This window comes from Topomyia yanbarensis, chromosome 3, assembly GCF_030247195.1.
Source record: "Topomyia yanbarensis strain Yona2022 chromosome 3, ASM3024719v1, whole genome shotgun sequence".
Lineage (NCBI taxonomy): Eukaryota > Metazoa > Arthropoda > Insecta > Diptera > Culicidae > Topomyia > Topomyia yanbarensis.
In genome coordinates, this window is record NC_080672.1 from 176,647,517 (window position 1) to 176,791,695 (window position 144,179).

Here is a 144,179-nt window from a genome sequence, read left to right on the forward strand (position 1 = left end):
CACTCAGGCCTTAAGTTTTAATTTAGTTGAATCGAAATTATAAACTGGATGGAGATGCTTACACTGATTATACCGCAAATGCAGGCAAACGTTCTATTTCCGACGTTTCAACGTTAATTGTCCCTATAATCATTTTAACATTTCCAGAACCGTTTTTTCACTCCTAACGTGTTCGGATTAGTGATGTGGTCTCTATGATATCGTTCTTCACGTCAATCATTTCAGAGTTTCACAAGCAGGAAGGCCGAAAACAGTTCTACACTACAAAGAAAAATTACGCCATTAATTTTTGCCAGAACTGAGCAGATTTTAATGTTAGTTATAATACATTTACCACTTGAACATAATTACTTCATGCGCAGTTTCATAATGGCCTTAACGAGAACATCTGCATGGTAGTGTCGGCATCGCACAGGAAGCAATCGTAAGGTGTACATAGTAAGGATTTAATTACAGCAGGACTCAGAATGGTGCAAGGTATATCGGGGCAAGTTGAAATGCGGTGTAATATGAAACGAAAGCGTGGATCACTTTAAAGCTAAATATCACAATCGAAAGCTAGAAATAACTCCAAAATTTTCGAAATAGAATTCTTTTAAAGTTTCAATACAGGGTAAAATTGTCAGCAGGCACAGGATCTAAAATATGAAAATTATTTATTTATTTGTCTCATTTTTGCGATTTGCGCATACAGATTACATCTTAACCTTATGTAGGTTAAACCAATTATATTTACTTAAATCTAAGAATATTCAACAAACAAACAGAAATAATACGCTTCTTACAACTGACAAAAGATAACGAAATTAGTAGTTACAACTTGCACTGTCACATTTGTTTAACACTCGGCATTCGCCTTTCAAATTCCTATTTAATCGTGGAAATCGCGGAAACAAATTCTCCGCAACCAGTTCGACTAGCATAATACGATTCGTTTTATTGAATAATCGACTCCCACCTTAAACGAACTGAGAGTTGAGTATAGTTGAGTTGTACCAATGCAGTAGTGGGTTATACGCCTAAATAAGGAACCAACATCCCCATTTTTTTTCGATTAGTATATCACACTAAATTCATAAAAAAATAATAAAATTGCTACCTTTGAATTTTGCTCAAATAATAGTTAAAAAATGATTTCCTTTGAATTTTGAGCTCCTTTTGACCCAGTGGCGTAACCAGAAATTTGGTTGGAGGGGGGATTGATAAACATCGTAGATTTTTCGAAAACGCTTAAACTTAACATTAGTTTGATAAATTAGTGAATTAAGTTAATAGATAAATTTCTTTATAATTTATTTTATAATATGTCAATGAAATTGAAGAATAAAAATTTAAAAAGGGGAACTTTTAAAGTGGAATAGATATTCAAAAACTTTTCTAACGGCCTAGATCATATAATTTCGAAACTATCAACTTTGAAGGGTTAACAACCTCGAAGAAGCTATCCAACATTAAAAGTGCATCTTTTGATATAATAAGTTGGGTGATTAATCTCCTAGAAGTAATTGTGGAGAAATGATAAATCAAAAATAGTGAGAGTTTTTAGCAAAGTTGTTGATAACTTTGGTGAAAATATGAAAGTTATATAAATGCAATATATCGAGATATAAAACGATATTTTTGAAATTTTTCAAAGCCAGTTTTTTTCAATAAAACTTTTTATTGTTAGCTTCAGAGTATACCTTAAATAGAATGTGAATTTTATTGTTTATCACAGCAGAAGAGATTTATCAATCACAGTAATATCAGAATAACTGGTTGCAAAGGTTTTCATTCACAATGTACGAAGTATTCATGTCTCCAACAAATCTAGTTGTAGAATGTCTTCAACAAAGTTTTTTTTCATTTGTATTGTAGACGCTTTAACTTTAGGATTCTTCGGCTCTTTTGTCGTGTTTCAAATTTCAAACCTTATTTACAGGGGTTAAGAAACGAACCCAGGTGAGATGCGTATGACTTGTCGACTTACCACTAGTTTTTTGAACAGTTTCGAAATAATGTGATCGCGACAAAAAAAAAGTTAAAGGGTTGTGTACAAGACTCGACTGCAGTCAGATTGAAAATGCTGCATTTTGGTGTGGCTTTCGCTTAGTGGCAGGGTTGTCACATTCACTAATTTTCTTAAATGTTTTGCAGAAATCATCGGGGATTATTATTTTGAATATTTGAATAATTATATTACAATTCACTGGTAAAGGAACAGAATTAACAAGCACAAACTTAATACAAGTTAATTAAAGGAATTTTCTAATTTAATTATTTTTCATTTATATATTCTTCCTAATATATAAAGGACGGTTTGATAATAACTATTTTTTGGATGCGGGACGAAAATCCTTTAAAACAATTCGAACTTAACCGGCGATTCGTTTCTGCTGCATAAACACAGACGAACATTCCTCTTTTGTGGCGCAGATCAAATGAGCACTATGTGACACCAGGCGATCTCTTTATTAACGTTTTGGTGCAGATGGAAGACCCTCCTTTTGTACGATAAATAAAAATATTTTCATCATTCTTTTTGGTGTGACTTTCGCTTAGTGGCAGGGTTGCCACATTCACTAATTTTCATAAAGGTTTTGCAGAAATCGTCGGTGATTATTATTTTGAATATTTGCTTATATTATTATTCAATGGTAAGGGAACAGAATTAACAAGCACAAACTTAATACAAGTTACTTAAAGGAATTTTTAATTGAATTCTTTTTCCATTATGTATTTATCCTAAGAACGGTTTGCTAATAACCATGTTTTGGGATGAAAATCCTATGGAACGATTTGAGCCTTGCCTGCACGACTAATATTAATGCTATGAACCAGCAATTCGCCATCTCGCTTCTGTTCCGCCATCGTCATTTGGAACTGCGAACAAAATCCTTCCAGCGGATAGATAAACGTTCCTCTTCTGTAGCTTGTGTCAAATAAAAGATCTAACAGCTATCCTACAAGCAATAGCTGCGATAATCTAATTGGTCCTCCAGCAGAGCAGGCATGGCAATGAAGAAATTCGGTCAAAAATATTCCTTTTATATCAAGCGATGGAATGTGTAGAATGCTTATGAATGTCGAGATGAGGTCCGCGTTAGGGAAAGTCTTGCGCAAATTGTATACGTTTATCCCTATTTATTCCATATTTACGGATTTTTCAATAATGTGCTAATAAAATACACAGATAAATTTGATAACTATTTTTACTGGCAATTTTTAGAATCAATTGGTGTTCGAATTATGAAAATGACCACATTTTTCCAATGTTTTCACAATAATACAGTTGAAATACCAACTTGTAGTTGCAACCAAATAAGTTTTAAGTTGAACTTCTCTGAATCGATTAGTGTATAAATGACGCAAATCCATCAACAATTAACAACGCTACAGTAATTTAAAATTATGCCACATTTTCGTGACACTGATCGAAATCTGATTTTAATTTTACACATAGCCCCAGCCCCATATAGTAGAGTAAAACATTTTCAATGCTAAAAGGCATTTTCGAGCATTATTTTTACTTTTATTCACTATTAAAGCTCGTAACTTCAGAGCGAGTCGTCATATTCAAAATTTTATTACACCATTCAATTCAACGCTCAGATATACACCATATTCACTAAATCATTTTGAAATTTTTATTATTTTCAATCCTGCCTAGAGCCTATTAATATAATCGATAATGTAACAAAAATCAGGTTGAGGTCGTCCAAAAAATCGATTTTTTTTATTCTTCTATCGTAAAGCTCAGGTTCTCAAGAATGTTACCGCAAATTTTTATAGAGATCGGAGCAGTGGACGCAAAGTTATAGCGTTTATCATCTTGCTCCCTTAGACTATCAGCACCGGTGCGTAAGCAAATGCGTGTGTATTTTGATTACGCTAAACGATAATATTTTATTTAGACACCCGTTTTCGCACCGGTCGTTGGTAAATAGGTTGCCAAAATAATAATCTGTTTTTACACCGGTAGTTGTTATTATAGTTACGTTACATTTTTTTGCAATCATGCAATTAAATAATCGTTTTTTAATGATATGGACTTTATTCAGTGAAAAAAATATTGCTAGAAAGAAAATACATTTATTTATTGAATTCAATAAAACCATTTCAGTAACAAACATCGTTCTCTTTTCTAAAAATATTTTATTGCAATGATTGTAAAATTATTCAAACTGGAAATGTTTATTGAGATTAAAAGTTAATTATTGTTTCAATGAAAAAAATGCTCATACCATTAATTTTGCCGTTTGAAGCAATAAACATTGTATTATTGAATTGAATAAGACATTTTTTTGTTCAAATATGCCAAAATTCTCTATGTAATAAAAATTCTAAGAAATGTTATGGGTTCGGAACGGACAACGAATTCTAATAACTAATGTTTACCCAGAAGTTATTGTCTGAAGCACATACTACGGCCGCTCTGAATCAGGAGTGTAATGAAAAGGATCTCATGCTAGATATTACAAACAAACTTGCGGAGAAGGAACCTTTACGACCATTCAACGATTGTTTTGCGGAAACAGTTTATACGAATGATCAGTTTCGAATACGCTTTCGTTTTAATGTATTTCGAAGCCTTTGAAGAGGAGCCAATACTATATTGAAAAGCCAAAGAAAGTTGGGTTTTACCAAATTATACGGAAGCCATCTGATGTGCGCCCTTCAGACGCTGCAGTCAAATATATTTGGATGGGAGAAAAATTGCGCGTTAATGTATGTGAGAATACTGCCATACACCAGGTAATAGACGATTACACTGATTTTTACATAAATGTTGTAGCCCAAATGTCCATCAGCTGTGGTCATATTGTAGACAGCATAGCCGGGTAAACATATTTGGGTTTTAAGTATATTCAAAGGCAATTTTGAATCGCAGAATAGTGGGCTTATTCGTGAATACTTGGTACGCTGGACTGTAACCATTCGAAATGAAAACATTACTGTACAACTTGGACAGAACAGTATACAGTAAAACAAAAATAATTAAGTGATAGTATTTTATGTGTGGCTTCAATAATAATATTATCTTGCGTAAAATGCGTTATTTTCCTAGGTTGATACACGGAGCACGTTGTTATAGTAATCATATCTCATCTAACTAACCTAGAACTAGAATCAGGAATCAGTAGCGACTAGTTCAAATAGCACGATCCCCATGTTGATCGGAGATTTGTGCTTAAAAGACAATTAGCAAAATTCACGTTGAGAGGAAGTTCCAAACCAATATTCACCAAACACAACTAGTGCTTGTGAACAAAAGGAGTATCGTCAACTCTTTCGTGACTGCTGTGAATTGCGCTGAACCAACAATAGTTTCTCCGGAATTTCCCCTCAATGTGGATTTAGACCCATACCAAAAGTAATTTTACTTTTGCTATTAATAAATGACATCCAATTCAGATTGTATGTGTAAAACATATAACTATCATTTTTAAGCAAACAACAATTGGTATCTGTGGTATTATAGAGTCCCATACAGAGGAATGCGCAACGCTACCTGAAATGATGCCATCTTCTTTGTTTCTGGCACCCATATTTTTTGCTGTAACTTTGAGTGACTTCAACCGAGTTACACAATAAATCAATATGGAGTGAATTGAAAACCCACTGTTTCGTGGCTTATAGCACTTTATTCTTGATACTATTCCATGTAATTTATTTTACATTGTTACAAAAAAGCATAATAAACTGAATACAGTGTCTTGTTTCGACGATTAAAATATTTCGCCATGATATTAACTAACTAATACATTTCTTGCATGTTCTCCAAAAGATGAATATTTGTTTACTTCACTCTGTGCGAGCCTTTATAACATAAACAAGGCCTTTGGCAACAAGCAGCCGCTAGCCGGCGCTACTATCGGCCAATAGGCTTCCAGTAATCGATATATGAACTTTGCGTGCACCTATGGGTAAAGTAAAGTTCAATCGGAAATTCTGGTTGGTTCTAATTCGTATTCGTAATTCGTATTCCAGCTGATTTCCCGAAAAAGCTTAACTGTGTAGTATTCCGGCGCCAAAAACACAACTAATTCTAATTACAATCGGTTGTATCGCTGGAGCTGAAATACTAACTATAACTACATCTACTTCAAGAAATAAACAGTAAGTGCGTACCCTCGAGCAAATTGGTACACACGAATTTGTGGCAAGTTAATACAGATATATATTAACTGAATTCAACATTTTGTCGGCGATACGGTAATTCCAAAGATGGAATCAAATAATGAGTTATTGCTCAACAAATATAAATTTGATTCCAATTTATCAGTATGGCAAATGACATAACACGAAATCTTGCTTTCAAACAACGGTCCTGCGGGGTAGTGCAAAATTCCTAGCGTCAGCGATAAGAATTTTTTCATAATTCGAAGTAGCGTACTGTGTCTCCAACTTTTAACTCAAACAATTGGAAATTCTATTAGATCTTCGTCTGTCAAATGCATTAGCATCGATGCGATGAGCTTAAGCGACAATAATGTAATGTAATGTTCAGATGTGCTCTTTTGAATATCATCGATGTATTTCCCAAATCAGTCTTCGAATTGTTATATTTGTTTGCCTGTGCTTAGAACGACCCAAAGCATCATCAGGTGTTTGCCATGGCCTGACACGGGTCTTAATCATAGGTAGGTTAAACAGTGGAACGTTCGAAAATTTTTGAACGTGACATTCGCTGCTTACCAAATTGGTCATCAAATCCACATCCATGTATCCACAGTTTGCATAAAATTGTCGGAGTAAGTCAAAAACTATTGCAACAAAAGTGGCTATCCTAGAATTATAGGACATTTCCACATTGTTCGACGCGGAATACTTCTAGTAAATTTATAATAAACGTCTTGAAACAAGCAATTTCATTGTCCAACAATAAATTATAAAGTTAATTAACATTTCGTGTTACTGTTTCTAAGAACAATATTAGAAATGTTAAAATGTATTAAAAATATCATTTTTATAAGTTAAGTACAACCACCCAACCCCGTCTACTCCCCCCCCCCTTATTCACAAACTAAGTGAATTGAATTCCAAGTGCATTCACGTTCATGCATTTCACTATACTGCCTATGATCGCAAGTCAGTCCCATGAAGATAGGAAATCCCACAGAAATTCCAATTAACGACCGACTGACAAATGTCAAAAACTCTCCAAAGGAGATGTTGGCAGTGTAAATGCATCTGTTCTTATCTCTAAATATTGTCAGATTGATTGTCAAAGTAAATTTGGCACGAGATTTTGACGTTCAGATGCTTTTTAGTTGGACAATGGTCCAACTAGCAGAGGTCCAACTAAAAAGCGGTCCAGTTAAAAAGTGTCCAACCAGCGAATCACGACTGTACACCACAACACAATATTATCCCTCGAAAATATGATGAACTACCGGATGAAATGAGATGGTGATGATGTAACAGGTGTGATCTGCGTCCTGCCATGCGTACCTATTAGCAATTAAATCCAGCATTTTTGAACTAAGCGCTGCAGAGTGTGTGAGAAACCATTATCGTCGTGATCTTCTTTTTACTACTGGTCCTGAATTAAAAACTTTGCGCGAGAAAAATACACGCATTTTCTTTCTTCTCGAATCTAAGTTTGGACAGTCCTCACAATCATCACCATTTGTTCGCAGCGATTTTCGTTGGACTATCATTAGCTTTCGTATTGGCCTCCACATATAAAAATTTTCGGGCTTTTACAAGCTTCAAAGCCAATGAAATTCCGCTTCTTGCCTGCATCCCATCAATCGGATCCTGGGACACATCATGCCCAGCTTGACATAATGCTACATCTTCCAGTTCAATCCAAGCTACTTAGATGCACTCATTTTTACTTCCACGCAGAAAACATACAGCATAATCAAAACTGTGGGTAATTGAATACAAACAAATACTGTTCAATGTATCAAACGACAAAATAATTGGTGTGAATCGAGGCTTAAAAGTATATTTTCATTAAAGTTACAATAAACTTTTAATTGCAATAATTGTTTTAATTTCTGTAAACTTTAAAAAATGTTAATGAATTCAATCAAATAATTTATTGTCTCACAACCGATAGTTTTATTTATTGAGCTCAATCCATAATTTTATTTAAAATAAAAATCTTTCACGAGTCGAATCAAAATTCACGCAGAACACTTCTGCATAACATTTATCGCGAGATCCTATTTTTTACATTTTCCTTTGTTTTGCCTCCTTTCTGCGAATAGCAACGTTGGCGTCGGTTGGAAGAAGTTACCAAATATAGACACTCGCTGTAAACCGAAACGATAAGTTTCCATTTCCCAACCTGTTTACCAACCGCCGGTGCGGTGTCGTGTTATGATGACGGTTAGTAAATTGCTTATACCCACGCCCGGTGCTGATAGTCTAAGGAGGTGTTGCTTATACTTGAAATTTTAAACGCGATTATCTCGAAATCATGTTTCCCAAAAGCGTCTTTGCGGTGACTACGATTGCCGGAAAAGTTTTCAATCGATTTTAACATTTTTTTTTGACTTGTTCGTTATTTAACTGTCGTGTCCTTGAACGATTCCATTTTTTCCGGAGTTACGGCTTGTGGTCACTCACGAAGTTCCCATATAAGGTTAGGTTACACCAAAAAACGTGTTCTTTTAAATTCTTAAATTCTATTTATTGTTCAAAAAATATTTCAAAATTAAAACTTTTTACAGATGAAAGTTTATATATATATATATATATATATATATATATATATATATATATATATATATATATATATATATATATATATATATATATATATATATATATATATATATATATATATATATATATATATATATATATATATATATATATATATATATATATATATATATATATATATATATATATATATATATATATATATATATATATATATATATATATATATATATATATATATATATATATATATATATATATATATATATATATATATATAAGCTCATTTATCGAGCGTTCAAGTTGAGGTAAGCTTCTGGTGGCAGTGGCAACCTGGTGCGCAGACAAGGTTTCGCGACAAAAACGCTGGAGAATTTTGTGGCGAACATTTTGCAGATACCTTGCGTATTGTTCTCGATTTCGCCATCTAAAATCATTGTCGAGGGTAAACCGGTTTCGTTTCGCTGCTCATTCACATATCTCCAGGAACACTTTGGGTCCGATTTCAGCTTACGTTGCATTTTTCGTTCGTAGTTGGAAAAACAGCGTGCATTAATTTTTTTTAAATTCATGGTTTAGTCTGATGTAATAATCTCTTAATGATAAAGTGCGGTGCTTAGTAAATTTTCGAAGCGCTGCACGTTTAGCTGTTTTTAGCCGTCGAAGCTCTGCAGTGTACCACGGATGTTTGTCAGCTTGGCGACTAATTATCCTAGGAACATGGCGATCGATCAGGTAACTCAAGATGTTACAGAAAGTCTATGTGGCAGTATTTACGTCGTCAGTATCCAGAACAGAGTCCCAGTCGATATCGTTTAGTACATCAAGAGTACTGGCATAATCAGCACGCTTAAAATTGTGAAGTGGATTAGACGAAACATTCAGAAATTTTGAATTCGGACCGTCCTCGAGCGCGAGATGCAAGGGGTGATGATGTCGAACGTGCTTGGGGACGCTGTCGATATATGGTGCTATATCTTGAGCGCTGACGAAGCAGAGATCTAAAGTGCGGCCGTTTTTGTTTGTGATGTGATTGATCGGCTGAAGTGTGGTCGTACTATAACTATCCAGAATGGATGTGGGACCCATGTGAAGCTGAGACTCTTCCAGATCAGGGTAAAGAAATCCGCTATGAGCACGAAGATCCGTTCGAAAATCTTTAAAATCGTGACCGACCATCTTAGATCCCTATGAAATTTTACACGTTTCACCGGCATGGAAGACTAAACATTTTCCACAATTAGTAAGATTATTTTGACTCAAGAGCAGTTTTTCAAAAGAGCGTAACCATTTCCGCGCGCACAAATTTCAAAAAAAAAAATTGTTCGGTTGCAAATTTTTGGGTGTTCTGGAAAGAAGAAGAAATTACCCTTTCAACGGTGTGCTACGTTATACTCTTTTGTTAAAAATACAATGCGGTTTTGGGATAACATTTTGAAATCAACCATTATTTTGCGATTTTGTCATGAAAGATATGAAAATTGCTCAACATTTTTATTAGGAAGCGTCTTTGTGTTAATAAACTTTTAAAGAGAACATTTGATTCCGCATCCAACGACCTACTGATCATCCAAAGCGTTTGAAAAATGGCAGAGTTATTAATTTTTCTTCAAATTAGAAACACGCAGAAACTTTTAGGAAATTTTCAAAAAATCGATTTTTTGTGTTCGATTACGTATACAGTCAAAAGTATGTGTATGATCCTTGAAGTTAATATTGGCAAAAATAACGGAAGACGTAATTGTAGAGTTTTATAGTGCGTGACAATGCCTTAAGGGTTCGTGCGAGCAAGTTTCTAGTTTGGAAAAAAAATATAACTCTGCTATTTTTCAACCGATGTTTAGGATAAATAGGTCCTTAGATGCGGAATTAAATTTTTTCTCTGCTCTGCTGAGTAATTTTGATTATATTCATGAAATAATCCCAAAATAATGGTTGTTTTAATATTGTAGCATTTTTAACAAACGAACATAAAATACACTCAGGTTTTTTTTTACGCGGGGGATACGAGCCGCGTAAATGAAAACCGCGTAAATGAAAACCGCGTAAATTTCAAAATCCGCGTAAATGAAAACCGTGTAAATTTCAAAATCCGCGTAAATGAAAACCGCGTAAATTTCAAAATCCGCGTAAATGAAAACCGCGTAAATTTCAAAATCCGCGTAAATGAAAACCGCGTAAATTTCAAAATCCGCGTAAATGAAGACCACTTAAATTTAAGAATCCGCGATAAAGGGAACCTCATTGATGGATACCGCGTAAATTCCAAAATCCGCGTAAATGAAAACCGCGTAAATTTCAAAAACCGCGTAAATGAAAACCGCGTAAATTTCAAAATCCGCGTAAATGAAAACCGCGTAAATTTCAAAATCCGCGTAAATGAAAACCGCGTAAATTTCAAAATCCGCGTAAAAAAAACCGCGTAAAAAAATACCGCGCAAAAAAAACCGCGTAAAAAAAACTTGAGTGTACAGTCTATTTTCAACCACCAAATGCATCTGTCACAATACCAGTGTGCTCTCGGCTGCTACCCAAGCCAGCGTAAACAGTTGCTTTTCTCTTGTGTGCATTGTCTGAAGAACAAAAGGAACCGTTACTATTATACTTGTGTGGTGATCTATCAATATGACTGAGTCTCATCAACAAAATGTGATTCTTCGGACTAACACGGTGGCCATTGACTTCCGGTCTTTCCGCGTAAGACCGAGTATTGGTGATGTGGAACATTTGCTGAAGGTGACAATGCAGCTTCGGTTTTCGGATATCAGCTTCATCCAGTTGGAGCACGTTAGGCACGCGGTGCTGATAACGTTCAACAAATTCGCCCAGGCGAAAAGATTCATTGCGCAAAACATCTTAAAACACGTGCTGGATTGTGACACCGCTAAAATTAAGATCCCTGTGTATATGGATAACGGAAACGTGGAAGTCAAATTACATGATTTGGCACCACGTACCTACAAAGTGGCCATTAAAAGATTCATGTCGTATTTCGGAGAAGTGGAATCCATTACGGTGGATACGTGGAGGAACTACTTTCCAGGTATTTCAAATGGTGTTTTTGTGGTGAGAATGCGGGTAGACCAGCCCATTCCCTCCTACCTTACCCTGCAGTACACAACAGAAGGGGGTGATACGATTATACAGCGAACTCTATGTACATATCAAGGACAAATTAACACGTGCCAGTTCTGTGAACAAACGGCACATTACGGACAACCCTGCCCAGAAACCGTTAAGAAAAGCTCATCTATTGAAAGGAAAAGCAACACTCAGTCTCCGATATCATTCCCTGAGCCACAAACGGTTGCCAAATTTGTGGCTGCAGTTCAAGCAATAATGACAACTGTGAAAGCCGCGTCAAGTACCACTAACTCAACAGCTAATTCCAGCAATGAGGGAGCTACTAGCAATGACGGAGGGTTCACGCTCGTGACCCGAAAATGAAAGAAGTTAGGAATAACACCTGATCGCAGTAATCCTGATGATGACCCGGACATGTGCGACGACGACAGAGTTATGAATGACGCACATGATACAGTTGACGTGGATGCAAATATTTCCCCGACACGAAAACGGATCTCCGTGCGCAATGGCAAGTCGCGCGTACGGGATCGATCTTAGTATTATTTATTATTTTTATTGTTTACATCATGTAAATATATAAAAGACCCACGGCTCCGTGAAGCTAAACGAATTTAAAAAAAATAAAATAACATACCGTTGGAAAGGTCATTTCCTTTCCTTTCCAAAACACTCATAAATTTATATTAGGCTTAAACATGACAGAGTAAAAAAAGTTTTTTTTTGGTATAAATCAAGATTTTGAGGGCATATAACATTTATCATTCATTATTTTGTACGGTTTTTGTTTTAGTGTTTCGGATTCTCCTCGTCAGTAACTAGCACCAACTGGGTGTCTAGTTGGACGATGTATCTAAGCTAGTACTCAAATTAGCACTAGTTAGACACTAAAATCCAAAAAGTCACACGTCTTGCTTGAACACTAAACAACTGGCTTATACCGAGTGATGTCTCGATAGTAAGCACAGAAGTTCTGTTTGCCGACGAAGAATATGAGCCGAAACTGTCTTATGGTTTGAAGACCCAAACGCCTGAATTTATGAAAATTCCCAAATGGGAAAATTTTTGGACGATTCCAATTTTTTTGTGCATAAGGACACATACCTTACATGAAGTACGGTTTTTGTTTTAGTGTTTCGAATTCTCCTCGTCAGTAACTAGCACCAACTGGGTGTCTAGTTAGACAATGTATCTAAGCTAGTACTCAAATTAGCACTAGTTAGACACTAAAATCCAAAAAGTCACGTCTTGCGTGAACACTAAACAACTGGCTTATACCGAGTGATGTCTCGATAGTAAGCACAGAAGCTCTGTTTGCCGACGAAGAATATGAACCGGAACTGTCTTATGGTTTGAAGGTATGTGTCCTTATGCACAAAAAAAATTGGTATCGTTCAAAAATTTTCCCATTTGGGAATTTGCATACATTATTTTGTGTTTAATTTGATGAGATCTACGACCTATACTAGGTCATTTGAAAAGTATAAAATCACTGTAGCACCGTGTTATCTGTATAATCTTGATTTATACCAAAAAAAAACTATTTGAACCTGATCGAGCTTTTGCTACAAAACTGTAATCGAACCCAGCATACTGAGAAGACAACTTATTTTTGTTTGTCTGTAACTTGCGCGACATTGATTAAATTGAGTAATATTGTCTTAAGTTATTCTGATAATCTTATTTGCTGGCTCGACTGCGTTGATATTTGTTGCTACAACAAAAAAAAGGAAGGTGAACCGTCCACAAATCATTCATACTTTACATATATGTATGACTAAAGGAAACTTTTTTGCAATCATCATAAGAACACAAAATTCAACTATAAGATTTTTAATTTGCTCACATAATGTCAACAGCATGCCTTTAATCCAAAACCAGTGTGATTCAAGTATTTCTAAGAGAAAAATTTTGTTCGGTATTGACTTCCACTGATTTTGTGATGACAGTTGGCAATGATGTTATCGTTGTATAGGGCGCTTGCAGAGCGCATATGTATTGGTGAGCCGTTGGGCAGGCAAAAATGACAGTTGTATATAACGTATATGGAGCGGATAGATTAATTTATTTTAAATAATTAATTCACAATATTAAGAGCAAATATGAGAAAAGGTAATGTATTATAGGAATCACAATTAAACATTCATTGCGTAACATAATGTTTTCGTTCGTTTGAACCGGATGCGCGGACAAAATAAGTATAGCATTGCCAAAGCTATGCTTCATACCCATGAAAACAACGAGCATTCCAAAAGATTTTTGCAGAAAAAATGATTTTCATTTCAAATTTGTGAAATATCTTGTGCATCGAGAGTTTATGCATACAAAAAAGCTTCTAGACTTGAATGGTTTTAAGGCCTATACGGGGTAAGGGTCTCAGTATAAAGAATACCCTTCTGGCGATTTTTTAGAAATTTGAGTGAAGCGAATTAATCAAAACTTGTTCATTATAATATTTCATTTCATTAACATGCTGTAATTTTTCTGTGCAAAAATATCAACAAGCGAGTCGGAGGCGAAGCTTTTCGTAGAATTGCATTGTTAACTGCCATTCAAAGACTACTGAACCGATTTATTTCAATCTTTGCATATACATTCTATGTAAAAAATACCTAACCCCTACGTTGAGTTATCGAGATAATTTTTCAAAAGTTTTGCTCGATTCGCTTCAGTTAAATTTCTAAAAAATCGCCAAAAAAGTGTTTTTTCATACTGAAACCCTTTATCTGTACTCCCACCCCCTGATACAAGTTTTAAACATGTTGACTTTGGCTTTCTTATCATAAATAGTAGGGTAAAATTTTATGCTATTTAAAAGCATATTTGAAAAATGTAATTTGTAAAAAATATAAGTTTTATTTTTATAGGTGAACAAATATGATATCTGAAGTGAGTGTCAGTCTGTGTCTGTAGATTCCACAGGAGCAAACCAAATGTTTCTTACGTTTACATGCTTGGGTTTGGAAAATTTGGTTTGATACCAAGTCGGTCTACTTCAGTGCATTTAAGTATTGTACATTTCCGTACGATTGAACCGAGCAGTTCTGGACAATTATCCGCCAGCGAAAAGCGAAACCATACTTCCTCATCACGATTGTCCTTTTTGCAACCATCAACTACACGCGTTCTAAACGCGAGTTTATATGTAAAAATCTTCAAATAATCCTTTGTGTTTATTGGCATATAATCACAGATTATTATGGAACTGGGTGGATTTATTGTTGAGAAGAATATCATTTTGCTCGAACTTTTAACTTGCTGCATGGTACGTCAACATGCATTGTGTGCCCAACAGATTCCTTGATTGTGTGTGTGTAGCAAGAGCCCTTATGCTGTTATGAGCTTTTTAAGCTCTGCATACTCTTAAGAATTTTTTTTATTCATTTCGTTTATTTGATAGGCACAAATGCCTTAGTTTGGCGGTGCCAAATTTTTTTGTTTTTACATTTTGAATAGCTTAAAACTAGGAGGTTACAATGATGAAATATTTTTTTATAAAAGAGAAAAATTGTACAGCTATCTTAAGACTAGAAAAAAATAATTCTATATACAAGAGAGGAGGCAAAAGATTTTTTTATGAAAAATTTTAAAACAAGGAATTCAATAGTAATAGTAACTAACTTAAAACTAACAATATAGTTTAGTACACAAAAGGGGGAACAAATATTTAAGAAAAATTTCACAGGTGTTTTAAAACTAGGGATACAATTCTATTTACAAGATGGGGGACAATAATTTTAACAAAGATTAGAAATTACAACTATCTTAAAACTAGGAATACGGAATACAAATTTGATTTTTTATCGGAGACTTATGCTTGGTCATTTCCAAAATCGGTGTAGAAGTAGTTGTATCAAGGACAGGGGAGAGAAGGCGTAGATGGTGACCGGGAGAGAAGAGTAAAACTTGCAACTTTCGGGCAAACGGGAGATCAGCGAAACAAATTAGCGCCTCAGTCTAGTAGGTCGGATTGGCGGATGGTATTCTTCGGACCCGCGGGGAATCCTTCAAAAGTCATCGGACCTTGAGTCGCTCCGTAGTGGTAAGGGCGACGGCGGTTACATAGTGGCAGTCTGGAGCTGATCGGTTCCACAAGGCAGGAAGAAACTTCTAAAAACGAGAAATAAAAACAGAGGGGCTAAATTGGGATATTTATTGTTTTTATGCAAGTATAAATAAGAGACATATAAGGGAAATCACGATTTGCCAGCATATCTCGGACTGGGACATTGGGTGGTCTACCTCGGGCCCGAAGGGAATCCTTTAACTGAGACCTGGCGTCCAAATACCCGGCGCATACCCAGACAACGTGCTCGATGTCGTGATAGCCCTCGTTACAAGCGCACAGATTACTCTCCGCAAGCCCAATACACCGCAAATGCGCATCTAAGGTGTAGCGGTTGGACATAAGTCGGGACATTACACGAATAAAATCCCGACCCACATGCATCCCCCTGAACCAAGGCTTCGTTGATACCTTTGGGATAATCGAATGTAACCATCGTCCAAGTTCAGCATTACTCCACGAGGTTTGCCAACTGTTGAGTGTCCTCTGACGACAAATACTAAAAAATTCGTTGAAGCAGATTGGTCTTTGTCACCATTTAATGCGCCCACCTTTGCTAATGAGTCGGCCTTTTCATTGCCCGGGATAGAGCAATGAGAGGGGACCCAAACAAAGGTAATCTGATAAGATTTTTCAGATAACGTACACAAGGAATCCCGTATCTTCCCCAGAAAATACGGGAATTGCTTTTTAGGCTTCACCGCACGAAGAGCCTCGATAGAGCTGAGGCTGTCCGAAATGATGAAGTAGTGATCTGTGGGCAGAGTGTTGATGATCTCAAGGGTGTACTGAATTGCAGCTAACTCTGCGACGTAAACTGAAGCGGGATCATTGAGCTTCAATGAAGCGGTGATAGCGGTGCTAACGATACCGAAGCCAGTGGACCCATCGTGATTTGATCCGTCAGTGTAAAACATTTTGTCATAGTCGACTTCTCGGAATTTATTATAAAATATATTGGGGATCACTTGTGGGCGTATATGGTCCGGGATTCCACAAATCTTTTGCTTCATGGATGTGTCGAAGAATACAGTAGAATCAGAAGTGTCTAGCAAACGAACACGGTTGGGAGTATATGAAGAAGGATTAATGCTCTGTGCCATGTAGTCGAAGTACAAGGACATAAATCGGGTTTGAGAATTAAGCTCGATGAGCCTCTCGAAGTTTTCAATTACCAACGGGTTCAGAATGTCGCATCGGATGAGCAATCGATATGAGAGTTCCCAAAATCGATTTTTTAGCGGAAGAACGCCCGCCAGCACTTCGAGACTCATCGTATGGGTCGAGTGCATGGAACCCAAGGCAATGCGCAAGCAACGATGCTGGATTCTCTCCAGTTTGATTAAGTGTATGTTCGCAGCGGAGCGGAAACAGAAACACCCGTACTCCATCACCGACAATATCGTTGTTTGGTATAACCTGATCAGGTCTCCTGGGTGGGCACCCCACCATGTTCCAGTTATTTTCCCGAGGAAATTGATCCTTTGTTGGCATTTCTGTTTCAGATACCTAATGTGACATCCCCAGGTACCTTTAGAGTCGAACCAGACCCCGAGATATTTAAATGTGAAAACCTGATTGATCGTTGCACCCATTAATAGAAGCTGGAGTTGCGCCGGCTCACGCTTCCTAGAAAAGACAACCAATTCAGTTTTCTCCGTGGAGAACTCGATACCCAACTGAAGAGCCCAACCATACAAATTGTCCAAGGTATTTTGTAATGGTCCTTGCAAGTCGGCAGCTTTGGGCCCTGTAACAGAGACCCCCCCCCCCCCCCCCGTCATCTGCAAGTTGCCTTAGCGTGCATGAATTGGCAAGACAATCGTCAATGTCATTCACGTAAAAATTGTAGAGCAGGGGACTTAGACATGAGCCGTGGGAAAGACCCACGTAGCTAAATCGCGATGTTGTTAAATCGCCATGCGAAAAGTGCATGTGCTTTTCAGACAACAGGTTTAGCAAAAAGTTATTTAAAATTGGTGAAAGACCATGCTGGTGCAGCTTCTCTGACAGAATGTTGATAGAAACTGAATCAAAAGCCCCCTTAATATCCAAGAAGACTGATGCCATCTGCTCTTTGTTAGCATAGGCCATTTGGATTTCTGTAGAAAGCAACGCAAGGCAATCGTTCGTCCCTTTGCCTTTGCGGAGGCCAAATTGTGTATCTGACAGTAAGCCATTTGCTTCAACCCAATTGTCGAGGCGAAACAAGATCATTTTCTCGAACAACTTCCGAATACAGGACAGCATTGCAATCGGCCGATACGAGTTGTGGTCGGAGGCTGGTTTTCCTGGTTTTTGGATGGCGATGACCTTCACTTGCCTCCAGTCATGAGGAACAATGTTACCCTCAAGAAACTTGTTAAATAAATTCAACAAGCGCCTTTTTGCAGTATCAGGCAGATTCTTCAGCAAGTTGAATTTGATTCTGTCTAACCCTGGGGCGATATTGTTGCATGATAAGAGAGCAAGTGATAACTCCACCATTGAAAACGGTGTTTCGTTCGCGGTATCGGGAGGAGACGCGGCGCGGCACGTTTTCTGTACCGGGACAGAGTCCGGACAGATCTTCTTGGCGAAAGCGAATATCCAACGGTATGAATATTCCACGTTCTCGTTGGTACTGTTTCGGTTACGCATATGTCGAGCCGTACCCCAAAGAGTGCTCATCGCTGTTTCTCTCGTTAACTCGTCGACGAACCAGCGCCAATAACTGCGTTTTTTGGCTTTCATTAGACTCTTCATTCGCCTTTCTAAAAACGCGTACTGTTGATAGCTAGCGGGTAACCCGTCTTCCCGGAAGGCCTTATATGCAGTGGACTTTTCCGCGTACAGCTCTGAACACTCTTTATTCCACCACAGGGTGGGAGACCGTCCATGGGTATTCGCGCTTGGTACTGGTTTAGTCTGAGCTTGATTCGCACTGTCGAGAATCAAGCCAGCCAAAAACCTGTACTCTTCCTCCGGAGGAAGTTCTTGAGTGGATTCGATTTTCGGATATCGCGGTCGCGTAACTCTTCCAATCAATGTTCCGTGTGAGGTCATACGAGACATTGATTGTTTCCGATGGTCTTGAACCATTAGCAATTGAAATCACGATAGGCAAATGATCGCTACCGTGGGGATCAGGGATCACCTTCCACCTGCAATCTAACTGTAGCGATGTCGAGCAAAGCGATAAATCCAACGCGCTTGCGCGTGCTGGTGGTGCACGAATCCGCGTCATTTCTCCCGTGTTTAAGATGGTCATGTTGAAATTGTCGCAAAGAAATTGGATTAATGTTGATCTATTATCATCATAAAGACAGCCCCATACCGTACCGTGCGAGTTAAAGTCTCCCAGAACTAGTGCCGGTAAGGAGGAAATGTAGATGGAAGCAACGCAAAGGTCTTTACCTTTGATTATAACTTGACAAGCGACAATTTCAATGCCTGGTGTCGAAGGGAGGTTAATTCGGTTGAAAGAATAGCATTTTTTGATCCTCAAAAGTACTCATCCGTAAGGGTTTTCTCGATCCAGACGGATTATATTAAAGTCATGGAAGTTGAGATTTATATCGGAAGTTAACCAAGTTTCACATAATGCGAAAACATCACATTTTAAACTGTTTAGTAAAAATTTGAAGGAATCGATTTTCGGGAGGATACTTCTGCAATTCCACTGTAGGACAGTGATCAAATCAGTGACCTCGCTGCAAGGAGGGGCCATTTAGCAGTCAACTGCTTCAAAAATGTTTGCACTATAGTGAGAAAACGAATTAGAATGCTTTTAAGAGGATCAGTAACATTGAAAGCTGTGAAAATTAGGTCCACTATGTCAGAAAATTTCATTAGTTCGTTACTGGATTGAGTGCCTTTTTGAAAAAAGGAGACACTTGGGGTTTTTGGTGTCCCTGGAAGTAGTGGATACTCCTTGTTAGAATTAAAATTTCCAAGTCCTGGAGCAACTTGCTTCGGATTTTGGGCATCACTTCCGTTGGATTTATTAAATGTAGTTGGCACACTCTCTGAGGAGGACACCTTGGCACCCTTACGAGGCAGTCTAGGGGAGGCTAGCTTTCTCCTCTTCCTAGATTCCCTCGGGTTAACAAAAGATGTTCCCTCTTGGGGATCGTCAGATTCTTGCTCACCACGAGCCAAAAGAGCAAAGGAATTTTCGGAAGGGACAGATGGCGAAGCATTCTTTAGCATTTATGCATAAGAGTGCCTCGAGCGATCCTTAAGGGAGAGCCTAATTTTATCCCCGCGCTGCTTGTACGCCGGGCATGACTTAAGAGCGTGCGGAGGGCCCCCGCAGTAAATACACTTTTCAGTTTCTCCACCGCAAGCGTCATCCTCATGCTCTCCCTCGCATTTGCCGCACCGTTTTTTATTGCCACAATAAGTGGCTGTGTGGCCCAGTTACTTGCAATTGCTGCAGTTCATCACCCGCGGTACAAACAGGCGAACCTTATCCAGGAGGACATAGTTGGGAAGAGAAGACCCGGAGAAAGTCACCCGAATCGAGTCTGACGGAGAATAAGTTGTCTTATCATCTTCAGTTTTTGCGGAATACAATTGCTTGCGTTCCAGAATCTTCACCTGTTGAAGTGAAGAGTCCTTAAAGCAGCCAACCCCGTACTTCAACAGGTCTTCGCACTTCAGACTCGGTTCGGCGACGACCCCATCGATCTCCACTGCCCTACAAGGCACATGCATCCTGAATTGCTTCGTAAAACGTTCGCTGCGAGCAATCTGGTTTGCCTGGTCGAGGTCATTTACTATAACGCGTTTCTTATTAGCTCGAACACGTGTTATCTGAGCTACGGACGGGTAGTTGGCAGTCAGTTCCCGTGAGATCTCTAGAATATTAGGCGATTTCGTGTTAGGCCGGAAATACACCACCCAGGGTCCATTTGAACTGGCTGGGTATGTTTTAATACGGTGAGAACTGGGGGAATCAGGGGAGGGAGTAATTTCGGGTTTATCCGGTAAATCCATGGGAATATCATTCCCATCCAATGCTCCTTCGCCCTCGGCCATTTAGGCACGAGGATAGCCCGTGGTGTAAACGAGAGATGAAACTTATATTCAGGGGAAAGGGAAAAAGTAGAGACCGATCGGGGAAAGGGAAATGAAAGAAAGAAAAAAAAAATACTTAGCTTATATAGCGGCCTGTCCGACTATTCTGGTATTCACTTCACCAGCCTGGGCACCGGCGAACAAAGACTGCCTCAAACAATGGTTGACATTTACTGACAATATATATTCTTATTCACTTTATGCACCACACCAGAAAACGAACTGCTTCGATCGAGAGCTCGGAGAGTAATCACTTAAGAAAATTGAAAGGAAAAACATTAAATGCTTGTATGCAAATGATGATGTAAGTGTGTTTTACTATCCGATTGAAGAAAACAATATAAGTAAGAGTCCACATGAACAATTTCTATACCCCCAAACCCTCTCCGTGGATAAGCGTAGGGTTTTTCATATCAGCCACCCGCCCCTAAATCGTTCACATTATATATGGATGGGCCCAAGACTTCAACAAAATACGTGTCTGCTCAGTTCCATAAATAACACCTAGTGGGATTAACAGAGAATCTTCGTGATATACATTTTATTTATTCAAATTTTGTGGCATTATTAGAGAGGTTCAACTTCCTTCTTTGAGAACTGTTTTAACTTGCCCTGGTGTACCTCACATATATTATACACCTATATACACTTATAGTAGGTGTAGCGTAAAGGAAAGGAGGAGTACTTCCTTATATTTGTATGTGCGTTTTATCGAGCCATGCGCGACTCTAGCATTTTGCATTTAACATTCATATCACTGCTGAGAGATATGTGATATGATAAAAAATTATCGTATAGCTCAGCGTATTCGAAATCGAACTGGTAATTATGAAACATTTTGTAGAATGCAATCTTAAATTGAAGTGTCAAGAGCGATACATTCCATAACGAAGCTGAGCTTTCATTAGCACAACACACAATCTTTTATCTGCATATTTCCAGGATGATGCAATTTTTCTGATCAAATTCACACAAATGTACGGTTGCTCTTGAACAGCGATAGGATTACATTTGTCGTCTTCTTGCTCGAATCAGGCAGCGCGAAAGAAGGAAACACGGTGTGTAATGACTGTACGTTATGATAGAATAATGAGACTCAACATGACAATAGAACCGGGTGACAGGCATTTCAAAACATTTCCTACATCTCATTTTGCGGTTTCATTTACTGGTTTTTTTACGAGCAGTTTTTTTCCTCGCAAACTTATCCTACATGTAGATATGATAAATCGTCGGAGAAGGATTATTTTCGGAGCAAATAAAACGATATTCCTTTACATAACTTTCAATATGAAATTTAAAAGGAAATGTTAGTATATATTCATACATATATTTATTACTGATTTGTATTGCTAACTGAATAAACACCCTTGAAAAGTAATGTTCTATTTTTTGTTGATTCATAGTTTTTTCCAAAAAAATCAAATTAAGAATGTGATCTAAAAAGGTCGCATTAAGTCTTATTGTTATGTTTCCTATAATAAATCTAACTTAGTTTAACTTTAACTTATTATTCAACTATTCCAGATGCACAAAACATTCATATACTCCAGCCGATTATTTCATTCACAAATAGTTTTGTAAACTTAGTATTGATGACTTTTTTTCTGAGATGTGATGATTGTAATTAAATTTGAAAGTCGCGGTTTAGCTTCTCATAATCTTATACACTCCCTTGTCATATTATTATACTGCTGAAAAGTACTTTACCGCCATTCAACTACAATGCACGTTTAATATTCGACAGCTTTAGCTCACAGAACAGTCATCCATGATCGAACAAAGATATTTTAAAAACGTGTGTAAACATTTGAATTACTATACGATAAACACTAGCGCCGCCACATCAACCTATCCCAACTATCCGTCAAATCCATTCCGGAACCGGTTCGAAATCCTGAATGGATTCAGAATGGAATCTTGCTCAAAGAAAACAACCGATTCCGACTCTATCGGTTGAGGCATTTGAGCTGGAATTCATGCTGGAAGTCCAAACCCGTTCCGGACTAGTTTGACTGGGTAGAGGAATAACCGCTGTCTATTCTGTCGAACTCAGCCACAAAAAACATGACGACAGTAGCGCACCTGGTTTGGATATCCCAACTACCTTCGAAACCGTTAGAGATTTTACACAAGTTGAATGCTGAAGATGGACGTCTGTTCTCTGTTTGTTAAAACAAACACGATTTCAGTTAAACCAAATAAAACAAACAGTTTCATCATCGATGCATACCACGTCGTGTATTCGTAGAAAAAAATGTATTATTGTCGCAAGTCGAAGAGTGTTAATGTTAAATGAAATGTTAAAACAGAAAAAATAATTTACTTTGAATGATTTCGAAGCATACTTATTGTTTAATTACGATGTAATATGGATTTAAACGGAGTTACGATTACACTTTGCTTTTCATTTGTTTATTTAACGTTTTCGAATTTTATACCGTCGCCATCTATTTTTGTACATGGTGATTATTCTGAAAACTACATAGAATATTTCCATAAGTAGGAAAACAAGAGTTCGATTGATAATTTATTACAATAAAACGACTAAATTGAAGTGAAATTTCTATTTCTTAGATTAAGTATGATAATATGGCCAGGGATTGTATGTTAAATGCGATGATAGTCCTACATATCCCAGTAGTGCTTTTTATCTACGACTGCATTTAAGTTAAGTCTATGTTCCAAATATTTTTGCATGCAAATCTAGAAGTTTCATCATGGTGTTGGCTGAATAAAAACACAAGGGATAGTGAGCGAAACAATTCTTGGAATCCGTCCCGTTGAACTTGTTGAAGCTAAGACCACGTGAGAACGATTGCTCTATCCTCTTGGGAACGTTTTTGTTGTTTTCTATGCTATAACTAAAGTACAAAGATAAAGATAAATTTGAAAGTTGAATACTTTTATCACCAAATTATGACAACTCACAAAATAAATTCATAAATAGCGTTGGCAGCGGTATTTTTTGGTTCAGCTCCGGCCGCAAGCTGACAAATGAGAGACAATGAACACTTCAGTGGGTCTCTTTTCAATATACTGTTCCAGTCTATTTTCTGTTCGAAGTTCTGCAAGTAAAAAAATGAATAAAATTACCGAAGTATTGTCCGTACTTTTCCAAAGGAGACGACGACGATTATTTTTCGTCGCAGCAAGATTCGTAGCGCTATTCGGCGCACGATTCGCCGCAATGTATTTCTTATGGGATGGATGACACTTTAATAAAAGGTGGTGCAATTTTGTGTAAAAATCTTACTGTAAATAAAACATACAAAAATCTGAAACTTTAGAAGCACAGTTTTCAGTTAGTTTTATTGACAAATTCAGCTAAAATAAATAATTAGCACACATTCAACTTGGGTAATACGTATTTTTCGACGTTTTTGAGCATTTATTCCATTGAAATTATGTTCAGAAAGGACATACTTCTAGGTAAGTATATGAAAGAATGCATATGTAATGTTGATTATGATTATGATGAAGGTCTCACTTAATTCCTCTACAAAAGTGGGAGCTGAACGATTTATCTAGAAAACAATTTAAATAGTTAGAAACACGTCAATACTAGTAAACTCAACTGAATCGAGTTTTTGGTCCTTAACATATTTTTGTTTGATTTCGTAAACAAATTTTTGGAAAATTTGTTTGTTTATTTGGGGTTTAACTCCAAGGCTCATTCGTTTTTTAGGGAAGTTAGGAAAACATTATATTGCTATGTTAACTACAATACACGTTTAATATTTTACAGTTTTAGTTAAAACAAACAATGTTACCAAATAAAACAAACTGTATTATTATGGATGTATATATACATATATATATATATATATATATATATATATATATATATATATATATATATATATATATATATATATATATATATATATATATATATATATATATATATATATATATATATATATATATATATATATATATATATATATATATATATATATATATATATATATATATATATATATATATATATATATATATATATATATATATATAGATTTTGTTTCGGGAGGGGCTTAAAAATTATTGCATAAATGTATTAATTCTGATGACTTGAGATAGTCACTAGAAACTGAACGTAATTATGAAAAGTTTTTAGCGAAAACAATTCCAAATCTAAGACAATAGACACTAAAAACCCCCAAAAATATGTTGTCTGTTACAAGAAAGGCTATGGTGCATCGACGAATTAAGTTTGATTAATATTAGTTTACAATTTAAAAATTTCTCTAGCTACAACAATGAATATTCAAGAGTTCAAACTATTTAGGGCTGCTTGAAACTGCTACCATTCTAGACTACACGTTTACTAAGGTGTAGAAGACGCTAAATTGGAATGAGTAGAACAATATCCAAAAACACGTCTCACGAAACTTTACACGCATTTGGTAATCAGGAGAACGAAACCAACGTCAAGGTTGTCTCCATGGATAGGAACTGGGACGGGACATGCGAAGACGGTCTTCTTTTTTCCTCCCAATATTGATGTTATTTTGCAGGGAAAAATCCGCTTGCTAAACAATTTCAAGCAAATACCGATGATAGTGTTGTGCCGATGCGGCATAGATTTCTGCCGATGAGGTACTGATTTGTGCCGAAAATAATAGAGCTCAAACATGACATAAACTATGTTATCGTTTGTCTTAACCGTGTAAAACAACATTAAACATAACTGTTGTGCCGAATATTAAAATTGCACGTGTAGTCCGTGCATTTTGCATATTTGTTTGTGTGCATTTACATGCATCTAAACAACATGTAAAATGTTTTCTAAAAACACCTTGTGTATAGCCAGGATATTACGATACTACCCAGACACTGTCCATTCCAAGAAAATGAAAATCGTCAAGAAAGGTCTGGTTCGCAATGACAGGTCATTGCCGGTTCGCGGTGACAGTTACTTTGTTTCACTTTGGTACGTCCTGTCCCAGGATAGGAATATATCAGTGTGAAATCCAAGTTTACCGCTGCAAAGAATGTCAGAACAAAGTGAATGTCTAAATTTGCTTCAAATCTTCTGATAAGGCAGGCGATTTGTAGGTGCGGAAAATGGGTTCAACTCCTATTTTCATGATCAGGCGTCTTGCTACTATTACTAGTTCTGTGACTTCATCCGAAGTTTGCGTTAACTCAACTTTATGAAATTTTCAATTTAAATCATTTGAGCGATCATGTCGTAATCGTAACAATCCTGAGAAAAACACATGTTTTTTTTTTTCATTTGACTCTCGTGGGGAATGGGTTAAAGACTATCTTCGACAATATTATCAGGCAACTGAGAATAATTATCTATTTATCTATTTAAGTAGATCCTTTTTATATACTTTTTATACCATTGGACTTACGAATTAAAAATATCGTAGACTGATTTTCCTAGATCCCTGAAACTATAGTAAAAGTCAAAATGTAAAGTGAATGCAAAAAACTACTGATTTCACTTCAAAGCAAGAATAACAACCTTACTCTATTTACTTCCAGCAATCTTGAAAAGCCGTTGGAACTTGTGAAGATTACCTAGATTAAGTAAGTATTATATTTGAAGATTTGAAGGTTTTATTTCGGAATTCATGGGTTTTTGGACAATGTAAAATATATATTTCAATGATTTAATCTACTAAGGGGCCATGCATAAATGACGTAGCATTTTGGGGGGTAGGGAGGGTATACCAAATTTGTGACGAAGTGTGACGAGGTCGAGGGTAGGGTCAGAAGTTGTGCGACGTAGCATTAAGTTTAAAACCCATTGTTTAGAGAAAACAACTTAATGATCCTCCATTCCCAAGAGAAATAAATTTAAATTTAAACACGTTACTTTTGACGCGGTTTTTCATGAGATAAATTTTACGTTTAGCGGAATTACAAGTTCGCAAAAATACGAAAAGATTTTGTATGCGTATTTAACTTGCTACATTAGTTAGCTAATGTTGCCAGCAGACTTAGTTTGGTAGCTGAATTAAATTTTCACTTCGGATTCAACCAAACAAAATTTAGTAATTTAATTAAGATGAACGTATGCTTCTTAGAATCATTGGCGGCTGCAGGATTGTGAACTGAGAAAACTTCTCTTCATGCTCCCCTTGCCATATAAAATTTAAAAAAAAATATTAACACTATATTTGTCATTGAATGGGCTTATTTTGAACGCAATTTGCCTTTTTAATGAAAATGTTGATAGTCAAACATGTATTTCAAATAATTGAAAAACATATGTAATTTTTTTTCATCCCCCGGCCGCTTTGCACGGGACGAGGGGGAGGGCGGAGGTAAATGCTACGTTATTTACGAGGGGGGGTTAGAATTTTGTGACCAAATGCTACGAGGGGGGAGGGAGGGGTCAAAAATCGCCGAAAATAGCTACGTCATTTGTGTATGGCCCCTAATGGAAACTACCCAGAATTTAATCTACTGAGCGAAACTGTTCACTGAACTTGTTCACTAATCGAAATCAAACTAACGCACCTTTTCAATGTGTCGCTTGAGTAGCAAAAATTTGCCGATGATTGGAAATATTCAGTTATGTTTCCGGTACACAAGAAAAAAGACAAAAGCAACATCGAGAACTACCGGGGAAACACTTCGCTGATAGTCGAGTCTAAAATCTTCGAATCACTTATCAACGAGGTGCTGTTTTTTGCTAGTAAACATTACGTAATCACTTGTCAGCACGGATTCTTCCCTGGTCGATCGGTTGAGACGAATTTGGTTAGCTTCACATAGTTTTGCATAGAAAACATATCCAGGAAATTCCAGGTGGACACGGTCTACACAATTCTTAAGGCCGCTTTCGACACCAGTTAACCATGAGATACTGCTAGCAAAGCTTGATAAACTAGGATGTACCACGAGATTCTGCCACTGGCTTCGATCTTACCTTGTACAGTGCGAGGTCGTCGTGCAAATTGATAACAACGTGTCTGAATCCTTTTGCAATAATTCCGGAGTTCCTCAAGGTAGTACACTAGGTCCATTACTATTTTCATTGTTCGTGAATGTTGCGGTCATCGTTCTAATGCGTGGAGAGAAACTTTTTTTCGCTGATGACTTGAAGATATTTCTTGTGAGGAATGAAGCCAATAGCCGTGAGTTACAGTGTCTCATTGATACATTTTACAATTGGTGTCAAAAAAAATGTTGATCCTTTGTGTTACGAAATGTTTTGTCATCAGTTTTCTTCGTAAAAGGGACATGCTTATTTTCAACTGCAACATTGCTGGAACTCAGCTGCAACGCGTTGACCACATAAAAGATCTAGATGTTATTCTCGATGAAAGGCCAACTTATACCAATAACCTGTCAGCGACTATTGACAAAGCAAATCGACTGTTAGGTTTTATGTTCAAAATTTCCAGCGAATTCCGGGATCCTCTGTGTTTCAAGGCTTTATATTGTTCACTGGTGCGCTCGCAGTTGGAATTAGCAAACATCGTCTGGTGCCCTTATCATGCAACGCGGAGTGAAAGGATTGAAGTTGTCCAGCGCAAATTTATACGATATGCTTTACGTCAATTGCCTTGGAATGATCCGTTGAACCTGCCATCATATGAGAACCGTTGCTGACTATTAGGACTTCATACTTTGCAAGAACGTATACACGCTTCGCAGGAATTTTCATATCAAAGCTTCTGTTGGCTGAGTATGATGTTCCCGATCTACTTGGACAAATCAACCTCTAGGCCTAACCCGTGTTCTCCGCCCTCGGACATTGCTACACATCGAAATGCGTAACACAAACTACGCTGCTAATAGTCCGATTTTAGCGATGGTTCGTCGCTTCAACCATCTAGCTTGCCGAGCACATCGACCTCAATCAATATAATTCATCACAATTTCGTCAATTGGTTAATTATTTTTAGTTTAGTTCATTAAGACTTAGTGTCAGATGAACACAATTTTATATATATATATATATATATATATATATATATATATATATATATATATATATATATATATATATATATATATATATATATATATATATATATATATATATATATATATATATATATATATATATATATATATATATATATATATATATATATATATATATATATATATATATATATATATATATAATTTATTTAATATGTAAAATAAATGGTTTAATAACTCCAATCTTATCGTTTTTGTTGTTTAAACGTCGCTTACTTACGTTCAAAACGCTCGTTCGATTGATTGTGGTCGTCTCTCGCTTCCCGGACGCCATAAATAGTGGTTTGGACAGTTTCATAAAATCTTGAGCCAGAAGATGCATAACATACAACGAACCAAGACCGACGACTGCTAGTATTAGTAACCTTTGGGAGGATGAAACAGTAGAAGAAGAAACATTAAAAATAAAAAGAACTGTCCTGCAGATACGATGAAAAAAATTTACTTGATGTTGGAAATGCAAACCATTTCGCCAAGTTTGGATAATATGCATCAAGAGAGAAAACCTGTATGTTTTCTAACCCTACGCGGAAGGCGCAACACTCTGGTTCAGTCGAATGATGTTATGGCGCTTTGCGCTGTATGTGACTACTATTGCGTGTACTCAACTACGCAGCATATTTGGAAGAGAAAGATCGCATTTGATAGACAGTTTTCAGCGGCAGTGTTTTTTAAATTGCATAATGTTATTTGAGAGATTTAGCCGAAATTTTCAGTTTATTTACATGATTATATGAAGGTAGCTTGGCAAACCATTTGATACGTAGTTTGTTCGTGGGGCGAATTTAATGTAGCAATGATGATATCAATAGTCTTTTAGTGTAATGAGTATTTCATCGCCTGTTTCCTTTACCACCCTACCCATTTGAAGCCGCCGGTTGGGTTATGTTTGCCATCTTCGTTTTTATTACATTGGTTCCTAGGAACGAAGCAAAGATATTGATACCAATTTATACGTTTTCCATCGATAGTAAGCCGAATAATTAATGAAATAGTACGACACTTTCCGTATAAGATCCAAAATCGGTGACTAATTATCCCGCGCAAATGAAAAAAAAATCTTGTATAAAAATACTTAAGGGGGGTACTGGTGTAGCGCGCAAAACAAAAAATAGACTTCTCTTTTATCCGCTTAAGTTTTAGTATTGAGACTAGAGCTTCCATCCTGGGAATTTATTTCCCAGGAATCCCGGTATTTTTGGATTTCCCGGGATTCCCGATTTTCGGGAAATTGTGTTTTCTCATTCCCGGGATTCGGGAATCTCGGGAAAAAATATTTTTAATTTATCCCAAAAGGCTTAGGTTCTGCGAAAGAAATTCTGTAGGAAATATCTTTATCGGCAAACATTTGGAGTGAGCAGTGAAGGCAGATTGTGCTTTTCCAATTGATTTGCATACCTTTGGACTATACATCTTTAGGCTCGCTGATATGTTTTCTTGATTTTTTAGGTATATAGTTGTAGAACGTGCATAAATATTCGATCGGTTCATCGAATGCATATTTCGTCTAATCTGTTATACCGTAACTGTAATATCTGTAAATTTTTAGATGCATGAAAAGAAAACCATAACGCTGTAGCTGTCCAATATCATGCGTATCCAACCTATTCGACTGTCGCTTTGAAGGATGCAGGCAGGATTTTTGAAGGGATAAGATCAAGCAATCCAGATACTCGCTCGTAACAGGAAATTGATGGTAGGCTTCATCCATCGCTGTACAGTTCGTCCATTATCTGCTTGATTTTGATTCATACTTAATTCGGAATGATGCTGATCCTACTGCGACAGAAATGGATTCCATATAGGATGGATGTGTATAGTCGCATACTTAAGGAAAACTTTTACTAAAAAATCGACGAATAGACCTATGGGCAATATTAATACATTAAACGAAAACTACTTCATAGGAAAAATATAAAGACGGTTTATTAACCAATTTATGTATTTAAAACCGGTTGTACCACTATAGGAACACATGTACCAATAGTGGTGCAATCGCTAATTTCGGTTCCTATTGTTGCAAATCCTATTGATTTCTTATGGGACTTGCAACTATAGGTACATTATATCAACTATAAGTGCAAGAGAGCTCAAAATTTTCAATAGTTTTTTGAGCAAATTTTGAGGATAATAGTTTCATTGTCGCATAAAATTAGTGCGATGAATCGATTAAAAAATATTTGTTAATGGTTGGTACCTTAGTTAGGCGCATAACCCACTACTGCAACTATTGGTACACCTCAACTATAGGAGCACCCACCCTATCACAATTTTCTCATTTGATCGGAAATAACTGCACAATACCCTGAAGCAGCTTAATCTTTTCATTCAAGATTACCAAAGAAGGTGCTTTGCATTAAATTGATCCATCGTATCAGAACAACGAATTTCAATTTTGGGCAGTAACTCCAGCAGCTGCGTTTAGTCTATCGTCCCAATCGTATCGGTTTATTTATAATTTATAATTAATTAATATCAACAGACACAGTGTGGTCCTAATGATAATTTCTTAATCTATTTAAAAAGTGATCTGCTACGTGGAATGTGAAGATCGAACTCGGATGAAACTCTGTTGAAGGTCCGCTGCAAACCAATGATGGCACCGTTTACTCCATAGTTAGTCCGGCGAAGAGGTAATCGGAGGAATAAATTATTGCGAAGGGCGCGAGGGCGAACGTTCATGTTTATCGCACTGAGAAGCTCGGGGCAGTCAATTCGATCTTGCAAAATATCCGAAATCGTCATAGCACGGAATAGATCAAGTCGCACTTGCAATGTATCGAGTCCAATAAGCAAACCCCGGCTTTCATAACTTGGCAGCTGGTGAGGGTTGCTCCAAGGCAATCGACGAAGGGCAAACCGAACAAATCTGCGCTGTACTGCCTCAATTCGATGGACACCGTTGAGATAATGAGGGTTCCACACAACTGAACAATATTCCAGAGTTGATCGAACGAGTGAGCAGTAGAGAGATTTCAAGCAGTAAATATCTGAAAAGTGCTTAGATATTCTCATTATGAACCCCAAACAGCGTGATGCCTTTGCGACAATATAGCTGATATGCTGTTTAAACGTCAGTTGTTCATCGAGAAAAACTCCGAGATCTTTGACACAATTCGCTCTGTCAATTGTGGATTCAGCTAGACAGTAATCGAATCGAATTGGCGTTTTTTTCCTCGAGAACGTAATGACCGTACATTTCTTGGGGTTTAGGGTCATTCGGTTGATCTCGCACTATTCCGCAAAGGTTACCAGTTGGCGTTGAAGGAAAGCTGTATCATCAGTATTCCGGATTCTATGGTATAACTTGAGGTCGTCGGCGAAAGACAACCGTGGTCCTTCTAAACAAAAGTTAACGTCGTTGAAATACAGAAGAAAAATCAATGGACCGAGATGGCTACCTTGCGGAATACCAGATGAAGCAAAGAACTCTTCGGATACACAATCACCTATCTTGACTGCTAGACGACGATCACTGAGATACGATTACATCCAACGGAGAATATTAGTACCAAAGCCGAGTCTATCCAATTTTGTCACTGCAATAGCGTGATTTATCTTGTCAAAAGCAGCTGAAAGGTCCGTGTAGATAACGTCAGTTTGAAGGCCGTCCGACAGAGCATCTGTAACATATGTTGTGAACGACAGAAGATTCGTAGATGTTGAACGTTTCGGCATAAATCCATGCTGAGTCTCGGAGATATACTGTTTGCAGTGGCTGGAGATGGGTTCCAACACAGCCATTTCAAACAGCTTAGGAACTGCGCTTAGCGTTGTAATACCACGGTAGTTGTCAACTACCTTTTAATCACCTTTTTTGTGAACTGGAAACATGAAGGAGGATTTCCAGAGTTCAGGAAATACTCCGGTTGTTAGCGACAATTGAACGGTTTGACCACTTTACACCAGACCTTTTGACATTAAAAATGTCTTACTCCACTATCTGGGGCTGGGTGTCATTCTAAATTTTGAAAATCTCCTATGTAACGAAACTATGTAAGGTTTGTACGGTTATAACTTCGCAATTAGTTGACGGATTTCAATCATTTATACACCAATCGATTCAGAAACACCTGACTTGAATATAATTGCTAATTAGATTGATGTACTATATAAGTATTCTATTGAAAATCGGTTAAAATTGAAAAATTTCACGAAAAAAGGGGAAATGTGCATACACGAGGCGGCTATTCCGAGCAGAGCCGTCAATACAGAGCATTTAAGCGGTCAATCAAACAAAACAAAAGTTATAAATATATGTGCTGAATTTCCTTTTTGCCTTATCATTCGATACTTGATGGTCGACGAGTAGTGTACGGACGTACGTACCTAAACGATTCTCATAAACAAACGGTCAATAATTGCCGTTGTACTGTATGGAACAAACAGATTCTTGCGTGATTTGAGAAATAATCATAACAATTGTGTAGTAGATTCCGTAGAGGATACGATTACCGTAAATTTTGATAGAAATGATTTTGTAAAAACATTAATTAGCCGTGCTTTGATTGGTGGTTTACTCGTTAGCGCCGCCTTTTTGGCGATGAACCACATCTGAGATACGTAAAATGAATTGTCTGTAGGAAAATGTTTTCAGTTTGCATTTGATCATCGTTGAAATCAGTTCGTTTACCGCCGGCGACCCGCTTGGTTAGTTCCTGGAAGGGACGCTCCCCGTTAGCAGCAAAAAAACAAAGGCGCTCTCAAAATTGCCTCCATCACTAGACGTGTACAGAAGTCGTATTGTTGTTGGAAAGGAAACGGTGAAATACTATTAACAACAAACGGTCCTTATTAGGACCACAAAATCATTTTTTTTTTTATTCATTTCGTTTATTTGATAGGCACAAATGCGTTAGCTTGGCGGTGCCAAATGCTTATGTTTTTACATTTTGGATATCTTAAAACTAGGAGGTTACAATGTTGAAATATTTTTTTTACAAAGGAAAAAAAAGTTTACAGCTATCTTAAGACTAGAAATAAGATTCAATATACAAGAGAGGGCCAAAAGATTTTTTCATGAAAAAATTTAAAACAAGGGATTCACTTTGATATACAAGAGGGGGAGTAATAGTATTTTACGAAATATTTTACGGTTATCTTAAAACTAACAATATAGTTTAGTACACAAAAGGGGGAACAAATATTTATGAGAAACTTCACAGAAATCTTAAAACTAGGGATTCAATTCTATTTACAAGATGGAGGACAAGAGTTTCAATAAAGAGTAAAAATTATAGCTATCTTAAAACTAGGAATACAGAATACTAATTTGAATTTTTTAACTAAAACTTATGCTTGGTCAAGATATTCAAAGGGTGGCTTATTTCCGCATCAGTGTAGCAGCAGTTGTATCAAGGACAGGGGAGAGACAGGGAAAGAAGAGCAAAACTTGCAACTTTCGCTCGAACGGCGGAGGGGGGGGGGGGGGGAGGGGGATCAGCGTATCAAATTTGCGCCTCAGTCTAGTAAGTCGTCGAGTACCGGATTGGCGGATGGTATTCTTCGGACCCGCGGGGAATCCTTCAAAAGTCATCGAACCTCGAGTCGCTCTCGCTTCAGTTTCCTTCTATGAAGGCGTAGTGGTAAGGGCGATGGCAGTTACATAGTGGCACTCTGGAGCTGATCGGTTCCACAAGGCAGGAGGAAACTCTAAAAACGAGAAATAAAAGAGAGGGGCTAAATTGGGATATTTATCGTTTTTATGAAGGTATAAATAAGGGACATATAGGGGAAATCACGATTTGCCAGTATATCTCGGACTGGGACATTGGGTGGTCTACCTCGGGCCCGAAGGGATTCCTTTAACTGAGACCTGGCGTCACAATACCCGGCGCATACCCAGACAACGTGCTCGATGTCGTGATAGCCCTCGTCACAAGCGCACAGACTACTCTCCGCAAGCCCAATACGCCGCAAATGCGCATCCATGGTGTAGTGATTGGACATAAGTCGGGACATTACGCGAATAAAATCCCGACCCACATCCATCCCCCCGAACCAAGGCTTCGTTGATACCTTTGGGATAATCGAATGTAGCCATCGTCCAAGTTCCCCGTTGCTCCACGAGGTTTGCCAACTGTTGAGCGTCCTCTGACGACAAATACTAAAAAATTCGTTGAAGCAGATTGGTCTTTCGTATATGTCACCATTTAATGCGCCCGCCTTTGCTAATGAGTCGGCCTTTTCATTACCCGGGATAGAACAATGAGAGGGGACCCAAACAAAGGTAATCTGATAAGATTTTTCAGATAACGTACACAAGGACTCCTGTATCTTCCCCAGAAAATACGGGAATTGCTTTTTAGGCTTCACCGCACGAAGAGCCTCGATAGAGCTGAGGCTGTCCGAAACGATGAAGTAGTGATCTGTGGGCAGAGTGTCGATGATCCCAAGGGTGTACTGAATTGCAGCTAACTCTGCGACGTAAACTGAAGCGGGATCATTGAGCTTGAATGAAGCGGTGATAGTATTGTTGAAGATACCGAAGCCAGTGGACCCATCGAGATTTGATCCGTCAGTGTAGAACATTTTGTCGCAGTCGACTTCTCGGAATTTATTATAAAATATATTGGGGATCACCTGCGGGCGTATATGGTCCGGGATTCCACGAATCTCTTCCTTCATGGATGTGTCGAAGAATACAGTAGAATCAGAAGTATCTAGGAAACGGACACGGTTGGGATTGTACGAAGAAGGATTGATGCTCTGTGCCATGTAGTCGAAGTACAAGGACATAAAACGGGTTTGAGAATTAAGCTCGACGAGCCTCTCGAAGTTTTCAATCACCAACGGGTTCAGAATGTCGCATCGGATGAGCAATCGATATGAGAGTTCCCAAAATCGATTTTTTAGCGGAAGAACGCCCGCCAGCACTTCGAGACTCATCGTATGGGTCGAGTGCATGCAACCCAAGGCAATGCGCAAGCAACGATACTGGATTCTCTCCAGTTTGATGAAGTGTATGTTCGCAGCGGAGCGGAAACAGAAACACCCGTACTCCATCACCGACAATATCGTTGTTTGGTACAACCTGATCAGGTCTCCTGGGTGAGCACCCCACCATGTTCCAGTTATTGTTCGGAGAAAATTGATCCTTTGTTGGCATTTCTGTTTCAGATACCTAATGTGACATCCCCAGGTACCTTTAGAGTCGAACCAGACCCCGAGATATTTAAATGTGAAAACCTGGTTGATCGTTGCACCCATTAATAAAAGCTGGAGTTGCGCCGGCTCACGCTTCCTAGAAAAAACAACCAACTCAGTTTTCTCCGTGGAGAACTCAATACCCAGCTGAAGAGCCCAAGCAGACAAATTGTCCAAGGTATTTTGTAATGGTCCTTGCAAGTCGGCAGCTTTGGGCCCTGTAACAGAGACCACCCCGTCGTCTGCAAGTTGCCTTAGCGTGCATGAATTGGCAAGACAATCGTCAATGTCATTCACGTAGAAATTGTAGAGCAGGGGACTTAGACATGAGCCCTGGGGAAGACCCATGTAGCTAAATCGCGATGTTGTTAAATCGCCATGCGAAAAGTGCATGTGCTTTTCAGACAACAGGTTTAGCAAAAAGTTATTTAAAATTGGCGAAAGACCATGCTGGTGCAGCTTCTCTGACAGAATGTTGATAGAAACTGAGTCAAAAGCCCCCTTAATATCCAAGAAGACTGATGCCATCTGCTCTTTGTTAGCATAGGCCATTTGGATTTCTGAAGAAAGTAACGCAAGGCAATCGTTCGTCCCTTTGCCTTTGCGGAAGCCAAATTGTGTATCTGACAGTAAGCCATTTGCTTCAACCCAATTGTCGAGGCGAAACAAGATCATTTTCTCGAATAACTTCCGAATACAGGACAGCATTGCAATCGGCCGATACGAGTTATGGTCGGAGGCTGGTTTTCCTGGTTTTTGGATGGCGATGACCTTCACTTGCCTCCATTCATAAGGGACAATGTTACCCTCAAGAAACTTGTTAAATAAATTCAACAAGCGCCTTTTTGCAGTGTCAGGCAGATTCTTCAGCAAGTTGAATTTGATTCTGTCTAACCCTGGGGCGTTATTGTTGCACGATAAGAGAGCAAGTGAGAACTCCACCATCGAAAACGGTGTTTCGTTCGCGGTATCGTGAGGAGACGCGGCGCGGCACGTTTTCTGTACCGGGACAGAGTCCGGACAGATCTTCTTGGCGAAAGCGAATATCCAACGGTTTGAATATTCCACGTTCTCGTTGGTACTATTACGGTTACGCATACGTCGAGCCGTACCCCAAAGAGTGCTCATCGCTGTTTCTCTCGTTAACCCGTCGACGAACCGGCGCCAATAACTGCGTTTTTTGGCTTTCATTAGACTCTTCATTCGCCTTTCTAACGACGCGTACTGTTGATAGCTAGCGGGTAACCCGTCTTCCCGGAAGGCCTTATATGCAGTGGACTTTTCCGCGTACAGCTCTGAGCACTCTTTATCCCACCACAGGGTGGGAGACCGTCCATGGGTATTCGCGCTGGGTACTGGTTTAGTCTGAGCTTGATTCGCACTGTCGAGAATCAAGCCAGCCAAAAACCTGTACTCTTCCTCCGGAGGAAGTTCTTGAGTGGATTCGATTTTAACGGATATCGCGGTCGCGTAACTCTTCCAATCAATGTTCCGTGTGAGGTCATATGAGACATTGATTGTTTCCGATGGTCTTGAACCGTTAGCAATTGAAATCACGATAGGCAAATGATCGCTACCGTGGGGATCAGGGATCACCTTCCACCTGCAATCTAACTGTAGCGATGTCGAGCATAGCGATAAATCCAACGCGCTTGCGCGTGCTGGTGGTGTAGGAATCCGCGTCATTTCTCCCGTGTTTAAGATGGTCATGTTGAAATTATCGCAAAGATCTTGGATTAATATTGATCTATTATCATCATGAAGACAGCCCCATACCGTACCGTGCGAGTTAAAGTCTCCGAGAACTAGCCGCGGTGCCGGTAAGGATTCCGTGATATTACAAAGCGTTCGGTGCCCTACCGAGGCTCTAGGAGGAATGTAGATGGAAGCAATGCAAAGGTCTTTACCTTTGATTAAAACTTGACAAGCGACAATTTCAATGCCTGGTGTCGAAGGGAGGTTAATTCGGTTGAAAGAATAGCACTTTTTGATCCCCAAAAGTACTCCTCCATAGGGGTTTTCTCGATCCAGACGAATTATATTAAAGTCGTGGAAGTTGAGATTTATATCGGAAGTTAACCAAGTTTCACATAATGCGAAAGCATCACATTTTAAACTATTTAGTAAAAATTTAAAGGAATCGATTTTCGGGAGGATACTTCTGCTGTTCCACTGTAGAACAGTGATCGAATCGGTGACCTCGTTCGATGACTTAGCCATCGAAGGATACGATCGCTGCAAGGAGGGGCCATTTAGTAGTCAACTGCTTCAAAAATGTTTGCACCATAGGGAGAAAACGTATCAGAAGGCTTTTAAGAGGATCAGTAACATTGAAAGCTGTGAAAATTAAGTCCACTATGTCAGAAAATTTCATTAGTCCGCTACTGGACTGAGTATCTGTTTGAAAAAAGGGGACACTTGGGGTTTTGGATGTCCCTGGAAGTGGTGGGTACTCCTTGTTAGAATTAATATTTCCAAGTCCTGGAGCAAATTGCTTCGGCTTTTGTGCATCACTTCCGTTGGATTTATTGGTTGTAGATGGCGCACTCTGAGTGGACGACACCTTGGCACCCTTACGAGGCAATGTAGGGGAGGCTGGATTTCTCCTCTTCCTGGATTCCCCTGGGTTAACCAAAGATGTTCCCTCTCGTGGGTCATCAGATTCTTGCTCAACGTTAGCCAAACCAGCATAGGGATTTTCGGACAGGACAGATGGCGATGCATTCTTTAGCATTTCTGCATAAGAACGCCTTGAGCGTTCCTTAAGGGAGCGCTTAATTTTATCCCCGCGCTGCTTGTACGCAGGACATGATTTAAGAGCATGTGAAGGGCCCCCGCAGCAAATACACTTTTCAGTTTCTTTGTCGCAAGAGTCATCCTCATGCTCTCCTTCGCATTTGCCGCATCGTTTCTTATTTCCACAATATGTGGCTGTGTGGCCCAACTGCTTGCAATTGCTGCAGCTCATGACCCGCGGTACAAACAGGCGAACTGGTAGGCGAACCCTGTCAAGGAGGATGTAGTTGGGAAGAGAGGACCCGGCGAATGTCACCCGAAGCGAGCCTGATAGAGAGTAGGTAGTCTTACCTCCCTCGGTGTTTGCGGTATACAATTGTTTGCATTCTAAGATCTTAATCTGTTCAAGAGAGGGGTCCTTAAAGCAGCCAACCCCGTGCTCCAACAGTTCTTCGCATTTCAGGCCCGGTTCGGACACTACCCCATCGATTTCACAGGCCACACAAGGCACGTATGCTTTAAATTCCCGCGTAAAGCGCTCACAGCAAGCAATCGCGTTTGCCTGGCCGAGATCATTCACTAGAACACGTATCTTGTTTGCCCGAACACGTGTTATCTGAGTTACGGCCGGGTAATTAGCAGTCAGATCTCGAGAAAGTTTTAATATATTAACCGGTTTCTCTCCGGTCCGAAAATATACCACCCATGGCCCAGAGGAACCTTCTGGGTACTGCTTTATACGGGGAGCAATGCGAGTATTAGGGGGATCAGGGACTTCCATGAATACATCAGATGGTATTTCGCCCTCGGCCATTTAAGCACGAGGGCAGAGCGTTATATAAACGGGAATGTGTCTTATTATTTGATTACAAGGTAGAGTAAAAGTAGGGAAAAGGAAAGAAAGCAAACGAGGAAAAAAAATAAAGCAAAACTTATCTGCAAACAACGTCGATTGTTCCGCACCAGCGAAAACAATGTACTGGATTTACTGCCGGCACCAGCAGAATGGCAGCTAACGAACGAACAAAGGATGACCTTGAATCACTGAAATTTACACAACGAACACCACTGTGAAATATAACGATCCGTTCCGTTCAAAGGTTGGGAGACGTATGAATGACACAAAATCATTCTCAGAATTACAAATGAAATTTCCATTTCGTGCTTTGGTAAATAACTTCTCTCTCTTATCGGGTTAGTTATCTTTTATAATAATATCCGAAAAATGTGCGATAAACCAAATAAACTGACCAATTGGATGGAAGTAAGAAAATACCTACAAAAATTTGAATCAGAAAAGTGACTTTGACGGAAAAATGCTTTGATCGTTTCTTTGGCAACTGAAGTTGCCGATTTGTTTTCCAACGTCAATTATTTGCGCGGTGCTGTACGGAACAAACAGATTTTTGCGCTATTTTTCGGGAAATAATCAAAACAATTGTGTAGTAGATTCCGTAGAGGATACGATTTGTTACCTTTTGTGTGTACTCCTAAATAAGTCGATGGCATTACAGGATGTATCCACGAATAATATGGCTGGCTCACAAAAATGGTCACATTTTTAATGTCATCGTGGTCGTGTCTTGTACACAACCCTTTAATTTTTTTTTTAAAAACGGTCGATGAACAATATTTGTCATTTTCGTATTATATCATAATCAGGATCTTCATTCGATACTTTTTCATCTGTATGAACCTAAATGTTATCAAAAATTTTGCAATTATGAGTAAACGGCCGACAAAATTTTGGTGTGACAAAAAAGGAAATAAGTAAACGGCCAACCCACATTTTTGTTTAATTTTAATTTTGTTGCCCTATACTTTCATTCTATGCATTTTAGCTTGATCAAGATTTATTTCTCCAACAAAGTATAACCTGATAACACCATAGTTTACAAATTTTCAACGTCGCAAAATGCTTAGTGTGGAAGCTTCCCGTGACTGAACTTTTTCTCAGTTTCTACAGCATAAAGTGCTAAGTTATTTTACGCTTGTCGTGGCATGCGCAGACTCAGGTGATTCGCATTCGATAAAAATGCCAAAATAGGAGTCGGGTCTACGACTAGTAGAAGACAAAGGGTTGAGTCGTAAGCCTGCTCATATGGCCCTGTTCTATGCTTTTCTAAACTTCCTTCCCTCACATGATCTTATTCTCTTCCTTGAGTACTATGGCTCTTAATATTGAAAATACTTCACACCTTCCAGTCCTTCGTTAACCCCTTCATATCCATGTTGTTTATAAACAATAACGTTTTCAAACAGCTATAACTTTTGGTTTTGGCAAGATTGGTTTACAAAAACAAGTAAGGCTAGTAAATGTGATTGATATCTTTCTTTTGAGCACTTACGGTTACAAATATTAGCTCAAGAACTGAAGATATTTCCGGTAGTTTACCTTGACGACAAAAAATGAAATTTTGAGATATCTTCATTATTGTGAAATATTACGGAAAACTGATAAAACCTATCAGTTTAGACTGTGTTCGACTACGTTTTCCACGTAATTGTAAATATTCTAGGAGAATTGTATTGAGCATTGGAATGAACAAATTTAACTAACACTGCAAGGGAAGCACCTATCTTAATGAAAAAGACTCCACTATTATCAAGAAAAAATAGTTTTGGAATCTAAAAATACTAATACATGCCCTAGGCATGAAAGTGTTCTTTGAATGTCGTTACAACATAAAAAACAAAATTTAGGATAATCGCGTTAAGCTGAGAAAAAATGTGTTTTCTAAATCAATTTTGTGTAGCTTAATACGAAAACGAAGTCCATCTTCTTCTTCCAAGCAGCGTTACCGAGATTCTTTTGAAAGAACATTGTGATAGACGAACACATACACGCATGCGATGAATTGCCATACCTTTGGGCAGTTGTATATACGCTGGGCAAGACGCGATCGTCAAGCAGTCAATATCCAACTAGCGACGTGAACAGTGCGTTACCGTCAGACTACTTAGCGAGCTCTGGTAAGTTCCCACATAATGGCGATGAGGATGGGATCTAAATCATCCTAATAGAAGAAACGTTAACATTATGAATTATTTTCTCGGAACAAGAATTGTTTAAAGCAAATTTTGTTTATTGTTGTGTTGACTACGATTATAAATAATGCTGTTTCTGGGAAACAATGCGTGAAAAAAAAATCAAAATGAAAGACGTCCATTTTGTAGAAAATTAGTTCGGTTTGATTTCGGAAAAAAGAAGAAAATTAATATTTTAGAAAAAGATGAATATGTCGCTCATGAATGTTTAATTTATCAGAAAATACCGATTCAATTTCGGTTGTTCGCTCTTGGATGTTGCGATTTGATGAAATGTGCATTGAGCTACAAATGAAGTTGTGACAAGAAAAAAATGAATGGTATATATACATAATGCAATGTTTTTTTTGACGAAGGTAAATAGCGAAATAAGCAACATACGTGAGATTAACTATACTTAAGAAAATTTATGTTTTGCTTGTTTATGTTTTGTATTGCCTAACGATATTGTGAACAATTGTATTCGACAGTATTCAACATGTAGAGCAATCAGGATCAAGGGCAAAGTGCAGATGAACAAAATGTATCGGTGGTTCATCAAAGTGTTTCGTTCTTCAGTCCGGCATCCTACAATTTACCACACTTCAAATTTAAGCATTTGCCACCACCTGAAATTCGATATGCTTGGAATTCTTGGATCCGTTGGTTTGAAAGAGTTATGGCAGCAGCCAACATTGTTGACGGTTCCAACAGAAAAATGCAGCTGCTAGCGATGGGTGGCCTTGAGCTACAAAGTGCATTTTATGGAATACCTGGTGCAGAGAATGATTTAAATCCTAGCGTTGATCCCTATTTAGATGCGAGAGAAAAACTTACCCAACACTTTTCACCGAAACATCACGACAGCTTCGAAAGGTTTCTTTTTTGGACAATGGTCCCAGAGGAAGGCGAGCCTATTGAAAAGTTTATTTTGAAAGTTTAACAGTAGGCAGATAAGTGTTTCTTCGGGAAAACAGAACTGCAGAGCCGACACATCGCTATCATGGACAAAATTATACAATATACATCGGAAGACTTGCGGCAAAGATTATTGGAGAGAGAAACGCTGACACTAGATGATGCAATCAAGATTATTAACGCGCACCAATCTGTTAAATACCAGTCTGCGAAAATGGCACCCCGAGTTCCCGGAAGCATCGTTAATCGTCTATATGAGTCTAGCACACCGCCTTTGACAAAATCGCCTTGTTTACGCTGTGAATTTAGCAGGCACCGGGAAGGCGAACGCTGCCCAGCTGTAAACAGAACCTGTTTGAGATGCAAGAGAGTTGGACACTTTCAATCAGTATGCAAGACCAAACCTTCGACGGGTATATCTGAGAAAAGAAAGTATATCTGAGAAAATGAAGAAAAATAATAACAGTTGCATAAATTCTAGGGTTTTATTGATCGAAAGCGGCAACCAGTGCTTGTTACTGATAATGATACACCACGTCCTGCTAAACGGTTCAGGACTGTTTATAATATCGAGGAAAGTAAACAGGATGAAGATCCGGCATCCGACGAAGAGAACTTGCCAGTATCAAGGCGAAAACGACGACGAATTAATAACCTGTAGAATAGGTGGAGTTGATGTGGTTATGCTGATAGACTCAGGATCTAAACATAATTTGATTGATGATACTACTTGGGAACTCATGAAGTTACGTGACGTAAGAATTAGCAATGAACGATACGATAAGGCAAAACGGTTTTTGGCTTACGGGCGAATTCCATTGAAATTGGTCACGGCTTTTGATGCGGAATTAGAAATTAATGACGGAGGAGATTCTTTAAAAACATGTACATCATTCTACGTCATTGAGAAAGGTCAACAGCCATTACTTGGCAAAATAACCGCTCAGCAAATCGGAGTATTTAGAATCGGTTTACCCAGTCTTCAACAAAGCATCGTTAATCATATCGATGATAATCGAAAGGCGTTCCCAAAAATAAAAGGAATCAAGCTAGGACTACCCATCGACAGGAGTGTCCATCCAATTATACAACCTCTGCGCAGGTGTCCAATACCGCTTTTGGAAAAGGTGAAATTAAAGCTAGACGAGTTGTTGGATGCAGACATCATCGAAAGAGTAAAACATTCAACATCTTGGGTTTCTCCACTTGTGCCAATACTTAAGGAAAATGGAGGACTTCGACTATGTGTGGATATGAGAAGGGCAAATCAAGCCATTCAGAGATTAAACCATCCTTTGCCCATCTTCGACGATTTACTCCCCAGATTTCGAAATGCCCGTTTTTTCACTACTTTAGACATTAAACAAGCATTTCACCAGGTGGAGCTGATAGAAGATTGTCGTGATATTACAACGTTTATTACGAACTGGGGTATCTTCCGTTACAAGAGATTATTATTTGGAGTCAATTGTGCACCTGAACTGTTCCAGAACTTGATGGAAAGCATTCTAGCGGAATGTGCCAATACCGTAATTTTCATCGATGATATTGTGGTGTTCGGATCGACGGAAGCAGAACACGATGCAGCTGTTAAGAAAACATTAATCGTTATGAAGCAATACGACATTCTATTACACGAAATAGGAAACTATTTTTTGGGACACTGCCTTCCCGGTAAAGGAGTGCTGCCAGCAAGCGGAAAAGTTGAATCGATTTTACAGTGTAGAGCGCCTCGAAATAAGGAAGAATTAAGAAGTTTCCTAGGTCTAGTGACCTATGTTTCGAGATTTATTCCTAATTTGGCCACCGTTAGTCAACCGTTGAGAAATGTTCTGAAATATAATGAATTATTTGCGTGGACAAATGAACATCAACAATCTTTTGATCGGATCCAAAGACTGATTGGCGCTGTACAGTACTTAGGGTACTACGATCTCAAAGATCGAACATTGGTGGTGACTGATGCTTCCGGGATGGGCCTAGGAGCGGTATTGATACAATTTAAAGGAAATAAGCCACGTATAATTAGTTATGCGTCGAAAAGTCTATCCGATACAGAGAAAACGTATCCGCCTATTGAGAAAGAAGCGCTCGGCATCGTTTGGGCCGTAGAAAGATTCAAAATATATCTGCTGGGTATAACGTTCGAACTCGAAACAGACCCCCTGGAAACTATTTACCGCCACTTCACGACCGACAGCCAGAATTGAACGGTGGCTCTTGCGAATTCAAGCATTCAAGTTTAAGGTAGTTTACCGAAAAGGCTCAGCCAATCTGGCCGACTCGCTGTCGAGACTAGCTTCACAAGTAGATGATCAGGGGTGGTCAGACGAATCGGAGGTGTTTATTAGACATGCAGCAGTTGAAGCATTATCCTCGCTCATCATCGAAAATGATTGTCAGCAGTTTGATTCAGACACCGAGGTGGTCATACGAGTTGTTCAAGAGTGCGTCGCAATTGATATCTCTGAGGTAATAAAAGCCACCTCCGAAGATATTGAATTGCAAAAGTTGAAAGAGGCCATCATGGCCGATAATTGGACCCGCGATGATCTGAAGCAATATTCAGTATTTAACTCAGAATATACATACGCAAACAACCTTATTATGAGAGGCTCAAAATTAGTCATACCAAAGATCTTACGCCACCGAATGTGTCAACTTGCTCATGAAGGTCATCCGGGTCAATCGATGATGAAACGAAGACTACGAGAACGATGCTGGTGGCCAGGTATGGACCAAGATGCCATATCAACCTGTGAATCGTGTGAGGGTTGCCGTTTGGTGCAGATCCCGGACCCCCCTGAGCCTATGATACGCAGACGATTACCTGAGAAGCCTTGGATCGATATAGCCATCGATTTCTTAGGACCAATGCCTACTGGGGAATACATTTTGGTAGTCAGACTACTATAGTCGTTACATGCAGCTGGAAATCATGACGAGAATAACTGCGGAAGAAACAATAAAACACCTCAAACGAATTTTCAGAATTTGGGGACCACCTAGAACAATTACGCTGGATAACGCGAAACAATTAATTTCCGTTGAGTTCGAGGAATACTGCAAAACAAACGGCATTCAACTGTCAACAAATTGCTTGAGAGAGAAATTTAACGTCACAGACAGACAAGGACCAAACATAACTGTTCAGTCTAATGACACAGGCCGCAAATACGATCGGAATAGTTCACATTTGACATTAGGTAGTTGTTTAGTTAGTCTTCGAGTGCACGATCATTCGAAAAAGAGATCTTGTTTAGTTTTTGGTTTTTTTTATACTCTGCTGCTACCGAGAGTATACTATGTTCCCTAAACAAAAGCAATTTGAACTCCACTCGGCCGACCGTGGGAGTATTGCCTAGAAAAGCTAATCTTATCTGCGTAATGGGCCGGATCACTATTTATTGCAACAGTATTTGGACAGAATTCGCTACTTCTTCTCTACGATATATTTATTGGCTTGAAAACTACCGAGTGACACATTATACAGGCTAGAGTGACAAGCTAGAGTGACACATTATACAGGCAAAAATAGCGCGAGATGTTATAAATCAAGGAAAGTATTTCTTATTTTCCATATCAGATTGTTTGTGGAATACAAGTATACGAGCGATAATAACGAACACTGAAGTGAAATATAAAGGATTGTTAACCTGATGCACGGGCTTGTTAGCAATAACGGAGCTTGAAATTAGGTTCATAAAAATAGACGCGGTGAATTTTCAATACGTATTGACTCGTGATCATAGATACTAGTCAGATTATTCGTATTGGGGCTAATTTCCGATCAACTATTCATTTTTACGGCAATGTTTTCTCGACTAGATCTGTTCGCACCCTCTCATTCTGCTACTATTGGCAGAAGGCTGATAGCACCCAGTCGTCGCCGGTCTAAGGACCAAATGTCATCAATAGACTTAGACTCGCGTGGAGGCATGAGATAGGCAACTTGTGAGAATTTTGTTATCCCACCGTTTGACGACCAATGATTTTATCACGAGATATTGACCAATTACTAAGAGGAGAAAAAAAGTTTCTCAACAGTTGTTACGGCATTTAATTAGCAAGGGACTGGAAGGTGAAGTATATTTTTCAATATTAAGAGCCATAGTACTCAAGGGAGAGCAAGGAGTTGAAGGGAGAAAGTTTAGAAAAGCGTGGAAGCATCATATATGCAAGCTTAGAGTTTACCGGCGACTTAACTTTTTGTCTTCTACCGTAGTAGTCAAGATCTTTTTGTCTCCTAAGGTAGAACACGAAAAGTTAAGTCGCCGGTAAACTCTAAGTTTGCATATATGATCCTTCCACACTTTTCTAAATTTTCTCCCTTCAACTCCTTGCTCTCCCTTGAGTACTATGGCTCTTAATATTGAAAAATATACTTCACCTTCCAGTCCCTTGCTAATTAAATGCCGTAACAACTGTTGACAAATTGACTCAATAGGTGGTTAACAAAAAATGGTTAACAAAAATGGTAAAAAGGGACCATACACAAATGACGTAGCTTTTTTCGGCGATTTTTGACCCCTCCCTTCCCCCTCGTAGCATTTGGTCACAAAATTCTAACTTCCCCCTCGTAAATAACGTAGCATTTACCTACCCCCTCCCCTCGTCCCATGCAATGCGGCCGGGCGATGAAAAAAAATTACATATGTTTTTAAATTATTTTAAATTTCAAAATGTTTGACGACTTTTATCAACAAATTGCGTGCAATATAAGCCCATTTCATGACAAATATAGTGTTGATATATTTGTTTTGAATTTTATATGTTAAGGAGAGCACGAAGACAAGTTCTCTCAGTTCACAATCGTGCTGCTGCCAATGATTCTAAGAACCATACGTTCATCTAAATTACTAAATTTTGTTTGGTTGAATCCGAAGTGAAAATTTAATTCAGCTTCCAAACTAAGCTAACTAATGTAGCAAGTTAAATCCGCATACAAAATCTTTTCGTATTTTTGCCAACTTGTAACTCCGCGAATCGTAAAATTTATCTCATGAAAAACCACATCAAATGTAACTTGTTTGAAATTAAATTCATTTCTCTTGGGAATGGAGGATTATTAAATTGTTTTCTTTAAACAATGGGTTTTAAACTTAATGCTACGTCGCACAACTTCTGGCCCTACCCTCCCCCACGTCACACTTCGTCACAAATTTGGTATTCCCTTCCTACCCCCCAAAATGCTACGTGGTCCCAAATAAAAAAACCTGTTTTAATCCACCTAGAGGTGCAATTGTGCCTTTCTCATTTCTCCAAACTATGATTTAATAGCTGGTTCGTACAATATAACATTATGGAAATGTCTTTCATTCTTATTACACTTGGTAAGTATATATAAGACCACCTTTTTGCATTCATCGCGGTATCGGTTTGAATCGGAGTTTTCTATGTGATCGCACTCCACAACCCGTAACTCCGGAGCCGGAAGACGGATGGAGATGGAATTTAATATCAGTTTCCAGGGACGCAACACCTTTCGTTTGAGACTAAGTTGACCAAATCGGTCTAGCCATTTTCGAGAAACCAATATAACCGTTATTCTGAATTTGGATGCTTCCGGATCCGTCGATGATGGCCAGTGTTGCCAAAGAGACTTTGAATGACTGTTGGTGACCTAGATCTACAAATTCAACAGTTCTGTTTATATTTTGGAAAAAATTTCACCTTCTTACATTCATCGCAGAATTCGTTAGAATCGGGATTTGCTGCGTGATTGTACGTATCACCCTGTAATTCAGGAACCAGAACTCGGATCCACACAAAATTCAACAGCAGCTGATGGACCTTTCATTTACAATCAAGTTTGTCAAAATCGGTTCAGAAAATTCCGAGAAACAGATGTGGACAAATCAACAAATTTTGTTTTGTAACCATACTCTTCAACTCGTAATCCGGAACAAGATGTTGGTTGAAAATGAAATTCAATAGCAATCTATGGGAACATTATACCTTTCATTTGAATCTTAGTTTGTATAAATCGGTTCAGCCATCTCCGAGTAACCGATGTGGACATTTTGTTAACAAATCCGCACATACACACATACATACATACATACATACATACATACATACATACATACATACATACATACATACATACATACATACATACACACATTCATACACACAGATATTTTGCGATCTCGGCGAACTGAGTCGAATGTTATATGAGACTCGGCCCTCCGGGCCTCGGTTAGAAAGTCGGTTTTTGGAGCAATTGCGTAACCTTTCTATATGAGAAAGGCAAAAGAATAGTATTTAATTAGCTTAATCAGCATGAGTTCAATGTTATCTTCATGTGATTATATTTTGAAATGTTGGTGGAATGGGTTTGAAAGTGGAGGGAATGGGGGGTTAGTAGAGTAGGAGTGGAGGATGCGCCAGAAACCCTTCATCTTATTTCGGTATGCGGGGTGGATGAAGGAAATGCGGGCGTGAGGGTGGTCCAAGGGGAGGGGAGTGATGAAGGAAGGAGGTGTAAGGGCAAGGCGAGGGGGGGGCGACGACGACGGAATACTCAACTGCATATTTTGCCTTCCATTTGAGACTTGGTTTGAGAAAATCGGTTCAGTCATCACCGAAGAACCGATGTGACTTTAATTGTAGAATATGCCCGGAATTCCGGACTTCCGGAATCGTCGATAGTTGACAATATATTCAAAGAATGTTTGATTGGCAATCAGTGATCTAGATCTGCGATTAGAAGTAATTTGGTGACCATTTCAATAGTTTTTAGCCTCTGAGGTACTACGCTTGTACCGATTTATATGGGAAATTCCAGTGTATCCTTACTAACACCCCTGTAACTCCGGAAGCAAGAGTCAGAACCGAATGAAATTCAGCAGCAGTCAATGGTATTACTGTATCTTTCATTTGAAATCAAGTTTGTAAAAATCGGTAGAGAATTCGTTGGGGAATGGGTGTGATATTAGCTTAGGAACTTGGCGGGTTCCCCGGGGGCGTCATGAACCGTCATAGGTGGCCAATGTGGTCAAAGCTGCTTTGATTGATCATTAGTGATCCAGACTCGCAAACTAGAGTAATGTTACATCAATTTTAATATGTTTTACATCATTTGAACATCATGGTGGTACCAGTTTATATGGAAATTTGCTGTGTGACCGCACTCTTCAACCCGTAACTCCGGAACCGGAAGTCGGATCAACTAAAAATTCAATAGCAGCTTATGGGAGCGTTATACCTTTCAGATGAAACTAAGTTTGTGAAAATCGGTTCAGCCATCTCTGAGAAAATTGTGTGAGTTTAAATGACACACACACACATACACACACACACATACATACACACACAGACATTTGCCGATCTCGACGAACTGAATCGAATGGTGTATGACACTCGGCCCTCCGGGCCTCGGTTAAAAAGTCGATTTTTACAGTGATTGCATAGCCTTTCTTTATATGAGAAAGGCAAAAAGTTTATCGAAAAAATCTTCAAAACGTTGAAAAATACAATAAGTTTTTTCTTTTCATGCTCAACGACCAAAAATGAGTCTAGAAATGTTTCTTGCAACTTTATTTTGTAAACTAGTGTAATCTCAATATTACCTTTCATTTGAACACTAAAAGCCGTTATGTATCCGGTACCCGGATACCTTTTAAGATTTCAATTAATGAAATTCCAATGTTTTATCTTTAGCTGGAAATTGAAACTTTGAGACATCTTAGAACATCACTAAACAAGTAATATTGTTGAAATAGTAAGGGGGAGTGAGGAGGGGCTCCTGATTTTTTTTTACTACGTAACAGGCCCGGGTACCCACAAAAGTGAGATACCAATAACTACGGTAATTTCCAACCGATTTTGATACTTTTTGGAGTTTTGGATTCGGGAACTCATCCACTTTTAGACTTGGTAAAAATGAATAGGGTTACTTCATTCGGTTCCCGGAAATCCGGATTTTCGGAAACACGTTCCAGTGCTGGGATACTATTTGTGAATTTCAATGGAATACTAGCAATATGGGTATCAATATTCTTGGAATAGCATCAGTAGGCTAAATCTCGTGGTTTTGGAACCACTTGGTGGTTTGACCCCGGAACGGACATTCTGGAGCGGGTTCCCGTGGGGCCGTAAGTGGCCATTCCATTCCAATTCCATTTTTTAAACTGCCATAGGGTCCCGTAACAACAAATAATAGACTTCCGAGACAATTTGAAGAGTTTTGATACTCATATTGCTAGGACGTTATCAAAATTTACAAATCATACCCTAGTACTGGAACATTACTCCGGAAAATCCGGAGTACAAAGAACCAGATCCATTCATCCGGTTCAACTTTACAGAATCAAAAAGTGTTCCTGAATCCAAAACATCTAAAAGTGTCCAAATCGGTTGAAGGAAGCCATAGTTATGAGCATTTCAAATTGTGGGTACCCGGGTACCCACGTTGGCCTGTTAAAGGTATTTTTTTTGTTGGGCACATAACAGTTAAAAGTATCCGTAGATCTGAAGTAGCTCCAATAAATCTGATTGGATGCAGCTGCACAGTGGTCGGAAACGCCAAAAAACGTGAACTTAATTCACTAGAGGCCAAACCATCGAACATTTTCACAGGGTTTCTTTGGAGGAATTCGTATAAAATTCCCCACAATCTGATATTAATTGAAATTAGGCATGGCTTACTATGATCGAACTAAAAAAAATAACTTTTTATACTGACGAGGTAGAAAGTTGGTGTCTTCGACAAGGTTTTAGAAATGTTTACAGTGAAGAATTTTGTTGAAGAACTTGAGCTTGTAGGACTAAAGGTTATTGATTTATAAGGCGTTTTCTATATCAACCCCTTAAATATAGTTTTTTTTAATATAACTTTTTTCATCGTGACTTTTCGTGCAAACTATGTTCAAGACAAATCTGTAGATATCAAAACTACATAATATGGTCGAAGACTGTATGTAAAAATACTGATTCGTTTCTAAGTTATTGAAGAATTTTACATTTTTTTTACACAAACTTCAACTACGTATAAGAAAGAAAGGTGCAAACCAAAATTCACGAACAGGCACTTTTTTCGCTGTCCAAACTATGCACAATAAAGGTAAGAAGGTTTGGTGCGTGGCACTCTAGAACCCTCTGAATAGGATAAGCTTACTTTATCATGTTTTTTGGCTTTTTCCATACAAAAATCAGCAAAGCAAATTTTTTTGTGTTTTTTTGCCCCAATTTTTGAAATTCTTTGGTTACAAGTATTCAATTACAAGTATTATTTTCATTTATACGTGAATATTTCAGATTTTATAAACGTGGGAGCAAAAATGTGAAGTTTTTAATATCAATGGAGATCCCAAACTGATGTATACCCAAATAGACATGTCACAATGAATTTAATGCTTACAAAAGGATGTCATACTATTAATTACTAAATTTTACGGAAAAAATCGAAAAATGTTTTTTTTGCTGATTTTTGTATAGAAATAGTAAAAAACATGATAAAGTAAGCTTACCCTATTCATAGGGTTCTAGAGTGTCACGCACCAAACCTTCTTACCTTTATTGTGCATAGTTTGGACAGCGAAAAAAGTTCCTGTTCGTGCATTTTGGTTTGCACCTTTCTTTCTTATACATAGTTGAAGTTTGTGTAAAAAAATGTAAAATTCTTCAATAACTTTGAAAGGAATCAGTTTTTTTACATACAGTCTTCGACAATATTATGTAGTTTTGATACCTACACATTTGTTTTGAACATAGTTTGCACGAAAAGTCACAATGAAAAAAGTTATATTAAAAAAAACTATATTTAAGGTGGTTGCCATAGAAAACTCCTTATAAATCAATAACCTTTAGTCCTACAAGCTCAAGTTCTTCAACAAAATTCTTCACTATGAGCATTTCTAAAACCTTGTCGAAGACACCAACTTTCTACCTCTTCAGTATAAAAAGTTAATTTTTTTAGTTCGATTATAGTAAGCCATGCCTAATTTCAATCATCAGATTGTGGGGAATTTTATACGAATTCCTCCAAAGAAACCCTGTGAAAATTTTCGATGGTTTGGCCTCTAGTGAATTAAGTTCACGTTTTTGGCGTTTCCGACCACTGTGAGCTGGTGCCGTGCTGCGAGGGACAGTTTCAACAAACGGTGATAAATGAAGTTTTGATATAATTTCGAAATAATTTTGAAAACTGATCAATACTGCCAGTTTAGCTTGTTATCCTACCTTTTCTAAGAAATTGTGCTATTGTATATGTGCTAGGAGATTTGTACTGAGCATTAGAAGGAAAAAATTGATACAGCTAGAGAAGTATCTTTATCACAAGTTTTTTGTGTTTCTTGACCCCTAATGTTTTCAAGAAAAACTCAGACAAAGGCTGAATCGGTTTTTACAATTTCTAGTTTCTTGTCTAGATCAAGAATGCAAATTAGTATGTTCATCCACATTGGTCGGAAGTCAAAGTTCCAAAAAGTTAAGTTCGAATAGATGTAATATTCGCATAATCTGCTAAAGAAAATAATATAGATGCGTTTTGAGATTTATATTGATTTTAGTTAGCCGTTAAACCGCAGCTGCATAAATGAGTATGGCACATTAGATCAATTAGTGGGATTAAGATTTTTGTTCGTTAATGTTATGTTGAAAATGGAGATTCAAAAAAAATGGTTTTGATTTCGATTATATGTACACATAAATAGTGAATTTTGTTTAAGCGCTAAATACACTTGTGCTGTATTCTGTTGGAAAACTGAAACATATTCAAATGCACTATGCTATATTTCACCCTAAGGAGGAAAATTGTGTAAACACCAAAATTTCACACACAAAGTGTGTTTTAATTTTAAAGGATTTGCGTCAAGCCGGCGCCAATCTATTCCGACAAAAAGTTAGTGTCGGTTTCTGATGAGGTGAAGTCAAAACGCACCCGTGTAACATATTCAAATGCTCTATATATACACACCAGTAGGCCGTTAAACTGACGGTTCTACAATTCAAAAGCCAAGTGATAAAATCGGGTTATGAATACATGGAACTTATCTATCATTTTCTAAAAACAGCGTCTGTCAAAATTTAATTAAATGCATCTCCTCATACTCTCATCCAAGGCTAATCATTCACCAATTAAAGTGTCCTAGAATATTCAGTTTTTAAATTTAGACAATAACAGAAAAAAGTAAATACACCCGAAAATACTACATCATTATGAAATACAACAATGTAAGGAAAAAAGCAACAGTGATTTCAGTGTTAGTTTTAGACAAATTACTAGTATAGTTAAAATTAGTCTTAAGGATTTTTGTAATGTACTATGTAAAAAAAGAAACTGGCGTAAAAAGCTTTTGCAAATGCCGTGTCAAATAATCGTATGGAAAAAAATGCTCTATATTGGCAAACATTATTTTCCAATGTAGTAAAAAAAAATTCGTTGCATTCAAGAATTAGTGAGACGGTTTAAGAGAAGCGCAAGAAGTTTATACCGACAGTGTCATTTCAATGTATCAGTTAATTTTCGACATAAATATAGTTACTACTTCCTATGTTTCCCCCGTCTATCGTGTTATACCAACCAAACAATCATCAATTTTTGTTTCAAATCAGATGGTCAGATTTATATTACAATTACGCACCTGGAAAAAATCGTGTAAATTTACGTCTCCTGACCATGACATTTCATTGAAAAAAAAAATGACGATAACATTTAGATTTTTTGGTGTGACGATAATTCAGCCATGAGACTGCCTATTGATTGGACCGACCTACGACTAAAAATACTCTTTTAAATTTCGCTTTACTGAATGTACAACACTTATTTTATATCACTAATTATGCAACAGAGTCGCAGAATTCACACAATTATGCCACCACTTCACTTAAATAGCAGGTAAGTTACAAAAACTCAGAGCATGTGAGAACAAGCGTTAAATGATTTATTCATACCGTAAACCCATCTTCGCTGCTAGAGCTGGATTGATCATAGGAATATCATGCACAACACTTTCTTCGAAGATCTGCAACTTTCCGCACTTTTTCTTCACAGGAAACTGATTTTTTATAAGGCACTGAAATTGCAGAACTAGAACAATACTAACCAGCAGCGATCACTCCACACACTGCCCCAACCGTTCTGCGTCGCGAGACGTAGTGATAGTGAAAGAAGAAAACCTTTCTGCCTTATCTAAATGCGCACCCCCAGTAGTAAGTGGCAGACATGGTTTAACCTGTTTAGTTAGTTGTACTGATTGCATCAGATAGATACTGCACACGAATGACCCACTCAGAGCCTTATTCGATATGATTGTGCTCTTAGTTAACCCACGTGCCATTATTGTGAGGTGCTCAGTTCACCGTGCGCTTTCCCATCACGATTCTATGGCATCTTGTATGCAACTGAGCGCGGATTATTTCAGCTAACTAGTCGTTTGAATCACGAAATGTGCCAGAGTTAATGCTATTTAGATAGTGCTGGATGATAATGTGTTGATTTCATTAGAAAGGATCGCTGGGCTACAGCACAAGGTACATCGTAAACTTGGGATTTAGATTTTTCATGTTCACCAAAAATATAAATAGGTACACAATAACATATGGTGTATGAATGAAGACAAACTAGAACGGAATTCTTTTGTTTTATGTTCATCGCTTTTAGCCCGTTTAAGTCTCTTAGAGCGGTATTACACAACAATGAAAAATGTAATAAGAAAATGAACTACTAGATTACCTGTGCCCCATTTTGACTGTTGAAATTAACTATTTTATGTTTGCATAAAAATAATTCACACTATAATTCGTTCACACTAATAACACGGTTATCCACAGAAACCCTATCTCTACTGGGTCAATGTCTGGCATTTATTAGTTAATCGTCGATGGATATCCCACAACGGTACGATTCGCTTATTACTTCACTGGATGCTGTATAAGGACTGCATGACTACAGATGAAGCGAAAGTGAAAGAAGGCATGTATTATACCATCGCAAATAGAGGCTTTGGCATCTGGCTCGGTCGAAACCCGTGGCGTTTGTGTAGAGTAATATAACCACCAAAAGACAACCGTGTGTAGTGTGTCATCCGTTCATCGGTGTCGTTTTATCGGTATGAAACTAACCAGTAACTGATGAAGTTTGGTTTTCGGGGAGATGCGCATTATTTGGCTATGACAACATTTGACCGTTTTTACTGTAATGTTTGCCACTTTCACATTATTTCTATCGCTATTCGTAGGATTTTTGCTCAGTTATAGTTCTGATTATTTTCGTTGGAATGATATGGTTTACGGTTTCAATGAAACTTTGTCATCCTTAAGAATGAAAGTAGGAAGCAGCTTTGAATTATCTAGTGGAACTCGAATAATGCTTTATAATTTGCATAATCACAATATCAATACCTCCTCTGTTTTCTTTGTTCGAAACAGTCACATAGAGTGGTGTTTTTACAAAAAAACGGATTTAAGCGACCAAAAAGTGTATGTCTCAGATGGTTGCTCGAACATTAGTGGTATTTTTTTTGTTTCAGTAACTTTTCAATCCCGCTTATTGGAATTAGTAAATTTTCCTTCTGAACAACATAGATGCTCATGCTCATGAATCTTTCTGAAGCGTTTCGTTACAGCAGGTCTGTTAGCAATACAAACTAATCAAGCATTTTTCAGTAGTGTCTACAATCGCGTTGTTTTACTTGGATAGTAAAACATCAAAATTACAGAAAAACGAAATAACATTTTGATATCAGTTCCAAATTCAAACGTTAAAGATTTTTTGTTCCCACTTTGCTGCGCTTATTTATATATATATATATATATATATATATATATATATATATATATATATATATATATATATATATATATATATATATATATATATATATATATATATATATATATATATATATATATATATATATATATATATATATATATATATATATATATATATATATATATATATATATATATATATATTACTAGCTTTATTATCAACAAAAAATTGCAACATATCAATAAATTTTCAATTTACTTTCACTGATTGCACAAATCGAAACCCTATATGATGGCATAGAGCGATTTTTCTAGGCTTGAGTTTGTATGTATGTTTAAACATGTAAAATTATATTATCATACTGTTGCAAGGAACCGCGGCTTTTCCAATTCGACAATCTTTATTATTAATAGGATTATAAAATTTCTGAAACATAGTTTAAGGTTATTTGAATATTTAAAGTAATGGTCACATTTCTTACGTTTAGTGCCTTTTTAATCTCTTTTGATATCGGTTCGGTTCTTGCTCCACGTTTGTAGCAACTGTAATTTAGGTTAGGTTTTCATAGAATATTCCGAATCTCAGTTACTTAATTAATTAGTTAATACTCTTTACGGTTGAATCTACTGCGTATTCAAATTAAACCCACAGAAAGCGTAGGCCACCTTTCACACCTGCATTAGTTATAACATAAGTTTATATAAATTATGGTTATTAAATTCACATGTAACCTTAGTTTTTCAAGGTATAAACCTTAGTTTTTCACCAAATAATTATAAATAATTAAATTTAAATTTCGCTTGTAGTCTATAGTTTAAATTTAAGTTAAATATTTCTTAAGATAAGTAAGTAATTTACCGATTGTATATAATAAATTTGTAGATGTTTAATTTTGTATAGAGAGAATATAGTCCGCTTCCCAACTAGACTTGCTCATCTGTCGCTGTCTATGAGTTGACGTTCGATCGGACAGGTCTCCCGGTACCGGTAAAGAAGATTTGTATGGACGAGGGGGCTTTGTCGTAACACTCCCCCCAGTATGCTGAAGCCATAGAACCAGTATACTCTATGTTGATCCGACGTCCAGAACGGCAATCTTTACTGCGGGTTGCTCCATAATCCCCCCTGATGTTTGAATTACGGCGCTGCGTACTTGTCCATCCTTCGAGTGGGAAACAGACACCACTCGACCTTTCGGCCAGCAGTTCCTCGGTAATGCAGGATCCACGACAACGGCGATATCACCCGTTTGGATAGGCTTCACCGGCTGGAACCACTTCGTTCTGCGCGTAATGGTGGGGAGATATTCCGTTAGCCAACGTTTCCAAAAAATGTTAGCGTACACTTGAGAAGTTTTGCGTAAGGTGTCTGCGCTGTCGTCGTACAGCACAAGTGGTTTGACACCATTCGATGTTCCCAGGAGAAAATGGTTTGGCGTTAGTGCTCATAAGGATTCATTGTCAGCTGCCACGTAGGTCAGGGGTCTAGAGTTCACGACCATCTCAATTTCCATTGCCATGTTCCGAAAAATCTCGTCTGTTGGTAGTCTTTGTGGCTTGATCTGCATGAGTCCTTTCTTCACGGATTGGATCAGCCGTTCCCAGCTCCCCCCATATGGGGGGAAGCAGGTGGATTGAAATTCCAGCGTGTTGAACCTGTTGTAAAAACTTTTACCATATGATCTTGATCTACAGTTTCCAACACATTTTAGCTCCCTATCGGCACCGATGAAATTGGTTCCTCGGTCGCTATAAATTTCAAGTGGGATTCCTCTTCTGCACATGAAATTACGGATGACCATGATACAGGAGTCCGTCGTGAGAATGTGTGCTATTTCAATGTGGATGGCGCGCACGGTGAGCACGTTATTAGCACGCCCCATCGTTTTTCGACACGGTGACCTACTAACACTTGCTGTGGTCCAAAGTAGTCTACGCCTATGTACGAAAACGGTCGTGCGCAGGCTGCTAATCTGGCTGCTGGTAGGCTACCCATCATTGGAGGTTGTGGCGTTGCTTTGCGTATTTTACATAGCTGGCAGTTCCGTTTTACGCGATCATATTGTGTGCGTACTTGAGGAATGTGGTATTTTTGCTTCAGCTCGTTTAGCACGGTTTGATGATTTTGATGATGATAGCGCTTATGCAGATCATGAAGTACGACTGTAGTTATGTAGTGCTGCCGGGGTAAAAATATTGGCCGTTTTACAGAATCACTAGCAAATTTGCATTCGTCTATGTGTCCAGGAATACGCAAAACTTGATATTCGTCCATTACAGGATGTAATTTGAACAGCTGGCCCTTTTCGACAAGAGGTTTTCGCGCACTTGTTGTAAAGGATGTTTCTGCTTGGCAATAGTCCTTCGGGAACATTTCTTTCTGTGCCAAGCGATAGATGCACATTTCGGCCAGCTTCAGCTCATCACGGGATAATGCACCATACTGGAGGCTACCATGCCTCACTTTCCGCTGAAGATTTGATAGATATCGTTGAATCCATGCCATCGAGCGCAATAATCGATTCCAGTTCGAGAATCGTTCCCACTCCACGGTTGATGCGCAAACGCTGTGGTGTAGAATACTAGAACGAAGTTCTTCGTCCGTCGATCCGAAGCTAGTGCAGTTAGTTGGCCAATTTACTTTTTTCGTCTACATGAACTCAGGACTCCGGAACCAACGACTGTTTGGTGAAAGATCAGGCAATTTTTACCACTTTGTGCCTTCGTCTGCGACGTTAAGCCTCGTCGAAATCCAGTACCATTCGGTTGTTGTAGTAGACTCAAGTATTTCACTAACGCTTGCAGCCACAAACTGACTGTACCGACGGTGGTCCGAATTCAGCCAGTGCATGACATCTTTTGAGTCCGTATAAAAGCAGTGCTTCTCAATCGGCCGCTTATGTTGCTCAGCGATGTTCTTAGCGAGTCGAGTTCCTAGGACTGCGGCCTGTAGCTCGAGTCGTGGAATAGTCACGTACTTGAGCGGAGCTACGCGTGTTTTTGCTGACGCGATTGCGCACTCTATATCATCGCCCTCCTCGAACCTGAAGTATGATACTGCAGCATAACCGCTCTCGCTCGCATCCACAAAGGTGTGGAGTTCAATTGTAGTAGTTTCATCGGATGCTGATGTGCGGTAGCACCTAGGTACAGATACCAATTGTACTTCTGGAAGTACTCGTAGCCATATTCTCCATTTATCCAGGAGATTTCCCATTATTTTTTCATCCCAGCCCACTCCTGATCGCCACACTTCTTGTAAGAGCACTTTAAGATACATAAGAAAATTGGCGATTAACCCCAGTGGGTCGAATATGGTCATTAGGGGCCATACACAAATGACGTAGCTTTTTTCGGCGATTTTTGACCCCTCCCTCCCCCCTCGTAGCATTTGGTTACAAAATTCTAACCTCCCCCTCGTAAATATCGTAGCATTTACCTACGCCCTCCCCCTCGTCCCGTGCAAAGCGGCCGGAGGATGAAAAAAAATTACATATGTTTTTCAATTATTTGAAATACATGTTTGACTATCAACATTGTCATTAAAAAGGCAAATTGCGTTCAAAATAAGCCCATTCAATGACAAATATAGTGTTAATATTTTTTTTAAATTTTATATGGCAAGGGGAGCATGAAGAGAAGTTCTCTCAGTTCACAATCCTGCAGCCGCCAATGATTCTAAGAAGCATACGTTCATCTTAATTAAATTACTAAATTTTGTTTGGTTGAATCCGAAGTGAAAATTTAATTCAGCTACCAAACTAAGTCTGCTAGCTGGCAACATTAGCTAACCAATGTAGCAAGTTAAATCCGCATACAAAATCTTTTCGTATTTTTGCGAACTTGTAATTCCGCTAAACGTAAAATTTACCTCATGAAAAACCGCGTCAAAAGTAACTTGTTTAAATTTAAATTAATTTCTCTTGGGGATGGAGGATCATTAAGTTGTTTTCTCTAAACAATGGGTTTTAAACTTAATGCTACGTCGCACAGCTTCTGACCCTACCCTCCCCCTCGTCACACTTCGTCACAAATTTGGTATACCCTCCCTACCCCCCAAAATGCTACGTCATTTATGCATGGCCCCTAAGGACACCTTTCAAGATAGACACATTACTTCATTTTCCAGGCTGGCGTTTACTTTTACTTCTTGTAAGTACAAAATCGCCGCGATGACAAGGCATACGATTCCGTGGCACTACATTTTCCTTCAACATAAGATTTGCTTCTATCTTAAGTGAAAAGTATGCTAGATATGCTGGAATTATACAGATCTACACTCTGACGTAACCTAAATATGCAGTTAGGGGAATTATGGTTAAAACCGACACCGTAAGCTTAACACTTTTTCTGGGTTACCACAACACCAATAAAATGATAATTTCTACGCAGAATTTTTCTTCAGAAAATTCTTAACAAGGCTTAATTTTGCCAGCCCTTCAAAAAAATAGTTTCATTAAAAATTATTGGTTGCAAAACTTGGAAAGTAAAGTGGCTTCATCTAGGAACTGCGAGTAAAACCTACACCCATAGAGGTAAGATCGACACCCACTTTAATTTATTTTCTCTTTAATTTATTAAAAACTGTTTTTTTTAATTAAAAATGTGATATATTCCTGAGTAATAAAGTGTGAATACGTATGATGCAAATATGTGCTTTTTGTAGTTTCATCATGTAGTGAGGGAAAGAGAGTTCGAAAGCGTAGTGTTATAAACAAGAGTATTTTATGCTACAGGTATATTTCTTAATAAGGATATTTTCAAATAATCCTTACGTACATCATTGCAACCTTCAGTATCATTTTATTTCGTAAGAGAAGATTTGCAAGTGTTCTACTTTCTGCTAATAGGATTCATTCACATATAAGTGACACATACTTTTTAGTAAAATACCTGGTTCAGACTTTGATTTTTCGGGACTCTGATCATCAATGATCTACCGATGTATACAAAAGATCAATGTCTCACTGTGATAAAGTTCATCTATGACAAATCAAGAGTACACTAGAAATTCGGTTTGATAAGCTTTGTGCAGAAACAGAACAAAAGCTTCGATGGAAACTGATACATAAAAATTCCAATATTTGATTTTCAAATAGACTTATAAGAAATAAACACACACCAAAAAATAATGAAATTTAAACGACATGTAAATCAATACGAATGTAAACATACAACGATTGAATCCAAAATTTGATTGAAAATTACGTTAAAATCAATTGGAGCATCAAACAGCATACGATTTTACACTTTCATTCGTGTAATATTACATGTCATTCATTTTACAACAGTATTCGAGTAAAAATACTTTGGAGGTGCATTGGTTTTCCGTTTAAAGAAACTGTAATTTTCAATCTACGTGCAAAATTACAATAAAAATTCGTCAAAGAAAGCACGACAAGTCGTATGTATTTGTGGTGGAACTTAATTTTACATTTATATTCATGCTCCAAATATGTGCATGAAAATAAAATTAAAACTACAAAATATGTTTTTCTGTGCACGATAAAAGTATTTCTGTGTATTTCTGCTATTACTATAGTGTGCTAATAGTGTAAGTGAAGTGTCACAAAGATCCCCAGCCTTTTGTAATGAATCGCAAATAAACACAACCATCTTAACAGTATGTCGGTTTAACCCCAACAGCACACAATTTTTAAAAAAGCTATAAAAAATATTGAATACCTCAAACTCGTCTTAAATGCACCCAGTTGATCATAGGACAGGCCAATAATAATTGATACTGAAAAAGTGGTGATTTGAAAATCTTTTGTTTGGTTAAAACCTTAAAATCCACCAACAAAATTTAACATACAGAAGAGTAAAAACGCTCCTGTCGCATGTTTTGTTTATTTTTTGACATTCGACGTACTGACGTAAATCCAATTTGTCTTCAAATGCTCTATGTGCTAATAATAAAGTGTCTTTATGAAATGAATAAAAATTCGATTTCTAGGAAAAGTGGTGGGGTGTCGGTTTTACCCATAATTCCCCTACTATCATTCATAATAGATATTTTAGCTCCTGGGGTTGAAACTGATCACTAAACAAGTCTGATTGAAAATGGTCTAAGCGCATCTCTAGTTTTCGATGTGCAACGATTTTCGCAAATTCTCGTCGCGCTGTCGTGATATTTTAGTCTTGAGCTTACCGTCGATTTTTTTACACAGAGTCACGTGTCTTATAGTATTCTTAATTATTTCATTCATACAGCATATTAGGAATCATAAATCGGTTGAAAAATGCGTTCCAGTGAAATTGATTACGTGCAAAGATTAAGATCAGGCACATAATCGTAAATTTCATTAACTAACATCTTGGAAGTGGAAGTGTTTATCAAGACTTTGTTAATTTTGTGATCTAATTCACAACCACTAATACCAAATAAAGATCAATATGTGATAAATCATGAATTAGTTAACGTCGCATATTCGGACCATAGACAATGTTCCTAGATTTGTGGATAAAATTATGAGTCAACGATTTTCGAGTTCGCGAATTGTCGGCGTGAGATAAAAGCGTCGGCGGCGCGCCGCCAGTCTGCCTTTCGGCGTCGGCGTTTGTTAAAATTTACCGGCGGTGTGGTGCGGCGGCGCACAGGACTATTTGTACAGAACAGATTGTTGCAACATTATTCCTGCTTTTGAAAATATCACGAAACACAAAAATTGATTTCGTGGAGAATATTTTGATTGGCGTTAACGTCATAATTGCAAAAAACGCAGAGTCATAGTTCAACTTTACTCATGCACATCCATTCCTAAACATATATTAGTTTCATCGCACTTTTTTAGAAATTTGTTATAGATAGTATTGAACCGGAGAAGAGGGGAGTTATTTTCCAAATGAAAATTTCAATTCAATTTCTGATGAGAACAGTTTTGTGGAACCGTTTGTTGTGCGGTTGCTTAACACATCTCGTGGCGAAGGCAATTTTGAGAGCGCTTTTTGTTGGTTACTGCTAGCGGGGAGTGTTTCTTCTAGGTACGAACGAGCTGATCACCGGTGGCAAAATGCTTATGGCTTCCACGACGTTCAAATATAAGCATACAAAATCTGATCAATAAAATCATGATTTTGAACGTTCAAAGCTCCTAAGCTATCTCTAGGCTATAACTCAGGAAAAGCACATGATTATCACATTGCACAGTGAATCAACTCCATACAAAAGCTGGACAAAAACTCAAAAGTAGTTTAAAATGAATGAAAATATCATCTAAGGGTAATTTTGGTGCGCTGAACTCGATTTTGGTTAAATTAGGACGCTAAAACGAAAATTCGACAGCCTAGGGTGGCTCTAGAAGTTTTATTTTTTAAATTTCGCAAAAGTGAATTTTATTAACTTCTCAAAACAGATACTTCGTAAGTGAACAGAAACATGTTGATTTCCTAGGGTAGTCCTTAATTACGACTTAGCTAGGGTGGTTCCAATTTATCGAAATCTGGCGAATAAAAAATGATGTAATTTTATACATTTGTTTGTAGATCTTCAGTCTAATCTGAATACCATCATTGGAAAAATCTTCCCTTCATAGCTCTTTAAGAGATAATCTGATGTACTAATCTATGAGCGTATGCGTTTAGAATAGTTTAGAATAGTAATAAAAAATCTTAAGGTGTTTGATAGAATGCCTTAAATTTTTGTTTTATTGGTATATTTATTTATAGTTATCGCCAAAACTATTGAAAGATGACAGGTTTATTTGATTTTGATGAAGATCTCAAATCATGCCCTACTATGCTCTATTCACAGTTGCTCATACGATGCATATTGCAGCTAAGCCGCTCAATACTTTTCCATTGATTTTCAATTCCAATGATGATATGAATATCTCTCCTTGTGGGTACTGACTTGGTTTTTCGTACGAAAATATCCTGAGCATACTATGCACTGTATGTGTATGCTTTGAAATAGAGGTGTGAGCGTTTTTGCATGAAACTCTCATCAATTTGGAAGTGTATTATTGAGGGAGACTTTGAATTTGATTGTTGATTGTGATATATTCAATAGGGAATTTGCACTTGAAAATAAATGTTGCATTACTGGCCAAAAACTAAAAATCAGATAAAAAGAACACTTCCCACACCCACGTGTTTACCTTACATCGGTCACCAGTAAAGCTAACGACCAATACGTACCAAATAAATAGGGGGTCATGCATAAATGACGTAGCATTTTGGGGGGTAGGGAGGGTATACCAAATTTGTGACGAAGTGTGACGAGGGGGAGGGTAGGGTCAGAAGTTGCGCGACGTAGCATTAAGTTTAAAACCCATTGTTTAGAGAAAACAATTTAATGATCCTCCTTTTTCAAGAGAAATAAATTTAAATTCAAACAAGTTACTTTTGATGCGGTTTTTCATGAGATAAATTTTACGATTCGCGGAATTACAAGTTCGCAAAAATACGAAAAGATTTTGTATGCGTATTTAACTTGCTACATTAGTTAGCTAATGTTTCTAACTAGTAGACTTAGTTTGGAAGCTGCATTAAATTTTCACTTCGGATTCAACCAAACAAAATTTAGTAATTTGGATGAACGTATGCTTCTTAGAATCATTGGCAGCTGCAGGATTGTGAATTGAGAGAACTTTTCTTCATGCTCCCCTTGACATATAAAATTCAAAACAAAACTATCAACACTATATTTGTCATGAAATGGGTTTTTTTGCACGCGATTTGCTGTTATAATGAAAATGCTGATAAAAGTTGTCAAACATTTTGAAAGGACATGTATTTAAAATAATTGAAAAACATTTGTTATTTTTTTTCATCCCCGGATCGCTTTTCATGGGACAAGGGGTAGGGGGTAGGTAAATGCTACGTTATTTACGAGGGGAGGTTAGAATTTTGTGACCAAATGCTAGGATGGGGGAGGGAGGGGTCAAAAATCGCCGAAAAAAAGCTACGTCATTTGTGTACGGCCCCTTACACGATCACTAAAAGTGATATTTCTGCGCAGTAATGCCATCACGGTGTCTTTTTTTAACAACTTTATGCAAAAAAATTCAGCATCTCTGAAACTTCAGGATATGAAAGAATGGGCTTTCCCCTTTCATTTGAAACCAAAATCCAAATAATCCGTCGGGGGGTCTAGAGCAACTTTTTTTTTGGATTTTTTTTTCGTGAAAACATAGATGTTACAATGGAACTAGTTCTTATTTCTGCCCCTAGATGGTGCTGTAGACATTCGAGCAACACTGAAAGTGAGACTCTGATAGATTATTTAATTGTCTACAACTTTGTTACCAACTAAAAACCGATTTGAAATTTTTCGGAAGGGTTGTTTAATATTTTAACGAATTCTAAGTCTAAGTTAGCTTCACAGAAGACCTAGTGGTTTGTCAATTCATAAGCACTTTTTTTATTTGCCAAATAGTTGTGTTTAGTTCAACAGTGAATTCAGCGGAATTTGAGAGCTTGGAAAGTCTCATCTTTCAGCTGAAAATTATAATTCCCTGATACAAGGCACTATTAATATGTTTGAGATGAAAAGTCTTAGATAAGTGTTGACAAAACTAGTATGATATTAATATTCTTGTTCATGATGGTAAGTGATTCCTCCCGCAGAAACAGCTTTTGCTATGATGTATGCCTTCTTTTTCATTTTTTCGATTGTTCTCAGGGATGACTGATAACATTCTTACATGAATCTCCTACTCTGTTGGCATCTTCGTATAAAATTCACTTGTCCTGAACTTCAACCTTTACATTCGAACAAACTCAATGAAACTTTTAACGCACCATTGCACTATTTCGCGGATTTCATTGCAACGCATGGTTAGAAACGCTGATAATCCGTTTGCAAAATTAACTCAATGTGACAAACTGTTAACAAAAAACTTTGAGTCTTTGGATCAAGATAATTTTTTTTGGGATATATTCGAGGACTTCTATGTATATAAGGTTTTTGTTGTACTCGTATCATATTTTGTTTTCAAAAGTAATACATTTCGCATAATCTAGGATCAATTTAGTAACGATATCTCGCATAATTGATAGGAAATGGCCGTAAAATCCAACTGCCACAATATGCTATGCGGAGAAAATTTGAATAAATCGTTTCACGCTAAACAATAATTTGGACAGTTACTGCTGTGGTTTGCGTTAAATTAGAAACGGTGTGTCCCAACATTTCGTCTTGATCGGAATTATAGTAGCTGACTTAAGCAACCATAACCAAAATTATACGACGTATGGTCCTTTCTAAAACATAAATGTAAGCAAACCCTTGTAAGCAAGCAATACCTTCCGATGAATGGTAGTTCCTTCGAAACTATCGGGAAAGATTACAAACCAAAAGCACAAATAGTTTTCTGACTCTGTCAAACATCCTAATTTTCAGAAGGTCAATTAGAATTGTCAACGTAATGAATCCCGTCTAATATTTTCATGCCACTAAACCCAATTATTTTTTTTTGTAATATAATAAGTGCGAGAAAACATATTTCCAAACCACTAGGCCTCGTGTGAAACTATCTTAGATATAACTTTGTTAAAATCTTAAGCAACTTTTCCGAATAATTTCAGATCAATTTTTAGTGGTCAACAAACTTGTAGACAATTAAGTTTTCTATCAAATTCTCACTTTTAGTGTTGTTCGAATGTATAAAGCACCATCTAGGGACAGGAATATAAACTAGCTCCAGTAATAAAACCTATATCGTTACGAAAAAAAACTTAAAAAAAAGTTGCTCTAGACCCCCCGACGGATTATTTTGATCTTAGTTTCAAATGAAAGGGGAAAGCCCATTCTTTCATATTCCGAAGTTTCAGAGATGCTGAATTTTTTTGCATAAAGTTGTTCTAATAAATACACCGTGCCATTAATAACGCCTTGTGTTAGGGTACCTGATATCTGCGGGATTCTAAAAGAGCGATGGCAAAGAAGACTAAATAGAAACAAAAAACAATGAAACGATAACAAGAATTAATTTCCTCAAACAAAACAAAATCTGTTTTACCGTTGCTTAATTTCCCAAATATAAAACAATAAATAATATGGGTCATTGAAATACAGCCGCGATTCTGCATTCTTCAAATTTGTCCATTGCAATCATTGTTTCATGCGAAGTCGTAGTATGCGTTCTTCAAATTTGACAACTGTAAAAATAGTTCTACCTTTCATTTATTATCTTGCATTCGGCAAGCAGGGTGGGCACTATTGGAGCTTCAGCTGAAATTTTTTTTTTGGTATGGCTGCGAGAATTATATTTTTTTTTTTTTTTTATTCATTTCGTTTATTTGATAGGCACAAATGCGTTAGCTTGGCGGTGCCAAATTCTTTTGTTTTTACATTTTGTATATTTTAAAACTAGGAGGTTACAATGTTGAAATATTTTTTTTAAAAAAGAAAAATTTTACAGCTATCTTAAGACTAGAAATAAGATTCTATATACAAGAGAGGGGGCGAAAGATTTTTTTTATGAAAAAATTTTAAAACAAGGAATTCAATAGTAATAATTTTTAGGAAATATTTACAGTTATCTTAAAACTAACAATATAGTTTGGTACACAAAAGGGGGAACAAATATTTATGAGAAAATTCGCAGGTGTTTTAAGACTAGGGATACAATTCTATTTACAAGATGGGGGACAATAGTTTTAACAAAGAGGTAAAATTACAACTATCTTAAAACTAGGAATACAGAATACAAATTTGAACTTTTTTAGCGGAGACTTATGCTTGGTCAAGATATTCAGAGGGGGGCTGTAGAAGCAGTTGTATCAAGGACAGGGGAGAGAAAGCGTAGATGGTGACCGGGAGAGAAGAGCAAAACTTGCAACTTTCGCTCAAACGGGAGATCAGCGAAAGATTACCGCCTCAGTCTAGTAGGTCGGATTGGCGGATGGTATTCTTCGGACCCGCGGGGAATCCTTCAAAAGTCATCGGACCTTGAGTCGCTCTCGCTTCAGTTTCCGTAGTGGTAAGTGCGACGGCGGTTACATAGTTGCAGTCTGGAGCTGATCGGTCCCACAAGGCAAGAGAAAGCTTCTAAAACGAGAAATAAAAAGAGAGGGGCTAAATTGGGATATTTGTCGTTTTTATGAAAGTATAAATAAGGGACATATAGGGGAAATCACGATTTGCCAGTATATCTCGGACTGGGACATTGGGTGGTCTACCTCGGGCCCGAAGGGAATCCTTTAACTGAGACCTGGCGTCCAAGTACCCGGCGCATACCCAGACAACGTGCTCGATGTCGTGATAGCCCTCGTCACAAGCGCACAGACTACTCTCCGCAAGCCCAATACGCCGCAGATGCGCATCCAAGGTGTAGTGGTTGGACATAAGTCGGGACATTACACGAATAAAATCCCGACCCACATCCATCCCCCTGAACCAAGGCTTCGTTGATACCTTTGGGATAATGGAATGTAGCCATCGTCCAAGTTCACCATTGCTCCACGAGGTTTGCCAACTGTTGAGTGTCCTCTGACGACAAATACTAAAAAATTCGTTGAAGCAGATTGGTCTTTCGTATATATCACCATTTAATGCGCCCACCTTTGCTAATGAGTCGGCCTTTTCATTGCCCGGGATAGAGCAATGAGAGGGGACCCAAACAAAGGTAATTTGATAAGATTTTTCAGATAACGTACACAAGGACTCCCGTATCTTCCCCAGGAAATATGGGAATTGCTTTTTGGGCTTCATCGCACGAAGAGCCTCGATGGAGCTGAGGCTGTCCGAAATGATGAAGTAGTGATCTGTGGGCAGAGTGTCGATGATCCCAAGGGTGTACTGAATTGCAGCTAACTCTGCGACGTAAACTGAAGCGGGATCATTGAGCTTGAATGAAGCGGTGATAGTATTGTTGAAGATACCGAAGCCAGTGGACCCATCGAGATTTGATCCGTCAGTGTAGAACATTTTGTCACAGTCGACTTCTCGGAATTTATTATAAAATATATTGGGGATCACTTGCGGGCGTATATGGTCCGGGATTCCACGAATCTCTTCCTTCATGGATGTGTCGAAGAATACAGTAGAATCAGAAGTATCTAGGAAACGAACACGGCTGGGAGTATATGAAGAAGGATTAATGCTCTGTGCCATGTAGTCGAAGTACAAGGCCATAAATCGGGTTTGAGAATTAAGCTCGACGAGCCTCTCGAAGTTTTCAATCACCAACGGGTTCAGAATGTCGCATCGGATGAGCAATCGATATGAGAGTTCCCAAAATCGATTTTTTAGCGGAAGAACGCCCGCCAGCACTTCGAGACTCATCGTATGGGTCGAGTGCATGCAACCCAAGGCAATGCGCAAGCAACGATACTGGATTCTCTCAAGTTTGATGAAGTGTATGTTCGCAGCGGAGCGGAAACAGAAAGACCCGTACTCCATCACCGACAATATCGTTGTTTGGTACAACCTAATCAGGTCTCCTGGGTGAGCACCCCACCATGTTCCAGTTATTGTTCGGAGAAAATTGATCCTTTGTTGGCATTTCTGTTTCAGATACCTAATGTGACATCCCCAGGTACCTTTAGAGTCGAACCAGACCCCGAGATATTTAAATGTGAAAACCTGGTTGATCGTTGCACCCATTAATAAAAGCTGGAGTTGCGCCGGCTCACGCTTCCTAGAAAAAACAACCAACTCAGTTTTCTCCGTGGAGAACTCAATACCCAGCTGAAGAGCCCAAGCAGACAAATTGTCCAAGGTATTTTGTAATGGTCCTTGCAAGTCGGCAGCTTTGGGCCCTGTAACAGAGACCACCCCGTCGTCTGCAAGTTGCCTTAGCGTGCATGAATTGGCAAGACAATCGTCAATGTCATTCACGTAGAAATTGTAGAGCAGGGGACTTAGACATGAGCCCTGGGGAAGACCCATGTAGCTAAATCGCGATGTTGTTAAATCGCCATGCGAAAAGTGCATGTGCTTTTCAGACAACAGGTTTAGCAAAAAGTTATTTAAAATTGGCGAAAGACCATGCTGGTGCAGCTTCTCTGACAGAATGTAGATAGAAACTGAGTCAAAAGCCCCCTTAATATCCAAGAAGACTGATGCCATCTGCTCTTTGTTAGCATAGGCCATTTGGATTTCTGTAGAAAGCAACGCAAGGCAATCGTTCGTCCCTTTGCCTTTGCGGAAGCCAAATTGTGTATCTGACAGTAAGCCATTTGCTTCAACCCAATTGTCGAGGCGAAACAAGATCATTTTCTCGAACAACTTCCGAATACAGGACAGCATTGCAATCGGCCGATATGAGTTGTGGTCGGAGGCTGGTTTTCCTGGTTTTTGGATGGCGATGACCTTCACTTGCCTCCAGTCATGAGGGACAATGTTACCCTCAAGAAACTTGTTAAATAAATTCAACAAGCGCCTTTTTGCAGTGTCAGGCAGATTCTTCAGCAAGTTGAATTTGATTCTGTCTAACCCTGGGGCGTTATTGTTGCATGATAAGAGAGCAAGTGAGAACTCCACCATCGAAAACGGTGTTTCGTTCGCGGTATCGTGAGGAGACGCGGCGCGGTACGTTTTCTGTACCGGGACAGAGTCCGGACAGATCTTCTTGGCGAAAGCAAATATCCAACGGTTTGAATATTCCACGTTCTCGTTGGTACTATTACGGTTACGCATACGTCGAGCCGTACCCCAAAGAGTGCTCATCGCTGTTTCTCTCGTTAACCCGTCGACGAACCGGCGCCAATAACTACGTTTTTTGGCTTTCATTAGACTCTTCATTCGCCTTTCTAACGACGCGTACTGTAGATAGCTAGCGGGTAACCCGTCTTCCCGGAAGGCCTTATATGCAGTGGACTTTTCCGCGTACAGCTCTGAGCACTCTTTATCCCACCACAGGGTGGGAGACCGTCCATGGGTATTCGCGCTGGGTACTGGTTTAGTCTGAGCTTGATTCGCACTGTCGAGAATCAAGCCAGCCAAAAACCTGTACTCTTCCTCCGGAGGAAGTTCTTGAGTGGATTCGATTTTAACGGATATCGCGGTCGCGTAACTCTTCCAATCAATGTTCCGTGTGAGGTCATACGATACATTGATTGTTTCCGATGGTCTTGAACCGTTAGCAATTGAAATCACGATAGGCAAATGGTCGCTACCGTGGGGATCAGGGATCACCTTCCACATGCAATCTAACTGTAGCGAAGTCGAGCATAGAGATAAATCCAACGCGCTTGCGCGTGCTGGTGGTGTAGGAATCCGCGTCATTTCTCCCGTGTTTAAGATGGTCATGTTGAAATTATCGCAAAGATCTTGGATTAATGTTGATCTATTATCATCATGAAGACAGCCCCATACCGTACCGTGCGAGTTAAAGTCTCCCAGAACTAGCCGCGGTGCCGGTAAGGATTCCGTGATATTACAAAGCGTTCGGTGCCCTACCGAGGCTCTAGGAGGAATGTAGATGGAAGCAATGCAAAGGTCTTTACCTTTGATTAAAACTTGACAAGCGACAATTTCAATGCCTGGTGTCGAAGGGAGGTTAATTCGGTTGAAAGAATAGCACTTTTTGATCCCCAAAAGTACTCCTCCATAGGGGTTTTCTCGATCCAGACGAATTATATTAAAGTCGTGGAGGTTGAGATTTATATCGGAAGTTAACCAAGTTTCACATAATGCGAAAGCATCACATTTTAAACTATTTAGTAAAAATTTAAAGGAATCGATTTTCGGGAGGATACTTCTGCTGTTCCACTGTAGAACAGTGATCGAATCGGTGACCTCGTTCGATGACTTAGCCATCGAAGGATACGATCGCTGCAAGGAGGGGCCATTTAGTAGTCAACTGCTTCAAAAATGTTTGCACTATAGGGAGAAAACGTATCAGAAGGCTTTTAAGAGGATCAGTAACATTGAAAGCTGTGAAAATTAAGTCCACTATGTCAGAAAATTTCATTAGTCCGCTACTGGACTGAGTATCTGTTTGAAAAAAGGGGACACTTGGGGTTTTTGGTGTCCCTGGAAGTGGTGGGTACTCCTTGTTAGAATTAATATTTCCAAGTCCTGGAGCAAATTGCTTCGGCTTTTGTGCATCACTTCCGTTGGATTTATTGATTGCGGTTGGCGCACTCTGAGTGGACGACACCTTGGCACCCTTACGAGGCAATGTAGGGGAGGCTAGATTTCTCCTCTTCCTGGATTCCCCTGGGTTAACCAATGATGTTCCCTCTTGTGGGTCGTCAGATTCTTGCTCAACGCCAGCCAAAAGAGCAAAGGAATTTTCGGAAGGGACAGATGGCGAAGCATTCTTTAGCATTTCTGCATAAGAGTGCCTCGAGCGATCCTTAAGGGAGCGCTTAATTTTATCCCCGCGCTGCTTGTACGCCGGGCATGACTTAAGAGCATGCGGAGGGCCCCCGCAGTAAATACACTTCTCAGTTTCTCCACCGCAAGCGTCATCCTCATGCTCTCCCTCGCATTTGCTGCACCGTTTTTTATTGCCACAATAAGTGGCTGTGTGGCCCAGTTGCTTGTAATTGCTGCAGTTCATTACCCGCGGTACAAATAGGCGAACAGGTAGGCGAACCTTATCCAGAGCAGATCCGGAGAAAGTCACCCGAATCGAGTCTGACGGAGAATAAGTTGTCTTATCATCTTCAGTTTTTGCGGAATACAATTGCTTGCATTCCAGAATTTTCACCTTTTGAAGTGAAGGGTCCTTAAAGCAGCCAACCCCGTACTTCAACAGGTCTTCGCACTTTAGACCCGGTTCGGCGACGACCCCATCGATCTCCACAACTCTACAAGGCACATACACTTTGAATTGCTTCGTAAAACGCTCGCTGCGAGCAATCTGGTTTGCCTGGTCGAGGTCATTTACTATAACGCGTATCTTATTAGCTCGAACACGTGTTATCTGAGCCACGGACGGATAGTTGGCAGTCAGCTCCCGTGAGATTTCTAGAATATTGGGCGATTTCGTGTTGGGCCGGAAATACACCACCCAGGGTCCAGTCGAACTGGCTGGGTATGTTTTAATACGGGGAGGACTGGGGGAATCAGGGGAGGGAGTAATTTCGGGTTTATCCGGTATATCCATGGGAATATCATTCCCATCCAATGTTACTTCGCCCTCGGCCATTTAGGCACGAGGATAACACGTGGTGTAAACGAGAGATGAAACTTATATTCAGGGGAAAGGGCAGAAGTAGAGACCGATCGGGGAAAGGGAAATGAAAGAAAAAAAAAAAAAATACTTAGCTTATATAGCGGCGATTCCGGCTATTCTGGTATTCACTTCACCAGCCTGGGCACCGGCGAACAAAGACTGCCTCGAACAATGGTTGACCTTCACTGACAATTTATTCTTGTTCACTTTATGCACAGCACCAGAAAACGAACTGCTTCGATCGAGAGCTCGGAGAGTTATGAGAATTATATTTTGTGCAATGTGTTCAACAGATGTCGCTTTTTAGAATTTTCTTCAAGCTGTAACGTCTGTTTGTATGTGCTGCGAAGTCTGTTACAATAGAAACTGAAAATTTGGGAAAGGAATTTGTACTGCTAAGATTTTTTTTAGTTGCGCAGGCGTCAATATTCGCACGCCGATACACGCCGGCGCACCGCCGCTGATAGGGTCCAACGGCGTGACGCCGCCGGCCAAATATGTCACTTACGCCGTAAATTTTAGCTAACATCACTTTTGCAGAAAAAAAACAGCGGTTTCACTTCACTGTATGTGGTGGTCTGGCTGAATGGCTGGTTCCGGATTTTTACGGATATTCCGTGAAGTATTTGGGAAGGCCTTTGATGCACTTTCATTATTTTAAAAAACTTAGCTTCAAGTCTGGCACTATTGTAAAATGTAATTGTTGTTATCGTATATTTGACTACTAAGAATTAATTTTTAAATCATAAGGCCATTTCGGGCAACGCACAGAGGGGTAACTAGAGCAAATTTCTGGCCAATAACCTTTTTTTTCGATTTTTTGTTTCGTTATATTTTTTTGCATACCTAGAAGCATACTGTATAACGGGGCAAAATTGGGGTTATGTCAAAAATGATTAAAAGTTTTTTGCATGAATGAAAAATTGTGATAATTTAACCATTTATAAGGCAGTGGCAACTATATTGCTTCCTTTTCGTTTCGTTCGTAACGCAGGAATATGAAGTAATAAGTGTTCTAGTCTTATGAAATCTATTTGTTAGGAGCCTGGCAACTCTTCTTCTTGCTTTTTATTGAGGTACAGTGACAACTTTCAAAACGTGTAAAAGCAACTATTTTTTATCCAAAAACTTGATTTTTGAGTGGCAAAAAATACAAAGATAAAAATAAAACGAATTTAATAGGTATATAGTTACCACTATCCGTTAAAAAGCATCAGTTATCCTAATGTTTGATGTACTTCAAAAGGGATCGGTGCGAATATAAATACAATACATTTTCTTTGACTTGATACAAAATTTATGTAACTGACAAGTTTTCGTTCTGCTGATAAATAAATTACAAGTTACAAATTAAATTACAAATCAAGCTGGATCAGAAATTCACAAATAAATGAAGGTGATTTCCAGCTCATTACCTAATTAACCAAAAATCTCCCCTGGACATTGAGGATAAATTGAAAAATGAGACCACGGAATAAAAGGTTTAGATTTCAATGTGGCATGATGAAATATAGTTGGAAGTGCAGGTTGGTCGTGTGTGAAGTGAAATCCCCAAATTGCTGGCATTTCGGGACGTGTTTTGGGTGTTTTATCGCTGGAAAAGTTCACCAAGGGATCGTCGGATAGTCGGAGATTATGGAGGTTTCCCTTTCCCGCAGAAGCATCGTCAGGAACGAAAACAAGCGGGGCGTACAAATACATCTCCGTGCCCACCGCTCAGCACTACTCAACGAACGCTGTTGCTGCGAACAAGAGTGTGAGGAGAACAAAGCTATTACGAAAGTGAGCCGGATAATCCCGCTTTAAAGTGCGTATGCACACTACATGAAGAGCTTCATCGACGCAGACGGCCTCTTTCTCGCTATGGAATTTTTTTGCGTTGGGTGTTTTCTGTCTGTTCACTCGTTGAGTGCTGGCTGGGAGTGTATTCTTGGGTGTGCATGGGAATCGTGGCGGAGTGCGAGCGACGGGAGTGATGAGCGGGCTCTGTATTGGGGTTTTCGATTGATTGACACCGGTGTAGTGGAGTGCACTGAAACTGCACCGTTTTTGCACTTTCTAGCAGAAGTGCAGAAAACTGGGTATGTTCCGTTGACACTTCTGCTAGAAAGTGCAAAACCAGTGCACTCCACTACACCGGTGTCAATCAATCGAAAATCCCATATGTTTTTGTTTCTCGGTGCACATAGCGAAACAGAAATCTTGAGCGTCTTTTCAAAACGTCGTATCTGCAATGAGTTACTCTCTTTGTTTACTTTCACTTTCGATTTCAGACTAACAGACATAACACTTGAAAACAATGCTTCGCCCGCTTTAACGGTCATTTTAAATATATTTTTAGTTGGGGGTGTGGCCACATTTGCAATTATGGCGCCACTGACATATGAGCAAGCAGTAAAACATTCTCTAGTAAAAAATTGTTCCCAAACCTGAGGGGTAACCCACAAGCAAATGAGTGTTGGGGACCGTTTTTTGAGGGAATTCACTCATAGTGTTATGTCTGTTAGTCTGTGCGATTACCTCGGAACACGGTTTGCCCTGTATACGAAATGGGTAAACGGAAAATTAATTTAGCTAGTACCCACCTATATCCTGGAATCAATTTATTTGCAGGTATGTATATAAATACATGGAAATAACTTTTTTTTTCTGTAGACCGCTGCCGGACAGTGGGAGATAGGAGGGTTTACACACACACCACACAAATTGAAAAATGAGACCACATGTTTGGCCCTGGAAATGAAAGGCGATAGCTCTATTGTACATCCAACGACCCATTTCAAGAATGCCTGTTCCTACACGTACATTCTGAGGTCGCTTTCATATACAATAAGCCCCGCGAGAATACATCCACGTATCAATTGGATATTTGCAATATATTCGCACTTCCAGAATGAAAAATATTTTTGATTCTGGCACGTATTTACTAAAAGGAAAATATTTATGTAGACAAGCATTGAAAAATGACATGAAACGATCTCACCAGCTTTGAATAAATAAATTCATGAGATTTCTGTGAAGAATCATCAGCTACTCAGGTCCAGGCAGCGCTGCAGGCGCTAAGCGGAATGAACGGGCGTATTTTTTGCGCATCCTGCTTCACATATTTCAATGGCGAAGTTGTGACGACCAATTTCTATGCAAAATCACACTTTTCTCGCGATATTTCAACCTACTAACACGTAACTCAACAGAAAAACTACCTACTAAGCGACTGACTTCATTTTCCTGTTGAACACTATGTATATCACTGAAAAACTTTGAAAAATATAGGGCGTCAATGACAACACGTCCGGGCGATTCGCCAGTGCTACCACGATCCACCATTAATATAACATTCATTATTAGCCCCAATCTCTGGGCCTTATAAAAGGGTTAAGGTTTTTTGAATCATTTTCGTTATATATTCAGCAATATCGCTTTCTAGCGATGATGACTGTATTAAATAAGACAATATTATTACAAATGTAGTTAAACACAATAATTTGTATAACTTTAGCCTAAAACTAACTGAAAATAGTAATGCATTGCACCAACTTTACAAAATTCGTTCTTTAAACATTTTATTCCAAAATTGAATGATAAAAAAGTTATATTAAAAGGCAAAATCCGGAAAAGTTGCTGACGCAGTATTACAAAACAAGATTCCAGCTATCCGAAAATATTTGAACTTATCCGATCTTGTCTGATCCACAAATTCCAAGCGATTTGAAAATATTGCAATTTTTACTAATGTGAGGTACTCCGAAATGCTGTAGAGCCACATACTATGTATGGAAAATGTGTCTCTCTCTGTCCCTTTCCCTCTCCCTTTTCCACTGATCATATGTTTTGACAACTAGAAAAACAAATATAGTCACAAAGATCTTCTGGAGATTACAATTATTCGAAAGGATATAGAAAATTGGCCTCTGCACTGGTAGATGGATAGATGCCAAATATTCCAAAAATTAGTTATTGTCTATTTTTATTTCATATGGCATAATAACAGCAAAGCAGCATTTTTGCATAGAATAATTATAGCATGTGATTGAAATGATACACTATAATGTACAAAAGTTATGTGGTCAAATTAATAAATACCTGGTGGAATTAAAAGGAAAAGTCTCTCTTTTATTTTCATTTTTACTTCAGGATGTTTGTGTCGGGGGACATTAGCACAGCGAAAAGCAATAGGGATTGTTCGTAAATAAACTGTATTTGTGGTACAATTGGATTGAAAAATGTTAAGCCTCACAATTAACGAGTGCAAAACTACAAATAACGCATTTTTATAAGAAAACCCCTACCGCAGGAACAATTAGAATCTCAAGATGCAGTATAACAAACGAATTGATAACCCCAAGGAAATTTCCCCGCTTAGAAGACTCGATCATCTGTTAGCAAAGTGGAATATTAATTGATAGAAAATGTATGGTGTATTCCGAAATAGGATGTCGACTGTAACTCGTCTCGTCAACAATAAAATCCAATTCGTAAATATATTTATAGCGACTTAAAAAATGTGCAGATCGAACTACCCGCAGAAATTCCATTCAAGATAATATTGTACGTTTCATTGGAATCGTGCCATTCAATCATTTTGAGGCGACGAATTGAATTGGCGCATTTGATAATAAATGCTGAAAAATTCCGAAAAATATGTACTACCCAAGTTTAATGGGTGCTAATTGTTTACTTTAACTGTATTTGTCAATAAAACTGACCGAAAAATGTGCTTCTATAGTTTCAGTATGTTTTATTTACAATAAGGTTTTTACACAAAATTGCACCACCTTTTTGTAAAGTGTCGTCTATCCCATAAGAAACACATTGCAACAAATCGTGCGCAGAATAGCGCTACGAATCTTTCTGCGATGAAAAATAATCGTCGCGTCTCCTTTGGGAAAGCTCGGACAAATCTTTTTCAAATGAGATTTTGCATAATTGTTGAAAAATAATTGCAGTGGAAGCTGTGGAACAGTGAAATTTGACCAAAGTGACATTTACGTCACTATTGCATACAAGGGCTATTTAATTTGTGCAACATGCAGAAAGATTTTGGCATGGATGCCGAATGAAATTTGTTCACAACTTGTCATGAAAAGAGCCATTGCGATGCTTTGGGAGAAGTATTGAAATTGAAACGCAGCGAAAGCGAGTTTGTGTTAGAAAGCGAAAATTTTGGACACCAAATGGTCGACATGACGATGAACTTTAAAAACTTTATACCATGCTGCACCAACAAAAACGATTTCGAATATCACAACGTCGTGTTGAATATAATCTTTTGTATTGATTGTGGATCGACCTTAGCACTATGCTTCAGATCAATAATCATGGCAGTCATTTCACATGATCTGAAGTGCATAAGTATCAACTACAACTAAATTTAAAATGGATTCGTCAACTTATTTCTATCGTAAAGCAACCCCGATCCGCTCACTAACATGTACTGTCAGATGTGTCCAATTTAAGCCATATCTTGACAGTTGAGTGAGCCTGTAGGAAGCATATATTCAAACCAATTTTTATTTTCATTTGATACTACAAAATCAAGTATATATACAAGTGAAAAGATTGGTTGACCAATCAATAAATTTAGATTAAACGGGAGTCGACAGCTCAAATCAAAATCAAACTAACAACTTTATGCGATGCCTGTTTGTGGGGAGACTGTACCACTGAAACGATTGTTTCCATTAGAAAAACTCTAGAAAGAGAACTGCGGAGACTCCATTTTGGATTCGCGTTTAGCTGTCAAAAAACGAATCCAATCGAAGCCTATCCTTATAACCAAATACAAATTAAATACGCCAAGGTCCCATACAAGTTGATCTTCGTTTTTTGGATCATGAATCAGCCAACTTCGACTACCCAATTCGTCTGCTTAGTTGTCATAAGTAACATTCACCGCAAAAGAAATCAACGGGCAACAAACTCTGATTAAAGTGAGCTTTGACCTTGTATTTTCCCTCTCTGTGTTTGTTTATGTTTTCATAATAAAAAATTTGTTTCCTTAGATATGAGTATTTTTTTCCTATAAAGAAATGCAAGATTAAAACATAATTTCGCGATGCACCTGGCCAACTAATCTGCATTCAAAGTGAACCGGACCACGTCGTATTTCGGATGATGGTTGTTTGGGTCTGAACAAACAGAGATCCTCAAGTTAAAACTCCTGATGGCTGAGTGAACAAGCGACTAAGAGGTGGACTCAAAGAGTGATAAAAAAAATATTATCTTTAAATCGCACCGAAAATATGCCGATTTTTTTTTCAGTTGTAGTAGTTATTTCACTATTCTGCAATAAATTTTTACAAAAAATCACTATTTTGCATGCCACAATGGTCAATTAATTTGTGCTAATTGAAGCAGAAAATTATTATGTATACTATAGTATATGATGCTAGCTTGGCGAGATTAAGAGTTCGACCAAATACAAATTACGCTCTGGGAGGATGAAAGCCACTAGGAGAGCATCTTGGTAACCAACACAATGAATTCAAACAAGTAGTCCGATTCTACAATACAACGGATTGGTCTTACAAAAGAACGTGGTTCAATCGTATCCGACTCTCGTTTCAATTTTCTGTCGATACTAAGAATGCAAAGCTCATTCGTTCGAAGAAGTGATCTCTCATAATGCTGAATAAGGCAAAAGTTATGACACGAGTTGCTCCTAACTTAATCTATGTTTGTGAACCACAACATGCGGAAGCTGAAATATTCTTATGATATTTCCATGTTCAAACTAGAGAGCGCTCATGTTGGATATAGTTCAGCCAATCTATCAATATATTCAATCCCGGTAATGACATAATGACACGGTGTTCAAGACGTTTTGTTTAGAAAAACTCTAGTAAGAGAACTGCGGAGATAAAAACAGAATTTTCGGCAACGTATGCCCCGGCATTGCATGGCAACACGTCCAATGTTATAAGGATAGGCAATGTTCGATTGAATTCGTTTTTTGACAGCTAAACGCGAATCCAATCGATCCAAAATGGAGTCTCCGCAGTTCTCTTTCTAGAGTTTTTCTAGTTTTGTTGTAAAGTAACGCAGAAAATCCGAAATATGTTAGAATTCACCAACTTGCCACCTCACCTAGGATTGTTTCGATTTTCAGCTTCCACACCAGGCATGTTATACATTGCTGTTTCGAGCAATTTCAAAATGAATCTTTATGTATTTCTTGGAATACAAACATAGAGATCATTTTTTGTCCATTCCATATTCTCCTATATGCATGTCCCAATGCATGTCGAACAATATACCTATGAAAATAATTAATAATTGAAGTTTTATTAATGGGCAAATATTATCGATTACATGAAATGTATGAGTGAATTCCGACCATCTTATACTCGAAAAAAATCAAGTTCATTATTAGTATAATGGCCTATTGCTGAATGAAGTCAGTATAGATTCCAACTCAAATGCAACAACCGATTCCGAATCAAATTCCGAATGGTTTGACCGAGGGGGAGATCATACTGCAACGGAACTTTGGTAGAGCAAACTTCACAAAACGTTCTCACATCGCCCTGAAAAAATGTAGGCATTCCGATACTTCTGATCTATTGATTCGAGCAACACTTCCGCTTGTTGCTTTTTGACATCAATTGCCTAACTTTAAGAAATCCGCGCAATTCATGCGGGTCGATTAACCTTTCCAGTAAGTCCAGCCCGTAAATGATTAAGCTTTCTGACTGGCTTCAGCAAGAATTTATTCCGACTGATTTATGTTCCGTGAAGATTGAAGAAACATTCGTCCTTGCAGAATGGACATGTTGGTCTATATGATTTTCAAAAATCACGAACTCCTCAACGTAAACCACGTACAATAGTTGCTTATCTGGTAACTGATGAACAAATTTTTGGTGAGGAGGCTAGGTGAACTTTTTATATACTGCCGGAAAGGATTCGAAACTGAAATTGCTTCAATATATGCTGAATGTATCAAACAATTGAATTTTGATAATTCGTGCTTTTCCAATCGGCGGCTGGTATGATGTTCCTGGAAAGACGAGTCGTGATTAATAAAATATCTATCTTGTAGCAAAATTATAATAAAACAATAACAATAACGGCATATTCTTGCCAACAATTTTTATATAAAACCTATTAGCAAATCCTGCAAAATCCCTCAAAGTTACATTTCAACGAAAACAACGTTCCACCATGTATAACAATTTCCTTTTTTCTGTTTAGAAACCATAGAAACATCTATGGTAACGTTACGATCAATTATTGTTGTATTCAGCGTTGCCAGTTTTCGGAAGTATCCGTTAAAGTACACTGTCATTTTGACACTGTACCTTTCCAGGTACAGGGTAGCTTAAAAGGAGTCCACGAAAAATCATCAGAGCATTCCGTATTAACATATTTGAATTTGCTTATAACATTGGACGTGTTGCCATACAATGCCGGGGCATACGTTGCCAAAAATGTTGTTTTTTTCTCCGCAGTTCTCTTACTATGAGTTTTTCTAGTTTCCATCAACTCTTCTCTGAAGTAGTAGCGACTTTCCACTTCATTTTGCTTCCATGATATGCTGGAATGATATCGGATAGGATAGGATAGTTTTATTTGTGGGGACTTTAACTGTATGGTCAAATGATATCGGCTAATTCATGAGCACTAATGCTAAATAATGTGTTGCGAGAGCCCAATGCAATCCCACGTGCAATAATCAAATCCTCTTGCTAACGAACTCCTTTCGCAACTCTCAAATTTTTTCTCGTTACTTATTAACATTTCTTTTGTGTTGTTAGGTTCCCTGTGTAACAGTGCAGAACCACAAAACCGAATGAAAATTTGAGTAATTAAATTCATTTTCATATTATAATGATGATTTTTTAATCATTTCATTGCAAGTTCGTCCTGCCATCGCTTGTGTTGAAATTCTGCTTCACTTAGCATATTATGTCCCTGGGAGTGCCGGCAGGCCAAGCACCATATTTTCTTCGCTTCTTTTCTGGTAGATATGAATAGTGAATAGGAATCTCGAAAAATGCAAACATGGATGGTGGATAATGATACCGTAGTTGGATAAAACTCGTCGTCAGGTTGTATTTCTATGTGCTCAAGTCCTACTTTAGCACTCTTTCTGCATCGGCACACCCTCCCCAATTCTGTTGGGACCTTGTTACAGCAAAAGATTCCTAACGCTGTTGTCATGAGCTCGGTTCAAGAGCACGTGGCAAAATGCTGTAATTAATTTTATGGCATTTTTATGTTCTAGTACCTACCGCTAGCAGCACAGAGAAAATGCAGATTAATGGAAAAGTGGAATAGTAGGTGGGAGTTTTAATTATCATTACCATTTTCATTTTCCGCCTGAAGCATGATTTTTTTATATTTTTGTATTGGAATTCGGATGTAGTATTGGAATTCGATTTAATTCTTCAAAAGAATGGATTGCGGTCAGCGCGAGGAATAAAAAAAAATTGTCGAAATAATTTAATTTTTGGCTTGAATGTGGAAGAATAATAAGTCGCAATTTAATCAAAAAGCTATTGAAGTGACTCTTTGGCATGTACTATATACAGATCCGCGTATTTTGATTTTGCATTGTACTTCAAAGTTTGCATATGACTAAACGATGCATTATTACGCCTGTATGTGTTGCATACACCAATGTTAGTTTTAAATCAAACGAAATGTGTAGATTTATTTTTATTTTACCGGAAAACCGCCACATCTACAATTCTCAATCTAATTCCAAGCTCTGTAAATGTGCACAAGTTCATAAGTTCAGGTTACAATTCATCGTAATACCCCTCGACCGATTCCCTCTCTCAGTAATCGATGTTCTATTTCAAGTTAACCCATTCATGCCCTTGTTGTTTGTGGACAACAACGTTTTTAAACAGCTATAACTTTTGATTGAGGCGAGGTTTGCTCACAAAAACAAGTAAGGCTCATTAATGTGACTATTGCCTTTAATATAAATATTAACAGTTACAAGGATCAGCTCTAGCACTGAAGTTATTGCAGTTAGTCTGATTGGATTCCGATGGAGCAGTGCTGCCAGGGACAGTTTACGTTGACGACGGAAAATGATTTCTTTCATATATCTTCGTTATGGTGCAATATTATTGAAAATTGAGAAAAATTGTCAATTTAGACTGTCGTTGGCTACGTTTTCCACGTAATTGGACTATTGTAATTATTCCAGGAGAATTGTATTGAGCATTAGAAGGTAAAAATTGACCAGGTTCTAGCACTGCTATGGAAGCATCTATCTTTATGAAAATAGGCTTTTCGTGTTTCTTCAACCCACCGCTTTCGAGGAAAAATAGTTTTGAAACCCCACATGCACTGAAAAAAGTTGGGCATGAAAAGGTTAAAATGGTTATTTTCGCACACAAACGCTTTCTTTATTAATAATTGGCAAGTGATGAGTTCCTCAAACTATTTTTATTGGCCTTATGAGATTTTTTAATTTAATTTTCATGCTACGTGTTACGCGATAGCTTGTCCAACCAATATAGTAGAGTTCTCGACAAACGTTTGATTACGGCTTAAAAGCCAACTGTCAAAGTTCTCTTTGAAAGGAAATTCCGGACAAACCGTTACTGTTCGAACACAGTTCACAGCAGTTAATGAAAGAGAAAACTTTTCTCTTTTGTTTACTACCAACATCAGTGATTGGTGAGTAACGGATAATCCGAAATTTCCATTCAAAGATAATTTTGAGAGTTGGCTTTTAAGCCGTAATCATATGTTTGTCGAGAGCTAAAACAAAAAAAGCAACCTTCCTTCACCTACCTAATCCAATGAACGACAAGCCAGGCGCTGGATGAAAACTGGGAACAACGTGCCATCAAACAGAGAGCGCTGATAGCTAATTCCAACTCCGAACGCGGGACTTGGCCAAAATGTTTTTATTGCTACTTTCTAGACCTTATAACCTTCCAAATCTGGAAATCAGCGACATAGACTTTTCTACGGCTCATGTACGTACACGTCACATGACACAAATAATACATCAATAGCTGGTGGAAAATAATAAACAAAGACGGCAAAAGCAGATGGGACTGTTTTCGACCAGTAAACTGCATTAGTGTTCGTGAGACTAACCGACAATACATAAGTAATAACCTGCTGAAACGTAGTCGTCACATATATCTTGTCTCCTTGCATTCGAATCATGGAAATGAGGCAACGGCTGGTAATGGTTATCATTGTGTTGCGGTTACAACACCGACGAACTGACGTGCCACCTAGAACAAAAATCGCATCAGTTGGTGTCCTAATAATTCAAATAAAAATACGTTTGGCACTAGCGCCATCTTTACAATGGTTCGCTTGATAGTTTTCGCTGAAAACTTGTGACGGATAACCTAGCGTAACATAACAGAAGAGCTCAACGAAATTGGCAACCAGTTGAAGAAAGATTTATAAAAATCTATTTGTATATAGAGCTCTATGCAAATCATTTCACTCACACTGCTTGCGGGTTTGTTTTCTTCCAGCTGTCATATGTAAAACTGTCAGTCAATTTAAACGTTTTAAATAGCTTGCTTGAAGTATTTATTCTGGTGTGCAACTGTGAAACTTATTCCGGAGACGTGCAATACCGGTTGGTCGGGAGCCGTAATGCAAATAATAGGTTTATTCCAGTACACGGAAGTCACTCCGGAGTATACAGGAGCAAAAAATACTTGCATGAGCATGAGCATGAGCATGATGACCGTACAATTCGTAGTTGCTACTACGTGATTGACCAGAACAAACGAAATTGCACAGAGAATCAACGAATGGGGCCTGGGAGTAGTTATGCATCCTCAATGTGCACGTTTCGAGAGTTCTATACTTTGAAATGCCAATAACGGCGCCGGTTACGTCCTTACAGTCATCGGGGAAGGAAAGGAATGTTAGTGTAACAAACGTTGTTATGGAGACCGTGTATACCTCTGCATCTCCACGTTTGCCACGGGAAGGTGTTTTTGTTAGTAGGGTGGGGGTATAGAGTTAGACAAAATCTGGATTCACCTTGATAAGTGATACGATCTCTGTCATTCTCAGAACTGTTATCATGTGTTTATTGATCTGGGCAGCCGGCTGCAGAGAATTTATGGCAGATTCATCGTTTATTGAATTTATTCGGAAACGCTTGGTTGGCAAAAAATGCAACTTAAACATCAGACAGCCGATTGTCGGGAGTGTTGCTTATGTTTAATTGAATCAACCGTCATCGATTCTATTATTCCTTGCTTCTGTATTCCGGTGAAACACGACATTTCCAGAACAATACGACATAATTAAAAGCGATTACCTCTACTACCTCTACTACCTCAAGACATCTATCGATAAAATATGCTAATACCTTGAAGGGTTCGCAAGACAAGCATTATTAATCGTGTGTAAACTTTGGTATCTATTATTATAGGAAATGAAATAATAATTACGTATTAGTTTTTTCTCCATAAATAATTTGATAGGATGTGAACTCATATGTTATCATTATTCACGCACGTTGTTGTGTTAACTGAAGTGCATTTTGAGCGGTATAATAACAGTACTACCTAAGTACCTGAAACGACCGACTTTATATGTCGAACTTACAACCGATGACGAGCGCGTGTTTTTATACTAACAACTACAATAAGATTATAAGAATGAAAAGAAACTAATTTACTAATTTAAAACCACAATATGTCAAAATCAAAAAAAGCAGAAGATGCAAGAAACTAAATTTGGTTCCCTTCAGCGACAACAACCGAGCTTCAGCATTATTATGCTTATGACAAAATATGGTTAACATGGCAATCAGTAAGAACCACTCAGAAGTATATGAAAGCACTCAACACAATGAGAACAACTATTATAATGAACATGATTTAACTGATCAAAAACATGAACATGATGAACATGAAAATGAAACATTCGTTCTTCGTGAAGACATGCCGCAAATTGGTTCCTGATCTTTCTGACGAATTCAACCCTCGTATACGATTCTACAGTTATCACTCCATTCAAACTAGACCATGCGTACTCCCCACGTACATCAAACGCCCTGTTGATAAGTTCCATAGTCAGTCCAATGAACACCAAACAAATTAATAGAAATTAATCCGCTCAGTCCAAACAAATTCCAGGCCGACGTTCACGCGTTCTCTCACAACGCATTCAAATCAACAAGCGCTTAAAACAACAAATTAAAGACCACCCCAAGATCGGAAAAACTGTTGCACAACAAAGGCGTCTCATTGTCAAAGACAGCACTGTCGAAGAATCATCCCATAAAAAGGTAATAAAGGACCCGAACAACAAGAATTGATCGCCGTCGAATACGATAAACAAACGAAAAATGTCAATTATAAATACAATTTATGCAATAAAATACCAATACCACACAAATATTGCAAGTATTTTGAGCAAACTGCAACGAGCGCGACATGCCTTATAGATTCTCAAACAAAGGAACCACATGGCACGAAATCAATATATTGAGCATATATTCTTGACTATATATTCCTTGCTTCAGAGATCCGAAATATGCATAAATAAAGTTCTTAATTTTTTGAAATCTTTCACCGTCAGACCCAAGGGAAACTTAAATAAAACAATCAGAAAGGGCTATGAGGCTATATCCAGGGACTAAAGAAGAATATTTGAAGAGCTTCGGCCCATTAAAAAGAAAGGAAAATAACTACATGTCCCGATTCTGTCAATGTCCCCGTTTTATCAGCCCAAAACTCATCATTGGGCTGATAAAAATGGGTGTTCACTGTATTAACAAAAGTCAGATGAACAACTAACAACACTCATCACCAATCGAAAGCCGTAAAATTTGTGTGATTCAATAGGCCTCTTTACACGCGTAATAAAAGTGTCATTACTAAGTAATGACATTACTGGGAACTTCGTCATTACTCGCCTTACACGATTTTTAAAAGTGGCATTATCGCTCAGTAATGACATTAGGCGTGTTTCGAAATTCAACATTGCTCAACAATTGGTCATCGATGACCAAATTGTTGAGTTAAACATGGCCGCCGCGATTTTTTTCGGTGAGCAAAAGAGAAAGTTTTGCTCTGTTGTGATACAAAACTTCGGATGCAACATTGCACGTTGTAGAACTGCGACACCCATTCCCCTCTCGCTGTTGAGCGGCAAAGAGAAACTAAAATAAGCTGTTACCAGTGATGCCACATTTTATATTATTTACCGGGAATAAAAAAAATCGCACTACTTTTTCAGAAAATTTGTACCGAAATTTACAGCAATAAGTTAATGTAAACGTTTTGCTAGTTGAATAATATTTGGTTAATTTGGGTGTTTTATACATCAAACTTTCCAATCTCACTTTATTTTTCCGTCAATAATAAATAAAAAACACTGAGTTCTTAGTGCAAAAATCATTTGTTCTATTGTTAAGGTTTCAATAATAAGTTCATTCGCCAGCAAATCATTTGTTTGGAGTAGTCAAATTACAAAATATATTTGTATTACACACCAAAGAAAAACAGTTTCCGTAAATTTATATATCCTATATACACTTTCTCAATATTACTAGGTATAAGAAATGTCAAATAAAACTATTGTTTTACCATTTTATCTCCAAAAATATGTACCATGCTGTAGTTTCCTTAGACATCATTTTAATCTGTACCTATACAATTCAAATAATCTGCAGCTTTATAGAAACATCTGTACTTTTGGTAGCACTGCGCGGTACGCATACAGATCTGTCAATCGCGCTTCTCATTCGTTCTTGAAATGATGGTGGGGGCATGCAGTCGGCTGAAATAAATTCCCATTCTCACAACATGTGGTCGGCACCCAGGCATGCTATCTCTTTCGCTTCTTTTACCTGTTGTATAAGCTTCTTTCAAGAATGCGTGTACCACCGTCAACGAAGTTTTGGCGTCAGTGTGCTCTTGGGCTCGCATCTGGTAGGATGGTTGCTAATTGATGCGCGCAGTTGTATGATAAATAGGGCATTCAAGTTTTCATTGCGCTCAAATACAGTTTTTCACTATTCTCGGGTTATTTTTGCTATTATCAGTTTCTCGGTGATGGTTTGGCCGATTATCACAAATGCCTCAAATATAAGGTATGTTTTCCTGTTACAAAAATTTAATTGAAAAATGTGGAATAAAAATGTAATAAGAAATGAAGTTGCTTGGTAAAGTCAAAATACCAGTACTTCTATATAGTAGCGCATATATTCCAATACAGTGAAATAAAAACATATTGTATTTCATTAATAAGAACGACGCCATATTTGACGAAAAATAATTGCTCTATACATTACATCTAATCAGGAGTCCGGTCTCAACCGGTACAGAATTATTGAACATTAGACAAACTGCAAAAAATGTATGTATGTTTTACGGACAAAATATCCCAAAACTCTAACTTCCGCATTCTTCAAGAAACAGATGTATTCTCATTCAAAAACTAAGATTGCTCCCTTTAAAAATATATGAAGTGTAATTTTCTAAAGGTTAGTTCGAAAGTTCTAGCATTTAATGTATTTCCCTCTAATATTTTCCCAAAAAGCAAATGGCAAAAACTTCAATTGAAGTGAACGGGAGTCAAACTATGTGGTATTTGGTAAAAAAAAGCTTCAAAAAAGCTACAAAATAGTCTTAACTGAAAAATATTAAGACTTAATTTGGTAGAAAATTATAGTAAAATTGAATGGAAGTACGCGAAAAAAAGTTATGAAGCATACTTTTTGAGAAAGAGTCCAATAAAATTGACTGCAGAAAAATTCACATTGAATTTACACAGCAATCAAAGAAGATAGAAATACGATGTTGATGAACGAATGATAGAATAATCATCCTAATTTGGACCCCTCCTTATTTTGGACGCTTTCAGACATTTGTATCCTTTACTGCCAATTACTCCAAATTCGTTTGGTTTGATGAAGATAATTATATTCTTTGGGTTGTGTTTAAGTCCCAGCATAATTAGTTCATCTCTAATTCCTTTAAATTAGTCGAAATTCACAGTTGAAAAATTGATATCAAAACGATTCATAATTCCACGATTTCCAACAGAAATCGGGAGAAGTGATGCACTTTTAAATTGTATTTAAGGGTAAAAATTTATTGTTTTTAAATGATCTAATAATTTTGTCTCTATTTGGATCTTGCATTTTATGTATTTGAAATGGTTAGTTTGTGATGTTTTACTTAGAAGTATAAAATAACTAGTCCAAAATATGTCGTAAAAATAATAGCGTCAAAATATTTCGGACACAGCTAGATTTTCTTTCATTATAGCAGCCTGTTTATCAATTTAAAATAATCAAAATTATCACTTCATCAATTATTTTTTGCGGTGCGGTTGCGGTAAAACCGCGCGGTAAAAACTCTTTCCCGCACCGCATCTGCGGGAAAAAGTGTCTCACCGCACCGCAGATTTTACGGTGCGGGTGCGGTAAATACCACGCGGTTGCGGTAATTACCGCAACCGCGACGAACCCTAGTTCCGGAAATATAAACTGTTAATCGTCCGGTCACATGAAATTCCCATAGAAGATGGAACTAAAAAATTCAAAGAAATCGAATTTGAATTTGGGATGACAAATATCTTTAAGATGCATGAAACATCAAGATTTTAACCAAACCATTTTTGGTGTTTAGATCATATGGGCATCCTTCCTATACATTATGCGAACATTATCCTGTTTCTCCTACCAGCTGATCAAGACGACCAAGCTCAAACCGCTGATTACTGGTTCAAGTTATCGATTTGGTCTTTTCTTTTACAAAATTTTAGAACTCGAATATTGATTTCTTGTATATAGTTGTCATGTCATGTATAATGAAAATGTATTACACTCAGGTTTTTTTACGCGGGGGATACGTACCGCGTTAATTGGAAAATCCGCGTAAAAAGCCGCGTTAATTCGAAAATCCTCGTGAAAAAACCGCGTTAATTCGAAAGTTCGCCTAAAAAACTCTCAACACAAGACTTAGAATATTTTTAAATGTTTTTTTTTTGCACGGATTTCGCAATTAATACGGTTTTTGCAAAAATAAGTCCTTTTGAATGCAAAAGACTTAGACTTTTTCCTACAAAAATGCTGAGTTCTTTTAAATCCAATGAACTTAGAAGAATTTTGGCAGTTTTTTGCGCGGATTTCGTAATTATCTCGTTTTTTGCAAAAAAAATATGCCTAGTCCTTTTGAATGCAACAGACTTAGAAGATTTTCGGAAAGATGGAAGAGACGGGTCTGGACTCCTTATGTCCCGCACCTCAACAATATGGGTATTTTCTGAATGGTCTTGACGAGTAGGTGCCAGAAATTGATATTTGACGCTATTTTGAAATCCAAGATGGCAACTTCCGGTTTAGAGAAATTCGCTGTAACCCAATCAATATAGGTATTTTCGGAATGGTGTTAACGAGTGCCAGGAATAAATAAATAAATAAATCAGCATCTTCAGCTCAAGGTTGTCCATGAAAAATTGATTTTGGAAGCCATTTTGAAATTCAAGATGGTGATTTCCGGCTTAGCGAGATTCTCTACAACTTAACCAATATGAATATTTTCAGAATGGTTTTTGACGAGCAGGAGACAAATATCGATGTTTGACGTCATTTTGAAATTCTAGATGGCGACTTCCGGTTAGCCGAAATTCCTGAATGGAAAATCTGGGCGATCATCCAAAACATCCTCGAATATAAGATCTAATCATAAACCAGCGAAATGTAAAATATTTTTATGTGTGTATCCTGAAGAGTGCGGTGAGAATGGAAATGAGAGAAGAAAGAGATGTATGTAATGTGAGTTGGGGTTTTAATTGATTCAAATTAAACACATTGCTAAAATTCAAGTAAATTCAACTGCTTTATTAAAGCTATTTGTACATCCCATACTCATTGGGTTATAGCTAATTTCGCTAAACCGGAAGTCGCTATCTTAGATTTAAAACATCTAAGTCTTTTGCATTAAAAAAAGGAAATTTATTCATTTCAACTACCATCAAAGGCATTTTGAACATCATTCTTCATTAGATGCACAATATATGTACCTATGTGAAAAACTGGTGCGAGTATTACGTACTACTATTGCACTGGCGGATCGCCTTCATTGCAATTGAGTGAGTTTCAGGCAACCTATATTTTAACTAAAGATTAGGACAAATCAGACTGAAGTCCACGCTGGCACGTAACCAGAGGGAAGGAGGGGGAGTCTAAAGGGTAACTCCGCTCCCCCACCACATTTTCGGGAATAATGATAAATGATCATAAATAAAAAAAATAATAATTCCAAACAAGCGTGTTTTCAAATTGATGTGAAAATGATATAGAATATATTTAATAGTAGATTGAGCATTGGCAAAATCAAATTCTTACATTGGCGATCCTGCCGGTTATTGTAAAAAGAATCCAGTTAGAATCCCCCACGCGGTTAAATCAAGTAAGGAAAGAGTGAAAGCGTGTAAACTGAAAGGCTTCCCAAAAACAATATGGCGACTCGAAAGAAAAAAGAATTGTGAACGCGTGTAAACCACGTGCCTTTTCATACTAGCAAAATTGCTGCTTAGTCGCCTGTCATGAAAAATGGCTGCTTTGTAGCCTGCAAAGAAAAAACTCAGCAGCCGCATGCATATATTATATTTCGCAAAAATCGCCTTAAGGGCCATCCATATACCACGTGGACAATTTAGGAAAGGGTAGAGGTCACGAGAAAGTCCATGCTTGTCCATTGGGATGGGGGTGGGGGTATGGGTAATGTCCACGTCGTCATATTTTTGTCTTTTATATAAAAATGAAACAAATTTGTATTGTCATTGGTGTGAGCGGTTATATTCAATTTTTTTCAAGATTTTTAAATAGTCCAAGTGTTTATAACAGCATAGTATATGCGTGTGCATCACGTGTGAAAATTGAAAACATCTATGAAGACTATCATCGAAAAAATCATAAGAACTCGCACGAAAAAGAATCAGAATTTTTTATCTAGGGTAACTGCTCCCTAATTCATCTTAGCACCTCTATTCATCTCACCCATTTGAACACATTAGTTAGAGCAGTATCTGCTATCTCTATTCAACGCATTAGCTCAAATGGTAGGATGATTAAGGGTACGTTGTGCTCGACTTTTCGCTTCGCTCAAACGCGAGTGTTTTACATTTCCCAGGAATTTTTTTTTAAACTGTACTGCTTCTTAGGAACGAAGCAAAGATGATGATACCTATTTAAGCGCAATCCACTAACTTTAAGTCGAGTTATCAATGAAATAGTGTGATATCCTGACTAATGAGATGAATAAGGGCTCGTCTACCCTAAATCACTTGATGCAATCATCTGTAACATGGTCTAATCACATTAATTTTGGATTTCATAGCTAGAGGTTGAAATTACGAACCAATTCAAGAATTCAAAGGTTATTTGTGATGAATCTTTGAAATGTAAATATAAAATATCATAAGTCGTTGAGATTTGAACGATTTTCATAAGGTCTGCTTCATATTAGTCTTCCACATGGGAAAATTTTCTAAATCCCATTTTTATGAAACTACCCATTTTTTGAAAGTCCACATGGACACCGTAGGGAGGGATAGGGGTTTATGAATCGTCCACACTTGTCCACGAGGGGGTCAGAAAAAAGGGTTTTTTTGTCCACGTGGTAAATGAACGGCCCCTTACAGTACGCCACATCGCAATTGAATAAAAAAGCTCGCGCATAAATATCAGCAAAAATACCTTGTCGCAATGAAAACTAGGCATGACGGTTCGGGACAACCACATTATATTCAAATCACAAAACAAATAGTTTTGTTCTAACATAATAACATCGCATAATTGCATATAATCAATCGTAAGACTAAAACAAAATGGCCGCCAGCATAAAATATTACCGCTACAAAGCTTGGCATGGCAGATCGGGACGATCGCATTGTATTCAGCTGAATGCCTTGAGCAACACGATTTTTTGAGCCATTAATGAATTGCTCGTATACGCACATCAGCGTTAGCCCATGATAATTTACATGGGCTTTTCCCATGTAAATTATCAAAAACGGTTCACCAGAAGTTGCCATCTTGGTTTTCAGAATTGCATCCAAAATCGATCTCTGGTATCTACTCGTAAAGCCTGTTCCGAAAATACCCATATTGATTAGGTTAGAGAGAATTAAGCATTTGCCACAAAAATGGGGTAAAATAAATAAAAACAATTGTGGCGAACGTTTCAGTGGCATTCAATTTTTGAACCACAATATAAAATTAATTCACTTCGTAAATATTCTATGGGCATACTTTTTCGATCGATTTGCTTCTTTCTATAACACTCAGCAAATGATCAAAAAACTTTTAAGCAGGTTTTCACTTGTTCAACAAATATTTTGGTTGTAGTACAGAACCTACGAATCAATTGTCGACAACCGACCAGTGACGGCAACCGACCAGTTTCCCCTACCTACTACGAAACTATATGAAGTGAAACAACGAGAAAAATGTTAGCCTTCGTTAGGTGTAACATTTTTGTAACAATTAATTCAAAATTATTTTAAGCCATATTTAAATGTTTTTGAAACCAAATTGTTTGTTAGAAATTCAGAGTTTGGTAAATAATGTCTTTGATGCGGTTGGCCAACACGAATCAGTGCCGAAGTGGATCATGTGTGGCCGCAATAATACTGTACAAAGATAATGTGGTCAATCGCTATAACTGATTCAAAACCTTTATAATAATTTTTAAAGCATGTAGAAAATCACAACTAAAATAATATTGAAACTTCATGAATCCAGTACTAAAACTCAGAGTTTTTTTCGGAAGCATTTTTAGTAGATTTACTGATATTAATATATACTGGTGACTGGATTAAGGTCCATATAAGTTCTAGAATATGAATTGCCAAATTTTACACAAACTCGAATTCAAATTCCAATTAGTTCCAATTAAAGTTAAAAAATTCCTTTCGACAAAAACAACACCGCATTTAATGTAAAATTTGTGAATTTTACATTCATCAAGCAGTGACCGCTGGCTTATTCTTTGTTCTGGAACTCTGTGGACTCTCGAAAGTATTTTCAAAATAGCATTGCAACTATTGCGCTTTTTATCTGTTTTGCCTATACAACTTCAAGGCACCGAAGAGAGGCAGTAAAGCAGTTTTTGCATGTCGCTAAATATTGTATTTAAACACTAAAGTGTGTTTTTAACTACGCATGAGACCTCAATATATTTTACATTCTCGTGTTCGATGATTTTTTAAGACTGGTCAGAAAACGTAGAAAAACATCTATGGTCCCTTAAGTGATTGGTATACATCAGCAACATTGAACGTATTATTGTTTGAATTATTTTCCAACAGTAAATATGCTGTTTGTTTAGGCTTAGGTGCTTTTCTGATCTAACAGGTAGGGTGATAATAGAAACAAGGAGAAAATCTGCTCATTACCTTATATTTTCATAAAAATATACAGGCATTTTCCATACGTCTCCCAACCTTTGAACGGAACGGATCGTTATATTTCACAGTGGTGCTCGGTGTGTAAATTTTAGTGAGTCAAGGTCATCCTTTGTTCGTTCGTTAGCAGCCGTTCTGCTGGTGCCGACAGTAAATCCAGTACATTGTTTTCGCTGGTGCGGAACAATCGACGTTGTTTGCAGATAAGTTTTGCTTTATTTTTTTTCCTCGTTTGCTTTCTTTCCTTTTCCCTACTTTTACTCTACCTTGTAATCAAATAATAAGACACATTCCCGTTTATATAACGCTCTGCCCTCGTGCTTAAATGGCCGAGGGCGAAATACCATCTGATGTAATCATGGAAGTCCCTGATCCCCCTAATACTCGCATTGCTCCCCGTATAAAGCAGTACCCAGAAGGTTCCTCTGGGCCATGGGTGGTATATTTTCGGACCGGAGAGAAACCGGTTAATATATTAAAACTTTCTCGAGATCTGACTGCTAATTATCCGGCCGTAACTCAGATAACACGTGTTCGGGCAAACAAGATACGTGTTCTAGTGAGTGATCTCGGCCAGGCAAACGCGATTGCTTGCTGTGAGCGCTTTACGCGGGAATTTAAAGCGTACGTGCCTTGTGTGGCCTGTGAAATCGATGGGGTAGTGTCCGAACCGGGCCTGAAATGCGAAGAACTGTTGGAGCACGGGGTTGGCTGCTTTAAGAACCCCTCTCTTGAACAGATTAAGATCTTAGAATGCAAACAATTGTATACCGCAAACACCGAGGGAGGTAAGACTACCTACTCTCTATCAGGCTCGCTTCGGGTGACATTCGCCGGGTCCTCTCTTCCCAACTACATCCTCCTTGACAGGGTTCGCCTACCAGTTCGCCTGTTTGTACCGCGGGTCATGAGCTGCAGCAATTGCAAGCAGTTGGGCCACACAGCCACATATTGTGGAAATAAGAAACGATGCGGCAAATGCGAAGGAGAGCATGAGGATGACTCTTGCGACAAAGAAACTGAAAAGTGTATTTGCTGCGGGGGCCCTTCACATGCTCTTAAATCATGCCCTGCGTACAAGCAGCGCGGGGATAAAATTAAGCGCTCCCTTAAGGAACGCTCAAGGCGTTCTTATGCAGAAATGCTAAAGAATGCTTCGCCATCTGTCCTGTCCGAAAATCCCTATGCTGGTTTGGCTAACGTTGAGCAAGAATCTGACGACCCACGAGAGGGAACATCTTTGGTTAACCCAGGGGAATCCAGGAAGAGGAGAAATCCAGCCTCCCCTACATTGCCTCGTAAGGGTGCCAAGGTGTCGTCCACTCAGAGTGCGCCATCTACAACCAATAAATCCAACGGAAGTGATGCACAAAAGCCGAAGCAATTTGCTCCAGGACTTGGAAATATTAATTCTAACAAGGAGTACCCACCACTTCCAGGGACATCCAAAACCCCAAGTGTCCCCTTTTTTCAAACAGATACTCAGTCCAGTAGCGGACTAATGAAATTTTCTGACATAGTGGACTTAATTTTCACAGCTTTCAATGTTACTGATCCTCTTAAAAGCCTTCTGATACGTTTTCTCCCTATAGTGCAAACATTTTTGAAGCAGTTGACTACTAAATGGCCCCTCCTTGCAGCGATCGTATCCTTCGATGGCTAAGTCATCGAACGAGGTCACCGATTCGATCACTGTTCTACAGTGGAACAGCAGAAGTATCCTCCCGAAAATCGATTCCTTTAAATTTTTACTAAATAGTTTAAAATGTGATGCTTTCGCATTATGTGAAACTTGGTTAACTTCCGATATAAATCTCAACTTCCACGACTTTAATATAATTCGTCTGGATCGAGAAAACCCCTATGGAGGAGTACTTTTAGGGATCAAAAAGTGCTATTCTTTCAACCGAATTAACCTCCCTTCGACACCAGGCATTGAAATTGTCGCTTGTCAAGTTTTAATCAAAGGTAAAGACCTTTGCATTGCTTCCATCTACATTCCTCCTAGAGCCTCGGTAGGGCACCGAACGCTTTGTAATATCACGGAATCCTTACCGGCACCGCGGCTAGTTCTGGGAGACTTTAACTCGCACGGTACGGTATGGGGCTGTCTTCATGATGATAATAGATCAACATTAATCCAAGATCTTTGCGATAATTTCAACATGACCATCTTAAACACGGGAGAAATGACGCGGATTCCTACACCACCAGCACGCGCAAGCGCGTTGGATTTATCGCTTTGCTCGACATCGCTACAGTTAGATTGCATGTGGAAGGTGATCCCTGATCCCCACGGTAGCGATCATTTGCCTATCGTGATTTCAATTGCTAACGGTTCAAGACCATCGGAAACAATCAATGTATCGTATGACCTCACACGGAACATTGATTGGAAGAGTTACGCGACCGCGATATCCGTTAAAATCGAATCCACTCAAGAACTTCCTCCGGAGGAAGAGTACAGGTTTTTGGCTGGCTTGATTCTCGACAGTGCGAATCAAGCTCAGACTAAACCAGTACCCAGCGCGAATACCCATAGACGGTCTCCCACCCTGTGGTGGGATAAAGAGTGCTCAGAGCTGTACGCGGAAAAGTCCACTGCATATAAGGCCTTCCGGGAAGACGGGTTACCCGCTAGCTATCAACAGTACGCGTCGTTAGAAAGGCGAATGAAGAGTCTAATGAAAGCCAAAAAACGCAGTTATTGGCGCCGGTTCGTCGACGGGTTAACGAGAGAAACAGCGATGAGCACTCTTTGGGGTACGGCTCGACGTATGCGTAATCATAATAGTACCAACGAGAACGTGGAATATTCAAACCGTTGGATATTCGCTTTCGCCAAGAAGATCTGTCCGGACTCTGTCCCGGTACAGAAAACGTACCGCGCCGCGTCTTCTCACGATACCGCGAACGAAACACCGTTTTCGATGGTGGAGTTCTCACTTGCTCTCTTATCGTGCAACAATAACGCCCCAGGGTTAGACAGAATCAAATTCAACTTGCTGAAGAATCTGCCTGACACTGCAAAAAGGCGCCTGTTGAATTTATTTAACAAGTTTCTTGAGGGTAACATTGTCCCTTATGAATGGAGGCAAGTGAAGGTCATCGCCATCCAAAAACCAGGAAAACCAGCCTCCGACCACAACTCGTATCGGCCGATTGCAATGCTGTCCTGTATTCGGAAGTTGTTCGAGAAAATGATCATGTTTCGCCTCGACAATTGGGTTGAAGCAAATGGCTTACTGTCAGATACACAATTTGGCTTCCGCAAAGGCAAAGGGACGAACGATTGCCTTGCGTTGCTTTCTACAGAAATCCAAATGGCCTATGCTAACAAAGAGCAGATGGCATCAGTCTTCTTGGATATTAAGGGGGCTTTTGACTCAGTTTCTATCAACACTCTGTCAGAGAAGCTGCACCAGCATGGTCTTTCGCCAATTTTAAATAACTTTTTGCTAAACCTGTTGTCTGAAAAGCACATGCACTTTTCGCATGGCGATTTAACAACATCGCGATTTAGCTACATGGGTCTTCCCCAGGGCTCATGTCTAAGTCCCCTGCTCTACAATTTCTACGTGAATGACATTGACGATTGTCTTGCCAATTCATGCACGCTAAGGCAACTTGCAGACGACGGGGTGGTCTCTGTTACAGGGCCCAAAGCTGCCGACTTGCAAGGACCATTACAAAATACCTTGGACAATTTGTCTGCTTGGGCTCTTCAGCTGGGTATTGAGTTCTCCACGGAGAAAACTGAGTTGGTTGTTTTTTCTAGGAAACGTGAGCCGGCGCAACTCCAGCTTTTAATAATGGGTGCAACGATCAACCAGGTTTTCACATTTAAATATCTCGGGGTCTGGTTCGACTCTAAAGGTACCTGGGGATGTCACATTAGGTATCTGAAACAGAAATGCCAACAAAGGATCAATTTTCTCCGAACAATAACTGGAACATGGTGGGGTGCTCACCCAGGAGACCTGATCAGGTTGTACCAAACAACGATATTGTCGGTGATGGAGTACGGGTGTTTCTGTTTCCGCTCCGCTGCGAACATACACTTCATCAAACTAGAGAGAATCCAGTATCGTTGCTTGCGCATTGCCTTGGGTTGCATGCACTCGACCCATACGATGAGTCTCGAAGTGCTGGCGGGCGTTCTTCCGCTAAAAAATCGATTTTGGGAACTCTCATATCGATTGCTCATCCGATGCGACATTCTGAACCCGTTGGTAATTGAAAACTTCGAGAGGCTCGTCGAGCTTAATTCTCAAACCCGATTTATGGCCTTGTACTTCGACTACATGGCACAGAGCATTAATCCTTCTGCATATACTCCCAACCGTGTTCGTTTGCTAGATACTTCTGATTCTACTGTATTCTTCGACACATCCATGAAGGAAGAGATTCGTGGAATCCCGGACCATATACGCCCGCAGGTGATCCCCAATATATTTTATAATAAATTCCGAGAAGTCGACTGCGACAAAATGTTTTACACTGACGGATCAAATCTCGATGGGTCCACTGGCTTCGGTATCTTCAACAATACTATCACCGCTTCATTCAAGCTCAATGATCCCGCTTCAGTTTACGTCGCAGAGTTAGCTGCAATTCAGTACACCCTTGGGATCATCGACACTCTGCCCACAGATCACTACTTCATCGTTTCGGACAGCCTCAGCTCTATCGAGGCTCTTCGTGCGGTGAAGCCTAAAAAGCAATTACCGTATTTTCTGGGGAAGATACAGGAGTCCTTGTGTACGTTATCTGAAAAATCTTATAAGATTACCTTTGTTTGGGTCCCCTCTCATTGTTCTATCCCGGGCAATGAAAAGGCCGACTCATTAGCAAAGGTGGGCGCATTAAATGGTGACATATACGAAAGACCAATCTGCTTCAATGAATTTTTTAGTATTTGTCGTCAGAGGACGCTCAACAGTTGGCAAACCTCGTGGAGCAATGGGGAACTTGGACGATGGCTACATTCGATTATCCCAAAGGTATCAACGAAGCCTTGGTTCGGGGGGATGGATGTGGGTCGGGATTTTATTCGTGTAATGTCCCGACTTATGTCCAATCACTACACCATGGATGCGCATTTGCGGCGTATTGGGCTTGCGGAGAGTAGTCTGTGCGCTTGTGACGAGGGCTATCACGACATCGAACACGTTGTCTGGGTGTGCGCCGGGTATTGTGACGCCAGGTCTCAGTTAAAGGAATCCCTTCGGGCCCGAGGTAGACCACCCAATGTACCAGTCCGAGATATGCTGGCAACTCGTGATTTCCCCTATATGTCCCTTATTTATACCTTCATAAAAACGATAAATATCCCAATTTAGCCCCTCTCTTTTATTTCTCGTTTTTAGAGTTTCCTCCTGCCTTGTGGAACCGATCAGCTCCAGAGTGCCACTATGTAACCGCCATCGCCCTTACCACTACGCCTACACAGAAGGAAACTGAAGCGAGAGCGATTCGAGGTCCGATGACTTTTGAAGGATTCCCCGCGGGTCCGAAGAATACCATCCGCCAATCCGGTACTCGACGACTTACTAGACTGAGGCGCAAATTTGTTTCGCTGATCCCCCCCCCCCCCCCCCGGTTCGAGCGAAAGTTGCAAGTTTTGCTCTTCTTTCCCTGTCTCTCCCCTGTCCTTGATACAACTGCTGCTACATTGATGCGGAAATAAGCCACCCTCTGAATATCTTGACCAAGCATAAGTTTTAGTTAAAAAATTCAAATTAGTATTCTGTATTCCTAGTTTTAAGATAGCTATAATTTTTACTCTTTATTGAAACTCTTGTCCTCCATCTTGTAAATAGAATTGAATCCCTAGTTTTAAGATTTCTGTGAAATTTCTCATAAATATTTGTTCCCCCTTTTGTGTACTAAACTATATTGTTAGTTTTAAGATAACCGTAAAATATTTCGTAAAATACTATTACTCCCCCTCTTGTATATCAAAGTGAATCCCTTGTTTTAAATTTTTTTCATAAAAAAATTTTTTGGCCCTCTTTTGTATATTGAATCTTATTTCTAGTCTTAAGATAGCTGTAAACTTTCTTTTCCTTTGTAAAAAAAAATATTTCAACATTGTAACCTCCTAGTTTTAAGATATCCAAAATGTAAAAACAAAAGCATTTGGCACCGCCAAGCTAACGCATTTGTGCCTATCAAATAAACGAAATGAATAAAAAAAAAAACAGGCATTTTCCAACATCAACGAAATAAGCAGATTGGAAGCTACACCATTAATTTTGTTCTACCGACTCCCACTTTTTCCGCACCTTTTACCAAGTTTTATGCAGCCGAGCTAACCAAGATCTCAGTACAAGTGACGTTTGTTTTGCTGAAACTCGGAAAATATATTACTGAAAATCAGTAAATTGAAGCCACGTTGCTGAACTATCAATTGAAAAAATTAACTGACCGTTCAGCTGTGCGGAAAACACCGAACTGAAGATGAGATATTCAAATTTTGAATCTTCAAAAGCGCGAACAATTTTGAAAAAACTACTTACCACCGAATCAAACTTAAATTATAAATGCTAATAACAGTTTTGGTTTCATCTCAATTAATGCCTGAAGCATTGAGACGAGTACATATAGACCTTTTTAGTAGACCCAACACGAAAAACACTCAAATAGCTATATAATTAGCTGCAGGAAGCTAAAAAATGCATTTAAAGTATAGTCCATAAAGGAAGAGTATTCTGATTGCAATTGAAAAGCAAGATAGTGAACTTTTTCTTTGTTTATTGTCTTATTTTCAGAGTGCGCAACTAGTGTTTAGGATAAACAATTTATTAACTAAAATCTCGACAAACATATGATTACGGCCTAAAAGCCAACTGTCATCCACTTTGAATGGAAATTCCGGACAAACCGTTACACGCCAATCACAGATGTTGGTAGTAAACGAAAGAGAAAAGTTTTCTCTTTCATAAACTGTTGTGAACTGTGTTCGACTAGTAACGGTTTGTCTGGAATTTCCGTTCAAAGTGGATTTTGACAGTTGGCTTTTAGGCCGTAATCATATGTTTGTCGAGAAATGTACATAAGATGCGCATAAGTTACCCAGGCCGAAAATAGGAAAAAAAAACGACAGGCGCAAGTCCAATCATTTTCTAAACTGCTCACTCGACTGACACGCAGAAGTGAAACTTATTCACCAGCAATTCAATACTAGCGCATGCCAAATAACTGGTGTATTGGTATGTGTACTTTAAAAGTCTCTTTCCTCTCGATGCCGTTTGTTGACCAAATCATCGGCCCTCACCGTACGATGGATTGTTGAGCTGTCTGATGTGATGATCTCTCTCTCGCACAACATAATCAAGCTTTGTTTATGTTGCACACTGGTGTCACAGCGCGTCGCTTTACTCTCCCGCAACAAAAAGTCATCAAAATACCGATGAGTTGTTGGTGGATTTCAGAACGCGGCTATTACCAACGCTACGTGTAAGACCCCCTAAACAGGCTTAGCCTACACGCAGGGCGCTCGATAAGATGTGCGAGGAACGCTTTCAAATGTACCACCTTGTAGACAAACTTACTTAACTGTCATATTTTCCTTTGATGTCGTAATCATGCAATGTTCCATTGTAAATAAAAATAAAGATGATCGATATGTTTCTACGAGGATTAAAGCAAGAGAACGAGAACGCGCAGTTGATTATTATCCTATCTCCTGGTATAAGTTGTGTACTTTAAAATTTGCGCGTCTGAAATTAACCGCAAGCGTTATTCATATAATAGCTACGATTTCCAAGATTTTCTCAAACATACAAAACCGCAAGAATAGCCCATTTTAGGTTCACTTCTAATCCTGATGATGATATCTGGTACAGTGAGAAATATAGAATTGCTAATTAGAACAATCTCACCCGCAAGCAGTCGTCTTCCTCGTACGATATGCTCGGACATGGCTTGGCTTTCCAAAGCCGCCGGTACACTTCCACTTGGTAAATATTCCAACAGGAATCCGATTTTTCCAATTTGCAACACGATTTCTTTTTCATCACTCTCTCCTTTATCTTAATTTTCAATTTTAACATATTTTATCAAACCTAAAAAGATTACAATATTCCACAACAGCAAGCACAACCCTTAATTATATACACTTCACTTTTGCCCGTTTTTTTTCAACAGCCACTGACTCATTAAAATCGGGAATAAAATCACTACACGTCCGGCTCGGTTGCTTGTCCACGAGCTTCTCCGGAATAACAATCGCTTCGATTTCTCAACTAAAACATTTTAATCTGCTAAATAATATTTTGTTTATTTCTGTAAACGATGTCTCTCAATGAACTGAGTTTCTCGAACGGTTTGTTGATTTTCTTCTATCTTAACCGGAATCTCACTCTCCGGAGTATACAGGAGCAAAAAATACTTGCTCCTTTTTACTCCGGTTTGCTACCAGAAAAAAAGAGAAAGAGAGCGTACAGGAATGATTTTCTCCGGAGTACTTCCAGTTTCTACTGATGGTACTGGAACAAACCTAATCCTACCGAAAAGCTATTTTCGATTTGTTTTCCCCCACCTATCAGAGCATTATGACAGGTGGATGAAAACAAATCGTTGAAGACACTAATACAGTTACAGATTGTCAAGTGCTCTATATATATATATATATATATATATATATATATATATATATATATATATATATATATATATATATATATATATATATATATATATATATATATATATATATATATATATATATATATATATATATATATATATATATATATATATATATATATATATATATATATATATATATATATATATATATATATATATATATATATATATGAGATATCTGATGTTTAAAATACGCACACTGAGATATTTTTTTTTTTATTCATTTCGTTTATTTGATAGGCACAAATGCGTTAGCTTGGCGGTGCCAAATTCTTTTGTTTTTACATTTTGTATATTTTAAAACTAGGAGGTTACAATGTTGAAATATTTTTTTATAAAAGAAAAATTTTACAGCTATCTTAAGACTAGAAATAAGATTCTATATACAAGAGAGGGGGCGAAAGATTTTTTTTATGAAAAAATTTTAAAACAAGGAATTCAATAGTAATAATTTTTAGGAAATATTTACAGTTATCTTAAAACTAACAATATAGTTTGGTACACAAAAGGGGGAACAAATATTTATGAGAAAATTCGCAGGTGTTTTAAGACTAGGGATACAATTCTATTTACAAGATGGGGGACAATAGTTTTAACAAAGAGGTAAAATTACAACTATCTTAAAACTAGGAATACAGAATACAAATTTGAACTTTTTTAGCGGAGACTTATGCTTGGTCAAGATATTCAGAGGGGGGCTGTAGAAGCAGTTGTATCAAGGACAGGGGAGAGAAAGCGTAGATGGTGACCGGGAGAGAAGAGCAAAACTTGCAACTTTCGCTCAAACGGGAGATCAGCGAAAGATTACCGCCTCAGTCTAGTAGGTCGGATTGGCGGATGGTATTCTTTGGACCCGCGGGGAATCCTTCAAAAGTCATCGGACCTTGAGTCGCTCTCGCTTCAGTTTCCGTAGTGGTAAGTGCGACGGCGGTTACATAGTTGCAGTCTGGAGCTGATCGGTCCCACAAGGCAAGAGAAAGCTTCTAAAACGAGAAATAAAAAGAGAGGTGCTAAATTGGGATATTTGTCGTTTTTATGAAAGTATAAATAAGGGACATATAGGGGAAATCACGATTTGCCAGTATATCTCGGACTGGGACATTGGGTGGTCTACCTCGGGCCCGAAGGGAATCCTTTAGCTGAGACCTGGCGTCCAAGTACCCGGCGCATACCCAGACAACGTGCTCGATGTCGTGATAGCCCTCGTCACAAGCGCACAGACTACTCTCCGCAAGCCCAATACGCCGCAGATGCGCATCCAAGGTGTAGTGGTTGGACATAAGTCGGGACATTACACGAATAAAATCCCGACCCACATCCATCCCCCTGAACCAAGGCTTCGTTGATACCTTTGGGATAATGGAATGTAGCCATCGTCCAAGTTCACCATTGCTCCACGAGGTTTGCCAACTGTTGAGTGTCCTCTGACGACAAATACTAAAAAATTCGTTGAAGCAGATTGGTCTTTCGTATATGTCACCATTTAATGCGCCCACCTTTGCTAATGAGTCGGCCTTTTCATTGCCCGGAATAGAGCAATGAGAGGGGACCCAAACAAAGGTAATTTGATAAGATTTTTCAGATAACGTACACAAGGACTCCCGTATCTTCCCCAGGAAATATGGGAATTGCTTTTTGGGCTTCATCGCACGAAGAGCCTCGATGGAGCTGAGGCTGTCCGAAATGATGAAGTAGTGATCTGTGGGCAGAGTGTCGATGATCCCAAGGGCGTACTGAATTGCAGCTAACTCTGCGACGTAAACTGAAGCGGGATCATTGAGCTTGAATGAAGCGGTGATAGTATTGTTGAAGATACCGAAGCCAGTGGACCCATCGAGATTTGATCCGTCAGTGTAGAACATTTTGTCACAGTCGACTTCTCGGAATTTATTATAAAATATATTGGGGATCACTTGCGGGCGTATATGGTCCGGGATTCCACGAATCTCTTCCTTCATGGATGTGTCGAAGAATACAGTAGAATCAGAAGTATCTAGGAAACGAACACGGCTGGGAGTATATGAAGAAGGATTAATGCTCTGTGCCATGTAGTCGAAGTACAAGGCCATAAATCGGGTTTGAGAATTAAGCTCGACGAGCCTCTCGAAGTTTTCAATCACCAACGGGTTCAGAATGTCGCATCGGATTAGCAATCGATATGAGAGTTCCCAAAATCGATTTTTTAGCGGAAGAACGCCCGCCAGCACTTCGAGACTCATCGTATGGGTCGAGTGCATGCAACCCAAGGCAATGCGCAAGCAACGATACTGGATTCTCTCCAGTTTGATGAAGTGTATGTTCGCAGCGGAGCGGAAACAGAAACACCCGTACTCCATCACCGACAATATCGTTGTTTGGTATAACCTGATCAGGTCTCCTGGGTGAGCACCCCACCATGTTCCAGTTATTGTTCGGAGAAAATTGATCCTTTGTTGGCATTTCTGTTTCAGATACCTAATGTGACATCCCCAGGTACCTTTAGAGTCGAACCAGACCCCGAGATATTTAAATGTGAAAACCTGGTTGATCGTTGCACCCATTAATAGAAGCTGGAGTTGCGCCGGCTCACGCTTCCTAGAAAAAACAACCAACTCAGTTTTCTCCGTGGAGAACTCAATACCCAGCTGAAGAGCCTAAGCAGACAAATTGTCCAAGGTATTTTGTAATGGTCCTTGCAAGTCGGCAGCTTTGGGCCCTGTAACAGAGACCACCCCGTCGTCTGCAAGTTGCCTTAGCGTGCATGAATTGGCAAGACAATCGTCAATGTCATTCACGTAGAAATTGTAGAGCAGGGGACTTAGACATGAGCCCTGGGGAAGACCCATGTAGCTAAATCGCGATGTTGTTAAATCGCCATGCGAAAAGTGCATGTGCTTTTCAGACAACAGGTTTAGCAAAAAGTTATTTAAAATTGGCGAAAGACCATGCTGGTGCAGCTTCTCTGACAGAATGTTGATAGAAACTGAGTCAAAAGCCCCCTTAATATCCAAGAAGACTGATGCCATCTGCTCTTTGTTAGCATAGGCCATTTGGATTTCTGTAGAAAGCAACGCAAGGCAATCGTTCGTCCCTTTGCCTTTGCGGAAGCCAAATTGTGTATCTGACAGTAAGCCATTTGCTTCAACCCAATTGTCGAGGCGAAACAAGATCATTTTCTCGAACAACTTCCGAATACAGGACAGCATTGCAATCGGCCGATATGAGTTGTGGTCGGAGGCTGGTTTTCCTGGTTTTTGGATGGCGATGACCTTCACTTGCCTCCAGTCATGAGGGACAATGTTACCCTCAAGAAACTTGTTAAATAAATTCAACAAGCGCCTTTTTGCAGTGTCAGGTAGATTCTTCAGCAAGTTGAATTTGATTCTGTCTAACCCTGGGGCGTTATTGTTGCATGATAAGAGAGCAAGTGAGAACTCCACCATCGAAAACGGTGTTTCGTTCGCGGTATCGTGAGGAGACGCGGCGCGGTACGTTTTCTGTACCGGGACAGAGTCCGGACAGATCTTCTTGGCGAAAGCAAATATCCAACGGTTTGAATATTCCACGTTCTCGTTGGTACTATTACGGTTACGCATACGTCGAGCCGTACCCCAAAGAGTGCTCATCGCTGTTTCTCTCGTTAACCCGTCGACGAACCGGCGCCAATAACTACGTTTTTTGGCTTTCATTAGACTCTTCATTCGCCTTTCTAACGACGCGTACTGTAGATAGCTAGCGGGTAACCCGTCTTCCCGGAAGACCTTATATGCAGTGGACTTTTCCGCGTACAGCTCTGAGCACTCTTTATCCCACCACAGGGTGGGAGACCGTCCATGGGTATTCGCGCTGGGTACTGGTTTAGTCTGAGCTTGATTCGCACTGTCGAGAATCAAGCCAGCCAAAAACCTGTACTCTTCCTCCGGAGGAAGTTCTTGAGTGGATTCGATTTTAACGGATATCGCGGTCGCGTAACTCTTCCAATCAATGTTCCGTGTGAGGTCATATGAGACATTGATTGTTTCCGATGGTCTTGAACCGTTAGCAATTGAAATCACGATAGGCAAATGATCGCTACCGTGGGGATCAGGGATCACCTTCCACATGCAATCTAACTGTAGCGATGTCGAGCAAAGCGACAAATCCAACGCGCTTGCGCGTGCTGGTGGTGTAGGAATCCGCGTCATTTCTCCCGTGTTTAGGATGGTCATGTTGAAATTATCGCAAAGATCTTGGATTAATGTTGATCTATTATCATCATGAAGACAGCCCCATACCGTACCGTGCGAGTTAAAGTCTCCCAGAACTAGCCGCGGTGCCGGTAAGGATTCCGTGATATTACAAAGCGTTCGGTGCCCTACCGAGGCTTTAGGAGGAATGTAGATGGAAGCAATGCAAAGGTCTTTACCTTTGATTAAAACTTGACAAGCGACAATTTCAATGCCTGGTGTCGAAGGGAGGTTAATTCGGTTGAAAGAATAGCACTTTTTGATCCCCAAAAGTACTCCTCCATAGGGGTTTTCTCGATCTAGACGAATTATATTAAAGTCGTGGAAGTTGAGATTTATATCGGAAGTTAACCAAGTTTCACATAATGCGAAAGCATCACATTTTAAACTATTTAGTAAAAATTTAAGGGAATCGATTTTCGGGAGGATACTTCTGCTGTTCCACTGTAGAACAGTGATCGAATCGGTGACCTCGTTCAATGACTTAGCCATCGAAGGATACGATCGCTGCAAGGAGGGGCCATTTAGTAGTCAACTGCTTCAAAAATGTTTGCACTATAGGGAGAAAACGTATCAGAAGGCTTTTAAGAGGATCAGTAACATTGAAAGCTGTGAAAATTAAGTCCACTATGTCAGAAAATTTCATTAGTCCGCTACTGGACTGAGTATCTGTTTGAAAAAAGGGGACACTTGGGGTTTTTGGTGTCCCTGGAAGTGGTGGGTACTCCTTGTTAGAATTAATATTTCCAAGTCCTGGAGCAAATTGCTTCGGCTTTTGTGCATCACTTCCGTTGGATTTATTGATTGCGGTTGGCGCACTCTGAGTGGACGACACCTTGGCACCCTTACGAGGCAATGTAGGGGAGGCTAGATTTCTCCTCTTCCTGGATTCCCCTGGGTTAACCAATGATGATCCCTCTTGTGGGTCGTCAGATTCTTGCTCAACGCCAGCCAAAAGAGCAAAGGAATTTTCGGAAGGGACAGATGGCGAAGCATTCTTTAGCATTTCTGCATAAGAGTGCCTCGAGCGATCCTTAAGGGAGCGCTTAATTTTATCCCCGCGCTGCTTGTACGCCGGGCATGACTTAAGAGCATGCGGAGGGCCCCCGCAGTAAATACACTTCTCAGTTTCTCCACCGCAAGCGTCATCCTCATGCTCTCCCTCGCATTTGCCGCACCGTTTTTTATTGCCACAATAAGTGGCTGTGTGGCCCAGTTGCTTGCAATTGCTGCAATTCATTACCCGCGGTACAAATAGGCGAACAGGTAGGCGAACCTTATCCAGGAGGACATAGTTGGGAAGAGCAGATCCGGAGAAAGTCACCCGAATCGAGTCTGACGGAGAATAAGTTATCTTATCATCTTCAGTTTTTGCGGAATACAATTGCTTGCATTCCAGAATTTTCACCTTTTGAAGTGAAGGGTCCTTAAAGCAGCCAACCCCGTACTTCAACAGGTCTTCGCACTTTAGACCCGGTTCGGCGACGACCCCATCGATCTCCACAACTCTACAAGGCACATACACTTTGAATTGCTTCGTAAAACGCTCGCTGCGAGCAATCTGGTTTGCCTGGTCGAGGTCATTTACTATAACGCGTATCTTATTAGCTCGAACACGTGTTATCTGAGCCACGGACGGGTAGTTGGCAGTCAGCTCCCGTGAGATTTCTAGAATATTGGGCGATTTCGTGTTGGGCCGGAAATACACCACCCAGGGTCCAGTCGAACTGGCTGGGTATGTTTTAATACGGGGAGGACTGGGGGAATCAGGGGAGGGAGTAATTTCGGGTTTATCCGGTATATCCATGGGAATATCATTCCCATCCAATGTTACTTCACCCTCGGCCATTTAGGCACGAGGATAACACGTGGTGTAAACGAGAGATGAAACTTATATTCGGGGGAAAGGGCAGAAGTAGAGACCGATCGGGGAAAGGGAAATGAAAGAAAAAAAAATACTTAGCTTATATAGCGGCGATTCCGGCTATTCTGGTATTCACTTCACCAGCCTGGGCACCGGCGAACAAAGACTGCCTCGAACAATGGTTGACCTTCACTGACAATTTATTCTTGTTCACTTTATGCACAGCACCAGAAAACGAACTGCTTCGATCGAGAGCTCGGAGAGTTATGACACTGAGATATGGCATTTGTACACTACCGCCCTCCCCTTAAGCTCAGAAGCGGTTTATTCTCCTCCCAATTCGTCGTGTAAATGATTTGTTTTTCTCCCAATTCAAACGTCAAAACGGCACAATACCAACGCAGATGGATAAGCCTCAAGACGGATACAGGTGTGCACATTTTTTTCTGTGTGTGAGTGCGGTTGTCATTTTTCTTTGCTGAAGCCGAAAAAACAAGAGGATATGAAGAAGAAAAGCACAAACAAATGACGTAGTGGGCCTTTCTGTTGCCATAAGTTTTGTTTCGGTTCGGTCATTGTAAATTTAATCGTTTTTTTAGGTGAAAGGTGTCCATAAGTGTTCTTGTAGGTAGATCCGAGGTGAAGCTCGGCTTTTTGCACTTTTCCTCGTGTGCAAAAGAATCAGGATGCTCGGTCGGATATTTATGTTTACTTCAAGGGCCCCGGCCGCCATGCTTAATTTTGCAAGTATATTACTAATACACTCAAAAGTGTCAAATGGTCCCACCTTTCTCTTCCTCTTGGATAAGCCTATTAGTTTCTTTACTGTCACAGTTAACCTCACTTTTCTTGACAGTTCACTAGTACTGTTTACAATTTTTGGACGACTTGATGCCTCGGTAGCAAATCGCAAAAAAAAAATTTCTAAGTCCATGTAAACAGTACAAGCGAACTGTCAAAAATGAGTACCCGAGTTCATTTGTGACTTCAGCGTAATGTATTCAATATAAGGAGAAAGACGACAGCTGTCAAAAATGGAACAATGATTATTTGTCAGTTCCATTCGAAATGAGTCAAATCCATGCATTTTGAGAGGTCGTTTTGCCTTTCTCATATAAAGAAAGGCTATGCAATCACTGTAAAAATCGACTTTGTAACCGAGGCCCGGAGGGCCGAGTATCATACACCATTCGATTCAGTTCGTCGAGATCGGCAAATGTCTGTGAGGGTATGTATGTGTGTGTGTATCATTTAAACTCACACAATTTTCTCAGAGATGGCGGAACCGATTTTCGCAAACTTAGTTTCTGAAAGGTATAACGCTCCCATAAGCTGCTATTGAATTTTTAGTTGATCCGACTTCCGGTTGCGGAGTTACGGGTTGAAGAGTGCGGTCACACAGCAAATTCCCATATAAACTGGTACCACCATGATGTTCAAATGATGTAAAACACATTAAAATTGATGTAACATTACTCTAGTTTGCGGGTCTGGATCACTAATGATCAATTAAAGCAGCTTTGACCACATTGGCTACCTATGACGGTTCATGACGCCCCCGGTGAAACCCGCCAAGTTCCTAAGCTAATATCACACCCATTCCCCAACGAAATCTCTACCGATTTTAACAAACTTGATTTCGAATAAAAGATACAGTAATACCGTTGACTGCTGCTGAATTTCATTCGGTTATGACTCTTGCTTCCGAAGTTACAGGGGTGTTAGTAAGGATACACTGGAATTTCCCATATAAATCGGTACAATCGTAATACCTCTGAGGCTAAAAACTGTTGAAATGGTCACCAGATTACTTCTTATCGCAGATCTAGATCACTGATTGCCAATCAAACATTCTTTGAATATATTGTCCACTATCGACGATTCCGGAAGTCCGGAATTCCGGGCATATTCCATAATTAAAGTCACATCGGTTCTTCGGTGATGACTGAACCGATTTTCTCAAACTAAGTCTCAAATGGAAGGCAAAATATGCAGTTGAGTATTGCGTCGCCGCCCCTCCCCCCGCCTTGCCCTCACACCTCCCTCCTTCATCACTCCCCTGCCCATGGACCACCCTCACGCCCGCATTTCCTTCATCCACCCCGTATACCAAAATAAGATGAAGGATTTCTGACGCATCCTCCACTCCCACTCTACTAACCCCCCATTCCCTCCACTTTCAAACCCATTCCACCAACATTTCAAAATATAATCACATGAAGATAACATTGAACTCATGCTGATTAAGCTAATTAAATATTATTCTTTTGCCTTTCCCATATAGAAAGGTTATGTAATTGCTCCAAAAACCGACTTTCTAACCGAGGCCCGGAGGGCCGAGTCTCATATAACATTCGACTCAGTTCGCCGAGATCGCAAAATATCTGTGTGTATGTATGTGTGTATGTATGTGTGTAGGTATGTATGTATGTATGTATGTATATATGTATGTGTGTGTATGTGCGTATTTGTTAACAAAATGTCCACATAGGTTTCTCGGAGATGGCTGAACCGATTTTTACAAACTAAGATTCAAATGAAAGGAATAATATTCCCATAGGTTGCTATTGAATTTCATTTTCAACCGACATCTTGTTCCGGATTACGAGTTGAAGAGTATGGTTACCAACCAAAATTTGTTGATTTGCCGACATCGGTTTCTCGGAATTTTCTGAACCGATTTTGACAAACTTGATTTTAAATGGAAGGTCCATCAGCTGCTGTTGAATTTTGTGTGGATCCGAGTTCTGGTTCCTGAATTACAGGGTGATACTTACGATCACGCAGCAAATCCCGATTCTAACGAATTCTGCGATGAATGCAAAAAGGTTATTTTTTTCCAAAATGTAAACACAACTGTTGAATTTGTAGATCTAGGTCACCAACAGTCATTCAAAGTCTCTTTGGCCACACTGGCCACCATCGACGGATCCGGAAGCATCCAAATTCAGAATAACGATTATATTGGTTTCTTGAAAATGGCTAGAACGATTTGATCAACTTAGTCTCAAATGAAAGGTGTTGCGTCCCCGGAAACTGATATTAAATTCCATCTCCATTCGACTTCCAGCTCCAGTGGAGTACGATCACATAGAAAACTCCGATTCAAACCGATACCGCGATGAATGGAAAAAGGTGCTTTCATTCTTATTACACTTATCAAGTGTAATAAGAATGAAAGACATTTCCATAATGTTATATTGTACGAACCAGCTATTAAATCATAGTTTGGAGAAATGAGAAAGGCATAATTGCACCTCTAGGTGGATTAAAACAGGTTTTTTTCCGTTTGGAATAACACTGACAGATAATCATGACAGTTGTTTTCACTCTCCCTACATACACTCTGACAGTAGTACAAACATTTTAAGAATCTTTTAGTTTAGTCAAGGGGACGAATCCCAATGTACTGGATTCTAAGGACGAATCCATTCCATCATCAGAATATTTCAAATAACGCTTACCATTTTACGAGGGTTTCATTGATATTTTGTTTAGGACCTTCTCAAATCTATCGCTAGAATTGTAATTCTTTGTTTTGATGAACACAAAAAAAATGTTTGGTTCCTATTTTGAGGAAAAATCTCTCATGTTCACCAATGTTTCGTGATATTCTGTGCATAGTAATTTTAAAGTAAGTTTGAAATGTCTAATAATCGAATGTAGTTTACATACGAAAATGTATGTATTGCAGGTAACCATCTACCGCTTGATGGTTTCAACATACGCGACGAGCATCATACTCGATTGGTCCTGAATATTTCAGTAAATACGATGATTTTAACGGAGGAAGAATAAAATATGGAAGAAAGGATAAGTACAAACAGTAGCTCTGTCGATGGAACAGCATTACGTCCCGGTCATACCATTCGGAATCCTGAATGAATCCCAGCTTAAATGCAACAATCGATGGAGTCGGTTGTTGCATTTGAGCTGAATTCCATTAATGATCCCGAATCGGTTCCGGAATGGTTTTAACTAGGGTGGATCCTACCCAAGAGTTCGCATTTTAGTAGGCTACTGTTAAGTTGTAATCATCCTGGATGCTCGATACCCAGTGATTGTTATTGTACAGGTAATTATGTTCTATTCGTAATAAAGTGAAAAATAATGATAAATGTTTTGAGTGATTTTATTACATGTTTGAAGCACATCTTGATGCATCTGATTAGGTACAGATCAATCACAATGGCAAACACATTCTCCCCGCCTCACCATTCCGGTTGAAGCGTTTAACCTTATCCTTTGAGGCTTGTTTGGCCTTAAGCGTTTTGAGAAATCCTTGTATAAATGTATTGAAAATCTTGTCAACCAAAAGCGAGAAACATGTTTGACAAATACCATCATCAAACAGTTCGTAATTTAAGTAGCGTTTTAGCTTTGTTTTTACTCCTACCTTATTATCGCTGAGAAATCTTGAGAATTTTTGATTGAATGCTGATTTCGCACAGGATTCCAATGTCGTACAATTTCTTGTTGGGCAAATTTAATTGGCTTGCAGTTGAGATTTGTTTGAGTTTATCGAAATTGTAAGCAATATCCAAGTGATTATCGCAACTATTTTGCACCAAATTTCCAGCATATTTCTTGTGACGTAATTTGCGAACTGCTGCATCTGTTATGTACATCAATCCGTTTAGCTCCCGCAAAGTCATTTCTAGAGGTTTGGATGTATCCAACGGTGGTAAGACAGAGGATGGTCGAGTAGAATTAGTATTGTTGGAAATGTTTGATTCGTTCAAATCCTTGCTATTTATTAGTGGTAGCGTTGCGTCAGATTCACAATTTGCACCATTACACGCTTTTAAACAAGCTTCAATGGCAGCATATTTAAATGCAGTTCCAAATTGCAACGCATCGGGTGTATCATTGCTGCCACATCTTCGTCGAATCTCAGAAAACAAATTTTCCAGAAAATCTTGACAAAGGTGGTTGGTGCATAGAGGGTCTGCACTGAGATGCTCTTTAAGATATTTCCAAAGAAGTCTAAGTACATTTATATTGCTGATGAAACCACGGATATAATTGGGATAACGTTGTGCGATGGTTAGACTCTTTGATTCATTTTTCGCCTAGAATATATAAACATATTGCAGGATGATAGAGAACATAACTGACATCATAATACCTTCGAAAAATCAAAGCATGACTTCTTTGTATAAAACATCTTACTCAGAATCGATTGGACCTCTTCAAGATATGTTAGGGTTATCAAATGGGCTGAAAGCGAAATAAGGACATCTTGAATTTTGACCGAGAATAACAAATTTTACTTATCTTTGCCCAAAATGTTTTTGGTTGAGTGGTGTTAAGAAAAGATTTCCAATATTTTTTTTAAACAGCGCTTTTTTGTTTTTCTGGGATACTAAGAAAGTATGCAGAATATTAGGTCTTGCCATCCCGTGTTACATTTGAAATTTGTGTGGATATTAGTACGAGAAATCCTATTTTTTGCATTTTCATTTCCAAAAATCAAAGTTTTTCCTTAAGTATAGAACTTATTGATTAACGTCCATGAAGTAACTAAGAAATTTCCCGACTGTGCTAGAAAGTGATAGTGTTTAAAATTCGATTGCTCGAAATAAAGGACAAATCGTTTTTTTCTGTCAGCGCTCAACAAGATGAGAAACATGAAAAGTATTAGTTTGTAACTTTTCTTCAAGCAATAAAATTAATCAATGTTTTTGGATCACTAATCTGAACATAACAAATCAAAAGACTATAAGGAAGTGAACAACTAAAATGGCGAGTAAAATGTTTCTTTCGCTTGAGTGAATTTAATCTAATTGATTTCAAATATAACATGGATTGAGATTAAAACTAAGGACATTTGAAGTAAAATTAAGGATGCTTTCCCAAATCATCGAAATTGAGGACATGTCCTTTAAAATAAGGACGGTTGGTAACTCTAGATATGTCCAATGTTCAGAGTTTTGTCTTAGCACTTCTTTCAATGGCTAAAATAAAGTAGTCATATATACATATATTAGTTAAATGTTGAATTTGTCCATTATGCAACTATACCTTAGTGGAGCAAATTTGTTTTTGCTATTGAACAGATCGAATAGTTTATTATGCATTGCGACGAACATGGCAGTCTGAAGAGCACGCTTTGCAAGTTCTCCCCTATCCACATAACGTATGCGGAATAAAATTTGGACAAAATTCAAAAAGTAATTTTTTTGTAGAAAACCATTTATTAAATGTTCTCTTTGAATGAAAACATTTGTCAGCTTATCAATTTAAATTGATAAAAAAAAAATAAAAAAATTGAGCCCAATCGAGAAGCTTTATGATAGTTTACAGGAACTTTTTGCAAAGGAGTCAAAAAAATTGATGTTGGCATATTCTTAATTTCTTTCTTAATTTTGATTATCACGTTTGTTTGTTTTAGGTCGAAAATTATGGCATATACTCTCTGCTTCAAATTATTCCAGAAATCCTCATTTGGGCGAAATTTTGGTACATTTGGAGGTTTATCAGCCTTTGGTACAAAAAGTATGTCGTAATCCTCCAATGCGCCAAAACTTTTTTTGGCATAATAACTAGGTGCCAGATTGGGCGTTCGCTGCCATTTCGTTCACATGGTATCTCCTAGCAGGTCGAAATTAACACTGGATGTTTAAAATAAGTGTGCCTAGAGTATGACGTTTAGTATGATGCCTTGCAACCGGTTGCATTTTTGTTTTAATGCTGGAAGCGTTGTCCAAATTTCATTCCGCATACGTTAGTAGCGAATCCCAGTCGCCACTGTTTAACTAAGTGTTCTAGTAGCTAATGATACGTTCATTGGCGAAAATGGAGGCACTCTTACGTGCTTCTCAGGTAATTTAGGAACAATTGGACAACGAGTCGATTTCGTAAAGTTTCTCAATGTCGTCAAAACTAGCTACGCTGTGGTGTTGTGGTTGACCACGGCGTTGTGCTTTTTAACCATATTTCTTGAGCTTTGAGCACAAAATGAAAATTGGTTTTCCATCTACTTCGAAATAAGAATTATCAGCAGTCGCCTCAGCTTCCTTTGCCAATTTGATATTTGTAGCATATTGATCCATTCTCAGCACTAGAGGACTTAACTCAGCTTTTCTGATCACTCGAATCGTCTTTTTAACCAACTTTAATTGTTCGATGCTGCCCAGAGTATTGTGAGTTAGAAAATAACCTAAACCATGTAACGTAATGCATCATTAAGAGAATTCATTACTGAAAAAACTTAGGTACAAACCTGCTTAAATGGTTTGTACACACCGCGCACCATAACTGCCACTGCCTCAGTGGCCAATTTTGACCATTCATTTCGCTCGTTCTGATTCTTTGAACCATTGTCGGGGAACCCAGAGCAGACATCCGATTTTGCAGAGTAGTTTAAGGTAGATTTTATTTTCATACCATCTATGGCCAATACGGCAATTTTTTCGAGATCGCTGAATTCGCAGCATTTTTCTTTGATCTTATCAAGGATCGTACTGCTTAAGCCTGGTTCAAAGCTAACTTTATCAGTCCATCGTTTGATTGTGCGTTTTGCCGGTAAACACAACACATTTGATCGCTGGATCACTCGGTATGTACGAGGACCACTAAGGTACAGAGACACCGCAAATTTTTTCATCTGCTTGCTATACTGCCTACCCTTTTTCGATCTCATAGAGTTAAGAATGCTTTCATGTAGTACCGGGTTGTTCTTGAGGTGCAAGAGTATATCATTATCCGCTCTTTTGAGTTTTCGGAATTGCTTCAAATTCTTTTTCTGATTTTTGGTTTTGTACGTTTTATTCTGCGTAAAGCAGACACGACTTCTACTGGTTCTGACTGCATTACTTAGCTTATTCTTCAATGTCTTAACTGTCTCCAAGAGCTCTTCGTGTTTGTTAGATTGTACGCGTTTATTTGCATCAACTATTTGCTTAGCATGATGGGCTATCCCAATGGGCAATGGGCAATTATTAAAACCAGTTCTTGACTCGGTTCAGAATTCGGTTTAAGGTCAAGGTGCACATCTTCTTCGTGGTATGTCTGTAGTTCGTTGGTATCATTGTTCTCAATATATTGCGCTACATATTCAGCGTCAGTTAACTTTCCGTCATTGATGTTCTGTATATTACAAATTGACCGTTCGTTTAGTACAGGAGTGTTATTTTCATTGGAATACTCAACTAATGCGAAATTCAATGTGTTATTGATATCCATCATCTCGTAGTCAAATCCAGTTGTGCCTCCTCTCACCGTCAGGTAATCGATTGGAGAATTCTCCGTGTTGGGTTCAACACACATTTGTGTCACATAATCCTCATTATCACGATTAACCACATCGCAATACTGACCCACGGTGATGAAACCTTCGTGGGTAGATTCATTATCCATTAGGTGATCGATCGGAAAGTTTAGCGTGTTGGGCTCAACGACTACCTCTAGCTGCTTAACAGTTTCCATTATCGAACCGCAAAAGCTTCTACGACTAGCGCTTGTGTGCTACATTCTATTGCGGGAAACGCTGGGTCAGGGATGATCTTTCTATGTGCTTCTAAAGCATCATCGTTATATTCAATCAACGTGAACTCGACTGTTGGAATAGCAATCCTTTTAAGTCTGTAAAATGTAAATATGATCAACACAGTAGGTGGAACTACATACGGAGACATTTACGTTACCCTTTATCAAATCTATATATATATATATATATATATATATATATATATATATATATATATATATATATATATATATATATATATATATATATATATATATATATATATATATATATATATATATATATATATATATATATATATATATATATATATATATATATATATATATATATATATATATATATATATATATATATATATATATATATATATATATATATATATATATATATATATATATATATATATATATATATATATATATATATATATATATATATATATATATATATCTAGAATTGCGTCATATGTGAAATGATCGGAGCATAATACCTTCTTTTTTAGTGATAGAGGTCCACCGGTTTTTAGTTCTACTTCCAAAGTCGGGGACCGGCAATATTCGACCCACCGATGGCATCTGAAAGCCAGAAAAAAATTATGTTTTGAGTGCAAATTAATTGGAATGCAGAATAACTTACCTGTCAATTTGTTTGGGAAACTTATAGAATGATTTTCCTTGATTTTTCCCATCATTATTTCCACAAAAGCTTGCCTCATACTTTCTTCCCATGACAAAATTTATATAGGAGTATGAAGTGTCATCATTTCAAACATGGTGCAGTAGACTGTCACAAATTTTAAATATGGTGGAGCAGTCTGTCATAGTCTGACAGATGTGATCGTTTCACTCTAAAATGACCGTTATTTTGCGTGGAACATTAATTCCAATGGCATGTCGGTTCGTCGGTGGTTATAATATGGTTCGGATTTCTACCATTTTTTAAGCATCTCTTAAATGATAATCAGCAGAGATACATCCTGAGGCCGGTATGCAGTCTGTAATAACTACCTTTGCTGAGGAATGCCACGCAAAACCCGAATCGATACATTTTATTACAGGTTTGTAAATATTCTCAAACATACCTGTGCTTAAGAAGCAAATGATGTAATAATAGTTAAAATAAATATATAGAAACTATAAACATCATCTTCTATATCACTTTCAATTTAAATAAAAGTTAAAGATATAAAATCTGGTTATCTATGGGAAATATGTGATAAAACATGTTTAAATATGAACTACGAATATTTCGATTTTTCTCTATCAGTAAATGTGATTTCAAAACATGAAAAAATAAAATAAAATTTTTCAAAATCGGTTTTTTATCATCATTTAATCATTAATCATCCCTGTGGTCAGTATATGATTACTATCACAGATCGTAGTATGACGATTGTGGTGTATAGAAAAAACACATCAGCTTAATAATTCAAAATAATATTTTTTGTGTGCATAGCTGGACAACTTTCACCTGATAGGTGGATTCAACTCAAGTTGTCAACCGCAAAACCCCATGTTCAGAAAAAATGAGAAAGTTCGCCAAGGGGGTGCATAATTGTAGACATCTTCATGATTATGAGAGTGTCTGCTAGAACAAAACAACGTACGCTTGGCTTCTCATTGACATTCTGATGTATACTACTACGTAACGTATATGGCACCAGCGGGTGTACTCAAATGTGAGGCCAAATGGGTGTATAGGGCATCTTTCTGTCTTTTGCGGTCTCTTACTACAACACAAATAAACAAGATCATCAACATATCGCTAGAAACATAATGAATAATTCATCAAGTGTTGATGACACTTATCCTTTCAATCTGATGCCTCTATGTTTCATTCTAGCTTCATTTGCATAAAGGCAAGCATGTGAAAACTTTTTTGCTGTTCAAAGCTGGGATCCTTTGTCAATATTCCTTTTCTTTTGGATGTGAGGTTCGCGGTAATTTGTAGATTGTTTTTTGATATTCTGTGGCGTCACAATATTATCAACAGAGTGATTCTCTAATGGCCACTCAATAACGTTCGCTTATTTCATCGCCGCAATGAACTTACTGTTATCACAGAGTGATTTTGTTAGTATCTTAGATGTTCAGAATCTTGCTTTAGTTGAGTTTTTCAAATGTTGGAAATTCGATTTTCAACATACTTTATAATTTTGTGACAATCCGGATGCTTTGTTGTTGGTACTTTTAATATTATTTGCTTAATTCCTCAATTCTCGTAATTTTTCATGAGTAAATCGAGTGTCCCGACTAAGAGAACAAAAAGAAAGCAAACATTTCATTTGTTCAACAATTGTACTTTTCATTTGAAAAGCGCCATTCAATCATTTGAGGCGACGAATTCAATTGGCGCATTTGGTAATAAATGCTGAAAAATGTTTAAAAATATGTATTACCCAAGTTTAATGCGTGCTAATTGTTCACTTTAATTGAATTTGTTAATAAAACTGACCGAAAACTTTTTTCCATAGATTCAGGTTTTCGTATGTTTTATTTACAATAAGGTTTTTATATAAAATTGCACCACCTTTTTGTAAAGTGTCATTTATCCCAAAAGAAATGCATTGCGACGAATCGTGCGCCGAATAGCGCTATGAATCTTGCTGCGACAAAAATAATCGTCGCGTGTCCTTTGGAAAAGCACGGTCAATAATGTTTCAAATAAACCACGAATTTCTATCCAATAAACTTGATTTTTTGGGAGCAGAGGAAACCTGGGACGGGGCATGCGGATAGATGTTTTCTTTTCCATTTTTTATTTTTGCTGGCCGATCGTAGCGCCGGCTAGTGGCAAGTTGCTACTTGCTGGTGGCATTTCAAAACGATAGTTTTATTTTTTACATACATTGAAAACTTTACTTGTATGTCAGTTATCAGTGCTTACGCTCTCATTCTGGTTCACATATTACTCATATGCTTTCTCATACTGGCTCACACTGGTCCAAAGTGACGTTCCAGAACTGGATCAGATACTTGTTTGTTTTCTATCCGCAAGTCCCGTCCCAGGAGGAAACCAATCATTATGATTTGTGGTTTTGGAATGCATGTAACGCATCTTTTCATCATAGTAGTATACTTTGGCTTCTTGTTTCTCACTCCTAATTGTTGGCTCGAGGTTATCACACGTGGTTAATTTGCTTGTAAGTGATTAAATGATTGATTTGGGATGTGACAGTGAATAGATTTGCTATGAAGTCTAACGTATTCTTATCAGGTACCTGCAATTGAACAATTCACTCAAGTTGGAAGTGAATATGATTTGATAAGAAGTTCGTACAGTGAATTTCACATCTAGTAACCGAAAACCGTCTCTGTTCCTTGTTTTATTTTGATAATAGAGGATTTAACCTTAGGGTCATTCGCCTCTTTGTCGGGTTAGAGAAATCTTTCTCTGTGCTCGTATATCTGAGTTTCTTCACCGCTTGGCAGCGACTACGTCATTATTACCACGTTTTATTGGCTGTTTCTGTTAATTACCATTAACAATTTTGACGCATGATAGGACCTTGTTTAGAGGGACTTTGGGAGTCTAAAATATTCAAATTGAAGTTTAGATGAATCATTCGTTTTATTTTTGAAATACTGATCAAGGGAGGATTATCATATATACGGTCAACATCATACTGAATCTTTTTGTGTGGCTCAAAGAAAAGTTTTCATATAAATGGCTTACACTTTTTTATATTGATGATTTTATTTTATTTTTTTTTCAATTGGCAACCAGAATTGCAGAAGAACAACTTGATCAATTTTCATGATATTAATATCAAATTAATATTAAAGGGAATTTCAAGAATGAAGAGCTGAACCTAAAAAATAAAAAAAAATTAAAGGGTTGTGTACAGGACACGATAACGGTGACATTAAAAATGCAGCTTTTTTCAAGAGCGTGCAAATTAATTTTCACACATATCGACTCACGTTCTTGCTCACTCTCCTGTTTTCATATGTTACAATTTGCCTTACACACTCCCCATTAAAACATAATTTATTGAAGGTCATTTAACGGTAATCTATTACAGTAAGGACCATTTTTTATCAGCCCCTTGGTGAATTTTAGGCTGATAAAACAGGGACATTGATAAAATCGGGACATATATTTTTCTTTCTTTTTAAGAAATCGAAGCTCTGAAAATATTCTTCTTTTGTCCCTAGATGTAGCCTCATAACCTTTCCTGATTATTTAGCTTAACCTTCGCTTAAGGGGGTGCAAAATTTAAAAAAAATTGTTTTTGCCTTTTTCGGATCTCTAAGATAAGATATGCTCAAGAAAGGATTTACTCGAATTCAACTTGGTTCGTCTGCTAGAGCCGATCAAACTACCAACTATCAATTTTCATATAAAGCTGATAAAATCGGGTAAACAAGCTGATAAAATCGGGGACTTATAAAATCGGGTGCTGATAAAATCGGGTCTTCACTGTATTACAATAAATCAAGTATCTTACTAGCTGATAGGCATTATTTGGCTGATCCATCTAGTAAAAATAGGTTGGTCTGTTTAGAAAATATATTCAAAAGAAAAGCGCCATATTGAGAACTGTGATGAGGAAGCCCACGACCGCCAACGGAAATATACAGATTCTCCATGAAATATGAAATTTCATTTTCCTTTTAACTTTTCAATAATGTACTAATGAACTTAGGTAAACAATTTTAAGGTTAAGTATATCTTGATCGATTAGTGGTCGAACAAATGAAATTATTTGATAAACTACATTGTTATACAACGTTCGCACTAACAGTAAAAACGGGTTTTGATGCTATCTTGGTGACATTTTTCTTGTTGCTAATTATAATAACGTGTTATAACTCTTTAGTGTAAACATTGTATTATTATACTATGTTCACACTACGAGTTAAAACGTGTTTTAACGCTATTTCGATGACATTTTTCTTGTTGCTAATTATTATAACGTGTTTTAACTCTGGAGTGGGAACATGATATTAAACCAATTCTGCAGCGTTTTATGGTATATAGGTGTTTTATGTGGTAATAAGACTGACATAATTATATCTCCAGTACAGCGATTTGTTTCATAATTTTAAACAGATTTATTTTAATTATCAATTTGATTTGTATAATTTAAAACGCGATTAGAACTGTGTTTTAAATAAATAGGGCAGGACAGATACTCTGACTGGATAAACTGGGAAAACAATTTTAAGTCCAGTAACGCTTAAGGCATATTTTCAATCGAAAAAGAACACCCGCTCAAACTGCTGCTGGGACGGTAAGTTCGGTTCCGTTTTGTGCAGTACGAAACAAAAGTGTTTGAAATTAAAAAACAAGAAGTTCTGCTGGGAATGTGATTGTTTCCGATACAATTACACTCAGGTTTTTTACGCAGGGGATACAGGCCGCGTAAATGAAAACCGTGTAAATTTCAAAAACCGCGCAAAAAACGCGTAAAAAACCTAAGTGTACTCTCCTATATAAAATACTACGCAGCTGAACAGTGCTTTAACAATAACTACAGTAGGGTGACCATACGTCCTGGTTTCCCAGGACATGCCCTGGTTTTAAGCTTGTTGTTCTGGTGTCCTGGGATGTCGAGGAAACCGCTTGATTTGTCTTGGTTTTTCTCCACAACCATACCTGCAAATTTATAAACTCTCAAGCAGAAAACGAGAAACAAAGCCTCGAATTTCCCAATTGTGCTAGGCGGTATCACTTTTTAATCTTTCAATAGTACCTCGTTATTTTTCTTTTCAACTTCCTTTTTTACAACAACATTGTGAAGAGAAACTATTAGACATTCATAAGAACGAGACATATGAATAAACTGTAGTGCGCTTGGTACAAAATCTTGCAGCCGGCAGATATCCGTGAAGATTTCGTACCTGCCAATATTTTCAAAATAGCGCTGTTAGAATTCTGCGATAATTCTACCAGCTATGTTTCTCTTTATTTGCATTTCGCCATGTTCACGTTTTAGATGTTATCACAAATAGACAAATAGATTTAGTTTCAAATATTGTAAGTACCATATTTTAGTTATTTAGTTCAGTTTTCAGTTGGTAACTAATCATGTGTTACGTTAGAATTGTGTTTTAGTACGCGAATTAGTTCAGTTGTCGTTAGCATTTATTAAATGCACTATTCGAACACCCCCTTCGTTAAGTTTGGTTACACACTTGCTTGATCACAGCGCCGAGCAACAAATTTGCTGAAAGCAAAGCAGCTGTCAACCGACCTTCCGCTCAGACTGAAAATTTCATTCGTAGTGGAGTGAATCGACACGAGTGGTCGGCTATAAGATCGTCACCTGGAAGAACAAAGTGTGCCGTGAGGGTTTCGCCCGCGAATAAAAATCGACTGTCGCGCCGAATGAATCTTTTGACTCCGATACCTTTGACGACGATATCTTTGGATCAAAGCGATTCGACCAGAGTGTGGAGTACATGGAACTAGTCGCATTACCCTAAAGGAAACGTACAAAAATGCGAGGCATTTGTGAGGCACAAAACACGGAGTAGATTAGCAAAAATATTGTGGTATGGAGAGAAAAGAGCTGCATCGAAAAACCGAAAGATTTGCGTTAAACGACGGAAGTGCTCGGAAACGGCTCCGCGTTCCAGGGAGGGTTACCCACTGGAAGACAGTAACACCGAACAGTCGGTTAGGCGAGTCGTAGCGCTGCAAAAAAGGTCTACGCAGAGGGCCTTATTCTGGAAACTGAATCTTTATTTTGGATGCTAATTCGTTGTTTGGAAGCTGATTTTTGTGCGGGATCGGATAACTTCTGTGAGGCACGACGACCCGACCCGGCTGACGGGGTGCACAGTGGTCCCAAAGAGCAAAAAAGAGGTTTTTTGGATTGCGTCCAAACGGTTGACTTTAGCAATATAGTATCTTTGAGAAAGTTTCTTGGAGTAGAACTCCCATTCTTTTTGTCTTATCGGATTGATGATTAATCCCCCTTATAGTGAGTTACGAAATTTATTTTCTTCAATAATTCAGATAGACAAATACTTGCATTAGAAAAGTTGTAGGGAAACTCGTTACAAACATTTTACCTGAAGACTTCAACTCTCTTTCTTTTAAGCTTTTTGAGATATGGGACTTTATTTGTAAAAGGCCCCTTTAAAACAGGTTTTTCATCATAGGTTTTCTTCTAGATTTTTTCCATTATATAAATGTTCTAGAACATTGTTTGGACTATTGAACTGCATTACTTTGCCGAAGACGAAAACTTGCTATCGCTAGTATGTGTGGAGATATTCACGTTTTTTTTATTGAAAATAAAATAAAAAAATAAAATCTTCTTCCAAAGCCGATAACTTTTAAACGGGCAAAAACGAGCAAACCACTTTATAAACAAATTAAACTGCAAGAAAAGCACAACAAATCCTGGAAAAATTAGATCTCCCCAAGGCGGCCCTCTATGGAAATACTAGAGCTGAAGTTTGTCTCATTCCGTCATCAAATGCAATTGATTACTCGCCGTTTGGTTGCACTTGCGCCATTGTTATGAAGTATGCGCAAGGGAATTGTCGGTTTCCGGTGTCAGGTGTACGCATTGAGTTTTTGAATTTTTGACCCAAGCAAACAGAAGTTCGGATAATACTTAAAAAGTACACTTTAAAATTCACAAAAAGTTCTTAGCGAACTTTCAAGCTACTCAAGCTTTAATAGAACTGGCTTAACCCGCTATTAGAACATAAAACGTATTGCAAAATTACTTAAAACGAGAAGCTTATGCAGCTCCTTTATATCAACTTTTTGGTTGCTTGGGTATTTACTCAAGACGTGCTTACAAAAGTAAGAAAGGCTAATTATTGCTACTTTAACCCTTAATTTCAGAACTAACAGTAATATACAGTGATGTAGTTAATGCCGGAACCGCTCTAGTATGGACAAACTTCAGCTCTACATGTTTTTGGTCATATTTTTGGCAATGGGAAGTAATAAAAATCTTTCGTCCGCATTTAATGTTAAATATCTCTCTTGATAATAGTCCGATTTTAACAATCTATAGCTTGTTCGAAAGGTATTCGTATAATACCTAAAAATATATAAAGTGTTAATCTATGTTGTCAATTTCGGTAGATAATTTAAAAAAAACTGCAAAAAACGCCATTTTTACACATTCAACCATTCATATCTTGGTAACTAAATATGAGAATCAAAAACAAATTAATTACGTTGTTACTGTTTGATAGGTCTTTCATTTAAAATTGGTTTGGATAAGATCGGTTCAGCCATTGCTGAGAAACGCGAATGAGAGTTTGTCCGTTGCATACACACACAGACATTGCCCCAAATCGTCGAGCTGAGTCGATTGGTATATAAGACTCGGCTCTCCGGACCTCGGAAAAAATCTTGAAAGTTTGAGCGAATTCTATACATTTCTTTTATAAGAAATGTAAAAAGTGAATATCTCCACACATACTAGCGATAGCAAGTTTACGTCTTCGGCAAAGTAATGCAGTTTTAGTCCAAACAATGTTCTAGAACATTTATATATAATGGAAAAAATCTAGAAGAAAACTTATGATGAAAAAAACTGTTTTTAAGGGGCCTCTTACAAATAATGTCCCATATTTCAAAAAGCTTAAAAGATAGAGAGTAGAAGTTGTAAAATGTTTGTAACGAGTTTCTCTACAACTTTTCTGAAGTAAGCATTTTTCTATCTGAATTATTAAAGAAAAGGAAGGAGAAAAGGAAGAGAAAGCGAAGCGGGGTAGGTAGAAACAGCAATAAAATGTACGTAGGATCAGATTTAAGGATTGTTTTGATTACTAGATATACGTAAGCATTTTCGCGCTACACATGTTCTTATTATGTGATCTGCCCTATTCACAACAAAGGCGACCATTTGGAGTGTGAGAACTTCCGAGCGATCACCATATTGAATGCCACCTACAAAGTGCTATCCCAGATCATCTTCTATCGTCTATCACCTAAAGTAAATGAGTTCGTGGGAAGTTATCAAGCCGGCTTCATCGATGGCCGGTTGACAACGGACCAGATCTTCACCGTACCGCAAATCTAGTCTACTAGTTAGCAACATTAGCTAACTAATGTAGCAAGTTAAATCCGCATACAAAATCTTTTCGTATTTTTGCGAACTTGTAATTCCGCGAATCGTAAAATTTACCTCATGAAAAACCGCATCAACTTGTGTTAAATTAAATTTATTTCTCTTGGGAATGGAGGATCATTAAATTGTTTTCTCTAAACAATGGGTTTTAAACGAAATGCTACGTCGCGCATTTCTGACCCTACCCTCGGTCCCTATCAACCAACTTTCCTTTCCTTCTCTGGTGGAACAGCAGAGGACGTGGTCGTTGAAATTATTAATCATTTTCTGAAAATTTTGAGCCATTGGAACATGCACAGTGAGATTGATTTACTCCTTCCAAGCATCATTGGTTCATTGTGCATTTTCACTCACACGGTCAATGACGAAGTGCAACTACGGACAGTCTACCTAAGCGAAGCTACTTTCTTAAAAGAACCTTGCGGAATATTAGATATTTATCTGGTTACGTTCTTTTGAAGGAATAGCTATGTCTGCGATTACAATTAGTGCGTTTTTAGTTTACTGTTTTTGTCATGTGTCAAAATCATGATTATCTTCTAGATAAATTATTCCAAACGCTATCAAATCTTGGTATACCAATTTGTCGCATGCTGTATTTAGCCAGCAAAATATTATATTCGAAAAATGTTTATAAAATGTATTATGGTGCCATTCATATATTATTCAGTTACACATAGCAAACTAGGGAGATACATGATTTTTATTGTGACCCACTGCATGTATTTTTTACCAATCCAAGAAAATATTTATCATATTAAGGGGGGGGGGGGTCGCACCTTCTTTCGGCAGAAAAAAGTACCTTTTTGACATTTTATTTTAGAAAAATGAAGATAGTACGCACCAATTTGGTATAATATATATTTAGGGCAAGGTTTGTGGATGAAATAAAACATTCACTACAATATTTAAAATTGAAAATTATTAATGTTGTGGTCGATATTGTAAATCACCTCGCCGGTGACATCGAAATTGGTGTAAGTAATTCGGGCATCAATTCTAATTTGAAATCATACCATACATATTTGCCTTTCTTATATAGAAAGGTTATGCAATCACTCTAAAAATCGTGTAATCCTGGCCTGGAGGGCCGAGTGTCATATGCCATTCGACTCAGTTAGTCGAGATCGGAAAATGTCTGTGTGTGTGGAAAAAAATGTTACCTCTGTTTCTCAGAGATGGCTGGACCGATTTGCACAAACTTAATCTCAAATGAGAGGTACAACCTTCCCATCGGCTGCTATTGATTTTTTTATATTGATTGGACTCCCAGTTCCCAAGTCACGGGTTGAAGAGTGCGACCATACAGCGAATTCCCATATAAACTGAAATAGGTTAGATTTGATGAAATCTTGAAAAAAAATTTGACCAAGGTTGACTTTTTGGATTTTGGCACAGGTTATGCAATCACTCTAAAATCGTCAACCTCATTTTTTGACTTATATAGGCTTAGGTAGGAGTATGCAGTGAGAGATTGCTACTTTGAAATTAAAACTAGTTTAAAATTTCTTAACAAGTTTAAAATTTTCTGCAGGGCCCGGACCCCCCGGATCTTCCTCCTTGATGCACCACTGGTTTCAAGCGATGTTTCAGTGTCAACACATAGTATCTCAGATCGTTGCTGTCGATTCATTGTATGTATGTGCAAATCGTACTATGTAATATACATTTCCACCATTGCACTATGGGGTGGCTAGAACAAAAAGAGAAAAAAATTTCTAACTTTTTAATCAAACTATATTTTTTAAACATTCTTCAATATTTTCTGCATCGTGTACCATTGGAATGATAACTAAAAACTTTAGTCTAAATTTGTGACACACGGTCAAACATCATTAAAAATAAACACGCTTTTTCTACTAAATCAGGCAATAGGAAACAGTTTCTACTGAAATTGAACAATACAATCAATGTAGTATTATTATACTAGGAAACGTTGCTAATGACCTATTCTAACTACTCTAATGCTGGATATATCGAAATAAAAAAGTCAAACTATTTTGTATTGACAAAAAAGGTAATTGTTTGCTTTGTCATTTTAGTACTATTTCGGAATTGAAAAGGTTATCAAATTAAGTCAAATTAAGATAAAAGGTTGAAAGCTTTCGAAACTATCGGCTATTGTCAGTCCATCGCAGGTGGATACTCTTCCGACCGTGTCCGACCGTTGGTTTGAGAGCAATTTGAAAATTGTAGTTTTTACATAATTTTGGTGCTTTTTATCAAACATTATAAACAACTAGCAAGCCATCCAGTCGCTTTGCCGACAAAATTAGACGCGTGACGAATGAATTAAAATTTAAAGTCACGTTAATAAAAATAAAAAAAAAGACAAAATTAGACGATCTGCTGTGCTTTGATATTACTTTTAATGTGAAGATTTGTGTGTACTAGGACTTAAGATGAATTGTAGTTATAATTATTGTATGTGTTTGTGATTTTAAAAGATGGTGGTTTTTGCGCCCGTCTGAGAATGGTATGAAAGGTGTCCAACTCAGATGGACCTTTTCCCATCCTAACAGTCCATGTAGACTCTAAAGTCCGATTGACATAATAAAGAAATAAATAAATAAATAGACTATAAGTCTTATTTAACTGAATCGCCTGCTAAGATTTCTTATCAGTTTCGTAAATTGTTTACCGTTTATAATAGTCACAAATTTTCGATGACAAACCCTCACCTCTCTCCCTCTTCACCTTTTCAAACCAGCGGTAGAACTTGAAGATGAGGAACAAAGAGCAGAGTTTACAATTTTCGCATTCGTGAACAGAATAAGGCGATATTTCACCTACTTCGACCAGCAATAAAAAAAGCAAACATACGATGTAACATTGTTTGCTCTCCAACTTTTCTTGACAAGACAGCATTGGATCTTATCTTTTCACGGTATAATATGAGATGATATTTTCGCGCCTAATGTAAAACTTCCAAATAACTAATGGTTTCGCAAAAATTCATAAAAATGAGTAGATACAGATCCTTAGAATGAAAATACTGCAATAATGTGGAGCAATAAATTCTATAATGTAATATATAATTGGTTTTCTTGAACTTAATTTATCACGAGGTTCGAAGCTGCGAAATTATCACGCTTCCATACTGCATTGTCAGCAAATACTCGCAATTAATTGAAAGGTGAAAAGTTGGGTCCGTGCCTCCTAAGGATGACAAAGCTGTGCGATAAACTGTTTGTCGTAAGAATGAGCGAATATTTTAACCTCTGACAAAGAGTCATCGAGGAATGTTAACGTTACACACTTTTCTTCAGTATACAGTAGCACTTCGGAAAAAAGTTTTTTATGGCATTTTTTCATAGTTGATAAACTGAAAGTGTTTTTTTTTCTTGAATTTACTATTTACCAAGAGAATGAGATTCTTAATTTTTCATTTATGTCGACACAAATATTTTCTTTGGGCGGTCATTTACATGCACACCTCAATTTTTGAGCAAAACATACATACCAATGACGAACAGCATTATTGTGACTGTAATATTGAATGCATGCATACAAAGCAGCAGTTTCTGTAGTAATCAGTTAAATATTGTCTCCTTTAAAAATATTACTTTTTGCTTTGAGAAAAATAACATAACAAGTTTTGGAATGATCATCAATAAAACAAGGTAATTTATGTATTGTCTCCAATGAACGAATATAATCTAGAAAATTATATTTGTTAGAAAATCGTCCTTCGAATGTTACTATAGCCACCATTCACAATGGTTTCATTTAGATTGAGTTTTTAAAGAAATATTAGAAGAAAACAAATTTCACATTGTTAGGTGGATTTTTTATGAAAAATGTGCTCAAGATCAAATATTTAGGCTTCTCTTGAATTATAATTGCAAAATAATATATAGAACAGCAGAAAAAAAATTTGTCCAGATTTTCGGCCTAGTTACCCCATAGTGCATTGTATTGAACATAAATAGCCATGGAATCGTAGTTTGGACAAATGAGAAAGGCCCAATTGCACCACCAGGTGGATTAAAACAGGTTTTTTTTTTATCTTTTAATGACATTTAATTAGTAAGGGCCTGGAAGGTGTGAAATATTTTTCAATATTAAGAGCCATAGTACTCAAGGGAGAGCAAGAAGTCGAAGGAAGAAGGTTTAGAAAAGTGTGGAGTAGGGTCATATGAGCAAGTTTAGAGTTTCCCGACGGTTTAACCTTTTGTCTACTACCGCAGGAGTCAGGATATTTTAGCATATGAAATGCGAATCACCTGAGTCTGTGGCATGTTCTGGACGAGCGTAAAGTAACTTTGTACTTTATGCTGTCGGAACCGACAAATTGATTTCAAATGAAAGACATAATACTTTCATTGACAGCTATTGAATTGCATTCAGTACCGACTTTTAGTTCCGGAGTTACAGCTTGGTTATTGCGGTCACATAGGAATTTCTTATATAAACCGGTACAACCGTAAACCTCATAGGTTAAAAATCTATTGAAATTAACATCAAATTACTTCAATTCTCTGGCCTAGATGACTGATAGTGAATCAAAAATTAGAATAAATTGTACACTATTGATAATTCCGGGATTCCCGGGTTCAGGACATATTCCAGAACTAAAGCCACTTCGGTGATGATTGATCCAATTTTCATTAACCTACTCTCAAATGGAAGGTATAATATGCATTTGGATGTTGCACCCTTCCATCCACCCCTCCACCTCCTTCATTCCACACCCCTCATCAACTTTCTCACCCCCCCCCTCTCAGGTCAACCTCACATCCGCATTTCCTTCAACCACCCGTATACCAACATATTATAGGTTGTTCCCAACGCATCCTTCGCTCCTACTAATTATTCCCCTACTCTCCCCAACCACCCCGCATTTCAAAACATTGAACTCACGCTGATTAAGCAAATTAAATATTATATTTTTGTTTGTTTCAAGTGTGTCAGCGTCGACATGGAGCTCATCAGGTTCATGGCAGTCTTGCACTCATATCCATATCAACATTTGAATAGGGCTAATAAGATTTGTAAACAGACTTTTGTTTTGCTGATTTCTCTTAATTTGTTATCATTTCAACACAGAAAACATTTGAAATTGATTCTACCAAGGGCAAAGATGTTGATTCATGTGTATTTTTCATAAAATTCAACTCTGTAGCGGAAAAATGAGCGAAATAAGTTTGTTTACAAAAGTCTCATTAGCCCTTTTGAAGAATTACTATTGATATATACTTACCAAGTGTAATAAGAATGTAATAGATATTTCCACAATGTTACATAGAATTTAACCAGCTATTAATCATAGCTTTGATAAATGAGAATGGCAACATTGCAGCACTAGGCGGATTATAACAGGTTTTTTTTATTTGAGAGGGTTGTATATCGTCGATAAACCGAAAAAAAAATATTTATTTTAAACATTCACAACAAAAATCAGGGTTTAGAAAAACATAGTTTTTAAAGGATAAAATTTCGTTTATTTTTGAGTCAAAAAGGTGAAGTAAAATACTTCTAACGTTTCAATATGGGGGTCCATTTTCAAAAAATTCTGCTGTGATATTTTCCCAGTCTTCAAATGCGATTAACTTCCGTTGTACTGATCGAAATCGCTATATTTTTGCACTATCTGATCGGAAATATGTGCACGTATATTGTATTTGATCCCGTAAAATGTACGTTTATTATAGATAACGAAAATAATGTAATTTGTAAAGGTGGTAATTATCTGATTGGTCCGTACAATTCAACCAAGCAGGGAGCGTTGTTAGGAGTCCTAACTTGGGACTGCCTTTTTTATCAAATGAACTTCGCCAGGTGTAAAAACGGCACATAAGAGAAAATTCGTTAGTTTGCTTTCTGACCTCGTATTAGCTGCTACGTTTTGTGTCAGCTCAAACTTTTCGGTTATTCAATGACTGCCGCCAGGCATCATTCCATCCAATGATGCACAGGCGTGGCGTGCATACAATGATCAGCGCACATCGCAGAAAAAGCAGAACGCTCTTTTTTCGGAGTTCAATATGCGGATTGCAAGTGGGCACGTGCGAAGGGGTGGTTGAGTGCGAAAGACCCAGCTCTCTTGCTCTTTAAATTATGCGTGGCGGGCTCAGATAAATTCATCATTAAATTTTCAAAAAAAATTAAAATTCAAATTTTGGTTAATTTTCTTTTGGCAAGCGGTAGTATGATTGACGATGACGATTTTAATAGCATTGATTGTTGTGTTGTGTGAAGGAGATGATGTTGGCTTATTGGATACTGATATAATATGTTTCTGCCGTTGATTTGATACTCGGGGCAAGCTGGGATAACTTTTTACATATCATCTATGTATATGCTGTTATAAACACAGTTTAATTGTATAACTGCTGCATGTATGACGGGATTTACAGACATGTCGGAATTCTACAGACTTTTGATAGCTTCCTACAGACGTAGCCAGAAATCTACAGACTTTTAAAAGAGTAATAGTATTTAGCAAAATTGTACTAGAATAACTGTATTCGACTACGAGTGATTCCTTCATTAATAGTATTCTAATTTCAATCTATTTTAAATTAATATTCTAGTGTAACTAGGATTTACACAACCGTCTAGAGACATTTACAGACATTTTAATTATTCTTCTGCAGACATTTCATAAAAAACATGTGGCATCGCTGCCTGGCACTACATTCGTTGTGGGTTATTATCATACGTGGCAATTGCAGGGTTATTGCGAAAACTCCACGCTAAGAAACCTGCTTGGTGAAGGTTTAAACATTTTATGTATAGGGTATTCGTCTTAACTCTCTAATGCTGACATTCCACGCGCAAATGCCCTTCTGCTGGCTCTTAACTGTAAAGTAAGTACAAAATAACAGTAAGTCCAAAAACTATTTGTTATCCGTTTTGGCCTTTAATTTACTTAATTTGTACATGCCATACTTTAAAGTGGCCCATTTCTAAAAATATTCAGCAAGTGAATGCATTTTGATCCCACTATACATATGCGTAATGAAATATTCAATAATCAGGGCCGGTGGGTAATATGAGTAGTAAAGGTAGTACTATCCAAGGTGCTTAGAGTTATAAGGTGATTCGTCTTTGGCAGTAACTAGGTGAGGAGTGAGGTAAGCGTGCAGCAAGCTGCGGAGTAGAAAAATGACGGCGAACAACTTTGTTTACATACTGAAATCCAAGTAAACATGCACGGGGATGTAGTAAACAATTTTATTAGCTATCGTTTCTAGAACCAACATGGCTGATCGGCGATTTCGAGCATCGTATCACCTGAGAAGCTTGGTACTAACCACTTGAAAATAATCGAGTTGGTAATTACCCACTCGAAACATTGGAACAAACCTAACATTTGAATTTTGCAACGCATGTGTCTCGGGTGTACGTTTGAAATTTTCAAGGTATGATCAAGATTCCATTTGCACAAACGCGTCGCAAGTGATTTATGTGAATGTAATGCAAGCGTATTTAGATGTAAATACACCCCTAAGAAAATATAATCATAACTTAGCTAAAGACCATCAATTGGGAGAATTTAATTAATGATATCATTTAGCCAACATATTACTCTGAAGTCACAATCGCTTTGCAAAATATTCAGGAACATGAAAAATATTCAATTTTTCAAAATCATTATAAATTGCTCTTTGAAAAATGGGCAGGCCAAAACACACCTGTGCAGGGGTAAAATGCACCACAACAACGGGGCACAATACATCATAACAAATATCGAAATAGCTGATTTTAATGCAGAAGGTAGCAAAAATTGCAGCATTCGAATTAACATCCTATGTGTATTCTACATCACTTCGGTTAGCTCTCTGACATTACCTACCCATCTTTTTTTTACACCTCTGCGGTTCACACAGAACATATATTCTTGCTCTTCAAAATAAATGCAATGCGAAGAAATTTGGTTGACTAGCTTTTTTCATAATCCCCTACGACAATTCATAAAACACAGTTGTGAGGAAACGCCGTTTAAAGCGGCTGTTTCAAGCAGTATACCTTTCACAATTCCGAGAAGAGGCTTTTGAAACTCTATATATATATATATATATATATATATATATATATATATATATATATATATATATATATATATATATATATATATATATATATATATATATATATATATATATATATATATATATATATATATATATATATATATATATACAAAATCGATTTTTTGAAATGTCTGAAGGAAGTGCGGGGGCATGTTTGGTGTAGTAGGTTAATAAACTGACTTCTTTTTTACTCGCTTAATTGAACCTCTAGAATAGTCTCCCGCAATATCGGTGGCTGCGTTGAACTTCTTTTGTTTTAAACAATCATGCGTTCCTCGCGCGTATTTGCTGTAACACACGCAGATTTAGATATATCGGCAATTTTAATGACGTTTTTCGCGCAACCGCATTTTTCAAATTGGCGTACACTATAACTCAGAAACTATTCAACGGATTGATTTGATTTTTATATGAGAGTGCATAAGATATGTAGCCAGTTGATGAGCTATGGAAAACTGAATAAAATTGTTTTTTTAAAATTATTTTTATTTATTTTTGGTCCATCGAGTAACTACAGGTCTAAGCTTTATAAATCTTATTGAATATCCTGTTTCAGACAATTTTATCAATAGCTGTCATGTCCACGTGACACTCCTCAACGTGGAAATGGTTGGACGTTTACTCTTGGGACGTTCGTATCTGCGTGACTGAAAAAAGAACTTTTTTTCGTAAATAATGAATGCATAACTAAATTTTTACATTCCACAAGAGGTCCATTGTTGCCTAGCTTTCAAAATCACAATCAAGCAGAAATAGGTAATTGATTTTGAAATTTCGTTGCGCTGTAATGTGCACTTTATCAGATGCTATCGAGGTTAGTCATACTATGAATCGGCTGCGTTTTTTCGAAAAGGTGTTTCAAGGTAGTCCAAGCCTTCGCTTTTTTCATGCATACAGAGATGTGACGAAAAAATTAACAAAATCTCACGGAACACATTCCGAAATGTTATGAACAATGCAGTATGGAGGCGTGATAACTTCGCGGTTTCATCCACGCGATAAATAAAATGCAGATAAAATATTAGGTGATACTAATGCAATTATTTCTCCACTTTCCAGCCGTATGCTTTTATTTTTGTTTTGTTGCAAGAATATTAGTTATTCCACAGATTTCTTGAAGCGCGAACATATCATTTCATTTTACAGTGCAAATGTTATCTTATCGCGAAAACTGTACAGCAAAATACGTTATATCATATGGTTTTGTAGGCGTCGAAGGTAAGTAAAACATCGCCTGTTTTTTATTATGATGAGGGAAATTACAATTTCTGGTTGCGAACATAGATTTCATGAGATGAGTAATTTGAAACGTAACCGGTGTAAATGCTAATAGCCGACGGCTTCTCAATCCATACAGTCAGTGTAATCGCATGACCGACATACATTCCTTAAACAAGGAGCAGCCATTTTTGGAACAAACAACGATCCATGATGGTAGACAATTCGTCACCCTCTGCATTTGCGATTTTAAAACGCTGGAATACGCTAAAGGCAGCTTGATTCAAGGTGGGGAATCAACCACCTATTGTATGAACTTGTGATTTTGCCCCTGGTATGAGTCGTGCCTCAGTGATTTGAATAAAATGGGCTTGGGACCAGCACTGCGTGGTGTCGGTATCCCGCAGCAATTGGAAAATTTAATGGTGAAGGGGATTAAATCCTATCTACTTTGACTAATTTCCACGTTCTATTAGTCTGTCTGCGGCATAAAAAAATGTAAGGATGGTTATTTGTGAAGGGAGAGGAACTATGCCTGAATGTGTTGCAGACACGTATTTGATGTTGTGATACATTAAAGCAGAAATAGCAAAAGCTCATATCAAGCGAAGTTCATTGAATTCACATACAGATGTCAGGGATAAGCAACTTATGTAGTATACATAAATAAAGGGGGATAGAAGCTTTGGATGCAACATACAAAATGCCACATACAACATAAAATGTGATGATTTTTTTTGAATTGACTGCAAAGCTTATTTTCGGAGACATATTGTCCTGAATGGTCATAACACATAGTTTCTCGATTTAGAACAATAAATTGATCGTTCTGTATTTATACAAATAGAATTTTATTTTAAAATTCGTATGCTCAAAAGTTAACTGGAGATACCGCATGTCGTCAACGATATGAGAAAGGTGTATAGACGAGGCACAAAAATTATCCGTACAGGGAATGGTTTAAGAAACAAATGCTAGCAAAACTTTATTTGTTCTTTTGACCTTCGTCTACAAATCAAATACGGCATAATCAATAAAATTTAATTCACTGTATATTGGACGAAAAATAATAAAACAGACGCCAAAAAATTGTCCGTACAGATTCCGTTCAAATCTAAAACACTGGAATCAGAATCGTATATGACCTCCACTCGCAACAGGGAGACATTACACTCTGTTCTCCATCTAAAGGATCAACTTAAGGGTTCGCTTTGACGGGTTATTTCCCATTCCTCCATGATGACTGGTTTTAGTTGATCTCGCTAGTAATTGTATGATTGCTCGAAATAGTCCCACAAATGAATCATGCTTCGGATCGTTATCATGGACAAAAAGAAAACTTCATCCATAGCCCATTATTCCGCGTTGTCCTTAAAATTGTATTCCAAAATGTTGAAGCAATACATCGTAGGATCAATTAAGATAAGTTACCATCTCCAGGAATTCCAAATGCACTCCAATCATTACATTACGCCCAACATGATTGATAGCAGTCGATCAAAAATTTAGCAATTCTAAAACACCGATGGGCTTTCTCCATGTAATGATTATACCATCACACCCAAAAACAATAATTTTAATCTTGTCAGTAAAAGAAAATCATATTCCAGGTGATTTTTTGTATTTTTGAAGAGTTTAAAAGCCTCTTCGAGGGAACTTTCATATGGTACAATTTCTCATAAGTCATGATAATAATTGCGTATGATTCGGGGGAAAACCCCATTTTTAAATTTAAACTAATTTCCAACCAGCGTACGACAACTTTAATTTTTCTTTATTTGTCGTTCAACTTTTCATTCAATGTACAAGCTAGGTTTCGATTTACAAGCACGTCCTGATGTAATCTCTAAAGAATTACAATTTTGTTTTATCAAACTTCTCGAGATCTTGTTAAACGGGATTAATAACATAAGTATTGAATAGCATAGCATAGCATAGCAAAACGACCGCACTTATCATGGGTGGCTGATACTGTGAAGTCTTTTTATACAATAGTATAGTTCACTGCACACCTGGCCATGTCCTTACGATCGCCAAAGGGAAGGAAATGTTAGTTGAATACCTACTTAAGAACAGGGTTGTTAATCGATATTTAATTGCCATCGTCGATAACGTTAACCACCCGTCAACGTCATCGGAAACTCCGTTAACGATAATGTATCGTCGGATTCATCGTCGATAATTAATCGGTGGTTATCGCGATACATTTTGCGTTACTTTCCCGTTTATTGGAGTTGAAGTTGATGCGGTTAACTTTCACTTGTTTAGAAATAAATAAGTATTGAAGGACAAGTTGTAGGCAGTTGGAAATCAATAGTTTTGGACATTTTCTATGCTATATTTCTATGGGGGGGGGGGGGGGTCCGACGATGCGTCAAAATGGAATATTTTGTCAACTTTTCGGGAGTGTTTTATATTGAAGGGAAAGTTATTGGCAGTTGACAATCAATAGTTTTGAACATTTTCAATACACAGGGGGTTCTACGATGTGTCAATTGATATTTTTCAACTTTTGGGGAAATATATTATATTGAAGAAGTTATTGGTAAGTGAAAATCAATTGTTGTGGGCATTTTCAATGTACCGTCGGTGCATCAAAATAGAAATTTTTTCAACTTTTCGCGAACTTTTTATATTGAAGAGCAGCTTGTTGGCAGTTGAAAATCGATAGTTTTGGACATTTTCAATTCACAGGAGGATCCACCAGTGCACAGTGTTTCCAAAGTGGCAAAAAGGTGAAAGAAATTCTTTGAACCATGAAAAAACATTTTTGGCTATAGTGTCTTCAGCAAAGTTTATTTATTTATTGCATTTAAAAAAGTATTAGTTGAGTGATAAATCCCTCTAAAGCTGAGAAGCAAGCTTTTGTTTGGTCATTTGTGAAAATAAAAAAACTTTATTTGGCAAAATTATTGAGAATATCTTATGTATTAACTTCGCCGAAGAGACTATGTGTCTATCTGTCGATTTTGATATACATTTGTGGAGATTTCTTTGATATACCTTGAACCTATCAAAAACTAAATATATGCTGTTTCGTTCATCTAGAAGAGCTATAGGCGTGCATCCAGACCCAAGAATGGGACAGTCTGTAATTCAGGAAACTAACTGCTTCAAATATTTAGGACTTCACTTAGACCCCACACTCTCCTGGATTGAGCATATAACATCTATAGAGAGAAAAGTTGCATCGTTATGTGGGGCTATGCGTAAAGTATGCTCTTTTGTTCCCCAGCATGTACTTCTAAAATTTTATTATGCGCACATCCACTCATTGCTGAACTACCTTGTATCTGTGTGGGGCCGTACCAGTATTTCGAATCTGAAAAAGCTACAAACGCTTCAAAACAGATGTCTTAAAATTATTTATAAAAAACCTTTTATGTACCCTACTATTTTGTTATACAATAATAATGCCCATAACATTTTACCTTTGCTTGGGTTGACTAACTACCAAACAATAATGTACATCCACAATGCTTTGCATAATACTATTGCTCATAATAATCTAGAATTTACGACAGGAATTCGAGCTCACAGCACCAGACAAGCCAATCATTTATTATACTCCAGAGTATCCACGAACCTTGGTCAAAGACGCATTTCTTTCATCGGACCTAAGTTATTCAACCAGCTTCCTACTGATTTGAAGTAAATAACATGTCGCACTCGTTTCCAAGCAAAATTGAAACTAGTTTTAAAAAATAAAATAGGAGAATTTTTAATATAAACTTCGTTCACCACCAATCGAGCTTATTCCTTTAGCTATAATTGGTTAACATTTTTTAAATAAAAACAATCGATAAATGCATTTTTTATAGCAATAAGTAATAAATAAATTTAAATTATTATGAGCTTCCTGCAAAGCTACGATGGGACCCTTAAAAGCATTCTTTTCCGCTGGGTACTCGCCGTAGCTTCTTGTCAAATTTTGTGTTTTGTCGGTCTCGTATTGTTTTTTTTTTGTTCTCAGCGTTTCCGCGATTCGTAACTTTGTTTTGTTGTGCTGACCTTTTTTTTGTACGCTGAGAACTGATGTGTCCACTACCAGGGGGCTCCGTTTGTGAGCTTTTTGGTGTGGGGGTAAGAGGCGGGCTATTAAAAAAAAAATATACCCCTGAAAATTGCTATTTTCAAAATACTTTTCCTGGTAATTTTGTAGAATTTCAAAATGTTCCAAGATTTTGTTCTGCATAAGAAAATACAGAATGTTTGAAATGTAAGTTTATTTGTATCTCTTACAACTTTGAAGTTATCGAATGTTTTAGTGTCCAAAAAGTAATATTTTGGTATGGAAGCCGCAAATTTCCGCAGACGAAGCTATACTAATACGAATCTGTAAAACAAACACTATCAAAACCGTTTGGTGGGCTCTAGCCTACGTTAAAGTAAAATTCGAGTAAATTACTTCTTTAGCATATGCAAAATATGCAAAAATAAAAATACTGTACTGTAAGACCTCCTTAAGGAAATTTTTCAGTAAATGATCAGAACGGGTTATGAGGCTTTGTCGAGGGACTAAAGAAGAATATTTTAACCGCTACGGTTTATTAAAAAGAAAGAAAAAAAAATTTAGTCCAGGTGTTTCGACTTCATCTCTTCAGAATCAGATTTTGTCAATGTCATCGTTTTATCAGCCCAAAATTCACCAAGGGGGTGATAAAAACGGGTCTTCACTGTATTCAAAAAACGACTAAAACTCTATTATGAGGCCGTTCATAAATTACACTACATATTTAAGGGTAAAAGAAGGAAGCCAAAATCCAAAATCTTTTAGTTTAAATTAAAATTATAACAAAATCTAATAATTACCACACCACTTGAATGTGAAGTGTAATTTGTGAATGGCCTAATAATAGTAGTTTTTTCAATATATGTTTTGCGTGCTAAAAACTAATTACACAATAGCTCAAAATTTGTTTTCTTCATGGTCAAAACAATTTTGATCACCTTTTTGCCGCTTGGAAACACTGTGCACCTGGGACACTTCTGGGCACCAACTTACTCGAAAAGTTGAAAAAAAAATCCATTTTGACACATCGTCGGACCCTTCTGCGTATTGAAAATGTCCAAAATTATTGACTTTCAACTCACAACAACTTTCCCTTAAATATAATACACTTTCCCGAAAAGTTGAAAAAAAAATCATTTTGACGCCTCGTCGGACCCAGCTGTGCATAGAAAATGTCCAAAACTATTGATTTTCAACTGGCAACAACATGTCCTTCAATAGGTTTTTATTTCTAAACAATTGATAGTTAACCGCATCAACTTCAACTCAAATAAACAGGAAAGTAACGCAAAATGTATCGCGATAACCGATGAACCGACGATGACGATGAATACGACGAAACAATTATCGACGATGACGATGAAGGCGACGATACATTACCGTTAACGGAGTTTCCGATGACGATACATTATCGTTAACGAGTAACGCCGATAAATTATCGTGAAAAATGTATCGTATTAACAACCCTGCTTAAGAAGATGCAGGAAACCCACGCAATCACCATAGGTATGTTAGAATTGATTAGTAGGGAATTTATATATTTTTAGGAATGATTTGTATAATATTCAACTGAATGGATAATAAAAATTAATTATAAATTAGGAACCACCGTTATGTTACTTTTTCCGAGCATTCCGCTTACATGGGATACCGCAACAATAAAAAATCTCAGATGAAGTTGACGAAGAAGGCATCGATGATGATCCGGGTGGCTGGTCTGACTGCAAACTACAGACCAAATATTGATGCTGATTTTTTCACTAAGGTCAGTATATTATTATGGAGACAGCTATACACAGCACAAAGGACTTACGAAACGCATAACAGCCACCGTAAACGGGAAAACGTATCGAGGCTTCCTAATGATTCGTGTTGAAATTGAATTTCTTTGAAAACCATTCGATGAAGAAAATTACAAAACAAATTCTTGTTTTCCTAATTAGTTGATTTCAACAGAAAAATGAAAAACGTAACTAAATTTTCTCTTAATTTGCGAGATTCTCAAATAACAGTTATTGAAAATTATTATTGATTTTGATTCAAGACGCACATCATACCAAATGACAGCAAAGTAGCCAAGATGCACACCTTACTGAAATACATCAAGGTAGCGACAGTAACTATGTTCATACACGCTGGGCATAACGGTTATGCACGTAGGTAGTTGTCTCAGCTTGGAAAGCTTGTTTTAGCCTGGACACAACTACCTGAACCAGTACACAAAAAACAGAAATTCAACTGACCTCATTTTGGTTTTACCTAGTTTATCTGTAAACACATCTCAATAAAGGGATGATTTTGATTGACATTTTTTTCAATACATGTAAACTGAAAGTTGAAAGTAATATGCAATATGATAATTATTTTTCATCTTTTGAAATTCCAAACTAGATGTGGAATAAGTATGAAGTTTTTTTGTAGTGCTGGCTGACTAAATAGAAAAAAAACCCTTTCATCTAAAATTGAAATCATCAATCAATTATCAACAATCCTTAAATACCTTTGGCTATTTCGTCTCATTTGAGAGTGCAGTTTATAAAAAGATAACATTGTGAGAAACATAACTCTATATTATACTTACGTGTGAATTACTGACATACGGAGTATTTCAACAATTTATTTCCTTACCTTCATCCGTCGGTCGGTGAAACAAAACGTTTGAAATATTCTATGTTGTATTTTACGATGAAGCAATTGAATTCTACAATGAGATTAGTTGAATTCCAGTCGTTTTTTGTCTTGGCTGAAAAGGTAGTGTAACGGCATATGCAATTGTGTCTGGCCTAAAACAAGCGTTACAAGCTGAGACAAGCGTTTCAAGCTTTAGCTCAGGTCGGCTTTTTAAGTTTTGTGCTAGGCTGAAACGTTCGTGTCCAGACTAAAATTGACAGCATCAAACCAACAGTGTTGGATTATTGTTTTCAACAAAAATTTAGTTCGCCAAAATGTTAACTAAACGAAACCAAAACTCAACTAATTTTTTAGTTGGAATTGTGGTGAATCGGTTTTCCGTGTATATGTCCAATTGTGAGTCCTATTGTGGTGGTTTGTGCGTAGAATGTGCAAGTTTTAGCGTTCGAGTCCAGGGGTGCATACTTGTCTGAGTTGGCGTGGATGCTCACTAATTGCGTAAGAGTGTGTGGATGTTTTTTCGAGAGTTGTTTTACTGGAGCTGTAGAGCTAGGGTGTCGGAAGAGCTACCCGTTAGAATCACTCGCCACAATTGCAGACGAGATCAATTGCAGCGGGTCGTGATTCTAAATGATATTTGTTGTACGGTACAGACATATGCAAACACAGGGACGTCACGATCGCGTGCATCATAACGAGGAACTCGAGCGTTTGTCACGCGATCACGTGGGCGTTTGTATGTCGCGTGTGCTAGCGTGCATGTAACTTCGCATGTATACATTCGATTTTATAACCGTGTTTCCATTCCACAGTGGTCCAGATCGCTAATTTAGGAGGAATTTTTACTTTCTGACAAACCTGTATAATTTAGCCGTATCATGTCTTAGGATGAATTTGTGTACTTTAGAAGATGCTTCTTTTTATTGGAATAGTTATTAGGGTGGTTCTAATTTATCTAAAATACGAAAATAAACTTTTTACTGATGAAAGATAGAGCTCCACAGTCTTCCACAAAGTTGTAAAGTAACTTATTTTGAATAAATTTGTTGAACATATTAAAGCTCTATCTCTTTTAGTTTTTGTTATACAAGAAATTAAAAAAAAAGATTAGGGTGTTCCTGAAAAAAACGTTTTTTTAGTATAACTTTCGTATCTTTTACTTTTTGTTAACACAACCTTTGAACAGCT

General features: G+C 38.0%; 1 protein-coding gene across 5 annotated transcripts; it reads right to left on the minus strand.

The window, feature by feature from the left end:
* Nucleotides 1-22,247: 22,247 nt before the first annotated feature.
* Nucleotides 22,248-102,498, minus strand: LOC131689287 (uncharacterized). 5 transcript variants are annotated; one of them, XM_058974268.1, is made up of 5 exons: nt 102,381-102,498; nt 29,049-29,193; nt 23,804-23,940; nt 23,505-23,736; nt 22,248-22,479 (listed from the first exon to the last, which is right to left on the minus strand). In XM_058974268.1, the coding sequence occupies exons 1-4, from the start codon at nt 102,425-102,427 to the stop codon at nt 23,550-23,552; spliced, it is 516 nt and encodes a 171-aa protein (XP_058830251.1). In that variant the 5' UTR covers nt 102,428-102,498; the 3' UTR covers nt 22,248-22,479; nt 23,505-23,549. The 5 variants fall into 5 exon arrangements, with proteins under 5 accessions (XP_058830251.1, XP_058830249.1, XP_058830250.1 ...); XM_058974266.1 differs by having other exon boundaries at nt 22,248-23,736; XM_058974267.1 differs by lacking the exon at nt 102,381-102,498 and adding an exon at nt 80,536-80,621 and having other exon boundaries at nt 22,248-23,736.
* Between the last annotated feature and the right edge of the window lie 41,681 nt (nt 102,499-144,179).

Bases quoted from the DNA above. Each gene is read 5' to 3' on its own strand.
- LOC131689287 (XM_058974268.1), bottom strand. From the start codon at position 102,427: ATGGAACATTGCATGATTACGACATCAAAGGAAAATATGACAGTTAA. The intron at 23,941-29,048 runs GTAAGTAAGCGA...TTTTACTTGCAG, and splicing joins ATCGAACGAGCGTTTTGAAC to AACTTCGAACAGAAAATAGA. The intron at 23,737-23,803 runs GTGAGTTGTCAT...TTTGTACTTTAG, and splicing joins GCTATTTATGAATTTATTTT to TTATAGCATAGAAAACAACA.